The sequence below is a fragment of the Glycine soja genome, chromosome 11, assembly GCF_004193775.1.
Source record: "Glycine soja cultivar W05 chromosome 11, ASM419377v2, whole genome shotgun sequence".
Taxonomy (NCBI): Eukaryota; Viridiplantae; Streptophyta; class Magnoliopsida; order Fabales; family Fabaceae; genus Glycine; species Glycine soja.
This window is the reverse complement of record NC_041012.1, coordinates 38,028,225-38,150,294: the sequence shown is the minus strand read 5'-3', so window position 1 is coordinate 38,150,294 and position 122,070 is coordinate 38,028,225. Positions and strand designations below refer to the sequence as shown.

At 32.7% G+C, this 122,070-nt stretch overlaps 8 protein-coding genes and 2 pseudogenes across 19 annotated transcripts in view; 6 read left to right on the top strand and 4 right to left on the bottom strand.

The window, feature by feature from the left end:
• Window positions 1-1,348: 1,348 nt before the first annotated feature.
• On the bottom strand, window positions 1,349-8,854 carry LOC114375376. Of its 2 annotated transcripts, none has more exons than XM_028333149.1 (5): window positions 8,783-8,854; window positions 8,525-8,613; window positions 6,971-7,563; window positions 2,357-2,532; window positions 1,349-2,266 (listed from the first exon to the last, which is right to left on the bottom strand). In XM_028333149.1, the coding sequence occupies exons 2-5, from the start codon at window positions 8,544-8,546 to the stop codon at window positions 1,813-1,815; spliced, it is 1,245 nt and encodes a 414-aa protein (XP_028188950.1). In that variant the 5' UTR covers window positions 8,547-8,613; window positions 8,783-8,854; the 3' UTR covers window positions 1,349-1,812. The 2 variants fall into 2 exon arrangements, with proteins under 2 accessions (XP_028188950.1, XP_028188951.1); XM_028333150.1 differs by having other exon boundaries at window positions 8,821-8,839.
• A 15,817-nt stretch (window positions 8,855-24,671) lies between these two features.
• Window positions 24,672-44,895, top strand: LOC114376091 (DNA-directed RNA polymerase I subunit 2-like). 3 transcript variants are annotated; one of them, XM_028334010.1, is made up of 27 exons: window positions 24,672-24,990; window positions 25,643-25,725; window positions 25,834-25,953; window positions 27,662-27,738; window positions 28,197-28,260; window positions 28,409-28,479; window positions 29,373-29,450; window positions 29,582-29,627; window positions 29,784-29,964; window positions 30,042-30,094; window positions 31,045-31,118; window positions 31,272-31,389; window positions 35,236-35,323; window positions 35,521-35,636; window positions 36,685-36,812; window positions 36,893-36,972; window positions 39,025-39,266; window positions 39,340-39,504; window positions 39,643-39,807; window positions 39,900-39,974; window positions 40,307-40,410; window positions 40,490-40,565; window positions 40,955-41,083; window positions 41,160-41,300; window positions 41,968-42,180; window positions 43,371-43,625; window positions 44,006-44,874. In XM_028334010.1, exons 1-27 carry the CDS (start codon window positions 24,825-24,827, stop codon window positions 44,423-44,425), a joined length of 3,528 nt encoding a protein of 1,175 aa, XP_028189811.1. In that variant the 5' UTR covers window positions 24,672-24,824; the 3' UTR covers window positions 44,426-44,874. The 3 variants fall into 3 exon arrangements, with proteins under 3 accessions (XP_028189811.1, XP_028189810.1, XP_028189809.1); XM_028334009.1 differs by having other exon boundaries at window positions 31,045-31,389; window positions 39,643-39,802; window positions 40,374-40,410; window positions 44,006-44,895; XM_028334008.1 differs by having other exon boundaries at window positions 31,045-31,389.
• A 3,502-nt stretch (window positions 44,896-48,397) lies between these two features.
• On the top strand, window positions 48,398-65,112 carry LOC114375928 (protein unc-13 homolog). Of its 2 annotated transcripts, none has more exons than XM_028333794.1 (27): window positions 48,398-48,639; window positions 48,982-49,051; window positions 49,167-49,342; window positions 49,441-49,505; window positions 50,055-50,379; window positions 51,033-51,099; window positions 51,210-51,363; window positions 52,301-52,468; window positions 52,609-52,719; window positions 52,895-53,104; window positions 53,416-53,517; window positions 54,553-54,774; window positions 55,389-55,463; window positions 55,579-55,659; window positions 56,094-56,276; window positions 56,368-56,523; window positions 56,858-56,950; window positions 57,702-57,773; window positions 58,470-58,587; window positions 59,253-59,437; window positions 59,906-59,987; window positions 62,133-62,237; window positions 62,327-62,433; window positions 63,727-63,804; window positions 63,876-63,971; window positions 64,133-64,228; window positions 64,609-65,112. In XM_028333794.1, the coding sequence occupies exons 2-27, from the start codon at window positions 49,044-49,046 to the stop codon at window positions 64,780-64,782; spliced, it is 3,309 nt and encodes a 1,102-aa protein (XP_028189595.1). In that variant the 5' UTR covers window positions 48,398-48,639; window positions 48,982-49,043; the 3' UTR covers window positions 64,783-65,112. The 2 variants fall into 2 exon arrangements, with proteins under 2 accessions (XP_028189595.1, XP_028189594.1); XM_028333793.1 differs by having other exon boundaries at window positions 48,399-48,639; window positions 49,000-49,051.
• Window positions 65,113-66,375: 1,263 nt separating this feature from the next.
• LOC114373837 lies at window positions 66,376-67,823 on the top strand (annotated as a pseudogene).
• Window positions 67,824-71,356: 3,533 nt separating this feature from the next.
• Window positions 71,357-76,518, top strand: LOC114374553 (putative disease resistance RPP13-like protein 1). Its single transcript, XM_028332213.1, has one exon. It carries the CDS (start codon window positions 71,702-71,704, stop codon window positions 75,266-75,268), a length of 3,567 nt encoding a protein of 1,188 aa, XP_028188014.1. The 5' UTR covers window positions 71,357-71,701; the 3' UTR covers window positions 75,269-76,518.
• Window positions 76,519-79,647: 3,129 nt separating this feature from the next.
• LOC114376677 (protein argonaute 6) lies at window positions 79,648-92,354 on the top strand. Of its 7 annotated transcripts, XM_028334899.1 has the most exons (24): window positions 79,648-79,833; window positions 80,266-80,360; window positions 81,563-81,798; window positions 81,874-82,079; window positions 82,154-82,375; window positions 82,488-82,624; window positions 82,710-82,807; window positions 82,887-82,984; window positions 83,105-83,273; window positions 83,419-83,535; window positions 83,602-83,706; window positions 85,380-85,442; window positions 85,557-85,670; window positions 85,780-85,945; window positions 86,028-86,140; window positions 86,238-86,375; window positions 86,475-86,605; window positions 90,138-90,203; window positions 90,933-90,996; window positions 91,191-91,302; window positions 91,375-91,448; window positions 91,617-91,711; window positions 91,784-91,815; window positions 91,930-92,354. In XM_028334899.1, the coding sequence occupies exons 3-24, from the start codon at window positions 81,574-81,576 to the stop codon at window positions 92,094-92,096; spliced, it is 2,712 nt and encodes a 903-aa protein (XP_028190700.1). In that variant the 5' UTR covers window positions 79,648-79,833; window positions 80,266-80,360; window positions 81,563-81,573; the 3' UTR covers window positions 92,097-92,354. The 7 variants fall into 7 exon arrangements, with proteins under 7 accessions (XP_028190700.1, XP_028190699.1, XP_028190698.1 ...); XM_028334898.1 differs by lacking the exon at window positions 80,266-80,360; XM_028334897.1 differs by lacking the exon at window positions 80,266-80,360 and having other exon boundaries at window positions 81,551-81,798; window positions 82,157-82,375.
• A 1,745-nt stretch (window positions 92,355-94,099) lies between these two features.
• Window positions 94,100-98,054, bottom strand: LOC114376898 (putative disease resistance RPP13-like protein 1). The gene has a single exon (XM_028335213.1). It carries the CDS (start codon window positions 97,851-97,853, stop codon window positions 94,251-94,253), a length of 3,603 nt encoding a protein of 1,200 aa, XP_028191014.1. The 5' UTR covers window positions 97,854-98,054; the 3' UTR covers window positions 94,100-94,250.
• A 9,658-nt stretch (window positions 98,055-107,712) lies between these two features.
• On the top strand, window positions 107,713-109,649 carry LOC114375726 (annotated as a pseudogene).
• A 4,539-nt stretch (window positions 109,650-114,188) lies between these two features.
• On the bottom strand, window positions 114,189-117,451 carry LOC114373261 (putative disease resistance RPP13-like protein 1). Its single transcript, XM_028330765.1, has 4 exons — window positions 117,407-117,451; window positions 115,417-115,464; window positions 115,210-115,261; window positions 114,189-115,063 (listed from the first exon to the last, which is right to left on the bottom strand). The coding sequence occupies exons 1-4, from the start codon at window positions 117,449-117,451 to the stop codon at window positions 114,312-114,314; spliced, it is 897 nt and encodes a 298-aa protein (XP_028186566.1). The 3' UTR covers window positions 114,189-114,311.
• A 1,046-nt stretch (window positions 117,452-118,497) lies between these two features.
• Window positions 118,498-122,070, bottom strand: part of LOC114377064 (putative disease resistance RPP13-like protein 1) — a 4,761-nt gene continuing 1,188 nt past the window's right edge. The window contains exons 1-2 of one of the 2 annotated variants that reach the window (XM_028335447.1): window positions 119,449-122,070; window positions 118,498-118,844 (exon numbers count right to left, since the gene is read on the bottom strand). The exon at window positions 119,449-122,070 is cut by the window's right edge and continues 1,188 nt beyond it. In XM_028335447.1, the coding sequence (XP_028191248.1) occupies window positions 119,450-122,070 (2,621 nt within the window). In that variant the 3' untranslated portion in view covers window positions 118,498-118,844; window position 119,449. The remainder of the gene's footprint in view (window positions 118,845-119,448) is intronic. The other variant, XM_028335449.1, reaches the window with a different exon arrangement.

The window sequence follows — 122,070 nt, the reverse complement described above, 5'->3', positions numbered from 1 at the left end:
CCAATGTCGGCGATCAAACCTCATTGGTTAACATCGACCAAAAATGGTCTCAACTGATGTTAACCACAAAAAAACCTAAACAACACCAGCAAAAAAATAGTCTCAACTAACATTGACAAAAAAATACCCTAATCGATGTCAGCAAAAAAAAGTCTTGATTGATGTCGGAAAAAAAATAGCCTAAGTTGATGTTGACCAAAAACTCTAGTTGATGTCGGCAAAAAAAATATCAGTGACTAAAATTGACAAAAAAACTATAGCCAACCTAGACCAACAAATTATTTTTGGTTGGCATCTATAAAAAATAACCTAAGTCGGTGTTGACCAAAAATTAACCTGAATCGAGGTTAGCTAAAAAGAACCTCAGTCAACTTTTTGTTGAGACTATTATTGTTTTAGAAAGTAATCTGAATTATTAAAAATATTACTTTTAAACTAAAAATAATAAAGTTTTAATTATTTTTTTTGTGTATGGATGGAATGAATATTCATGCATAAAAAAAGTTCTAATGGATGAATCAAGTGAATTTTTTTTATCAAATAAATCAGATGGGATCTATTCAATAATTTTTAATGGATCAAAATAAATTAATAAATTATTTTAATCTAATCCATTAGGATACAAATTAGGATTGATCCAATTCATTCATTTATCACCCCAGGACACTCACAAAAAATCCTTTGTTTCGAATAACGGAGATAACGTGATGATGAACATACTAACAAATGGTCATAAGGCAATAATCCCAAGCAAATTAAGAAACAATTGAACTTCTTGTATAGCTAAAAAAAAACTTCTTGTAAAATGTAAAGATAGAACATGCTACCCTTATTCACGTCCTGTACAATTGAACTACACGCTCATTAAACCATAATGATAGACTAATTAAACTACGCAAAGGTGGGAAAAGAAACAAAATCAGAGAAGGAAGAAATTACCAGAAAAACGAAAATTTAAGGGTGGCCTAATCCGACTAAACTCATGTACAATCGTTGAAAGAAAGAGGCAGGGAGCAACGTTTTTTTTTTTTTTTAATCAAGCTGTCAGGAACCAGTGCTGCAATATGCGGTGCCTAAATGTTAGGCCACCGAGGTTTTACGTAGGTGCCTACCCAAGACTATCTCTATTTGATGTGTCATTAGTGTCATGTTTTTCTTATTAAATTGACGCAGTACCATTTTGTCGTAATTTGTTTAGTTTCTTTTGTTTAGGATATTGTTACCATATTAAGATTTTTATTATTTTTCAGGAGTAAAGTAGTCAAATAAATCCCCTAATTTTGCCTAAACATAATCCGTAGCAAGTAGGGTAAACAAGGTCGAAGTTAGAATGTAATCACGAGTGACATGCAGCAAAAGGGGCACAGGAAACTATAGCGATTCCCATTCAGAGCAAGGAAACAACGAGTCCTATTTCACGGATTATTTAGATAACTTAACCATGCCTTGGCATATAAAAGCATCAATCCTAACTACCCACATATTCCCCAATGGTTCTCCAGTCAACAAGTCAACTTTACAGGTTGAAGCTCCCTCTCTCTTATCGTAGTCAAGACAAAGACTACTTTTGATGTTTAGCAGTCACATAATATAGCAATTTGAGGCAACTAATTTTCTCTACACTTCGTCAAGAAGCAGAAACCTTACCACGCAGCCAGGGATACATGCTTCCACTAGAAACAACACCACTACTTGTCATAACCCCACTTCCTCTTTCTTTTTCTTTCTTTTTTTCTCATTTTTTTCATTTTTTTTTACATAGAACATATAAGAAAACTTAGGATTTTGATCATAGTAGATCAAAAGGTGCATTCAGTTAGAAGCCCATTCGAAGTAATGGCAGCGAGCACCTCTAGTCGCAGTCCAATTTCCACATCCAAAGAAGAGGCTCCCTTGCTTGGGACCCGGCTTCCTCACCATGCCCCTGCTGCTTTTCACCCCACAGAAGCAGAAAGGGTGATACTGAACAACGGGGGTAGTGATATCCTTTGCTTTGTAGGGGCAATGAGGGAAAACGATTGGTTGTTCTGGTGACTGTTTCCACATCAGTGGTCGATCAGCTGTCTGCCACATTATGGAATTGGTAATGGAAAATTTAAAACCCCGGTGCATGAGAAGCGCCAACAGGCGAGCAGTATTTTTGGCATCATCAAGGCCGCAATGTGCACGACCCTGCCAGGCCAAGCCCGCTATCTCAACAGCTTCCTTTAGATTGCACTTCACAGCACCAAATACCTCACGGAAAGGAATCCTTAAGTTGATCCAGCTAACAGAAGTTAAGAAGCAGATAAACAAAAGTCAGATGAAATGAAATCCTGGTAAACATAGGTCATCATTTCTATGCTGCAGCATTTACCGGTTGAAGTAAGGAGGCTTCCGTATCTTCTTGAATCGGCACTCAGATTCAAGCATCACCCGACAATCCCAGTTGGACCATGTAACCACAGCAAAGTTGGAATTCTTTATTCCCTTCTTCTCAAGCCATTTGTCATGCCTTAGTAGAGCCTCACTCAATGTAACACCTCTGTCCACCTGAACAATACAGTAAGAAATCCAATAAACAATAGGTGAGTGAGTGTAAAAGTTAAGGAGCAACAGACAGGATAGTAAAAAAATATATATAAACTTTATAAAACATTGGAGTATTTATAGCATTCAAGGTCAGTTTGGGACACAACTTATAAGTTTAAAAAGGTAATTTGAGGATATAAAATCTATTGAGCACATCCTAAATAGAGCTTCTTCATTTACCAACATGAATTTAACGGGTAAACCTCAAAAAGGATATTATAATCCTCCAATCAGACACACAATGTTAGGAATCTGTTTGATTGAAAGTGAAGAGACTATAGCTAGGATGAAGGAGGAAAGAGAGAGAGGAAAAAAAAACAGAATATGGCTCTGGGTTCTTTATTATGAAAGAATGATACAACACTATACAAAGGAGCACTCTCCTTTCTCACAAGGAAAATGGCCATGTCAAACTAACAAAACTCCACGTGCCCGCTATTACCCACTAATGGTCTATTTATAAGCTTTTCTCTCACTGCCCACTAACCCTTCTAAAAGTTTAAGTACATTTAATGGGCTTTTTCTACCTACTATAATAGATTCATAAGACCCTTGGCTCAGATTGCGGTTGACTTTCTTGCCCAACACACACATGCACACAGTTGGCACTGAAGATGAAGGGATTCAAAATTGCATGAGAAGCAATAACAGCACTATATGTCCATACTCAAACAAAACCTAGTGAATAAAGGGGAGGGGATCAAGGGCGTCAACTAAAGATATTCTGAATTTCTCCATTTATGGACCCATTAAATATGGACTTCAGTATAACATAATTCAGTTTTGTGCTGCATAGCATATATCAACCCTACCATAGAGGAATTCAATTTGTTAATATTAAATGTTAAGTTTAATGAGTAGTATTTGCTATCATTAACTCTTAGGTAATTGGCACTGGTTAGCTCTAAAATATAGGAAATGACTCCTCTTGTAGCTAATACAACAGCACATAGAATAACTATTTTTAGAATTAAATTAAGCACGAGAATAATGAGTAATATTCATTGTCCCTAAATCTTTAGTAATTAGTAATTAGTAATTATTAGCTCTAATCTAAATAATGATACCTATTGAATTAATAATGTACATAATTTGATTAGTTATCTGCAAGAACTGATTAGAGACACTGTTTCACCTAAAAGATTCTAATTCTACGTTATTAGGAGTCACCCACTGTGCAGTGTTGTTAAAAAGCGGTCAGGGTGGTATCAGGGTGCTAAGGCATAGTCGATTTTCAGCAAAATGCCATCTTATGTCAATAGCATTGCTGGTTTGGCATTATAGACTACCTATGATGGGCATTTTTGCATGTTCTTGTACCAGAAAGGGTGGCAGTTAAGTATTTTCTTTAAATAAAAAAAAAATGTTCTGACTGTTCAGATACCATCTGATGCGTTTTAATAAAGCACCAGAAACCAAGACTAGTGCTTGTGTTCTCTATAAAACAGACACTGGAACTCCTCAACATTTGCAAAACTGAAAACCTCTATCATCTACAGCACATGATCCATGTGATCTTCGATGCTAACCTATGTTCCTCTGAGTCTCTCTACTCCTTCCTCACCATTTCCTTTGCTGTTCTCTCTGTTCCTATCTGTGCTGAGTCTTTCTCTATTCCTCTCCTTTCTATGATTCTTGGGTTTATTCCTCTCTTCATTTGGTGTATCTACCTATTCCTTTCTGTTTTGATGCTTGGTTCATTGGTTCTCACTTTTTGTTTGTTCTCAGTCAGTGGCCAAACAAAATTTATGATATTATCCCTTAAGTTTGTGATACTTTTGGTAAAGTTTACTTCCTAGAATATGTTTTCATCTCCTACAGCATGTTAAAAAAAATATTCGCTTTTATACATTTATATTGTAGATTCTGGCTTATCGCCATGACCTAACACCATCCAAAAATTCACCATTCTCCATTTATGAAATTAACACCATGTCTTGAGCCCTAACCAATGGCACTTCTTCCGCCACTATCAGGTGTACCAACCTCTAGCTGCCACCACCTTCCAAGTGTGTGTGTGTGGGCTACTTTCCAAACACCCCCCACCCACTGTTTCAGCCCTCTCTATTTTTCTAAAAATAACCACACACGCAAAATAAACACACTGCACCAAGACCCTTCTGGTCCATTATTTTCATCTCCTACTCCATCAAATTCTCCAACTTTGCCTCCTTCATTGGAACTGCCCATACACAAAGGTATCACATCAGCTCTAAAGTCTAAACTCTAATCCTCTTATGCCTGTCAATTCAATTATCTGCTTCCTATTATGTCTTTGTGTCCCTTATGGCCTTTGTGTCAATAGAATCAGTAATTGAAAACTGATCCCCTTACCTCTTGGCAAAAAGCAGTTGTTGGCTGTTGTTGGTTCTATACTCTATACTGTCTAGATAGGAAAAGTTGATCGCCTAAAATAATATCTAGTGGAGAAAGGATATACATAGATATTAGGGCACAATTCTAGAGATACCTATTCTCCTATGGCCCAAGATTGCTTTCCTTCACCTCCATTCATGGCTGCTATTCAATATTCATTAATGGCAACTATATCAAGTTAGGCATTAAGGATGCCTTATTACATAGTAAGTTATACAAAGAGATATATAATGCAACAACCACAGAGTTTTACAGTGCCAGGGAACATGACTCTAGTTTGCCAACTACACTGCTCCCTCTGTATGCTCCCTCTGTATGCTTACCCAGTAAAGTTTAATTCTATCATCTAGCAATTTGGCATAACTCAACATGAGGCTGACCTTTCTATATTGTTCGACCATTCTTCATCTAGCCATTGGCATTTACTTAAACAGCATTTCTCTAAGAATTTGAGCTTTAGGACCTAACTCAATAAAACCGGCTTTTAAGGTGAGAATTGTCCAACCTTTATAAGGACTATATTGGTCATATCTCTAGTCAATGTAGGCTCTCAGCTCACTGAGACACAAAGTCCTAGTGGCTCCACACAATGACATTTCACTTACCTTTTCTGGTCAGCCCCTCCATAGGTAGCCCTTTCTATATTGCGGGCTACGGTTGACCAAATTAAGAAGGCTTTCCAACAATTTCATAACAATTTTACCAACAAAAAAAATTCATATCATGTTGCTAAATCTAATGGAGGTGCTGCCATCACTCAAGACAAAAGTATGCTTTTAGACATGCTCGAGGGAACAGACATGCTGGACTGTAGACCTACTGATATTCTGATGGATCCTAGTGTCGAATTCCTACCGGGTTATACAGAGCCACTCACATACACTACTAGATATAGATATCTTATCAGTAAACTCAACTACTTTACCTAACATTAACTAAGGGGCATTACCTCTGCTTTGAGTGTGGTAAGCCAATTTTTGAATGCTCCTCGTGAAAATCGATGAGAAGCAGTGGTTTGCATTCTTAGATACATCAAGAGAGCACTAGATAAAGGGTTGTTTTATGGAAACAAAGGAAATTTTTAAATTATTGGCTATTTTGATACTGGTTGAGCAGGTTTATCATCTACTAGAACATCAACTTCAAGGTATTGTGTTTTCACTGAAGGTTGCATAATCTCATTGAGAAGTAATAAACAGAACATAATTGCTATTGCAAAGGTCGAGTAACTTAGGCAGTAATAACCAACTTAAGGAATTGCTTCAGCAGCTCAAATTGGGAGAAGTTAAGGGAATGAAACTGATTTGTGAACTCCAAGCTGCATTGGACATTGTGATTTACTGCCATTTTTTCAGGGGAAAAAGAAAGGTTCTTACACCTGAGATCACTATTGGTTCTGTCAACTCCAACAATAGCTTACATAGTTACTAAATCTCTTGGGCTTAGAGGGGCTCAGCTTGACTTTATTTGTAGAAAGGTTGTCACATATATGCTCCAACTTTGAGGTATAGTGTTAGAATTAAATGTTAGATTTAAGCATATGTATCATGATAGTGTTAGTTTAGCTGTCTTTCCTCTTGGGCAACTATTGTCGGTTAGCTCTAATCTAGGAAATGATTCCTCGTGTAATACATCTTTTAATACTGTATCTTGTATAAATAGTTGCCTGTATGGGTTGATTAGATATTTAGATGCAATTTAACCTCAAACATTTTTCTAATTCAAACAAATCATCAATTAATTTCTACACCATGAAAATCTTTCTGTTCTACTACCACTCTCAAGCAGACATTACTGGTCAACAAGAGAAGTATGAGCTGGTGATATTGTGACAAGGGAGTTACCATTTACAAACATTATAGAAATCAAGACATTTGATATGCACATAGTAATGTAATTGTTAGTTCAATAATAATGACTAAATGAAGAGTTAAAAATCACAAAAAAAAGTGCATACAACGGTTTGTCCAGCTATTTTTGTTATCATTTCATTCTCATAAGGGTAAGATTTGCCTTAACACACCTGAATTTGCTGGATGCCGGTCAGATCCTTGCAGAAATCACTCAGAAGCTGATTGCAGGTGGGCCTCACATATGTTTGAAAACACGCTTCCAGCTGGCCAGTGATGCTACTCACTATAACAGATGGAAACTCAATTATTTCTTGAGGGTGGGGATTTTTATCCTTGTCACAGGTAGCCTCAAAGTCTATCACCACAAAATACTGAAATTCCTGATATTGCTCACGCGGGTAACCCTGAGCAACCATATTAATTGGAACATACTGAAGTGGATTCTCAACAGGATAAGGATAGTAATGGCTCTCAAAAGCATTCATTTGGCATTGCTGCACCTTGTGAGAGTTAAAATGGCAGGGTGTCCAGGTGCTGTAATTTTGGTGATAAGTAGGTTTGGTGTGAAATTCATTGGAAGGCTCAAGAAACTCACTGCCTAAGTGACAGTTAGGCTCAGCAACATGCCCAGCAGGATGAGTACCAGGCTCATTTTTAAGCTCTGTAAAGCCTTCCATAGAACTCCCATTACTCTGAAAATTGCAAGGAAATCCCTTGCCCTGGAGGCATTTTAAAGATGCCTCACAGTTTATTTGCATATTTTCTGCATAAAAAGAAAGAAAGAAAAAAGGATCACAATGGGCCCAAGCATGATCTGGAAAATCTAGAAAAAATCTTACATCTACTAGTTCAGAGACTAAAAATACTAATTGCACAAAGAGAACACTAAGATATTCAGCTTTGCCAAAAGGAATAGATAATAGACATCTATGTATCCATTTCGTATGAGATGATAACTGACAAATCATTAAGTTTTCCAATACTTAAAATGCAAAATCATGAATCAAAAGATCCCTCACGACAAAATAAGTCTTGCTCATACTCTGCTATCCACAGGTAACGTAAATTAATGCACATTAACCAATACAGGGGACTGCTGACTAAGTATACTCAAATAAGTTACTATCCAAGCACAGGCAATGCCTTAATCAAACAAGATTTATAATTTTATTTAATGAACTAAGTTCCAAAATTCTACCTCCCCATGCCGGTATTCACTCTGGCATACACGCCTTTAACACTAGAGTCTAAACTCTTCACATGTCAGCTCCACCGAATCCATCAAACTCAAACCCCACACACACACTCATACACGCCACCCACTTCACATCCTCTCTCCTACACACCAAACATCCCAAATCTCAACAACTCAGTCATGTATCCGCAAAATCCACCTCTCCATGCAGTTTAACAAGCAAACTCAGGCCCAAAAACAAGTATAAACCGCTCAATCCAAACCCATTTCTCACACACATTACTCCCAACCGCACCAAAGCACCGATCAAACCACAATTGCAACCACCACGAAGCAAACACACAATGACACAGTACTTTCCACAACAAAAATTTCCACAATCAAACACCACTACACACACACACCATAAAATCAAAAACCGAAAATTAAACCCAAAAAAATGGCATCGATCAAAATAAAATAAAAACGAATTGAATTAAAATTCCAAAAACAAAAAATCGCGAATTGGGACAAAGAACGAAAGACGAACCAGAATTTTCAAGGGCCATCATGATCGTGAATATAGTTGAGATCCACGAGCGAGTACATCAGATCCTCCTATGATAAACAAAATCACCGCTGCATCGAAAACGCAAAAAAGGATCAGAATCGAGAGCATAATCACGGAGTTGTTTTTGTTAGCAGAGAAATTAAGCGTGGGAAAACGGGCGAGAAAACGCGAGAAAATATAAGACAGGCAGAAAAAAAAAAAAAAACAGAGGAACGTAGAGAGAGAAAGAGAGAGAACCTGATTGGAGAGAGAGAGAGGGGTTAGAGTGAAATTACCTATCGGATTTTATATACACACGAAAAACTGTCTTCTTTTCTCTTCTCTTTCTTAAGAGAGTGAGTTAAGCTTTCCAGTGAGAAGAGTGGGACCCACGCAACAGTAAAAATATAAAATGTTATTATATTTGAAACTATACCTAAAAAGAAATATTATATTTTTATAGTTTAAATTAGATAGATTATTAGAATATATAACTGATATTTGGATGTAGCTCAGTCGTCACTACACAATACACAATTTAGTATGTGATCTTGTAGTATAAATAAGTCTTATATAAAGATTAATCTCACATTTAATTTAAAGGATTAAAATTTGTAAAAATACTTTGGGATATTAATAAATACCTTAATTATAGTAGTTACTAAATAAAAGTGAATATTATTCGTATTGGAAGAAAAAATACTTATATTGTATAAACTCAGAATTTCTTGACAATGATTAATCATTGTTTCCAATAAAAAATATTTCATATTAATAATAAGATTAAAAAAATTATAATTAAATGATGATATAAATAATATTTACATTATTGTCAATAAATATATTAATATTATTTAATAAAAATTTATAAAAATTAGAAAAAATTTAAAATAAACAATACATATTATTCAATTACCAAATAACATGTGTTTTAAAAAATAGCTAACATTGTAAAACTTTTTGCATTGAGAATGTATGTTAATTAAATTAGTAACTAGTATTTTAATATGTGTAATGCATTTTATACATATTTATTTATGTAATTAAAAATTTATAATAAATAAATATTTATTATGTGATTTATGTTTTAATTAAAATTTATAATAAAAAATTTTAACATAAAAATTATATTTTAAATTTATGATAAACAATAACCTTGGGCCTTAGGCCTCTTTGACACCAACAACAACAAAACTCTAGCCTGATACAAGATTATTTTCAATTATTCATAACTTTTAAAATAAATATTCAAACTAAATCTAAGCATAAAAAATGATAAATTGAGGGGTTAAATAACAATTTTGACGTTCCTGTAATTCCTAATCCATAATGTTTTAACCTTTATTTTTTTTCATGATTTTGGTCCCACTATTTTAAAAATCAATAATTTTACTCTAATTCTCAATTTTGCATACATTTTTTTCTTTTAGGTTTAATTATCTACTTAGTTCTTATAATTTTTAAACTTATTCATTTTAATCTGTATAGTTAATAAGTGGATTTTTTAATCCATGAAGATTAATAAGTTGATGTAGTTAAATAATTTTAACAGCAATAATCTTTTGAGAATTAAAATATAAATTTCATGGACTAAAAAAATCACTTATTAACTATATGGATTAATAAAAGCAAAATAGGAGTAGATATATGAACTTGAAACTCTCATTTTAGAAAGGCCACCTAAGTTTAGTCCACAAAATAAATGAATTTTTTTCAAGATCCATATCTAACCCACAAACATTTTGTGGATAAATGGACAGGTCCACAGACCCAAATAATAATTTTAAAAAAACTATTTTTTATAAAATAAATATTTTTAAAAAAGGGGAAAGTATATAAAATTAAAAAAAAAATTGATCTCATTTTTTTAAGTTAAAATCTATCACACTAAAACATATTAACATTTTAAACATAGTAAATTAGTAGTAACAACTTAAATTAAATATTAAAATCTTAACATAACAAACTAATAAGACTTTAGAATGGATTTAATGTGTTAAATGAGTAGTCCGCATATAAAGTCCATTAAGTCTATAAGCTTAAGAGTTTGAACTCAAAAAACTAGATATAATTATGCGGATTTTAAAACAAGTGTCCATTATCCATCCGATTCAGGCTTAGCAGGCCAATCCAATCCACGAACTTACATCCATATATTCATCCCTAATGAAAAATTAAGAACTCAAACAACATTGTAAATTTTTTAAAATAGGAGACTAAAATTGTAAGAAAAAATATGGAGAGTAAAATTGGGGGTTAAGAAAATTGTAGGCTTCCTTAATCGAAAACTGGGCATTGGGAGTGGAATATGATCCCCGCTCGAAGATAGAGGGTGGATGGCAGCAATTCAGCTACCATCCAAAGCATAAGCTTGAGTTCCTGAGGTGGAACCCATCAGCCATCATTAATGTTCTGTCCGCAGTTATATTTGGCTCCAATGATTCTCATCCAAAGCTTCCTCATATAGCATTGCTTGACCTCTCTTAATTTTGGGTCTGCAAATCTTCTCCCTGAGACCAGATGAGCCTTCCGCTATTGACCAGTATACTTCCCCATATAAAGTCTCTGCAAATAATGAAATTGTTAGCAAATAAACTCCATCTTTTTGGTTGTTGTAAAACAAGTTCACATGTCCATTGTTAGCAGTCATACCATTGTAAAAGGAAAGAAAGAGTATGTTGTTGTCTACATTTTATTTGAGTTCAAAATTAAGGGAAGATTCAAAATGATCTAATGCAAAATTCGACTGCATGAATTGATATACACGTTATGTTTGGGATCTTTAAATTTGGCGATTGATATCGCTATATTTCTATACTATTTCCTCAACCCCTCTCACTCAATATTTGTACACGTACACCGAAGCAGTTAAAGTTTTAAAAAATAAAAAAAAATATTAAGTTATTAATTAGGTGATATAAACATATTATATTTTTTTCAAATGTCAAACATATTAAATGATTTTTAATAATTCAATTGAATACCTTTTAATGAGAAGTTATGCATCTAAGAAACCAGTGCAATAAAAAAATCGTTTTCAACTGGTAAAAAGTTAAGTTTTATTGTACCACAATAAATGACCTAGATAACATATTATTTTAATTATATTTTTATTTGTCATACAGTGCTAAAATATTAGTTATGACATAAGCACATGCGAAAATACTCTCAAATTGACGCGTTCCTTCTCTCAAGTTGTTTTCTTGCCACCTTATCAACTAGTTGTTTTTGTTTAATTTGCTTTGGATTGGCTAGAGCCTTAAGGCCTAAAGCCTCTTCAACTCAGAAGAAATCATTAGTAACTGAATAACAAATTTTTTATTGAAAATGAAATATGTTATCACCATTTAACAATGCTTTAAAATGTTGAAACAAAAATAGATTCTCTCTCAAGTCAATTCTACTTAAGTGATAGGGGCAAATTTCTTAGAACAAGTTAAAATTGCAGAAATTGAACATAATGTCTATTATTTTTAAGTTAGTATTAATATTACATTATGTGTTAGTGGTATCAGAGTGACTCAAAAGTCAAGCCAATTGTATAGAGGTTTAAATTGAACATAATGTCTCTTTTTTTTCCTCTAAAAAAAAGCTAGCATGTGATTTTTTTTATGCGAACTAACATATGATTTTAACATATCTATCTACGCCAATTGATTACTTATTTTCATTTTTTTTTACATAAAAAATGTATAGCAAAAACATGCACGTCAGGTGGCATCTAATGAGAAATTAAACACATGGTTAGCTTATAAGATAAAGCGTATTAATATTAATAATTATTGGTTGAAAAACTAATAATTAACATTTAATTAATTTTAAAATTCATTATACATATTTTATTTTACTATAATCTTTCATTGTTATTTTTTAATCAATCATTTTAAATGAAATTTATTTTGGTAGTAATGAAATTTAAACCTAAACTTCATATAAACTAATGGTCATATCATATTACCTTTTGTACTCAAGCCAATAAAATGATAAGATAAAAATAAAAGCGGTATGTGTGCAATAAAATGAATGATGCAGAGAAAGACAAACACAATAAATGGTTTTTAATAATTCATTTGAATATCTTTTAATGAGAAGTTATGCGTCTAAGAAATGTACGCAATAAAAAATTGTTTTCAACTATTAAAAAGTTAAATTTCATTATATCACAATAAATGATCTAGATAAAATATTACTTTCTTTAACTTTTTATTTGACATGTAGTAGTAAAATATAAGTAATGACATAAGCACATAAGAAAATACTCTCAAATTGGGAAGTCCCTTCTCTCAAATTGTTCTCTTGCCACCTTATCCACCAGTTGTTTGTTGTTTGCTTTTGGATTGGCTAGAGCCTTAAGGCCTAAAGCTTCTTCAACCTAGAAGAAATCCTTTATAACTAAACAACAAATTTTTATTGGAAATTAAATATGCTATTACGGTTTAATAATGCCTAAAAAAAGACGAAACAAAAATAGATTTTCATCTCAAGTCAAGTCCACTTAACGAACAGAAAATATTACTGAAGTTGAACATAACGTCTATTCTTTTTAATTTAATATTAATATTACCTTACGTGTTAATGGTAGAGTGACTCAAAAGTCAAACCAAGTATAGATGTGTAAATTGAACAAACCGTCTATTTTTTTTTTCCTCTAAAAAAAGCAAATGATTTTTTTATATGCGGACTAGAATATGACTTGAGACGAAGACTGGCACAAGGCCATATGCTCTTGCATCGTATACCCAAGTTTTTTTTAGCCGTTTGATATAACAATCAAATTCAATGGTTGCTATCTTTTTTAGTAATTTTTTTAAAATATTTTTCATTTTTTCTTCAACATTGTTTTATTGAATTTAATGGTTATGTAGTGATAGTGTAAAACAATTTTATAATGTTATTTAATTATAAATCATTATTTATTTAATTTTTAAGATAGTTAATATAATAATCAACAAATTTATATAGTGGATTATAATTGGATAATTATGTAAAATTATTTTATAATTGTGTAACACTTTTTCTCTTTTTCATTTGCATGATCCTTTAATACAACTTCAAAGAAATGAATGAGCATGATGAAAGACCTTTTAAGCATTGGTTGGGGTATTATTCAAATTGAAAGTGATGATAACTTATCTTTTAAGATATATAAAACACCAAACATCCATTTATATTAGAAAAATTCGTTGTTCAACCCTTAATTATTTTGTTTTTCTAGCAAGTCTATGCTCTAACAAAAGTTTTATTTAATATAATGATCATTCATATATTGAACTTTTGCACCCGATCAATAAGAAAGCTAGTTAGAAACAGCTACCATTTATTGACAATACAGAAATAGATCAATATTATTTTACTTGAGAAAGTAGAGGTTTCAACAACGATTGAATGTCCAGCTTTTCCTTTTCTGCCAAGAGCTGTTATCCCAACTATGATAAATGCCATCTTCTTTAATTAACCAATAGATCTTTTGATGGTTTCCTTCTGCGCTAGGATCATATGCAAAGAAAGAAGCACAATTTCCATTCCAATACATTACTACGGATTTACGCCCGTTAAGATTGTCCAATTTAGAGAAGCCTTTTCCTGGAGACAAATAAACCCCATCTTTTTGGTTGTTGTAGAACAAGTTCACATTTCGATTGTTAGGGGCCATACCATTGTAAAAGGAAATGAAGAGTATGTTGATGTCTACATTTGGTTCGGGTTCAAAATTGAGGGAAGATTCAGAAGAAGCATATGCAAAATTTGACCCATTCATCAAGCACACTATAAGAACAAGCAAGAGGGGTGTATAAATTGATCTACACATTATGATTGTGATCTTTATTTTGCCAATTGATATTGCTATATTTCTATACTATTCCTTCAACCCCTCTCACTCAGTACTTATACACGGACACATAAGCAGTTAAAATTTTAAAATATGAAAAAATATTGGTTATTAATTAGGTGATATAAATGTGTTATATTTTTTTTCAAAAGTCAAACATATTAAATGTTTTTTAATAATTCATTTGAATATCTTTTAATGAGAAGTTATGCATCTAAGAAACGTATACAATAAAAAATTGTTTTCAACTATTAAAAAGTTAAATTTTATTATATCACAATAAATGATCCAGATAAAATATTATTTCCATCAACTTGTTATTTGTCATGTAGTAGTAAAATATGAGTCATTACATAAGCACATGCAAAAATACTCTTGAATTGGCAGTTTGGCACGTTCCTTCTCTCAAGTTTCTAACAAAAAAGATTAATAATAAGGTTAATTAATTTATTAAAATTGATATTCTCACATCTATTTATTAGTTTTTTTATTTGTGTAAAAAAAACCCTAAGATGTCAATTACAATGGAACGAAAGAAATAATACTTATGAATTTTAATTTTTAAAGATAACAATAGAAATATTTTTATTAATGCAACAACAACAAGGTTATGATGGTCAGGAGCAACAACCTTAGGAAAATTATTATGTCCTAATTGTCCTTAGTATTTGAACTATTATAGATAGTTTTTGAAATGGTAATCGGATTATTGTTTAGACTTGGTGACATTATTTAGAGACATTTAATTTTTTGTTTAGACTTGGTGATATTATTTTGAGACATTGGTTTTTGTCTTAGTGTAATGTGATTAATGTGATTGATTTTATTGGCAAGAAATTGATGCAAGTGTGAAATTAATTGGCATGCACAACAAGTCACTTTGTGATTGAGGGACTTGAGGTTGGACCTACTATTGAATAAATGGTGAACATAAATGCTTACTACTTGATTATATTTTGCCTATATTTTAATCTATTAGTTGCCACCTCTATTCGATGATTATGTTGAATTTGGATTGAATTATAGGTTGATGTCATTTTTTTACCAAGTCTGAATTCTGTATGAATTATATTGCTGCAAATGTTATTGTACATGTGAGATAAATGATGTTTCTTTGGTTCTTGGATATATTGGTTTTTTAATTATGTAGAGATTAAAACTACATAGATGAAGTTAATAGTTTATTATTCGTTGGAATGGTGATAAGAGTGTCGAAATTCTCCTTTAATTAACTTTTTTCTTCCAATGTTTTGTGATAGGTTAATCATTGTTCAGCTTGAAAAATGAAGAGAAGGATAGGGTTCGTGTATTGTAATGTTACTGTACATAAAAATTTAAAATACTTTATCCTTTTTCAATTTTTGTTTTGGTTTCTCACCTTTGGTAATGCAAGCATGGTTTGTTGTACATAAAAGTTCATATTTGTCAAATTACAAATTTAAGATATTTAGTTGTTAAAACAAAATCACTTTAATTTAGGAAAATCAAGTTAAGAGAAAAAGTTTGATAGTATGAGTTCTTTTCCACTATGTTATAAGTAGCAAGTTAAAATTTAGAAAATTGACTCTTTCTAACATGCACCTTAAAAATAGTATGCCCCTAGAGTTTATGGCCATTGATTTGGCACCAAAAATCATTTTAAAGCCCAAGACACCCAAAATATAAGGCAATAAAAAAAACTAGATGCACCAATTTAGGAATGGTGCAGAGATAGAATTAGCTAGAAAACTAGACTTCAACGATTCCATGGTTTCATATAGTTCCAATTGTACAAAAGCAAGTTTATATAATCATAATGATGGGAGGGGATCGTGCTGCAATGATTCCAGAAATGGAAGAGAAATCTGAACCATTACATCATTCAATTAGAATATGGGTCTGAAACAGGATCTCTAATGAAGTTATTATTAATTGAAAGGTCTAGAATTATCAATTAATCGCAACATAAACCTATTTAGACAGCATTTTTTTAAAATAAAAAATATTTTTAAAAAGAAATACTGAAAATATAGCATTTAATCGTAGTTATGCACAATACAGTTTTAAATAATATATATTTTTTACAGACGGTTTCAAAACACTGATATTTGTATTGTATATTTGTATTAAATGAATATGATATTTTTGACGGTTTCAGGTCATAATGCAGTAGCGGTTATCCTGGTGGTTCATTGAAACTGTCGTTAGATGCTTTAAGGACGGAAAAATTAGCGTCATTTTGGAACTGATGGAAAGAAATTTGTCGGCAATTTAAAGTGCCGATAAACATTGCCTATAACCGCCACTAAAAAATGATTTTCTTGCAGTAATATCTTCTCCCAACAAAAATTAATATTGTATAAAAAAAATAAAATACCATTGAACATAAAGGTAGATCTAAAAAAATTTCTTAGTGGGGACAAAAACAATTCTATTTGGTCAATAAATTTTCTTTTATGTATTAGATTCAATTTAGTTTTTTTATTTTTAAATATTCTAATTATGCCTTTATTTTTAAAATAGGTTTAATATGGTTTCATTTAAAATAAAATTTAGTTTCATTTTATAAAAATGTTTGAAAATGATACAAGAAGAATGGGATCAAATTGAATCCATTTTAAAAAATAATCAAATTAATTAAATCTAATAAATAAGTTAAGGAAACAAAATAAACCTTTTAAAAATAAGTAGATCAATTTGAACCTAAAAAAATAAATTAGAGGACTAAAATAATAATTAAATCTAAAAATTAAAAGAACAAAATAGTAAAATTAGTATTTTTTTTCTTATATTTTTTACATTCATTTTTCAAAAAAAAAAAAACTTATGGGAGCAATACCTATTTTTTATGAAGGCAAAAAAATTTATTATACACATACAAATAAAACAAAAATCTTATGGGGTCACCACAACCTACTACGTGAATTTGTCATTGGCAAGAGAGCATGTAGATCAAAGTGAGGTTAGCCTAATTTAACTAGATGTTTTGAGTTTGAGTTTTATATATGCTATTATGATAAATATCTAGAGAGAGAAACCTTTGTTGTCTATACCCAAAAAAATTAGAAGAAAAAACTAAAGGCAAACAAGGTCCTCATGTAGCGGGATTCAAACTCATGTTCTCGTGTGTGACAACATTGTAGGCAAGGACTTAGGACAAAGTATAAAAAATATTTTTTATCTCTACAATAAATATTAGAAAAGAATAGAATATTTCAATAAAGTATAAAAAAAAAAGATAAACAACACTTAAATAATATTGCTTACATATTTAAATTCCATAAATAAAAATAATTATCTAATATTAAATTTTTGTAGCATTACCTAATATTACCAAATTGAAAAAATTCAAGGGGGTTGACCCCAACTCAAGTCATTTCACCCCTAGTTGCATGGCTCACAAATTTAAGATAAATAATTCATTTAAGCAATCGTGTATCATAGATGTTGTAAGTACCTTAAAAGGCTACACATCTCATGAATTATAATTGATAGAAAGTATACAAAACTTTACACTGATAATATATAATAATTAAACTCTTAAATTAAAAGTAATGCTAAATTATTTTAGAAACTTATAAATAATAAAAAATAGATTATTTTACTAATTATTGAATATGTCACGCAATCCAATTCCACTCACAAATTTATACAACAATCCTAAAGTGAATATGGCAAACACTACATCACTATATTGAAAAAAGTGTCTTATTTCAAGAGTAAAGACTCAAGAGATAAAGAGTTGACTCCTATCACAACTCTTTCTTACATGAGAACGTGAGAATAACTATAACAACCATTAAATCAAGATTAAAAATAATAGATAATTGAGATTAATTATTATTATTTTAATATTTACTGTCAATTATTTTTTAATCCTGATATGTTATTTCTTATTAGTTGTTTTCATGTTCTCACATAAAAAAAGCCCTCACATGAATCGTTCAATTATACATGTGTAATTTTGACCAGTTATTACACCGTTAAGTAACTTTCAATTGAATAATATTTTCTTCAAATTCACCGTTGGATTGAATTTTTTTTTCATATAGATCATATATATCAAATTTCATATTAAAAAAAATTGGTACATCATTCATACTGATTAAAATCGATGTAATATAAATTTTTCAAAATATACTAAAATATCAATAATTTGATTAGTTTCTTATTATTGTTCAATTTTGATAAAATTTAGCACAGATAATCTTGGCAATATATAGATATAATTTAATGATTTGATCGATAAAAGTCACATTTTATATGAAGTTATTAAATGGTGTAATAGTTGTTCAAATTACACCTATGTAATTTGAACTCTCTATATATATGTGTGTGTGTGCATGTGTGTGGACGAGGGGGGGTGTTAACTAAGTTTCTTAGCCCTTGAACTTTTACAAATTTCGGCTTTTAGTCCCTAAACCAAATTTTGACTTATCAAGGTCCTTAAACTTTCATTCTATTAATATTTTAGTTCTCGTTGTTAGATTGTGTCGTCGAAAGATAACGTGGCAGCTCATGAGATTGTCACGTGTTATTTTTTAATTATTAAATGAGACTCATTTTTAGAAGTTTAAAAATCATCACAAAATAAGATATTCAACAATTTATGGCGGCTAAAATCGCCAAAAATTACCATCCCTGTTTCCAAATTTCCTTCCTTCTTCTTCCCCTTCTTTTGTTTCTCTCTAACAATAATCATTAAAAAAAAATCAAATTCATGCCCAAATCAATTTAGACAACAAAAAACACTCCAACATTTTAGATTTGGGGTAGGTTTCGAGGAAATTTGAAACATCACCTTGTTTGACCCCATCGATGATGCTGCTTCTTCCGTAATCTTTGCAAAAAACCTTCAACATCTTCTCATCCTCTCAAACACATCTTCGTGACATAGGAGGAGGAGGAGGAGAAGCGCGAGCGAGAGAGGAAGGAAGGCTCATATCAATCAAATCAAAATGGATAAGAATTTCCCAAGCCAAGAGTATCAGGCGTGTGCATTTTCCAACGGCATGATAGATCGAAATTCATTGTGAGAAAGAGATCGGCATGACAAATATGAATATGAATCTTGGCATTCAACTTGCGTGACAGATCGAAATTCACAACGAGAAAGAGACAACGGGAGAATGAGACGAGAAGAGGAGAAATGAGATGCACTGAATGCAAGTGTTTTTTTGTTTTGTCTTTGTGTTGCGAAAATGGAGGAGGGTTATGAAAGCAGAAATGCCAAAAGTCTAAATCAAGGCCCTACAATTTATTTCTAGTTGCATTTGTTTAATGATTTACGCTTTTGCAAAACAAATTGTGAAAGCAGACTTATGCTTTAATTTAAAATACATAATTTTTTTGTTGAATTTCTACAGGGATGGAACTTGTGAATTATGGCTTTGATTCTTGGTGTTAATACAATAAAGGGTCACTTAGTATACTTAACAATCCAAAAAGGGGGAAAACAAGTTAATATCTTTGTCTAGCATTTTTTTGGAAATTTTTAGAAAATGAGTCCCATTAAATAATTTAAAATATAACACGGGACAATTTTAAGAGTCACCATATCACCATTTTATGGCTTCTTCTAACGATGAGAACTAAAACATTGATGGAATGAAAGTTTAGGGACCTTGACTAGTAAAAAATGTGTTGAAGGACTAAAAGTTGAAATTTTTAAAAAGTTTGGGGACTAAAAATGTAGTTACCCTTATATATAGAGATGATGGACCAAATTATACCAATATAATTTGAACAACTATTACACTATTAAATAATTTTCAATTTAATAATGTTTTCTTAAAATCTATCGTTGGATTGAAGGTTACTTTCACATAAATCATATATACAAAATTTCATGTTAATGAAAAATAATTTGATACCTTATTTATATAGATTAAAATCAACGTAGTATAAACTTTTCAAAAGATATTAAAATATGAATCATTTGATTACCTTCTTATTCTTGTTTAATTTTGAAAAAATTTGACACAAATAATCTTGACAATAATATATAGATATAATTCAACGATCGGATCGATAAAAGTTATATTTTATATAAGTTATAAAAAGGTGTATTAATTGATTAAGTTACACTGACATAATTTGATCACTTCTTTTATATATATATATATATATATGGGGGGAATCAATACTTTTGATTTGAGAAGAGTAACTCAGCAACAAAATTTATATTAGAAATTAAATATGTTATCACCGTTTAACAATGAAGAAACAAAAATAGCTTCTATCTTAAGTCAAGTCCTCTTATATTTTGAATGGCAAGGCCAAATTCTGCCGACCGAAACAAGTGCTAAAATTGAGCTAAAAGAGTGCCACAAAAGTCAAGCCAAGTACAAAGGTGTAGATTCCTTTATTTAGTATATGAATATGATTATTCTCTCTATAAAGTAGGGGTGTGCAAAAAATAGTTCCACAAAAAATTGAACCGAACTGGTTTTGAATTGTTTTAACCGGATCGGTTTTATATCCAAATAGTCAAACTTATTCAAAAATTGGTTCAAAATTGAACTGGTTTTAAAAAGCTGGTTTTGAATTGAACTAGTTTTTAACCAATTTTAAACTAGTTATAAGAGTCGAATTAGTTTCGAACTAGTTTTTTTAACTATTTTCCCAAAAAATATTTAAATGAAAACCAATTTGGTTAATAGAACCGGTTTTTATAAAATAGTGCATTCCTTTTTTCTTGAACTAGATCGGGAAAAAACCAATTCGGTTTAGGTTCGATTACAATTCGGTTCAATCCGAACTGATTTTTTTGCACAACCCTACTATAAAGTATAAATTGTCGATCATATATTATCTTTTGTAGTCAAACTAATAAAGGAATTAACTACAATACAACCTTTCAAATTCACAATTTATAGATAAGCAACAAAGATGGATTTTAAAAGAATGAATAAATAAAATTGGGACATGAATGTGTCTTTTATATAATGATCTTATTGTGGACCTTGAGCAATAAGTGGATATACATTTTAGAAAAGTGCATTTGAAAAAGAAAAAAAATGGAAGAGAAGAATAGTCATGTAATCGAACTCCAAATTAGTCAAGATTCATTTTTCTTGATAAACTATAAGATTAAGATAATATATATATATATATATATAGTGTGCGTGTGTGTGTGATTTTTGCTAGAAATCATTTATTTTAAAAAAGTTTATTTTTTGAAATTTTGGCTAGAAATTCATTCACACACAATTTTTAGGAATATTTTGTAGAGTATTGATCACAAATCCAATTATATCCTATTACATTGAATATGGACATCAATATTATATATCTATGTTTTTTTTCCCAAATTGTTTGGGCAATAAGGCCTAAGACAAAATTATATATCACTCAAAATAGAGGGGTCAACATTTGCATCCATCCTCATGGAGGTTACAACAAAATCAAGGAAGCTATCATAGAAACATACATCACTTCCCATGATTAAACCATTTTTGACAAAAGAAATTGTCATATTATTTGTGTGACACAATACATGAATCATGAAATAAACTTTTCCTTGATCTTCACAATCTCAAAAACAAGATCTACAAATTGATCTTCATGATATCAAGTACATTTGGTAAAAAAATATCAATTATATTATATGTCAATTATTTTCAATATAAATTACATTTTTACTAATCAATATAAATTACTCACCAATTTATTAATAGGATTAAAAATTCAATCACATTTTACTGATCAAAATATTATATTGATTGATTTTTCATATATATATATATATATATATATATATATATATATATATATGAACATATAAATGTTATATTGATGGATTTCTCATATATAATATTTACACAATTAATCATATATAATATTTATGAATTTTATTTTCAAATTGAGAGAAAAAATGTGCATGTAATAGTTGTCATTATTAAAAAAATTCAAGTGATATTAATAAAATGTTTGTAACTACCACTAAAATTTTTAGTTTTCAAAATTTTACATTAAATTTTTTCAAAAAAAATATTTTATACTTACCATTAATAGTAAAAAAAATGTTTGTGATTAATAGTAGGAATTACCAGTTATAAAAATGATGGAAAATCTATAATAATAAAAAATTTAAACATTCTAACATCGCGTAAATCATGGTTTAAAATTAAAAGTTATTTTATAATATTTATTATGATCAATTTGTTTGTCCCAAATATATATTAATTAGTTAGTTGATTGATTTAATATTAATTTGAATTTAAATTGTACTGACATAGATATGGTTCATAGCGGAAAACAACCAACAATTAAACATCATGTGTGATAACATGTGTTATCCAAACCTTGAGAATCAACCATTAAATAATACATATACTTCAAACCAGTACTTGGATTCTCATATTAATTAATATTAATACTACATTATATTATTAATACTATTATAGATAGATTATACTAATAACGGTTGACACAATTAGTAATAATTAAGTAATTCATTTATCCTAATTGGGAACTAGATATAAAATAAATATAGATTATAGAAAGATGCATTAATTTCATTAAGTGTGTTAGTTGTTAAGGTCATTGCTTGTATAGACAAAATATACTTATTCAACAAAATATGCAACTAAGAGAGAAAAAGTGAAAATGAAGATAAATTTAAATTTCAAATACAATAAATGATAGGATGTAGGAGAGAAATACACACAAAGTATATTGTTGTACATGTATCACTTTTATAATTTAATTTTTTAGGCTTAATTGCAAATTTTACAATAAACTTTCATTATATTGCAATCTTTACTACTCAAGTTTCATTTTTACAAATTTTATCATCCATTTTTTTTTTAATTTTTTTGCATTTACAACCGTTGATGTTAGATGAATGATTTTAATTTTTGACATCGGTTATAATTATCACCGATGTAGAAAATGACTATTGAGATTCATTCTCAATATCTTTCTCACAACAAACACATGTGATAGGGCACTCCACATTCTTCCTTCATAGATTTGACTCAGTGGGTAAACATCTCTAAGTAATCTCTATAGAAAGTGTCTTATTTTTGGGGGAACTTGAATTTTCCATATCAACATCCAATCACCCTCACATTGTAAGTGGCCTATGTCAAGAATATTTTCCATGGTATTATGATAGACACTTCTAACCGTATAATCACTTGTAGGAGAAAACTTCCAAATAATATTATCATGTCAAAAGTATTTAATAAAGGGATCATTTGAATTTTTTAGCGTCAAGTTGATAAAAAATCCTTCTACCAAGTTTTTATCCAAGGTACTAGTATTGTGATCAATTAAATCTCCTACTTTCAAATTACAATTCTGGTGAGAATAAGTAGGAAAGACATGGGAGTTGTTACCATTTTTTAGCTAAGGTTGAGACCAAGCATGGATAGAATTACCATTGTCGATCCTTAGTTGCATTCCTTCTCTTACCACTACCTATGATGCCAGGATACTACATCATACAAAGCTTGGATTATGCCTTGATTGGACATTTAAGAAATCCACATATAGGTAGATTATGGTAATAACAATGGACACAATTAGTAATAATTTGTGTCACTTAATTAAGTGATTTAGAAATCCTAATTCAACATTAGATATGAGATAAATATAAATTATAGATTATAAAAATAATAATTAATTTCATTAAGTATGTTAATGGCTAAGGACATTATATATATAGAGAAATTATAGCTATACAACAAATTGTATAGCATAATATACAACTAAGAAAGATAGAGAGAAAATTAAGATTAATTTAAATTTGAAATGTAATAAATAATAAGATGAAGGAGAGATACACACAAAATCACAAAATATAATGTTGCACAAATTGTTGTACATTTACCACTTTTTTATTTTTTTATTTTTTTAGGTGTAATTGCATATTGTACTATTCAAGTCTCATAAAATTTTACCACTTAAGTTTTATTTTTACAAAATTTATCATCCAAAAATTTAAATTTTGTTGTTCTTTTTATCAGTTTTGACATAAAATAAATAATTTTGAATTTTAATATCGGTTATAATTATAACTGATATAGAAAATTACTTTTTTTGTATTGATTATAACTACAACTTAATTTTTTTATATCATTTTGTTATAAGGTAATGACAAAACAAACAAAAATAAAAAATATGAATTGTAAAATTTGTGACATGTTAAAAGTTTGATGGTTAAATATGTGAAAATAAATTTTAATGGTAAAATTTATAAAATTATGAAAGTTGAGTGATAAAATATGTAAAATAAAATTTAAATATAAAATAATAAAAATTTGATGATAAAATTTGCATTAAACCTATTTTTTAAAAAATATAAAAAACCCTATTATTATACTCCGCGGTACAAGCCATAAACCCTTCTTCTCCCCTACTTCCTTCTTCGTGCGTCGCCTCCTTCGCCCCTCACAGACTCGAAACGCCATCAAAACGACGCCGTACCCCCATCCGCCACCTTCGAACCCTAGTTTCTTTTTCTCCTTCGAGAGAGTACCGAAGATGGTGGCTAAACCGGGTTCGGTTCCGGACTTCGAGGCGCTGCGGGAGCTCTTCAAGCATCACATAGAGTCCTTCGATTACATGGTCGATGCTGGATTAGATACCATGCTCGGACACATCAAACCCGTCGAAATTTTCGATGATTTCACTTCCACAAAGCTTAGAAATATCCTTTTTTTTAATGAAAAAACTCTGTTAATTAGCTCCACAACATGCGTGTTTTTAGTGTTTGGTTTCAGAACTTTTTTTTTTTGGAATTGGTGTTGTTATTGTTAAGTTGGTGGTTGTTGATTTTTTGTCAAGTTACAGTTTTCTCCATACCTGTTTGGACAAATTTGTTTATAAACAATTATTTGGCTCCATAACGTGTATTTTTAGTGTTTGGTTTCAGATTTTTTATTTTATTTTTTTTCAAATTGGGGTTGCTATTTTAAGTTGCAATTTTCTTAGGCTCTGTTTAGACAAATTTTATCTATAAACCCTTATAGATAAAAGAGTTTGCTGCCCCTAGTGGTCCTATCCGGCTCGAATAGGATTGCCTCCAGTGGAGGATACTTGCGGTTTAGACCAAAAAAATTAGCTAAAATAAACTTGTTTGCTTCAGTTTTTGGAGAAGTTAGATGAGAGTTTTCCTCGGAAAACTAAGTGCATAAATTTATTTTAGCTTATGAAAGAAGCTCAATTCATCTTTTTTTTTTTGTTAGTGTTTATAGAGAAGTTTATCCAATTAGGGCCTTAGTAGGTTTGGGATTTGAGTTTAATTGGAGTTGCAAAGTTGTTGATGGAGTTGGTATTTGTTCTCTTAACTTGGTTCTTACTTTGGTTGGATAATCCAGTGCTGTATCCGCCGCAGAAGGAGCGGATTTCGAGGACAATGCGGGAGGCTTTACTTCCGTTTGAAGCAAGTTTCAGTTTCAACATTTCATGCTTTATAGTGTGCAGACATTCGTTGGTTTTTTGATTCAATGATTGATTCAGTTGGTGTTTTTCTTCTTTTTTTTTTGAGCAGTGTAGACAGGCAAAGATTTCATATTCAGGGAAGATTACTATAGATGTTTGCTTTCAATATAATGATGGGCCTATTATCAGAGAAAATGTAAATTTTGGGCAGTTTCCCATAATGCTGCAGGTTTGTTGCTTTGTACTTAAATTTTGGCTTTCCTATTGAATGGAGTTTTCTATTGTTAGCTTTCTATGATGTATGACATGAGGTTTATACGTGGCTCTGCTTGAACTAGTTGCAGAGACAAACCAAGTACATGATAGATTTGTCTTTTTTTGTTCCTGCTTCAAGGAAAGGATTATTGATATTGATTGTTATTGTAAATGAATAAAGATGTGTTGCAGTATCATTTTTCCCTAGTTTTTATTGTTTTTTCTGTATATAAAGAGGATGTTAGTATGAAATGTGAATGTTTTATTTTCTACATGTCTGTTGGTTGGAGTGCAGAAATAGTTGTGGGTGGATGCAATTATAGATGCAAGTGGCAGAAAAAGGCTTACATTTAAGTATCCACAATTTATTTTTCAAATGTACTGTTAAGGTTGCCATTTTAATTTGTGAGCTGTTTATTGTGGGAATGAGTGTAAATATTTTTTATTCTGTGGTAAAAATAAAGAGCACTAAGGGCCTTTTTTACCTGTGAACTTTTCATGAATTTAGTGTTACAAAACTTGAAGAATTTTAAGCGTAGTATGTAGTATGTGTGCTAGGTTGTTTGTAGGTAAGTGTTTGGCTTAATATTTAGTTTTAGACATTTAGTGAAAGCTTATTAATTTTGATGTGAATTTTTCATGAATTTATTGTTACAAAACTCAGAAGAATTTTAAGTATAAAATATTGTTCTATCCGTGCTAGGTAGTTTGTAGGGAAGTTTTTGGCTTAAAGTTTAGTTTCAGTGAAAGCTTATTAATTTCTGTGCATTCACAATGCAAAGCAGTGAGGTCAAACTAATATCTGTGACTGTGCAAGTTTTGATTTTTCAGCACTTAACTCTTTTCTTTCTTACAGGCCAGCCTTTGTATTATTTAAGTAGCAACATTTGTTTGTGATTCACAGAAATGAAATCCCAACAAAGAAAAAAATTCAGTATCATTATACGTTATCCTCTTTTAAACACAGAAAAATGTAAACAAAACAGCAATATTAATACTATAGAGGACTCTGATTCATCTACATGTCTACCAAGGAAACTCCATGATAGAAGCCATATGCTCTGTGCCAAATAAAGTTACAAAAGTACTGCTCTCTTAGAAAATTATATATTGGTCCCCAAAGACGAAAGAGCAGCATAAGTTTCCCACTGCTGCAAAGCTTTAAACTTGCTATTTGTTTTTGCATTTTTATCCTCCAGCCTTACAAAAGTACTGCTCTCTTAGAAACTTATATATTGTTCCCCAAAGATGAAAGAGCAGCATAAGTTTCCCACTGCTGCAAAGCTTTAAACTTGCTGTTTGTTTTTGCATTTTTATCCTCCAGCCTTTCAAGCTTTATTTTAGACATGATTCTAAATTCTGTAATATTAACATGTTTTCCTTTTATTAAACTTGAGTGTGTTTGAATTGAATTTTACATTTTTTGTTTGATATGCTTTTAGAAGCATGACAAGTTGTTTTTTATGTAGAAATCCTTGTTTGTTTCTACGTATATTTTGACTTGCCTATTTTCTTACTTGTTAGCTTGACAAACACATACAACTTGTGCATGTGTATATAACAGTTTGTTGTTTTGAGTGCTACTGTGCTCTGAACCATACTAGTAGTGCCAGAAAACAGCTGTTAATTATCTAACTCCATAGTTATGTTGACTGTTTTATCTTTCACCTGGACTGATGCAGTCAAAGTTATGCAACTTGAGAGGTGCTGATCCCCAGAAACTTGTGTCCTACAAGGAAGAAGCATCGGAGATGGGTGGGTAGGTAGTTAAACCCTGTCTGCGTAATATATGTGTGTTGAAACATAAAAATTACTTATGTGCCTGTATTTAGGAGATTTGGTACTTCACATAGTATAAGAGCTTCTATGACTCAGGAGTTTATTTTATTATAATATTATGTTGATGGTTTACTTTTTTCTGTCTCTTATACCTCAGCCTTCCTCAGTTTCTGACTTATGCAAGCACATCTTTATTCTACACGACATAAACTTAACTAAAAAATACTGTTAATAAATAGCAATGTTGTACATTATTACTATAGACTACTGTTAGTGAATTAAGTCTTAATCATCATGGCACTTCTTTTGGGAAGCTTGATATGAGAACTTAGAATTCTGTTTATAACCATTATTCAATTCCCTTGTTCCATTGCTTTCCTTAATTTGTTTCAAAATTGTTTGCTGATAATTGGTTTATCAAACACCTTTTCTCTTCAGTTACTTCATCTTGAATGGCCTTGAGAGAGTTATCCGACTGTTAATTTTGCCAAAACGGAATTATGTAAGCAATCTTTTTGCCTTATGTGCTTACATTGCAGCAAGTAAGCCTGAGCAGCTGTATATCTAGTTTCTCCATAAGGCTAGTCATGGATTTCTGAAGTCCTTGTCATGGCTTATTAATTCCTTTTCTGGTTCCTTAAATGTTGTAGCCTATGAGTATGGTGCGGAATTCATTTAGTGACAGGCGTGAAGGATATACAGATAAAGCAGTTGTAATAAGGTTTGTGTTATCTGCAGTTAGTGCTACTTTAAATGATTAAATTATCTCTTGGATGTTTGCATCTATAAGGCTTATTTAGATTCCATGAACAAATGATTAGATTTTATTCATTTACAAATTTAGAAGTTAAAAAATGATTATATTTAACTAATTCTATCAAATGTGATTCATTCTATTTCCCTTTTTCCTCTCTCCTTTCTTCCAGTGGGTTCTTTTCTTTTGTAAAAAATGGGCAAGCTGCTATTTAGGATGCCAGGTGACATATTTCTAATTTAGTATGATTAACCAAAGAGTGGTTAGCATCTTTCAAAGATAGTGATTCTGACTTATTAACCAATACCATTCTTTTGGTTAACTCATCCTAAATTGGAAATATGTTCAGCCAGATATTCTAATAGTGATTCCCTTAGGAAAAAAAATTACCTTCTATAATTATATTAACATCTGATGCTTGTTTATCCGGTATGTACAGAATTAGATGCCCATTGCATGCTATTCTGCATTTGCCTGATTAAACGCCAACATAATAAATACTTGAAATTGATGTTAATGAGTGGAGTGCCAAACAAATAATTGTGTTCGTGTTTTAATTTTCTCCATGCACGAAATATCAGCTTGTTTGTTTATCTTAGAATGTGGGTTTGAGCCTTACTCAACCCTGAAAGTTAGCTCAAAGGGCGAGGGTTGTCCCCCACTTATATACTCTATCTAGGTCTTATCTCTAGCCAATGTGGGACTTGGGTTTCCCAATAGTTTATCTTTTTTTTTTTTCAGAAATTGGTCTATTTAATTTTTGCCCAAAAGTGAAATATTTTGATTTCTTTGATGTTTAACTCTTCATTTTTGAATACTTTAGTACACTTTCTTTTAAGGTTTTATATTTTAATGTTTAGGTGTGTAAGAGCTGATCAGTCCTCATTATCAGTAAGATTGTATTACCTTCGTAATGGGAGTGCAAGACTTGGTTTCTGGTAAGAAGCCTTATGTTGATTTAAAAGACCTAGTCCAAACTATGTTTCGTACTCCTGTTTTACACCCCTAAAAAAAGTTCCCATGATTTGAGATATAAGTAGATATATTTCATTATGATATCATTTTTCAGGTTAAGAGGAAGGGAGTACTTGCTTCCTGTGGGCATTATTTTGAAGGTAATGATTGCTGATATTAATTTACAATAAAATTCTACTTTAACTTTCTTTTTTGAGTTGGCTTACTATAGGTTCCTTTATTAATCTTATTTCCCCCTTATTTGGTTTTGGTTGTCTGAAGAGTTATTTTATGGTGCTAATTGTCATTTGTAACAGGCTCTCATTGACACAACTGACCGTGAAATTTATGTAAATTTGATAAGCTGCTATAATGAGAAGTATGAAAAGGGAAAGGGTGCTGTTGGGACCCAGCTTGTTGGTGAAAGGGCAAAAATAATCTTAGATGAACTTCGAGATTTGTCTCTTTTCACTCGTCTTCAATGTCTAGAATATATTGGTACTTCACATGGCACTCTTCAAGGTCTCTCTGTCAAACAATTTCTATATTTTTGTACTAATCCATTTTAAATTCAGGAGAGCACTTCCAACCTGTTATGAATGAACTTAAGAATGACAGTTATCCTATTGTAAGTCTTTATATGTTACTATTATATATTAATGGTAAATTATACTCCCCTCTCTCGAAAAATGCTTAAATTTTACTGCCCTCTCGATTTTGAAATATTACACTTGCCTCCTTGTCATTGGAGTGTGCTACACTAGGTCTAATTTGGCATGAATTAGCCTGATAGAAACCTGGTATCTTATTAATAAGAAATAGGAATTTCTCCCTTAAATATAGAGCCTAACTTTGAGGGACTGCATCTCCCAATGCCCTAACTGCCCAATTCTCTCATAAATTACCAGATGGATTTCTCTTCACATCCCCTCTTTTTTATAGGCAACATGCCTTATTTCTTCACCAGCCTAACTCACTAACTTACTAGTATAACTAAATAACTGGTAAGAACCTTGGGGGTACCACACCACAAAAGCTAGCTATTGTAGTTGTAGATCACAAGGCCTTATACACTAGAAATACCAAGTTTTCACTTTCTGCTTGAGAGGATAAATAGGAAGGAGAAAAGTTTTTTTTGTGGGACCCACATGAAAAAACTCTCCCCCCTCAATTTGGCATGATAGGAGAATATCTCTCATTTTCATTTTTTTGTTTGTTTTTTAAAAAAAATTTATAACAAAAATAAAAATGGAGTAAAAAGTTTATTTTTTGTGTTACTTTTAATTTTTAATTATAATAAAAATATTTTTCAAATAATATATTTCTTTCCACTCTCTTCTACTTATCCTAACAAGTACAGAGAAATCTATCCAAAAATACATCTTTTCTACTCTATTCTCTTTTACTTCCATGTTTTCTATTTTTTTCTCTTATTTCTTTCTCTTTTTCACTTCTAATCCAAACAAAGCATTAGGGTTAGGGGGGGTGTAATTTACCCTTTTATTTATTTAATTTGAGGAAAGGTTTTATTTGGCCATATGTCTGTCTAATGATTATATGAGTTTCTTTGTTTACTAGGTGGCTGATGCTGTTTTGAAGGACTGCATATTAGTTCATCTGGATAACAATTTTGACAAATTCAATCTTCTCATGTTAGGCACTTGCTCTTGTTTTTTATGCGATGATTTTGTAACTAGTAACCTTAAATTGTTTCTTATGGACAAGAAATATTTTTGCTGGAGGATTTATGTATTGTTTTCTCACATTTTGGGTTTTGGTTGGCTCCTACTTTCTTCCCTCTTTAGCTTCATGTTGCAGAAACTTTTCTCACTTATAGATCAGACATCGGTGCCGGACAACCCTGATTCCTTGCAAAATCATGAGGTTTTACTCCCTGGACACCTGATTACACTTTATCTCAAGGTAGAAAGCTTTTCAGTATTTTCCATTTTATATTTATGGTTATCAATAAATAGTGTTGAGATTGAGAGTATGTCATCCAGTCTATGGATCTGATTACATTTCAATCATAATTCAATGAATCGAATGCTGTTAATGGCATATGCTTACACTTTATATTTGGTCCCATTTGGCATTTGGAAATTGGATGTGAATTCAAGCTTAGAATGGAATTGGGCCATCAAATTCTAAAGTTCCTGTTTGGTTGTGCCTTTTTGAATTAGTCAAATTCCTTATAGAAAAACCTATTAAATGAAACCTTTATTAATTCTTAACCCTGACCCTAAAGCATTCAATTGGAAGAAGCAAGAATGAAGGTGGCGGAGAAGTACTTTGTAGTTTGTTCTCCACACTTACAGTTGTTTGAACTTTGAAGTAATAACCAAAGCCACTATTTTGAACTCAAAATAGATTCAGGGAAAAGAAAAGAGATTTTATTGATAGAATGATAATGCACATAATATAGGATAAAAGAAATCTCTCCTCCTTGGGTTTTCCCTTCACAAAGATATTTGTTTGCCTAAGTCTGATGGGGGACTGGGGATAAAGGATATCTCCAAATTCAACTTAGCTTTGTTGGGTAGATGGTTATGGGCTTTTGCATCTGATCAGCATCAGCTATGGGTTAGAGTTTTAACCTCTAAATATGGTGGCTGGTCAGAATTTCAATATAATAGAGACAGAAGGGCCTATTCTCATTGGTGGAGAGACATTAGAAGCTTGTATCATCAGTTGGACTGCAGTATTTTTAAAGAGAACTTGTCTTGGAAGGTTGGGTGTGGGGAAAATATCAAATTCTGGTCTGACAATTGGCTAGGGGAACAATACACCCTGCAGCAGAAGTACAACCAGCTTTTCCTCATAAGTAGACAACAAAAGGCTCTCATCTCACAAATGGGCCATTTTAACAATAATAGCTGGTGCTGGGACTTGAGGTGGAGGAGGAACCTATTTGATCATGAAAGTCAGATGGCTGTTCAGTTTTTGGAGGAGATCAGCAATGTGCCTATTCAAAGCCAGGTCAAGGATAATATGATATGGTTGCCTGAACCTAATGGACAGTACACCACCAGGTCAGCTTATAGTTTATGTATGAATACCAGCTCAGTAAATTCTGAAGACAAGATCTTTAAGACAATTTGGCAGCTGCATATTCCCCCTCGGGCAGTCATTTTCTGTTGGAGACTTCTGAAGAATAGACTCCCTACCAAGGTCAACCTCTTAAGAAGAAATGTTTTTACTCAGGCAACCACGTGCTCCTTATGTGATTGTGTGCAAGAAGATGCAGCTCATTTGTTCTTTAACTGTAAAAAGACAATTGGACTGTGGTGGGAATCTCTGAGCTGGGTTCGGGGAGCAGGTCCACTTTCCATTAATCCTGTTCACCACTTCTATCAATTCTGTGATGGGTTTGGGACAAATGTGAATTATACTACAAGGTGTGGGTGGTGGATTGCCTTAACGTGCTCTATATGGCAGCATAGGAATCAACTGATTTTCCAAGGAAAACCTTTTGATCCTTGTAAAGTCATGGACTATGCTATTTATCTAGCTTGGTCTTGGATAAAGGCTAAGGATAAAGATTTTAGTACTAGTTTCAACCATTGGTCCTCTAATATATCCACTTTCGTTGCTTAGTGGGGGTGGATCTGGTTGCTGGTTGGCTGTTTGTTGTTGTTTTTTGGAGGGTAGCACCTTGGTGCTTTGTAATCTCTTTTTCTGGTACCACTCGTACTGGTCATCTTATTAATAATATATATATTTTCAGCCTTCCAAAAAAAAAAAAAGAACAGAAGCTCAATTTACAAATGAGACCAGACAGAATGAATTCCCCTCTCTTCAGTCTTCCTATTTATATGTCATTAACTAATATTCTAACTATCCTGACTAACTCCTTACCCATGGTCCTAACTGTACCACCCTTCCTTAAATGCAACCTTGTCCTCAAGGTTGAAAGCCGCCACCTAATGACAAATTGAGTTCATGTTATTGTTTCCCCAAAATCTACCAGTACAATGCCCCTTCTACATATCCCTATTTATATCTTCTTGACTTTTACAGGGGTTCGTTGTCAACTGAATCCTGCAGCAACCACCCATAGGCTCTCCGTGGTTTGCATTTTTTATTTGGCTAAATGTGCTTTGGTTGGGCTTGATGTGGTTCGACCTTGAATTGAGCTACATAAAGCTATTCTAATTGACTTTTGCATGAGGCCTTATATTGGAGTCTGAAACAAAAACCAATTTGAGCCCTTTGTGTGGGGGTGTTTTTGATGCTGAGCTTCTCTTCAACAATGGTTTCCTTGTCGTCCATCTCCCTCTCTGCAGATCCTTCTGCATCTTCCACCTCAATAGTGATGGCTAACTCTATGGAAGATGCAGTGGTAGTGTGGTGACCAGATGTTCCTCCACAATAATGCTCCATTTCTTTGACCTCAGGGATTCCAGTGATCTCCATGTCTTGACCTCTGCCCACATTCCATTGTCTTGACCTCCTCCCACATTCCATTGTCTTGACCTCCTCCCCCTCTTGTGATGTTATCAAAGGTGGCTCCTCGTTTGTCCAAGAATAAACAGCTACATACATCACTGCATTCTGAATCTGAAACACTCTCCTCTACTCTTGTTCACATGGTCTATTGAATGGGAATCAACTTCTTCGTGAGTGGGTTGTTCATTTTTGACCTTGTCCCCAAACTTGATGCCTTAATTTTGCATCCACCTTTCCACTCACTGCATGATTTCTTCAATTCCCCTGACCTTGATATAGAGGGTTGTGCCTCTGCCCCTTCTCAGGAATGATTTTGACTCTTCAATAGCTTGTGCTGCATTTGCTTCAACTCTTAAATGTTTACCTTGTCAGAACAAGGCTTCAACCCACAAGAATTGGCTAGCTCCTTCAGGGACTCTGAACTCCGTTGGGGTCACTGCTCGATTCTTGTTTGGAACTAAGCATTAGCACTGCAGTAGAAAGGTGAATCCTTTGTGTAGTGAAAACCTTTGCAAGGAAAATATTCTCCTTAGGTATAGGTCTTTGTAATTGAATAAAATATTCTACTTAGGAACCCTTAGGAAAATATCGTTTTCCCGTATGTTTTGGCATCTCTGATATTGGAATATATTTCTGGGTTCCTAACACATTGTCCACTAGAGCATGTGACAGTTTACCACAACCTGTATCTCTGCCACCACTACCTCCATCCACACTGCTGCTATAATAGTTAATAAAATATTTATTTTTTTAGAGAAATTTACAACAACACTCTGAGGTTTTGTGTAATTACACATGCACCCCCTGCTTTTTTAACCATACTTTCACTTCCCTTGTAGAGGGTGTTAGTGTAAGATTTGAGGGGGTATTCAGGGGGGTGTCAGTGTAGTGTTTCCAAACAAATAAGGGGGTGTTAGTGTAATGTTTGCAGACTTAAAGAGGGTTTAGTGTAGGAAAATCAAAAGGGTTGGGTTATGTGTAATTTGATTAAAGTTCAGGGGGTGTTGCTGTAATTTGCTCTTTTTTATATTATATACATTGAAATATTACGGCTTAAGATTTTTTTAAAACAAATCTAGACCATACATACCCAAACAATAATAATAGAACCGAGGTTGCAATTTTATTTCCTGATTCTTTTTTCTTCTCTAAACATGACAGTTGACACTCTCTTGTTCCTATACATCTTGGAAGTTTGTATTCATTTCAGCTTTTACTTCTATTACTTTGCCCTATTCTCTGGGTCATGCGGTCAACTAATTTTCTTTCTCCTACATAAATGTTAAATGATTTCTTGCATTTACATACTGTTGATCCTAGGAAAAACTGGAAGATTGGCTGCAAAAGGGAAGAAGGCTTCTTCTGGATGAGATTGATAAAAAAAGCAAGAAATTTGATTTCAGTGACAGTAAGTAGATATTTGTTTTGTTCTATCTGCTTAAGTTTTTGTTAGTGCTCTACTGCTGTAGTAGTTTATTATATCTGGAATGATCCTGGGACTATAAATGATTCAGAGATTTTTCATTTTTCTTTATATTGCAGTCTGTAAAGTAGTACGGGACTGTAATTTTTGTCATTTTATTGTTTGGTTCTCTGGTATTGCAGTTGTTCAAGTTAAGAAAGTCATGGATAAAAATTCACCAAAGCAAGTCAGTACAGCAGTTGAAAACATGTTGAAAACTGGAAGATTGGTTACACAAACGGGTCTAGATCTGCAGCAGGTATTGGCTTGCCAGTGTATAGTTAAATTATCCCATTGTTCATAATTTTGAATTTTCCAGCTGCCAATTGTCTTTTTGTTTTCTTAATTATAATATAATATTAGTATTAAATATTAATAAGCTTACTCATAAGGAAATGCATATAATTAGATATTTTTCCGTATTCATTAACTTGTCAAGATAAGATAATTCCATTTATCTTTAGTATTTTGTCTTGTTTAATATGATCCTGTGCTTGAAAGAATAGACCGATCTTGACAGATGCAGATATTATATTTGTTGTGCTTTCCTTTTGGGACCCTTTTCCTTTCCTCTTTTGATGTTCTTCTTCCATGCATCTTCTGTATGACACATGCACTAATGCCCCAATGCCTTTCTCTAATTTTATTGTTCATATAAAGTTTATTATCAGTGACCTATGAAGCATGAAAAAATTTAAAAAGGATTTTTTTCCTTGTTTTAACACCTTAAGGCTCAAATTCTTAATTGATTTCTCCAAACTTTGTTATGGTGCTTTGTGCTTCTCTGCTTGTAACATTTTTAGAAGGGAATATCTTGATCTGGGGGAGTCAGTTGATTTATGCATTAATAGATATTATTGGTCACAATTCACATTGCTTATGATTAGTTGTTAACATTAAAGTAGTGTCATTCAGTGGTACATTATAAAATGGCTAAAATTCAAGTTGCTGCCTTTGATTATTGGCCATTTGAAAAAAAAACAATGGCTTATAAGTTAGCAACTCGACTCCATTACCAAATCATTCAATGTAGTGCAATATTAACCCCCTTTATTGAGGTTGACTGCTGAAATCCCCACTTGGGTGTCAACATAGACTGTGACAAGTTAAAGGAGTTGGGTTATTGAAATAGGAGTTTTGAACCAGAAAGCTTTCTGAAAATGTCTATTAGCTAATAAGTGTTTCCTGCATTTTAGCCAAATAAATGTTGAGTAAACTATCGCAAGACCAGTTTCTTAATTGGTTTAATTCTCTTGTTTTTGTTAGCTTGTTCCCCTCCTATTTACTGACTATTTTTGCTTAATCAGAGGGCAGGTTATACAGTTCAGGCTGAAAGGCTAAATTTTTTACGTTTTCTATCACATTTCCGTGCTGTTCATCGAGGGGCCTCATTTGCTGGACTTCGTACCACAACTGTGCGGAAGCTGTTACCTGAGTTAGTACTTTTATACATAATCGGTAGATTGCGATTTTGTTATAATATACTTACCTATGTTTTTTTATATATATAAATAGATCTTGGGGTTTTCTCTGCCCTGTGCACACACCTGATGGAGAGCCCTGTGGATTGTTGAATCATATGACTTGCACTAGTAGTAAGTTACTACTCTCATTTTTCTCTTTTTTCTGATTCATTTATTTTCGTCTTCTTTTTTTTCTTTTTCTTAAATGCAAGATATTTGTGCTTAATTATGAAGTGTACTTGTTAGTGACTTCCCCACTCTGGCTGTGCCTTGTAGTATTTATTAGTACTTAAAAGAGATTGTTCATTAAATTTTGTTAATGTGTAATTACCTCTTGAAACAAAGTGAAACCAGTTCCATAAACTAAATTCCAGAGACATGCGAATTAGCTTTCAATTTATTTTATGGAAAATTATAGAACAGTACTTGGTTATTAAAAATTCTAATTTTGTAACAGAGAACTACTTAACTGGCTAATAATGTTCAAGGAGTGGTTAATGAGTAACCATTTATTGACTTGATCAACCTCTTCAGTTCAGCGGTTACTAATGATTCCATTGTTGTAAGGGCCTGATTTTTTATTTTTTTTATTTTTGAAAACAGTTTTCAGTGATTTCGATCACAGCTGCATTTTGGTCACAACAGTAATGTGATTTGCAGCTGCATGATTTTGATCATATGGCTTTTGCTGTCCCCATGCATTTTAATTACCATCTTCAATGCTTCTAGAATAATGTATATATATTTATTTGTAAACATTTTAATTATTTTTTTTTGCAAACTTAGCTATCTAATTTTATGTAAAAGAAATATTGTAACACAGCTATTTAATTCTTAATTTATTAATTTATATTAATACCAATATAATAAATTACAATACAAAAGACATCAATGCAAAAAATAGATATGGACAATAAAACCTATTTTGATAATTGCACAATCAAAATTTATTTTGATTGCTAGTTTCTAAATGACATTGTGTGTCAAAATCAATTTTCTAATATTTTCTATCCAAATAAAACTCATGTTGATTCAAAGTCAATTCTACAAACACATTTCCAATGTGCACTTTGTATGACGATTTATGAATTAATCGTTATGTTGGTACTTCCCAACAATGACATAAAATTATGATTAGGAATAATGATGCTGATTTCTGTAACCTGGACAGAATACTTTGGCAATAAGTTTAATTGCAATTCGAAAGAACAGGGAAATCACTCTGTGCATTAAGATAATGGATTGTGCAAAATGAAGAGTAGATATAGAAGCAGCGACAAAGTGGATGACAATTGCTGGCTTTATTTTAGGCTAAATTATTCACATGGTCCCTTATCTTTATTTTAGGTAGCAATTTGGTCCTTTATTTTTTAAAAGTTGCAATATGGTCTCTTATTTATCAAAAATTGTAAAATTGTCCCTTAAGTAATTTTTTATATCATGTTTATCCCAAAAAACTGAAAGATATTACTTCAGGGACAAACATGCTGTAAAAAAATTACTTAAGGGATCATTTTACAACTTTTAATAAATAAAGGACCATTTTGCAACTTTTAAAAAATAAAGAACCAAATTGCAACCTAAAATAAAGATAAGGGACCAATGGAGTAATTTAGCCAAATGTTATATTTCACAACCTAAATTAGAGAGATATCAGGGACGGATGGAGAGGGGGGCGGGCAGGGGCCTGAGCCCCCCTTCCCTTGGCACTTCTTATGTACGTAGACATATATTTTAATTAATGTTTAATTGTATAAAATTAATTATCTATGTTATTATTTTAATAATGATTAAGGTTAGTTAGTGTAAAATTATGTAAAATTAGTTGTGTTTGTTATTATTATTGCAATGGTTAAGGTGCTAACTAGAATATAATTGTGTAAAATTAATTGTGTTTGTTGTTTTTATGATAACGGTTATGGTTATTATCATTTAAAATAAAAATTATTTTCAATTTTATGTGTTAAAATATTAAATATTTTTTAAAAAATTATTACTTATTAAAAGTTAGACATTTAAATAATTACAATGGAAGAAATTTTTTTAGCCCCCCCTTTAATAGGTTTCTGGATCTGTCCCTGGATATAATCTTTTTTTATTAGCTAGAAGATTCATTTTTCATCGGAGTAATTGACGATCCTACCATTTGTGGTTAACTTTTTTTTTCTCTCTTTTCTATTTCAGGGATAACGTCATTCTTTGATTCTCAAGGAAACATTAAAGATTATTTTAAAATAAAAATGTCCATCCTAAATGTTTTATTGGAGGTTGGGATGACACCATCATTGCCAAAGATATTTCTTCCTGGTCCACCTGAAGCTCTTACTGTTCTCTTAGATGGTTGTGTTGTTGGTTGTATAGCTTCCAGTGAAGTGGAGAAAGTTGTGGCTCACATACGAGAATTAAAAGTGTCATCTGTCGCAGTGGTTTGTTTTGTTAAAATTTCCTTGCTTCCCTTATAATATATTACTTGATATTGACTTGAAAATTATGTGACAGATTCCTGATGATATGGAAGTAGGATATGTTCCTTTGAGCATGGGTGGTGCCTATCCTGGTCTCTACCTGTGCACATCCCCTTCTAGATTTGTTCGGCCAGTTAGAAATATATCAATTGCTTCCAATGGAAGTGAAAACATAGAACTCATTGGGCCATTTGAGCAGGTCATTGTAGATTTTTCTTCTGTATGTTGTATACTTGTTTGGAGTTATTCTAATAAAGGCATATCTATCTTTATAGAGATGAGTGATATGAACTTAGGATTTGTCAAATTTTTAAGTGTTATGTATTTTTCTTATCAGGTTTTTATGGAAATTAGATGTCCTGATGGTGGGGATGGTGGAAGAAAAAGTTCATTTCCTGCAACTCACGAAGAAATTCATCCAACAGTAATGCTTAGTGTAGTTGCTAATCTCACACCATGGTCAGATCATAATCAGAGTCCACGAAATATGTACCAGTGTCAGGTTCTATAATCTTTTGTACTTTTCTTGGTATCCAAATCTACTTTAGCAGTTTAGCTACAATTTTTTTCACTCTGGGGGTGTTTATGATGTAGATGGCAAAGCAAACAATGGCATTTTCTTCACAAACTATTCAACATCGTGCAGATCAAAAGTTATATCATCTTCAGGTTTGTTCAAATCAGCATTATGAAAATTGTGGATACTCTCTGTTCGGAATAAAAACAGATTTGGTCTTTGTATGTTGGAAATCAAATATGGGTATCAAAATAATTGGTCCTGTAGTAAATTATATCCCTTGCATCTGATATATAATTATTTATACTTTCTGTAACCTGAATATTTTTGGGGCATTGTCCGACTCCCCTGAGTCTCATCATATAAATCATATGCCCAATTATAACAATTGGTCTTTAAATTATATCCCCTGCATATAATAACATTGTTTATACTTTATTCTTCTTAGACTGTTATAACTTAAACATTTTGGGGGCATTTTCAGACTCCTCAGACTCCCATTGTACGCACAAGTACATATACTAAATACAACATTGATGAATTTCCAACAGGCACAAATGCTATAGTTGCAGTTCTGGCATATACGGGGTAACTACTTTAATGCAAAGCAACTATAGTTTTAACCATCCTGTGCTATTTACAAATATCCTGTGCTAACTGTTTACAGATATGATATGGAGGATGCTATGATTCTAAATAAGTCATCAGTGGAGCGTGGAATGTTTCATGGACAAATATATCAGGTTAAATACCTGACACAACTAATTAAGCTTTCTGGATTTGAATGCATCATAGTTAATTTCTCATGACACTTCATTTTGAGATGCCGTGACTTTGTTTCATCTTGAAGTTTTTGCCGTTTGCTCTGAATCAGTTCTTTTCTTTTGGAACTTCATTATTGTCTTCTTTTTATTCTTGAGGATTTCTTATCCTCTTACATTTGTTTTTCTCTTTCACAATTAATACTTTGCTTATATAAAAAAAAGATTGGAACTTCATTGTTGATTAATTTTTCTATTTGTGAGTCTTATACCCCACCAAACATGTTTCTTTTACACTCAATGCAGCCATGTAACGGATTGATCCTTGACTTGACTTGACAGAGAATTTTCTTTCATGACTGTTTTGGCAGACAGAAACTATTGACTTAACTGAACAAGGGGGAAGGTCAGACCGATCTTCAAGAATGTTCAGAAAAAGTAATATAGAGAAATCAGCTTGTCCATCCATTGATTCAGATGGACTTCCACATGTTGGTCAGGTATTATACCCCCCTCTCCCCCATCTTATCTCTTGACTTCAATTTTGTCCGGAAAATCTTAATGCATGACTTTCAGATGATACGGCCAGATGAACCCTATTGTAGCATTTATAATGAAGTAACAAGTTCCATACACACCTTAAAAAGAAAGGGTTCTGAAGCTGTTTATGTTGACTATGTTGCTGCTGATGTAAAAAACAAGAAGCACCTTCAGAAGGTGAGTCAAGAAAGCTCATAATAATTTTCTTCTCTTTATTTAGTGAACTTTTGTTCTTGTTTAAAAGAAAGAATAGTATAGGTGTTTGTACTTGTTTGCACAGATTGATCTTGTCAATGATTGAACCATGTTATTTACTTCCCTTGACCTTTGGTGCTCTATTCATGTTTTCTTTGAGTTCTTTTTCCATTTTGATATGCAAGGACTGAGAGCTGTATTATGCTGATTACCCATTTTTACTTGCTGTTGTCCTTTTGTTAAAATTCTTGAAAGATGATATTTTAGCTTCCCTGCTGCCTGTGTTTATTTCCTCTGTTCAATAAAACTTATAATTCGTAAAACAAAAATTGTATACCTTGATTTGATTTGTTTATTTGTCACAAAAAAATATTTTGATTTGTAATTGAAGTTTCTATTTTTTACTTATCCCTGATAAATTTTTATTTTTTATATTGACTGCTACACTGCATAATCCTGGATTTGTAATCTGAATGTTGTTACAAGAGATATGGTACTAGCAACGGAAACATAAATTCAAGCTAGATAACCTTATACTCAGTATTGTTTGATTTGGTTAGTCAGTTGATATTTTTTTACTGGGCTTCTAGTTCTTTATTTGATTACTCACTTTGATCTGCTAATTTTTAGCTTATGCTCATTGGAGCAGGTTAACATACGTTTTCGACATCCCCGGAACCCTGTTATTGGTGATAAATTTAGCAGCAGACATGGGCAGAAAGGTGTTTGCTCTCAGCTGTGGCCAGATGTTGATATGCCATTTTCTGGAACTACTGGGATGCGCCCAGATCTCATTATCAATCCTCATGCATTTCCTTCCAGGATGACAATTGCTATGCTTTTGGAATCTGTTGCTGCTAAGGTACTATGACTAAAAAATTGCATGAAGATTATCATACAACAAAAGCCTTATGCGTGGTGATTATCATATAAATTATCAAATTTTTTAATGCGAAGTAGTTTATAGCATATTTACATAGTAGTTGATAGCACACTATAGCTGAGTGGAGTGGCACTGGACCGCTATAGGATTCAGATATTGGAGCAGTTTCAATAGTGACCATTGATAGCAGACAAATGGCGACTTTTTGTGTACTATAGCGGTGCTGCCATGATATAGTCTTAACAGTAACCAATTTTTACCCCTGGAACACTGTTGTTAGGTTTTTTTTTGGGGTAAAATATTTCATAAAACGTACCTTTGTTTTGGCCTCTGTTCCATCACAGTTTATAAGATTTTTTTTCCCCGTGTTCTGTCCTTTTGTCTTCCTCTAGACTTCCCTGTTCACACCCTGCTAAATTTTATCTAGTCTGTTGCATTCTTTTTCTATTAATTTCTTCATCTTTCATTTTTTTTACTTCATTACTATGTTCTTATTGCTTCTAGGTGGATGGTGATTATAAGTGTGAACTGTGACTTATTTTTTATTATAAATTTCTTTAATTTTGGATATTTTGTCTTGTTTCTTTGAGTATTTATGTGTAGTATATATACTATTTAGTTTGTATGCTAGCATTTAAAATAGTGGTCAGTCCACTATCCAGAGCATTTTCAGAGTAGACTGCTACCCACCACTATCTGAAATTGATAACTATTGTTGATAGAAGATAAAGATATTACCAATGCCAAGTGAGAATGATATCATTATTATGTAATTCCTTTAGTGATTTATCTGAGGATCATTTTTGTGTTTAGGTGTGTCTTCACTTTTTAATGATTAAGAACTATGAAACACCATACTTGTACATCCAAAATGGTTGTTGTATTAGTGTTCAATACGAATCATGTCAGATACTTCTAGCCTACTTTCAGTTATTGATTGAAATTTTGTACCAATACAAGTGGGATTGCACTATAATTAGATAAATTATAGTATTTTATTGTGTCTACAATGACTAATGCTGACTTTAGGAAACTTTGATATCTTTATTCTAATTAATATTTGTGTTTTTATGTTAACATTATATCAATTTCTTATGCTGTATCTTATCTGTGCTGTATCTGTCTCATGTTAGAAGGCATGTATGATTAATAATAATTTCTTCTTGCAGGGAGGTAGCTTACGTGGAGAATTTGTAGATGCAACTCCATTTCGAAGTTCAGTTACGAAAGACAGTGGGGAGTCTGATTCAAAATCAGGTTCACTTGTCGATGATCTTGGCCTTCTGCTAAGAGAAAAGGGATTTAATTATCATGGTTTGGAGGTTCTATACAGTGGTGTTTATGGAACAGAACTAACATGTGAGATATTTATTGGACCTGTTTATTATCAGCGGCTGCGTCACATGGTTTCAGACAAATTTCAGGTGAACAAATTCACTGTTTTTTACTTCCTATAAAACCATCAGCGAAAATGATACTTTCCTTATTTTCTGTGTTGACACATTAAAAATGTTTGGCTATCTAGTGGTTGTGATGGTGTTGTTAGATGACAGTGTAAAAAGCTTCATAATGTAATGTGTATATCAAATTTAACACAATAAATTGTTAGGATTTTTATGCTGGCAGGAGTGGATCAGTAGAACTTCTTTTTGTTTTTTTGAATTGCTTTCTGTAGACAACAAATTCAAAGACATTTTGATAAACAATAGTTCTTATATTGACTCTTGTTGATGAGTAGATTGCTTGGTATTTTTATTCACTTTTCCCTCTTAATTGCAATAAAGGGTTATCTTCTATGTTACAGGTTCGATCTACTGGCACAATTGACCAGGTCACCCGGCAGCCGATAAAAGGACGAAAGCGTGGTGGGGGAATTCGATTTGGAGAAATGGAACGCGACTCTCTGCTTGCACATGGAGCTGCATATCTTCTGCATGATAGGTTGCACACGTGTTCTGATTATCACATTGCCGATGTTTGTTCACTTTGTGGAAGCATGCTTGCAACAACATTCATCCAACCTCAAAAGCGGCCAGTTCGGGAGATTGGTGGGCTACCCCCTGGAAGAGCTCCGAAAAAGGTTACTTGTCATGCTTGCCAAACGAGTAAGGGCATGGAGACAGTCGCCATGCCCTATGTATTTAGATATTTGGCTGCTGAGTTAGCAGCAATGAATATAAAAATGACTCTTAAGCTCAGTGATGGAGCCGGAGTTGGAGCGTGATATGTTTTTTGACTTTTGAGTATAGTCTCAGTTGCTAAGATGGCATATACTTAATTTTATTGGATGTGTTAAGTTTGTGATTTGCATCAACATGAATGACTAATAGTAATGGAGCTCAGATGCTTGCTCACATCATGGGGAGTTAAAAATTTTCCAGGCCATGCATTCTTATTGGTGACACCACAGACTGTAATCTGAATTGCTGGCTGCTTTTAACAGATCCAGATAGTTGTGCAAGGATTTAAGTTCTTCATGTTGTCAATTGTCATGTGGAAATTGTTTAATGGTTTCAGATGGTGGGAGGAGATAGGTTGATTTTATAATATTGTAAATTGTATCATAGCCTTGAGTTGTGCTGAAGGCACCCTTATTTATTGTTTGAGGACAGATACAGTTGTCTATTATTTTGCATATTAAATTATGTTATATCCTCCTTTAGTAAAAGTTAATTCATACAATATTTAGTTTAATTTTGATACTCCCTTACGCTTAGAATTAAGATTTTTATATCAACCAATTAGAAATAACTCTAAATATAACTTTTGAAGTAATTATTAAATAAATTTTTATTATGTGACAAATCTATAATTGGGTGAAAGTGTTAAATTCGTAATAATATCAGTAAATTTAATTATTTTTTTATTACACTATTTTTTCTCTCTCTCTGAGTGTATATATATATATATATATATATATATATATATATATAAAATCATATACCTTGTTATTTGTCTATCTCGTTGTACTTTTTGCTTAAAAATGTTCCGAATCAAAATGTAATTATAATTGACTACCTGTTCCAGTACATTGAATAGGAAGGGAAAATAAAGACAAGAAATAAAGGTAGAAAAAATAAAGAAAGTATGATCATATTAAAAGATATTTATTATGATTGATCGGTTAGTTTGACGAAATAGGTCCAATTAGTTGAATTACTACCAGAGCCTAGAGGTTAACATGGCTTCGGCTAGGTTATGCATTTTACAAGTATTAATATTAAGGGTGTTGCTAGGTGTATCTAGTATTATTATTGGTGCACCCAACATTTTTTAAAAATATTAAAACTGTCCTTGTATGTTGATATTAAGCGCATACGGATTAACTTATTTATAAAAGGCTTACGGATCAAGCTTCTACGGATCAAGTTGATCCATAAAAGGCTTACAGATCAACTAAGCCTTTTACGGATCAACTTAAAAGGCTTACGGATTAAAGGTATTTCAATTTTTTTCTCTTAAGTGTTGAGTGCACCAATAATAATGTTGGGTGTACCTAGCAACACCCTAATATTAACTTGTTTCTCAAATTAAAAGAATGAATTTGACCTTTTTTTTGTTGAAAATTTGACCTATTCATTTGATATAGACTATTTTTAAGACTTGACTTAAAGACTAATCAAAAACCCATATTTGTTGGGGCACCTTACAAGCAACCTTTTTAAATTCTATCTAGAATGATTGACTAACTAGATAGTGGCTTGTGCATTGCACAGGCAGGGTAAGAAAAAAAAAATATTAATAGTGACCCATGTTTGAGTGTTTTAAACTTGAAAATTGAGTGCACTAAAAATTACAAAAAAGAGAGAGAAGAAGGGTAATAATATGATTTTTTTTTTCTTAACAGAAGTAGACCTCTCTTCAGCTTCTTCTCAAAATACACCTATTTGAATTATAATACTCAAACTACACTAGTTTTCATCATCTTTGAAAAGTCGTGATTGGCTACCCCGACTTCCGTATGGTGCATTTTTCTTTTTTTGTTTCATTAATTTGTATTTTAAAATTTTTATTTTAATTTATTACTAAAATAATACAAATATTATATTATATAAATATATTTTTAATTGATTTTAAAAATATTTTTTTATTAAAATAAATTTTTAAGAGATATATATAGATAAAGGAAATTATAAAAATTGAAGAAAATTATAGTATATTTTTTTAGCTAAATTTATGTGTCGTTGACATTTTTGTTTTATTATGTATGTTAATTAATAAATGAGAAAATTAGTCAGTAGTATTAAAACAAATTAAAAAATGATAGATGGGAATAATGAAACCTACTAAAAATAAAATGATGTTCATCACCTCTAAATTATTCATTTCACAACAAATTGTTCTTAAACCTTTGTCTCACGTATTCTCCAAGCCATGTAAAACAACCATTATCCCGTCCACATTTAATTTATAACATTGCACTGGAGAGGGATACCACTTTGGGATGCACAAAAGTGGAGTTGCACTCTTGTCCTGATCTTTATCATATAAAAGAATGCCATCATGTAATAATCTTGTGGATTACTTGTTGTATATCCCAATTGTCTTCATAAAAAAAAAATTGTTATTGCGCCATTTTCAGATCCACCAAGAGGCTGCCACAAAGAGATAGCTTTTAACACCCAACAACTGCTTCTTAATTAGTCCAAGAGTGAGGATTAGGATCAAAGAAGAAAGGTTGGGATAGGAAATCAAGCCTAGACCACACGTCCTTGGCATGGGAACAATTGCGGATATAATGAAGAATGTCTGCCAAATTATGCGAGCAATTAAGCATGGCAAGAAGAAGAGGTTGCTAACCGATAATTGTCATATATTTCTATATTTTAGTGTCGTTTTGGAACAATTAGTTGATATTCTTATGTTTTTGAATTATGTTTATGTTGATTTGAGTAAAATTTCAATAAAAAAACTTGGTTTAATTAGGATTTGCTAGTATCCTTTTATGTCTGGTCTTATTTTGTTTTTTTAGGAGCTTTGTGAAAGCAAAAATCAAACAAAGGAAATGTCCTAAGAGTGATTGTAGATCCTTTACTTTGAAGTCTAGAGTTTTGGGGATTTTGCAGAGACAAAAATAGTGCATGGAAAATAAACTCATAAATTTAATGATTTTAAAATATAAAAATATTTAATAAGTAAGAAAAATAGAGAATTAAAAAAATATATTATAGATAATTTAAAATGAGAAAAAAAATTAAATTATACTGGTACAACTTATAATAATTATTATATTATTCGAGAATTTTTAATTAGATAATTTTATTTCAAAATCTAATATTAAATTAAAAGTTCCTAGCTTCCACGTAAATTATATTAATTAAAACTATTTAAAATCTTATTTATGTACATAAAAAATGAAGTAATATATATATATATATATATATATATATATATATATTTAAAATATATTAAAATATAAATTGTTTGATTTTTTTTTTAATTGATGTTCATTTTTTTCAAAATTTTACAAATAATTATAATGATGCATAATAATAATTCAAGCATATAATTGATAAAATATAATTTAATTTTATATATAATTTTTCATAGTGTCATAATTAGTGTAAGCTACACGGAGATGATTTCTTATCTTGTTTTCAAAATTATCGTTTATTGTCATAAGTTTTTGACCAGATTCTTTTCTTTTTGCTACCTTTTACAAGATGAATTGCAACTAGGTTTCCCAACGGCAGTGTCGCTTTTACAGGTAGATTAGAATCAGGAATATATATAGTGATGATTAATTCTTAATTATCATCCCTCCAACTAAATAATATTAATACAATTTTAGGAAATGACAATGAATTTTAAGTGATTAAGTCCCAAAAATTAGTTCCATAATCACCTCAAAGGATCGAACATGTAAATGTATCTTGAAATTTATACGGAGAATCAATTTTTTTTTTTCTAAACTGTGAGGTAAAAATCTTAATCAAATTGGTTAAAAAACTAAAATATAAGAATAATATTATATATAGTGATGGTTAATTCTTAATTATCACCACTCCAATTAAATAATAAAAATATACTTTAATGAATTTTTTTTAAATGTAATTAAATACTTAATCAAGTATTAATTTCATAATCGATTTAAGATATGTCCGTCAAATTTATGAGAATATTTGAGATATGAAAGGACAAGTCAAAGATGAGGTGATTAAACGCAGATCTACATAAAATTTTCATTTTCTGAAAGAAAAAAAAATAAAACATGGACTGGATTAGATCCAAAGCCTAAAATTGAGAACTCAAAATTGCTCCTATTTCTTCTTCTCACAGCTCAGCCTAGTTAGCTCTGCTATCACTCACAAAGTCATCATCACAGCTCCACACTCAAGTGACCAAAAAAGCTTCAATTTTCGCATACAATTCACATACCCATTTGACTTTTTCTTCTTTCCCTCTTCTCCATTCTCCGCATTTTCAAGATCCATTCAGGTAACCCTCTCTCTCTCTCTCTCTGGTTCAGTTGAAAAGAAAGGGTAACTACTACTGCTTCAAAATCACAATGGGTTATTGTCAAGTGTTTCACCACCCCACAGGAAAAAACAACAACTTGGTTTCTTGTTTTTTTGTTGAAAGTTCTAGTGTTCCACTTTTGATGAAATGCATGAACAATCTGAACTGGGTCGAATCTGATCTCGGGTTTTGTTTAATATCAATTTTCTTCTTCATTTTTTTTTTGGAATTACTTTGATTCATACTGGGAATGCATGGTTTTAGTTTTTCAATGTTTGATTTTTTGGTTTTGTATGCTTCATAATATCTTTTAACTTTCAGTTTGATAATTGTTTTCAGCACTTTGTGTTGCTGAAATAGCAGAATTGCTGAAGTTATAAGCAATGGAAGAGTAAGTGTCTCTTTCTTTGTTCTTTCATTGCTTGTTAGATTTCTGGTACCCCTAATTCTGCTAAGTGGAGTTATTATCATGTGATCCTTACTTGTGGTGATTTGATGAATTGCAGAGAGAATGCCATAGAGCTTCTCCAGAGATACAGGAGGGACAGAAGAGTGCTTCTTGATTTTATACTTTCAGGGAGCTTAATCAAGAAAGTTGTAATGCCACCTGGTGCAGTTACACTGGATGATGTGGATCTAGATCAAGTCAGTGTTGATTATGTCCTCAACTGTGCCAAAAAGAGTGAGTTGAATTCGGTCCGTTGCCTTGCATATCAGTTATCATTCTTCTCTTTTTTAGTTTTGTTTACCTTGTCTTATTTGTAAATTTCTTCAATGCAGGTACATTGCTTGAACTTTCAGAAGCAATTAGAGATTATCATGATCATACTGGGTTACCCCAAATGGTATGTTATGATATGGTCGTTTTTTTAAAAAAAAAATCAGCAAATGTTAGTTTGTTAGTTTTGTTAAAATTTTCAGTGGGGGGATTTGAACCCGCGACTGCTCCCCCCCTTCACCCTTAAGGCCCCCCCTTCCCAACTACCAGGCCCTAATTATATCTCTATGATATGGTCTTTTTGATGTTGATATATTTTTTTCAATTGTGTATTTGTGTATGTATGTCCATTTATACACATTTTTATGTATTGATATTATGAATGAAGTACTGATTTAGCTTGTACACTTGCTGGTGATAATTTTATACTATAATAATTCTTAGTTCCTTATTATGTTTAAATGTCTGCATTTTGCCTTTTAAAACATGTTATGGCTAGTCTGTCAACTCTTCCGTTTTATAATACTTGGAAACAAATATGATGCATCTTTAAAACTATTGAGCTAATTTAATTACTGTCATGACATGCTTTATAAGTTTCATTTCATTTAAAGCTTATGTTTTTAATTGTTTGTGAGGATCATGTGTGGATTTTAAATGCTTCTGGCTTTCACAGAGTGATACAGGTTCAGTTGGTGAGTTTTATTTGGTCACTGATCCTGGGTCTTCAGGTTCTCCTCCCAGGAGGCCACCACCAACTGTTCCAACTGCAGTGCCTCCTGTCGCTGTTTCCACTCCTCCTGTTTTTCCACCATCCCCAATTGTTTCTAATGTATCGAGATCGGAGTCTTTTGACTCTACTCAAGAAAAGGAGCTAACTGTGGATGATATTGAAGACTTTGAGGATGATGATGATGTTGCGGTGGTTGAAGGTTTCAGAGCTAAAAGGACTCTTAATGATGCTTCTGATCTTGCAGTGAAATTGCCTTCTTTCTCCACAGGTAGAAAACTTATCTGTTGGATAAGTTCTTTCATCCTCAGTTCCTCACAACTCCTGATCCGTCTAAATATTATCAGATGAACAATATTTTGATTTGAAATATGTGCAATATCATGAAAAAAGGGAGACATATGATTAAGAAAATTGAATGAACCAACAGTGTTAGCAATGGTTGTAAGATAAACTGTCATACATGAAGCCATCATTTGTTTATTGCTGAGTCATAGAAGTCATTGCTATGGTGGAAACCTGTATAATTGAGGCATCCAACATTTCTATGATTACACTTGTGCCTTTGTATGGGTCAAGGACACGTCTTAACCAGAAAATTCTCCCTTCTCATATTTTTTTAGCAGAGTAGTTTTTTTGGATTCTATCTGGTGTCAGCCCATGGCTGTTTTAGGGGGTGTGTCTATTATTGATATCCATAGATATTTTGGAGGTTTCTTTTGGGATGATGGTTTTGTAACACTAGCAGGACTTCTTATCCTCCTTTGTACATCTCATACTTCATAGTATCCTATAATAATTTCTTCTTTTATAGAAAAATACTAAGATATAAATTTTGGATGATTTATGCCTCAAATTTGAATTGAAAGGTTTAAACCAAAGCTATCATGAACTTTCCTGATTTGTGGTTTTTACTGATTCTAGGCATCTCAGATGATGATCTTCGTGAAACTGCATATGAGATCCTCTTGGCTTGTGCTGGAGCCACAGGGTATGTTACCAATATATGTTTAATTTGAGAGGATCTCTTTTCCTTGAGAAAGATTTTTATGTGTATTTCATTCTATTTGTGAAAACTTTGATCTGTTTCTTGTTTATCAGGGGTCTGATTGTCCCATCAAAAGAAAAAAAGAAAGATAAAAAATCCAGCTTGATTAGGAAGCTTGGGCGCAGCAAAAGTGGAAGTGTTGTATCCCAGTCCCAGAATGCTCCTGGATTAGTTGGCTTGTTGGAAACCATGCGTGTTCAGATGGAGGTATATAGGGGCTCAGGTTCCATTTACTTATATTTTGATCCTTTTCCACTGATTTTTTCCACCATTATGTTTATTTATTTATTTTTGCAGCATACCGTAGTGTACTCTTATATTGTGTAAGGGCCTTTGGTTTCTCTAATGAATATCATATTTTAGTAAAACCTTTTATAATACTGTGGCTACCTCTTTTCACTGAGGTTGGTGGTTTTGAGGCTGAATTTGGCATTTACTGAGATGGACTCTGGAGGCTTGTCTATTGTGGTTATGTAAAATTAATTATCATATGGTGATAACAGCTGAATTTTCGTTTGTTCCTTTTTTTTGGGTTTTGTTGTTTGTTTTTGGTTAGGAAGGTCTAAGTTTTAGTAGCTAAAGTGGAGGTAAAGTGAAATCACTGGGAGTCAATCCCTAGAGAGACTTTGTGTTGCTTGAGCTAAGGCTCCTTGGAGTTTGATAGGTTTTGAATCTGTGATCAGCTCAATATACATTCTGGATTCTGTTTCTTTTTCCTTATTCTGGATTCATACTCGTAGTTATAACTCTTTGCCTAAAAATTTATCTCCAAAACTATATAGTAACCAATCTCTTTTCCAACTGATCTACTCTCTTTATTTGGACTTTTACTGATGTCACCTAGTGCTATCGCTATGGCTAAATCCTTCTTAATAGTTTTGCATATAGTTTTTCTTGGTCTCCCTCTACCTCTAGTGCTATCGCTATGGCTACCCTCCATCTGATATACTCTCTTTATTTGGACTTCTACTGATCTCGCCTAAAACTTTCCCTACACATGCATGTTTTAGCAATCTTATTATTATTTTGCTAAAATGAGACAGCTAATGTTTGGAAACCATGTAAATCAGCAAAATCTTGAATTTGTGTTTGCTTATGTTTTTTGCTTCCTGCACCCATATTTATAGATAATTTTTGGATGCAGATATCCGAGTCAATGGATATTAGAACAAGACAAGGCTTGCTAAATGCTCTGGTGGGAAAGGTGGGGAAAAGGATGGATACTCTATTGATTCCTTTGGAGTTGCTTTGCTGTATTTCACGTTCAGAATTTTCTGATAAGAAGGCTTTTATACGTTGGCAAAAGAGGCAGGTAGTGAAATCCATTATAGAATATTCTCTTCTCTCCTTCATATACTCTATTAGCTTGTAAATATGTTGATGGGAAGATGAGGATGCTGGTATCATAATATTTCTTTTTTGTTGATCATTTCCCAATTTGTGTCATTACAGTTAAAAGTTTTAGAGGAGGGGCTTGTTAATCACCCTGCCGTTGGATTTGGTGAATCTGGACGCAAGACAAATGAGTTGAGGATTCTGTTGGCCAAGATTGAAGAAGCAGAGGTGTGTGATTCTCCATTTGGATGTTCATATTTTTACTGTATCCTCTGTTAGCATTAGGTCATAAGAAATGGCTTTCCTTTGTATCATGCCTGATTGGATGTGGCTTACATGATTTTAATAGTCATGCTTGTTTCATTTTACTCTTCTTATTTTATTTTGTTTTTTTGTTTTTAAGTTTCTCCCATCTTCAACTGGTGAACTTCAAAGGACAGAATGCTTGAGATCCCTAAGGGAGATTGCCATTCCACTTGCTGAGAGGCCAGCTCGGGGTGACTTAACTGGTGAAATATGCCATTGGGCAGATGGTTACCACTTAAATGTCAGACTATATGAGAAATTACTTTTAAGTGTATTTGACATGCTAGATGAAGGAAAGCTGACAGAGGTTGGTGTCTTTTACTTTCCAAGGCCAGATTATAGCATCAGTTGAGCCATTACATCCTTCAAATTGTTATCACTAAGCTATGCTTCCTGGTTTTTTTTATTTGCTGAATATTTCCTGAGTATGGGCTGTTGTGGAAGGGAAAGGAAACAGAGGGTTATTGTGTAACATGTATTTAGTTGCAATCTGCAGCTAAGATTCTATTTTATCAAGAAGGAATAATTATAATGAAACTTTTATTTGAGAAATAGAAATTAGATTGAATCAATTTTTGTAGATTCTGAATTGTCATCTGTGGGTCACCTAATTTCTAGGAAGTGGAAGAAATTCTTGAACTTTTGAAGTCGACTTGGAGAGTTTTAGGAATCACGGAGACAATCCATCAAACCTGCTATGCATGGGTTTTATTTCGTCAGGTATAGCATCACATTTTCTTTTAATGTTATTTTCAAGAACCACTGTCAATTTTATAGTTGGAGACTTGGGGTTGGACTTCTATACTGTACTGTTGTTGATTGCCTCAATGTATTTGTAATTACCATAAAAAAGGTTTAACTACTTTTTTCGTCCCTGCATTTTAGTGTTCTTTTTTTCGTTTTCGTCCTTGCAATTTTTTTTTCATTTTAGTCCTTGCAAAATGTGTTTATTTTGTTTTTTGTCCTTAAAACACTTTAGATAGTGCTTTGAATAGAAAAAAGTGCTTTGAACAGTCAAAAAAATGCTATCGAAAGCGCTTTAAGGACAAAAAAAAAACAAACATATTTTGCAAGGATTAAAACTAGTTGCCTATTATCACTGTGGCCTTGTTTTTCTGTGTTTTTCCTTTCATGTTTCACTCTCCATAGATACATAATGATTCATTTCTACTAATTTTTCGTTCTCCATTTTCTCTACTGATTCATATGGATGGTGCCATAAAGCTTTTGTTGAATAAGGAGAAAACTAAGAGATGTATGAGTGAATCCATGTGTAGTTACCCTGATTACTATAAATACTAGACACTGTACAGCTGTTACCCTATTTATATTCTTTCTGACAACTTCAAAATGAGCATGAAAATTTTGAACTTCAGAATGTTTACAAACTGTTAATATATTTCAAGTAAACATTTGAATTTAGCATAATCTATTAATCTATTTTCCTTGGATGTTTGCCTTTTTAATTTTTAATATGCCTGTGTCTCTTTCATCATCTTGATCTAATCAAAACAAAGAAGTCTTTAATTTTCTGGTAATCAAGATTAAGGTTGCTTGGTTGAAATTTGACTCATTGGGATATGCTGACTACATGCCATTCAGCTTAATTTCTGTTACTGTTTGGCTGTTTTATTTTTATTTCATTTTGTGATTACTGTAATATTTGATTAGCTAATATTTGTTGAATAATGTGGCACGACTCTTTCTTTAATCATTATTTATGTTATATTACTTTATTTTATTATGGGGATGCAGTATGTTATCACAAGGGAGCATGGGGTTTTGCTGCATGCTCTTGAGCAATTAAATAAAATACCACTGATGGAGCAAAGAGGCCAACAAGAGAGGTTGCACTTGAAAAGCTTGCATTCTAAGGTTGAAGGCGAACGAGATATGTCTTTCTTACAGTCTTTCTTAACACCAATTCAGAGATGGACTGACAAGCAGCTTGGAGATTACCATCTGCATTTCAATGAGGTTTGTTCAACTGTTAGGTTGTTAGGTAATACCGGATCTGATACTTGGATATGTTTGTGTCTGATTGTTGAAGAGCTTTTGTGAAGTAATAATTTGTTTTATCTTACTTTTTTGATATTCGATGTTTTAGGAGCATTCTTCATCCTCTTTTTTTGGTAAATATTTAAGTGTTATGATTTTGATTGCAATGAAAAAAGTGCACAAATCACAGCTAATAATATTTTAAAGTTGGAATCCATGTCTGCATTTGTGAAAGTAGCCACCAGAATTTGTTGGGTGTTCCTGTAAGAAGACTTTCGGGGGTTCTGGTCAATTCAAACCATCAAGAACGAACATTGAATTTAGTATACCAAAGAGAAATTGATTCGTGTTGCATCTGTTGCTAACATATATCATTTCACCATGTATTTAGATGTTCCCACTCATTACTAGCTGTTGTAACTTATGATTGTATGCTCATCCTTGTTTTTCTTTTCAAAAGAAATACCCTTGAAGTCTTCTCCCCTTTTCTTTTCTCTTCCAAACTTTGTTTTTGATTTTATACCAATTAATTATAATATCTTGTGTTGCACCTTTAATTTTTTATTTTTTTTTACATAATTTATACTTTTTAGGGTTCAGCAACTATGGAAAAGATTGTAGCAGTTGCAATGATTACCAGGAGGCTTCTACTGGAAGAACCAGAAACTGTGTGTAATTCAGTTTGATGATATCTTTTGCTTTTAGATAGATCATTTTGTAAAAAATATTATGGTAGGCATAAATTTCATTTATTAGAAGTTTCTTTTACCATTTTTCCTGCAGAGCACACAGTCCTTGCCAATTAGTGATCGTGATCAGATAGAGATATATATATCATCATCAATTAAGAATGCATTTTCAAGGGTGAGTATTAATTTGCAAAGATGTTTGAATATCGAAAGTTCAAGTTCCATGTTCATTGAAATCCTAATTTGGTAGTCAGTATTATCTTCCACTTAACTGATAAATGACGGACAACTCATAAATCTTCCCATTCATTGTTATTGATTATATACATGTTTAAGTGGACTTATTTTAAGCATGACTTAATTATAATTATATATTTACATTTTGATAGAATTTGTCTTTAGCTTTAAATATATATCATAGAATTTTGAAGCAAATGTGTACCTAAAATTGTTTTATGTCTTTTTCTTGATTCTGCCATGTGATTTGAATGTGCATGGGGACATTTGCTTTTACTTCTATCGTTTTTAATTGCAAACTACAGTTTGTTTTTGTTTCCTTTTTATTTTATACCTATCTTTATATTTATGGAATCTCTTTACTTTCTGCAGACAGTGCAAGTTGTTGACAGAGTAGATATGTCACATGAGCATCCCTTGGCATTGCTTGCAGAAGAACTCAAGAAGTTCCTAAAAAAGGAATCAGCATCTTTCTTGCCTATTTTATCTCAGAGGCATCCTCAAGCAACTGTTGTATCTGCATCATTAGTTCACAAACTTTATGGCCACAGACTGGTGAGTGTGTATATGGTTTGTTTATATTTTTTCTGATCACATTATGGAATATATCTTCAAAATGACTGAAAATTTGTTTTTGTATTTTCAGAAACCCTTTTTGGATAGTGCAGAACATTTAAGTGAGGATGTCATTTCTGTATTTCCTGCAGCTGAAAGTCTAGAGCAGTTCATAATGGCACTTATTACATCTGTATGCCATGAAGAAAATGCTGAGATCCTGTTGAAGAAATTAAATCTCTACCAGGTTAGGTGGATAAATTGCTTTTAGAGTAGGCAAAATTGTATATTTGATCAGATATATCTTGCTATCTCTTTTACATTAGAACCTGTTCACATGTTCCATATACTTGATTCTTGTACTCATTTAAATAGGTCAACAGAGATAAAAGGATGTTCAGATCAATCATGATTTGTTGGTCCAATGCCATGTTGCGATTGACAGTTGGAGGGCATAATTCTGATTATCTACTGACATGTGTTTTCTATTGTCATTTAGTTTCAGCACATTTATGTTTCAAATAGTTTTTTGTCATTTATTTATTCTAAACTTTGGTCCTTGCCCCTTTTTCTTGTTATAGATTGAGATGAAATCTGGAACATTGGTGTTGCGTTGGGTCAATTCACAGCTTGGAAGAATTTTAGGTTGGGTAGAGCGGGTTATTCAGCAAGAGGTAAATCCCCTAATCAACAGTGCTATACTGTCAAATGCCTGGCATTTTGAATATGTCTATTTGTGACAAGATGGGACACAGGCTTTTCTTAAGGTCTAGTTTCATTGTTCATTTTTAGAAGTTTTTTTGGGTAATATCTGTTGTATATTCAAACTTAGCATCAGAGTAGTTAATTGTGGATAGTGGTGTGGAATGGCTGACCCCAAACCTGGTATAATGAAGTAGCAGGTGATGGGATGACCAATTTACTAAATATAATGGATTCAATGTAAATAATTTATAGTGCACACCCATAAGTTCTCACTTCTCAAAAATAGTAAAAATGAATTACTAAAAATTGGGGTTTTCTGTGAAGCTCAAAATGAAGAGTGAACCGGAGTTGGTGAGTGAAATAGGGGTTTTCTGTGAATCTCAAAACAGCTGGGTTTATCGAGTGAAATTTGTTGAGTGAGATGGGTTTTAAATCCTAAAATCCTTCTGATGCTAAAAAGGATTAAATTCACTATGAAAAAATCATTTGTGTAGGATTGAGTTAATTTAATCTTATTCTCTCTCTCTCTCTCTCCATATATATATATGTAATAAAAAATAAAATCAACTAATCAAGATATGAATATATTGTTAAAATAATATTTTTCCTTTTGCTATAGTGTAACATTCAGTTTTCTTCACTTTCTATGCTGCTTCTACAGTTCTACTAAGCTTCTTCTCTGAATAAATGTTTTAATAATTTTTTAATATACTTTCACAGCATTGGGACCCGATATCTCCTCAACAACGACATGCTGGTTCTATTGTGGAAGTTTACAGGATTGTTGAGGAGGTAAGAATGTGGTAGTCTTTCTGGGATTTATTACAAGGTTGTGCAACAAATAGTTTTTCATGATCTACCAACTTGAACAGTCACTACCTTGGTCTGTGTGTGGATCATGTATTTTTCCCATTTCTGCATCACTTTTCCTTTTTGTATTACATGTAATAAGAAAAAAACTGTAATTCTGTATACCTCAAAAAGAAAAATGTAGAAAATGTAACCTAATTAACAATGGAAAAAGTTCAAGTACTCGAGTTGCTCCTCCAAGGCAAATGGATATTATTTTTCTTTTTCTTTTACATCATTTGGAACCTTGATTCTGCAATGTATGTAGGAAACTTAGTTAAATATATTATAAATGGATGCTTCCTTCTTAAATGACACCTAAAATTATAGAAATATGTGACATTTTCAGTTTTCCACTTTCATTTTTTCCACCTGTAAAAGTACAAGAGATCAAATTTAGACCCTTTTTGTGTTCTTAATGTGTTTGGAAGTATGTGGAATTTTCCCAACCATGATCTGAGGTTAATTGTCACTTCAGTGCAATGATAACTGTTTGTCTATACAATGTGCTGATGAGAAATAGTAGCATATAAAATATTGTTTTCTTTTGGTTAGAGATTTTGTAGCAGAGCCTGTTACCTATTAGCTTTTTTTTATTATAACAATAATTTTATTAATTTGATATCTTATTGGGTGCAGACGGTTGATCAATTTTTTGGTCTTAAAGTTCCAATGAGGTTTACAGAATTGAACAGCTTGTTTCGTGGCATTGACAATGCTCTCCAAGTGTATGCAAATAATGTAGTTAATGAGTTGGGTAAGTAGATACTTAATATTTATGGTTTTTGCTGACAGTTCTCGCGGGACATAATTTAATGATGGATGATCTGTTTTCCATGAAAATGAAATTCATAAAATTATTTCCTCTAGAGGGATCTGGCTCAACTCATGCTATATAATGCTTTCGTTAAGAATTTTCTCTGTATTATTTTCTCGAAAATTAACTGTCTGATTGTGTAAGAGTATCCAAGACCCTAGAATAGCAAATTCACATGTTCTTATTTTAGTCTTAGTTATAAATTATAAATAAAGTTAACTACCTTTTAATTATAGTTCACCAAAAAAAAACCACCTTTTAATTATTATGCTTTGTTATTACGATTTCAAAGTTCTAATCATGTTCACTTGATGTCTTATTAGCATGATAACTATATGAGGCTGATGTGGTGAAGTTTTTGTTTAATGATAAGTTACAATATTTTACCTCATGTTAATGTATTGCCTACATTCTTACTCTTACCATTTTCATAACTATACCTTCATTAGTAGATGGTGTAATCCTTGCATCTCTTTCAACATACTTTTCTAATGTTTTCTCAAAAGATTTTCTTATATATCAAATTTTCATCCTCTGCTAAGATTATGCATGTTCTATAGACATTATGTTCTTATGAATCTTAAGGTGTCCCTTCAATTACACAGCAAGCAAGGAGGAACTGATACCACCTGTGCCTATTCTTACACGATACAAAAAGGAAGCTGGAATAAAGGCTTTTGTAAAGAAGGAACTGTTTGATGCTCGTGTGCCTGAACCTGATGAAACAAGGCCCAGCCAAATTAGTGTCCTTGCAACTCCAACACTTTGTGTTCAATTAAATACATTATACGTGAGTTCACGCAAACTTGGTTGTAACTGGAGTATTTTCACTCTTGTTTATGTGGTTGGATATATCTCTTTCTTTTCTCATTTCAAGCTACCTTTTTAATCAGCTGTTGTTCCTTATCATATTATTTTCACTCTTGTTTAATGTGGTTAAAGTTTTTTTTTTTATAATTTTTACTAAGTCTTTTTCTTTCATCAACATTTTATTAAAGCTTTTGAAATCCACAAAATGGATCAAGGATGGCATTTTTTTTCCAATAGAAAAATGTGGTTAGATGGAACCTCTTAGTCCTTTTTAATAGTAGTTTATTGATGGATGCTGCCGTGCTGCTGTTAAAATTGTCCAGTCTTAAGGAGATGATGCTGAATTGGATTTTGTTGTTTTAATACCTCTCGTATACTTGGGCAGCATATGCTGAATCTTCTTTCATTATGTTGTGACATTAATTTAAGTTTTTTCTGCCATTTACAGTATGCAATTAGTCATCTGAATAAATTGGAAGACAACATCTGGGAGCGATGGACAAGTAAAAGGTCCCAAGAAAAACTCATAAGTATGTGCTGAACTGTTATATCTGTATTTGTTTTGTATGACTATTAAAATTATGGTGCTTTTCGGTATAGAGGTGGAGAATAGAGATGAAAGAGAATGAAACACGGAATTGATGTTAACTGAGATGTATTACAATGTGTTGATGTGTTTGATATGTTTTTAAAACCTAGCTGGAGCACTAGCCCTTATTTATACTGATCCTAATCTTAACTAATTAGGAAAACAAATCATGAGAAAATATGAAAACTAATCCCAAGAGATAATTAGGAAATAGAGAAATTAATCCTTGAAGATAATCTTAGATTTGGTAATATTTTTTGGATATAATAAATAAATACTTTTGAAAATATAAATTATATTGTAATAAAAATTGATAAGATATAAAATATATTTGAGACTTATGAGACAATTTATATCTTGATACATGGTTATTTTTAACTATTGATAATTTCTCTTAAAAGATATTGAAATTCAATTTAGAAATAAAGATGAAAGGGGATAGATTGAAAGAAATAACAGGTTAATAAAAATCCCTTAAAGCACTCTCGTTGAAGAAAAATTCCTAAAAATGCACTCTTTGAAGAATAATTCTTAAAAACACTCATTCAAGATAGTTATTCAAATGTATATCTATAAAGGATTTATTTTTATGATTCTATGGTGTATTTATTTAAAGAGGAAAGTCTAGAGGTTGTCTCTTTACTGTTACAATTTTATTGTGTAGGATCATGTTCATGTTATCCCTTTGGTTCTTTTCTAAGGAAAATTTTCATTACTGAAATTCAGAAAGATTGAATGGCTGTGTTGCATTTGTACGCCTCTTTGGCTTGTAGATATTTTTTTCCCTGCCCCCTCTCCCTTTTTTAAGAGGATTTCTTATCCTCCACTCACATGTGCCTCTCCTCTTTAATAAATTTATTCTTTTATTAGAAAAAAGGAATGCGAATCTCTTTATTCATCTGGATTAATACAAAATTGTTAAAATTTTGACACCATTTTTGGTGGGGAGTGGAGGATACCAAGAGATATATTGGCTCTGTTTTAATAAACTTCAATAAGTACTTATAGGAAAAGAAAATAAGGTAAATGAATTAAACTTCTCCCTCTTAGAATGTGCTAATTTAAAGCAAATATAGGATCCAATTGAATTGGTGTTGTCTGATAGGATCCAACTGCAATGTATGGGACTTAAGTCCTATAACAGTAATTTACTGTAATGTTGTGTGTCGAGGATGACCATACACTAATCCTTTATTTATAATGAGCAAATAGGATCTACATTAATTACATATAATCAATCTAATCTGAGTGATAATGAACAAATCCCTAATTGCTATCTAATCATAATTAACGGAATAATATGTAATCTTAACAAGTTCCACATTAGAAGTGTGGGATTCTAGTGTGGGGTTTATAGGGCTTAGGGTTCTCCAACTACAATAGATATGCCAATATTCCATTTGGTTCTCCCAAGGTTTTATCAGTATCCTTGCAAAATTATCTTAAGATGTGTATGTACTTTTTTTTGGTTTATTTCTGAGTTTGGGACAGTTCTTGAATTACATTTTGGGAGTGATTTGTGGGATGTGAATTATTTTCTCTACTTCATTTTCTTTCCTATATTGTTATTCTCTTTGCATCAGTACCTATTTGCTCCTTTTATTTCCTCCAAATTCTTCCAGTTACTGTAATTTTCATTTTCATTCTCTTACTGAAAGCAGGAAATTTGTTTCTTTCGCCACTTGTCATATGATTAAATAACCACATGGCTGTGTATGGACAGTGAGGGGCATTCATCATAAAATACTTTTTCTCCTCTAATTTCTGTAAAAGTTTAACTTTTTTCTGTCTTCAAATGAAATTTCTATTATTGTAATTAAGAGATTCAGAATTGCAATATATGTTTCAACATTTCAACCTATCAATGAAACATATGATTTCTGCAATACATTGATGCAACCATGATTATGCATAACAAGTTTGTTATTAATGCCAGTTTTGATCTTTCTATATACATGAGAACATGTCAATATTCCATTTGTTTCCTCTTTTTATGTCTTGCTTTCTCAAAATGATAATAATAATAATTATTGATCAGAATACTGTTTAATTTCTGACACTTTTCCTACAATCCTCTTGTCAATAGAGAAATCCTTTGATGACAAGTCCAAAAGTTTTTCCCAAAAGGATACCTTTGAGGGAAGTAGAAAAGTTATAAATGCTGCTATGGACCGCATTTGTGAGTACACAGGTGAGAATATGGATCTCTGTCTCATTTTGTTTTTTTCTTGCATATTAAACTTCTCTAATCACTTTATTGGGTTAATTCTCAACTTTCAGGAACTAAAATTGTCTTCTGTGATTTGAGAGTTCCATTTATGGACAACTTATATAAACCCAGTGTCTCTGGATGTAGGTTGGATGCACTTATAGAACCACTTGATATGGTAATGTTTATCTTATAGAAATTTGTCTTTATTTTATATTATACTTATTAGATTGCTTTTAATTGAAAATACATTGTGTGAGTATTATATGTTGTCAAAAGTAGAGTCTTAGATTGCATCAATCTCATTTAATTATCAGATGATATTCTGAATTTTTTATTCAAATTTGGGTATAAAGAGATGGCTGTAGTAGGCATAGGAAACAAAACTAAGGCTTATGCCTATGGCCACACATTTATGGGTACCACCTGTTTCTGAACCTTCTAGACCACAAAATACTCGCCCTATGCAGACTAGAGCTAAGTTTGGCATAGTCAAACCTATGGAAGGGTACCTATTAGCTGCAAATGGGTATTTAGGGTGAAGAAGCTGATTATATAGTAAATAAGAATAAAGGTTAGACTTGTAGCCAAGGGGTTTCATCAACAATTTGGTTGTGAATATACAGAGACACTTTCTCTGGTGATTAAATCTGTCACTGTTCGGCTCCTCACAATGACTTAAAAACTATCTATTCACAGGGTTAAAACAGGCTCCCCAGGCCTTGTTTGGCAGACTAAAATCCACCTTGCTAGCTTCTGATCAGTGTGCTGATATCCTAACTAAAGCTCTCTCTCCCACTAGTTTTGTTGCTCTGAGCAAGTTCAGTTGGGTGATTCTTCTGCATCACATGCCTCTTGAGCTTAGGGGTATTATAGTGTTACTCATGTAATAATAGGGTACTTTTGCTTCTGTAACTAACCTCAGTTAATCTGTTTTCTGTGAAAGTAGACTTGGGGGAGCTATAAATACCTGAGTCCTGTTATTCTCCGTTGTAATTCAGATTTTAGATTCATTTAGTCAGTTACCAGGTGCACTTATCTTTTTCTCATTCACACTGAAGTCTAACATAAAGTTTTTAAAAATGTAATGTATATGCAATGTTATGCTTTGCATGAACTAAGTCATGCTGTGTTAATAATGAATGTGTAATGTTATATGCATTGTGTACACAAGATTGTTATTTATGTTTGATAAATGAAAATAAAGTAAAAAGTTAAAACATGGCTGCATGCATAGGTCTCTAAGGCCTATACTGACGCTGAGGGCTTCACTTTTGAGAAGGCCAAAAAAATTATTCATTATGTTTGTTTTCATTTGAAAGGTTTTTAAATGTCTGTTAACAAGCATCACTCACCATATTTAATGTGGATTCACTAGAAAGTCTGGAATTTTTAGCAATTTTTTTTTTTGAAAAAGCAATTTTTAGCATATTTAATTGATCATTAGGTTACCAATTTTGAATAATTTTAGGAACTTAGCCAACTTTGTGATATTGTTGTGGAGCCTCTCAGGGATCGCATAGTGACAAGTCTTCTTCAGGCATCATTGGTTGGTATCTTAGCCTGTCTTTGATAAATTCATTACTAGTATTGTGATTTTAACACTTTCCTGCATGCCAGGATGGCTTACTCCGTGTTATCTTAGATGGGGGTCCATCGAGAGTTTTCTTCACCGGTGATGCAAAATTATTAGAGGAAGATCTGGAGGTGTTAAAGGTAGGTTATCTACATATCTAATCTAGTCAATTCAATGTCATCTACAATTTGTAACAGACTAATTAGATTTTTGGATTTATTGTACTTTTTTTCCTTATAAAATTGAGAGTTTGGGTAGGTTAATGCTTCAAAGTCAGTGAATGGTGACGTGCTTTTTGTAGGAATTCTTTATATCTGGAGGTGACGGCCTCCCTCGGGGTGTAGTCGAAAATCAGGTTGCACGTGTTCGGCATGTGATCAAGTTGCACGGCTATGAGGTTGGTTCACCTATATCCCATGTTTGGTATTGGATTAGCTAGGTATCAAATAGCCTTAGCCATATCTTAAGACCATGTTTGGTGTTAATGATTGTGTTGGTATTGCTATGTTGTCAAATTCATCATTATATTTAAATTCTCTTATATACTAGTTTTCACTGTTTGATGTACCCTATAATTTAATACAACAACAAAAGCCTTATCCCACTAGGTGAGTGTTGTATCTACAAATTTTATGTTGACTGCTGACAAACTTAATACAATCTTCTTCCTTTATCTGAGCTTGGTGGGACCAGCTATAATTTATTAATGATCTAAAATATTTTCTTGCAACAATCATGTCTCAGAAAGCATGAAAAATGATCTGTATTATTTTGTAGACGCGAGAGTTGATTGAAGACTTGAAATCTGCTAGTGGCATGGAAATGCAAGGTAGCAAAAGCAAATTGGGAACTGATTCCAAAACTCTATTAAGAATATTATGCCACAGGAGTGACTCAGAAGCCTCTCAATTTCTGAAGAAACAATACAAAATACCTAGTTCTTCTGCTTAGAGGAATGTGTACAACAGAAGGGAACCAGCAAAATTTTTCATTTTGGTGTTAGCTTTCTGTGAATATACATTGCTGCCAATGTGTCATTTTTTGTCAGAATTATTAAAATTACCCATTCGGTGTATAATTAGCGGCCATAACTGATTTTTTTCCTTTCCTTTTTTTTCGTTTTTAATCGAACTACACTGTTGTTGATCTTCTTTTGTAAAATTTCCTCCATGTGAATACTGTAACTGTAAGATTTCAATTAATGAAGCTGCTATTCTTTCTTATAAGGGTAGTTGTTTCATATTAAGAAAACTTCAACTGAATGTGCAATTTATTCCCTAATTTCCTAATAAAGCAGTTTTATTTCTACATATAGTACTTGAATGAACAAAGTAAATAAAATGTATGTAAATCATCGTTTAGTAAGATAAGATCATTATGGTATAATTAAATGCATGTTTGGATTAAAGTTGTGAGAGCTCAAAAGTATTTTTATTCTATATGCAACATTTTTTTTCTTATTTCATTTGGTGCATTAAAATTGGTTATTATACATCAAAATTTTTACAAAAATATTTTCCAACTCTAATCCAAACATGACCTAAATTAATTAAGATTGGATATACTGGTTTTGGTAGTGATTAGATAAAATACACTTATTTGCTCTAAAGGAACCTTTTTCCTAAATTCTATAATATAGTAGGTTCAGTATTTTCCGAAAATTTCCCAAGAGCCAAGTCAGGGAGCAGAATCAGTGATTCATTCATTCATGGAAATATACAGCTGCTGTTATATGTCAGTATTGTAGGGAAGATTGTAACATTCATTCATAAAAATTGCTTATTACTTAATTCATCAGTACATTAACCCTGCACTGAATCTAGCCACCCCTAATATATAAACTTAATGGTGTGGTGTATATTTAAGTTATTTAATTAGTTTGATCAGAGTTTTCTATTCTCTGTTGAGCTATTTAAGTTTTTATTTTTACACATACATTTTAAATTATTGTTTTCATGGTTATATAAGTAACACACCGTCATTGCTTTTATATATATATGATGTTAGGTTTCTTGAATTTCTTTATTGATAAGTTGGTCACTGAAGTCTTCATTAAATGTGTACGATGTATATCTTGGATTTATTTATTCATAAGTTAGCCACCGAACTAGACTAGACTCTCTAAAGCTTTCATTAATGGATTATGTTGCCTCATGTTCAGAAGACTTTAAACCTTGAAACAAAGGCATGATTAGTCGTTCACATTGTGTTTACAAAGTGTGCGAGGTCTTATCTGTATATGAATAATTAAAATATATAAAATTATTTTCTGTAGCCAATAGTAAAATTTTTTGGATGAAAATAATATAATATTTATTAATCTTATACTTTTCCTATATGTATATATATTAGTATTTTATGTAATTATGCAAAATATGATAAGTTAGGTGATGCACTCAAGTTTTGGAAACGTGCAGAAAATGGTACCAAGTCTCTTAAAATAATAAAATAAAGACAGAAAACAAGATGAATAGTCTACCTTTGAAAAAGGCTAGTGATGATGGAGTTGGATCAGGATCGGGTAGTAAAGTGCCACAATCAACATCTTCGGTGGTTGAAAGTGATATTTGAGACAGAGATGATGACAAAGAAAGGATTTTTGAATGGCTCACTTCTGACACTGATAAGAAGCTATCAATACTTTCTATAGTGAGCATGAGCGGGTTGGGTAAGACCACACTTGCCCAACTTGTATACAATGACTCAAGGATAGATGGTACATTTGATATCAAAGCTTCGGTCTGTGTCTCAGAGAAATTTGATGTTTTCAACGTATCAAGATCAATTCTTGACACGACTACTGATTCAACTGATCATAGTAGAGAGCTAGAAATGGTTCAGAGAAGACTAAAAGAAAATTTGGCAGATAAAAGATTTCTTCTCACGACACGCAGTGAGAAGGTTTCTTCTACCATTCGGTCAGAACAACATCCCCTGCAGCCATACAAGAAAATTATTGCTGGTAGTTGTTATCCAAACATGCATTTCAAGATGGTAATCCTCAACCAAATCCAGAGTGCGAGGGGATTGTTATGAAGATAGTTGAAAAATGTAAAGGACTTCCTCTAGCCTTGAAGACAATGGGAAGTCTATTACACAACAAATCATCTGTTTCAGAATGGGAAAACATATTGAAAAGTGAGATATGGGAATTAGAGGATAGTGATATTGTTTCTGCTTTAGCACTGAGCTATCCCCACCTTCCTCCCCGTCTCAAGACATGCTTTGCTTACTGTGGTTTATTCGGGAAGGATTATGAGTTTGACAAGGAGTGTTTAATTCAGTTGTGGATGGCTGAAAATTTCCTACACTGTCATAAAAGCAGTAAGAGTCCAGAAGAAGTTGAGCAGTAGTACTTCCATGATCTACTATCGAGGTCACTCTTTCAACAATCAAGCAAAAATAAAGAAGTATTTGTCATGCATGACCTTCTAAATGATTTGGCAAAATATGTTTGTGGGGACATCTATTTCAGGTTGGAAGTTGATGAAGCAAAAAGTACACAGAAAACAGCCCACCATTTTTCAGTTGTAATTGATCACCACTAATATTTTGATGGGTTTGGAACTTTATGTGATACTAAAAGATTGTGTACATTTATGTCAACAATTAGGAGCATGAATGAATATTACTATCATTGGCATTGCAGTATGTCAAAGATACATGATTTGTTCTCCAAGTTTAAGCTCTTGCGTGTCTTATCTCTGTCTCAGTGTTCTGACATTGAAGAGCTGCCTGACTCTCTTTGCAATCTTAAACATCTCCATTCATTTGAGCTCTCCAACACTTACATAGAAAAACTACCTGAACCCACATGTTCACTTTACAACTTGCAAATACTGAAGTTGGTCAATTGTACGCATTTGAAGGAGCTGCCCTCAACTTTGCATAAACTCCTCAATTTGCGTGTTTTATCTTTGTCTCATTGTTTTGGCCTTACAGAAGTGCCCAACTCTGTAGATGATCTCAAACAACTTCTTTCATTAGACCTTTCCCAGACTCGCATGAAAAAACTACCCGATTCAACATGTTTAATCTCCAACTTGCAAATACTGAAGTTAAACAATTGTCCATATTTGGAGGAGCTGCACTTGAATTTACATGAACTCACCAATTTGCATCACCTTGAATTTGCATTACCAGAGGAGGGTCTTCCTAAATCCATTTCATATCTTCAGATTGAGGGCTATTGTCCTTTGCTCAAACAGCGTTGCCAGAAACCAGAAGGCCTAGACTGGCCAAAGATTGCTGATCACATTCAAGACTTGCTGATATAGTGATGTTGATTTTTAAGAAACTTGTATCTGCTGTGTGTGTGAGACGTCGCTGAGTTGTTTAATATTGGCTAAAATATTTCACATTTAAATCTTATTTATAATTTTTTATCAGAATTTATTTTGTTATTGATAACTAATTTTTGGTATTTGTTTAATAATTTGGAGAGTTTACCTCTAAAAAGATAATTGTCTTATATTATAAAGGTTTAATATAGATAAAAGTGACTTTATTATCTCCTAAATTTCACTTCTAACAATTGTACCTGGAGCTGCAGACTGTGTAATATAAAATTTATTTAACTTGTTACATTATGAAAGTCTAAATTTAAAAGAAATGTACTTATCTGAAGATTCAAATCAAAAGAACATTTTTAAGTGCTTAGTTGTAAATAGTTTTCATCGTTTTTCTAGTCTTCAATTTTAGATGAGGTAAATCTTATTCTTACAACCAGTGAAATCCTTTAACTTTCATTTGATCACATTGATTCTCAAATATACATATAATTATGGAAAGTATTGCAACCTTTAAAATTTTCAACTTTTGCAGTATTATTTTCTTTCATAAAAAAGGGTTATATATAATTTTATATAGTCAATCTAATTACAATTTAACACGTATAATAAGTTTTTTTACTTTTAAAATAATTATTTTAAAGTAATTCAAATAATAATTTATAATTGAATTGTACTGTGGCTGCATATACATTAAATTCAAATTCATTTATTTTAACAATGTTTGGATTAAAATATTTAAGGTCTTTATTGTTTGAATAAAGATATGTTTTTTGAAGACTTGAATAAAAATATTTAAGGTTGTTATACATTTAATAACTTCTAAATTTGTAAATTGCCAAAAAAAATTAATTGACTCCTACTTATAATTGTATTATGGTTGTTGTAGTTATTTTTTTTTGTTACAATTAAAGAACGCTTACAGATATTTATAAATTATCGACATTAGCCATGAAAATCAAAATCACATTCTTATAGAAGTTTTTTTTTACCAATTGATGAATTGGACCAACCTTTATTGATATTACATGGTTGTAGTTAAGTTCCTAAAAATATTTATAAAAAATCATTAAATAAGATATTAATAATTAATAATATTTTAAAATGAAACTTAAAATAATTTATCTTTCACTCTCTTTTAATAACTCAAATTCTAATTTGTAGATTATTATCCTAGAAACTATGGATTTCTTACTTCACCCCTTATGTATGGTCTCCCCCAACAAGTTACAACAATTTTTAATTTAATTTATCTTAATATTTTTTACCTGATAAAAAGTATTAAATATTTTATTATTACCGTATATATTGATTCAAACTATGATTTAATTAATTCAAAATTGACACATGATTAAAATAGTTGAAGATGCCTGGAAATTACCTGGTCATTTGGTTGGACACTATTAAAATATATATTCAGGTAATAACTAACTTTTTTTATCAACTTCTCTTTAAATGTAAAAACTCTTATTTTTTCTAAAAAAACTTTTCCATCCCAACTTCACTTTCAAAGAAGGAAAACTGAAAAAGAAAAAGGACTGCACTAAGTTAAATATCAGGCATGTACATTATAACATTATTGATACAATGCATTTAAGACTATCACCCTTCTATTAGATTTAGACACTATCATATATATATATATATATATATATATATATATATATATATATATATATATATATATATATATATATATATTAAATTACAAATCAATCATTAAAACTGGCTTCCAATCTTACGTATAAAGGTAAGCATCGGAATATCCTACAGTCTAACGCTGCTAGAACGAGCCGTTGCAAAATTTCCTATTAGTTCTAGAAGGAGCCAATTGCTAAAACTACAGCTATGCAAATGAAAAAAATTCCAAATAGAATCCTTATTTTTCCCAGTCCTTCCTTTCAAAGTATGCAAAACAAATAAGATAATTCCAATTCTTATATCGAACAACATAGAAACACAATCTCGAGGACAATGTTCACCTAGTAATAGATTGAACATTTCAAATTTTAGATTCCTGTTAATAAAACCAATAAATCTTAATTAAACACCAAAATGATAAATGAGTAAATATCACATATTAGAACAACTACAAATGATGTCGCGTAATCTCATAGCAAACTAGTGCATCAAGAAGATGAATTTTTTTAATTTACATTGACATAGACCTTTACAAAAAAGAAATAGATCACAGGATATGGAATCTGAAATAGTAAAGTATCCGGACTAAAAATTTGCATGATCCAATTATTTCCTGTACATTGGAATGTGTGTCTTCATCATGTGGTTGTTTAAAATGACCATTCACAACTATAAACAAAGTCCAAGATGAAATTAGTCACATATTATTTACCTTGAATAAGAAAAAGATTGTTATTATGATCAAGGAAACCACAAATATGTTAAGACAAACAATTAACTATTTGAGACAGCTTCATTAACCAAATATTAATCATTAGAAAAAAACAAAACAAAGGGTTGGATCATGGTTTTAAATAACGTTCTACAATGGCGATTGTCATCGTAATATGAAGGTATTTTGACTCACTGTAACCGTAATTACAGACACATCAGCAGTATTTTCCCACAATTACCCGCAATATAAATATTTTTTACTCAATGTAATCGCAACCGCAACCACACTTTAAAATGATAGGATGAACCAAATAATGGAGTGATCAAAATCAAATTATTAGAAAGATTACGTTAGGAAACCACAAATCACTAATGCTTATATTAGGAAATTAAAGAATGCATAGAGGCAATCAAGAGAATTGAATTCTTGATAAAACAGATTGCAAGAGAGGCCATCAAGGGGAATTCAGTGTTTTGTGTAACATATTTCTAGATTTTGAGCTGGGATTTTTCTTTGAGTGTTATCTCTGGAAGAGAATCTAGCTAGGAGACCGATGAAATTAGTCTCATAATATTTACCTTGAGTAATACGGAGACCGATGATTGAAAGAAGTCATATCAAAAACTTATTAGATTAGATAGTGACATTATATAGTGACAGTTGAATGCCAGTAAGAAATTACTAATAGTAATGCTTTTAATTACTAAAAAGCATAGTGGAAGATAACGACCATAAAGGAAGCCCAAAAGAAGTATGAATAAAAAAGATAAGTTTCAGTATCAAACACAGACACTCAGTCTCTTGTCGTGTTCGGTGTCTGACACGAGTCCGTGGTGTTTAACACCGACATAACACCTATACTATGTTCTATATTTTAGACATTACAGGTGTTCACGTGTCCGTGTCCGTGTCATGTCTGGTGTCCGTATCTGTGTCGTGTCTGGTGTCCGTATCGGTACTTCATATTCATAGCCACTCATTCATTCATGGAATACAGCTGTTGAAGTTTGAGAGACTCGAGAATTATTGCTTATACTGACCATCAAAGAAAAAGATGTTCACCCCACTACCTTAAAGTAAAGCCATCATTCATTGGCATAAGCTGCAGTGTGAAAGTTTGTGTTGTGGGAAAGAATCACTCAATTATTGTCATAGGCTGCAATGCATTGAGTCATTGGCTTCTAATTACTCGTTTCCATTCGTCCACTCCACTCCTCTTCCTACCATGGCGTTAGAATTCGTTGGTGGTGCTGTTCTCTCTTCTTTCCTTCAGGTTACATTTGACAGGCTGGGTTCTCATCAAGTTCTGGACTTCTTTCGTGGAAGAAAACTCGATGAGACGCTACTGAGCAAGTTGAAGGTGAAGTTACTGTCCATAGATGCTCTAGCTGATGATGCAGAACAAAAGCAGTTCAGAGATTCACGTGTGAAAGCATGGCTTGTTGCTGTCAAAGATGCGGTGCATGAGGCAGAGGATGTCTTGGATGAAATAGAATATGAACACTCCAAATGCCAAGTTGAAGCTGAACCTGAATCTCAAACCTGTACTTGCAAGGTACCAAATTTCTTCAAATCTTCTCCTCTTAGTTCCTTTAACAAGGAAGTTAAATCAAGGATGGAACAACTCATTGGCAGCCTAGAATTTCTCTCGAGCCAAAAGGGTGATCTAGGTTTGAACAATGCTAGTGGTGTTGGATCTGGATTCGGTAGTGAAGTGTCACAGAAATCACCATCAACATCTTTGGTGGTTGAAAGTGTTATTTATGGCAGAGATAATGACAAGGAAATGATAATTAATTGGCTCACTTCTGACTCTGGCAACCACAGTAAGTTATCAATACTTTCTATTGTGGGTATGGGCGGAATGGGTAAAACCACACTTGCCCAACATGCATACAATGACCCAAGGATAGATGATGTATTTGACATCAAAGCTTGGGTCTGTGTTTCAGATGATTTTACTGTTTTCAAGGTAACAAGAACAATTCTTGAGGCAATCACTAAGTCAACTGATGATAGTAGAAACCTACAGATGGTTCATGAAAGATTGCTAGTAGAGTTGAAAGATAAAAAGTTTCTTCTTGTTTTGGATGATGTTTGGAACGAAAAACTGGACGAATGGGTAGCTGTGCAGACTCCTCTATATTTTGGGGCTGAGGGAAGTAGAATCATTGTCACAACACGCAATAAGAAAGTTGCTTCTAGCATGAGGTCAAAAGAACACTACCTGCAGCAATTACAAGAAGATTATTGTTGGCAGTTGTTTGCAGAACACGCATTCCAAAATGCTAATCCTCAATCAAATCCAGACTTCATGAAGATTGGTATGAAGATAGTTGAAAAATGTAAAGGACTTCCTCTAGCCTTGAAAACAATGGGAAGTCTATTACACACCAAATCTATTTTGGAATGGAAAGGCATATTGGAAAGTGAGGTATGGGAATTAGATAATAGTGATATTGTCCCTGCTTTAGCACTTAGCTATCACCACATTCCTTCCCATCTCAAAAGATGTTTTGCTTATTGTGCATTATTTCCCAAAGGTTATTTGTTTGACAAGGAGTGTTTAATTCAGTTCTGGATGGCTCAAAAATTGCTACAATGCCATCAACAGAGTAAGAGTCCAGAAGAAATTGGTGAACAGTACTTCAATGATCTATTATCGAGGTCCTTCTTCCAAGAATCAAGCAACATAGAGGGGGGAAGGTGTTTTGTCATGCATGACCTTCTCAATGATTTGGCAAAATATGTTAGCGAGGACATGTGTTTCAGGCTGGAAGTTGATCAAGCAAAAACCATACCAAAAGCAACCCGTCATTTTTCAGTTGTGGTCAATGATTATCGATATTTTGAAGGTTTTGGAACTTTATATGATACAAAAAGGTTGCATACGTTTATGTCAACAACTGACTGCAGAGATTCTCATGAATATTATTGGAGGTGCAGGATGTCAATACATGAGTTGATCTCCAAGTTTAAGTTCTTACGCTTCTTATCTTTGTCTTATTGGCATAGACTCACAGAGGTGCCTGACTCTATTGGCAATCTTAAACATCTTCGTTCTTTAGACCTTTCCCATACTAGCATAAGAAAACTACCAGAGTCAACTTGTTCACTCTACAACTTGCAAATACTGAAACTGAATGATTGTAAATATTTGAAGGAGCTGCCCTCAAATTTACATAAACTCACCTATTTGCGATACCTTGAATTTATGAATACTGGAGTGAGAAAGCTGCCAGCACATTTGGGAAAACAGAAGAACCTTCTAGTATTGATAAATTCGTTTGATGTTGGGAAAAGTAGGGAGTTCACTATTCAGCAGTTAGGAGAACTCAATCTTCATGGAAGGCTATCAATTGGTAGGCTGCAGAATGTTGAGAATCCATCGGATGCCTCAGCTGTGGATTTGAAAAATAAAACACACCTTATGCAGCTAGAATTAAAATGGGATTACAATGGGAACCTTGATGATTCTTCCAAAGAAAGGGATGAAATTGTAATTGAGAATCTAGAGCCTTCCAAACACTTGGAGAGGTTGTCAATCAGGAACTATGGTGGTAAACATTTTCCAAATTGGTTACTACATAATTCTTTATTGAATGTGGTGTCCTTAGTGTTGGACAGATGTCAATCTTGCCAACGTTTGCCTCCCCTTGGACTCTTGCCATTGCTCAAGAACCTGGAGATTTCAGGCCTTGATGGGATAGTGAGTACTGGTGCTGATTTTCATGGGAATAGCTCTTCTTCATTTACATCCTTGGAAAAATTGAAATTCTACAATATGAGAGAATGGGAAAAATGGGAATGCCAAAATGTGGCAAGTGCTTTTCCAAGTCTTCAACATCTTTCCATAAAGGAATGTCCTAAGCTGAAAGGGAACCTGCCACTGTCCGTGCCGCTTGTTCATTTAAGGACACTAACAATTCAGGACTGCAAAAATCTTCTAGGCAATGATGGATGGTTGGAATTTGGTGGGGAACAATTCACCATCAGGGGACAGAACATGGAAGCAACGTTGCTGGAAACGAGTGGGCACATCATATCTGACACTTGTCTTAAAAAGTTGTATGTTTATTCTTGTCCAGAAATGAATATTCCCATGAGCCGTTGCTACGATTTCCTTGAATCGTTGACCATCTGTGATGGCTGCAACTCTCTAATGAGCTTTTCGCTAGATTTATTCCCAACACTTCGGAGACTTCGTCTTTGGGAGTGTCGTAATCTACAGAGGATTTCACAGAAGCACGCTCATAATCATGTGATGTATATGACAATCAATGAGTGTCCTCAATTAGAATTATTGCATATCCTCCTTCCATCTCTGGAGGAGCTACTCATAAAAGATTGTCCAAAAGTTCTGCCTTTCCCTGACGTAGGTTTGCCATCAAATCTAAACAGGTTGACTCTCTATAATTGCTCCAAATTTATAACCTCACCAGAAATAGCTTTGGGAGCCCATCCCTCTCTAAAAACCTTGGATATTGGAAAACTGGACCTGGAGTCATTTCATGCTCAAGATTTGTTGCCACATTCTCTTCGTTATCTATGCATCTATGACTGCCCCAGCCTCCAATACTTACCAGAGGGTCTCTGCCACCACTCCTCTCTCAGGGAACTGTTTCTTCTGAGCTGCCCCAGGCTCCAATGCTTGCCAGATGAGGATCTGCCCAAGTCCATTTCAACTCTGGTAATTCGGTATTGTCCCTTGCTCCAACCGCGTTGCCAGAGACCAGAAGGCGAAGACTGCGGAAAGATTGCTCATATTGAAAATCTCTTTATTATTGACTGATTCTGATTCTGATTGATTATCACATTGAAAATTCTATAGGGTTCTCTTCTGCTAAGTGATTCTTGTAAATCACTCGATCATTATTTTCTAAAATTTGCTTTCTGCTTCTAGCTAGAGTCTGGACCCATCAGTTATTTGCTAATTGGACAAAATATTACACGGTAAAAATTTGTTTCCAATGTTTTACGAGAATTCATTGTGGCATGCATTGACAGCTATTTCTTCATACATTATGCATTTGATAATTTGAATATATAGCTGAATTCTAAAGAGATAATTGTTCTTTTTATATTGAAAAGGTTTGATATAGTTAACACCTAACAGTGATTTTAACACCTAAATTATACTTCTGTTAGTTCTTAGAAGAACGGAAAAGCGGATTTAGTTATTGAATGGTGATTGTACGTCGCAGGTTTAGGAGAGAGATTTAGTAGGAAATTTTTGAAGAGAAGTAGTACTTAGTAGATGGCTGTCTAGTAATCTCTTGGATAAAGGTAGTATATTGATTTCTCAAAGAAAACTAAATGATGACTTTCATTGTAACCAATAAAACCTAAGTTCAACCAACTTCCCAATTTAAACAACTTAATGTGGACAACACAACGCTCAAGAAATATGATCTCCTTGTAATGACTAACTATGGAGGCAAGCTCTAGAGAGATGTGTGAGGAGTTCCGCCTTTGTTGTGTGTTATGTTTGTGAAGGATGGGATAATGATGGATTGATCACTTGAGATAGTCGGAGAGATGTGAAACTCCATGTGATGTGTAGATGAGTTTATGTTGTTTAGTTGATTGTTGTCTGATACCATTAACAGAGGAGCCAACACAAACTTATATATAAAGGACAATCCCAGTGGGGGGAAATCATTGAGGAGTCAATCCTCCCAGATTAGTGATACTTGGGGATGGATCATTGACTCATTGTTTCTTAGGGATATGACATTGAGTTTCCACGATGTAAACTTAGCAATCCCGACAAATGCGAGACATCACCAATTAGCTAGAGCTTGTCATTATACCATGGTGAGGGTGTACTTCCAAGAGTCATCCAACTTAAAATGTGTAAGACCATTGAGTTCTAGAAGTTTTAGTGGCAACAGACCCGTGATGTCATAAGTTAAGAATTTGTTAGAAATGTGAATAAGATTGTGAGAAAGACTCTGAGAGGACCACATCAAGGTGCTTAGTATGTATTTTTGTGATTGTAAATTCGTTTGCTTGTGATTTTTATAAGAGATGAGTGATTCACTTCATACACCTTTTGTTTTTCAGATAAAGATGAAGGACTTGATGGAAATAACAAAGATCGAATGAAAAATTTGTGACGAGCACTAAAAAGATGGTTGTGCTTGTTCAAGAAGAAGATGAATCCATTAATGATGCATCGAGAGTTTTGAAGTAAATATATAAGGGTTAGATCTTCTTTAAGTCATTGTTCTAAGTCTTAGTCTTGTCTTGTACAAAAAATGATAGATTAGGTTTTAATCAATGTTGTTATCACTCTATTGTATGTGACTCTGATGTATTAAGTATCTAATTTTAGGGATATAAACATTTGTTATAATTGTATTACGTAATTTTTTAACAAAATATAATTGAGAATGTACAAATGAACTTTTGAGTGTTTTGTATTATTTTAACAAAAATCGAATATTTTATAAATTAAATTATTTATTATTAAAATATATGATGTTGATGGATATCTTATGTTACGTCCAACAAATATTATTCAAATATGACTTATTGTTTTTAAAATATCTCAAGTATTATCCAAATATGACTTATTCATGATTTTGATAAATAAATACAATAATATAGTCAAATAATTTGTCTAAGGTTAATTATTTTATTTCATAATTTCTAAAATAAATTAAGAAAAATCATAATAATGATCAGGGTTGTTACAACAATCACATATTTATTTCCTCTAAAAAATACTAAAAGGTATTATTCAATTCAATTATTAATTCAAATCAATATTATTCTATTATGTGAATAGATTATATTTTATTATTCATTCTATTATAGCTATATTCAATTATTATTCTATTAATTGCAAACAATTATATTTTTATAATTTTTATTCTTAATCAATTATTTCATTCTTTTTTGAGCATTTCTAATAATGATCCTATTATTTTTTTAATAATGTACTATAGATAATGATCGACCACTTTATTTCATTTCTTTTTAGTATTTTTTAGTTAACAATATATATTTTTTAAGTAATATATATTAAGCTATATCAGATTTACAATAAATAATATTTTGCATAATGTAAATAAAAATTATAAGAATAAAATGTAAAAAGGAAATATTAAATTTGTGAACCATATTTAAACATTAATTGATAAAAATGTGTTCAACTATTAAAGAACATTTGAAATTTCAATAATAACATTCATCCATTTGAAATAAATTTTTAGTTCAAAATAATTTTTTCTCATTTATTCAATTAGAGAAGATTTTTATATTTTAAATTAACTTATTTGACTAATGCTCAATTTTCTTCAATTAACAATATATAAATTTATTAATATAAAAATATAGAAAATATATCAAATATAAAATAAAATTCAAGGGATATATTTTTAGTGAAGTAAGAAGTTTTATAAAAACATAAATCTGATGCATGTATCTAAAAATATAGTATACATCACATAAAATATTGGTGTATTTTTTTATAACATTTAACATTTTATCATATATTAATAGGTTAACTATTGTATATATATATACTAGGCTTAAATTGTTGTTTTAATCCCTCAATTTAGGGTGGATACTTTTTCAAGTCCATGAATTTTAATAAATTATTTTTTAGTCTCTAACATAATATATTAATATTTTATGTCATTTTTTTTAGTATTTTGTGACATTTTAAATGAAATTTAAAATAAATTAGTATTATGATTTAATTTGAAAATAGTCCATTTTCTTGTCAATATGGTTTCAACAATTTTTAAAATAAATATAAAAATTGATCTCTGGTATTAAAACTAATTTTAAATAAAACATAATTAGTGTTTTAGACTCTGAATTTAGGGTGTATATTTTTTTAGTCTTAAAATTTAAAACTATTTTTTTTCCTGAACTTTAACATTGTTATCTATCACATAATAAAATTATACTTTGCGATAGTATTTAACTTTCATAAATTATTTTATAATTTTTTTGTCATTAAAATTATATTTTAAACTTGTCACAAAAATGTTAAAGACCACCACAAAATGTTGATTTATTATCTCATAGAATAAAAAAATAATTTATCAAAATTTAGAAATTTATAAAAATATTTTTAAATTTCAGGAATTAAAATAACACACTCACTACACTGAAGAACTAAAACAATAATTAAGTTTATGTACTAATATATATTTTATTAATTAAATATAATAAATAAATACATAAAAAAATTATATATATAAAATTTATAAATTATAAAATTATTACAAGATACGAGATACTAATTATAAAATTTATAAAAGCTAGTTAATTGTATTTTGTAAATCACATAATCATTGCAAGAAAAAAAAGTAAAATAAATAATTCAATTAATATTATAAATTCATGACAATCATCCCTCTCAAATTTCTCTTTATTTCTTTACTAATTTCACTTCTATCTCCTTTCATTTTCAAATCAATTTAAATTTTTATTTCCTACATTTTCTATTTTTTTTGTCCCTACTTCCCAATTTTCATTCCTACCATTTTTGTCCTGCAATGTGAAATTTGATAACAAATCTGAGAAATAAAAATATAAAATTTAATTCCAAAAAATATAAAAAGTGTGAGCAGTCAACTTTTTATTGTCACTGAGATACAAATTTGTTACTGAAATAATTGAGAACAAATAACGAATTTGTTACTGAAATAATTGAGAACATTATCGACTAAATTGGATAAAAATATCAGTAAGATATCATATTTGAACGTATATGTAAATAATTTTTTTGTTGGACAAAAATATCAATATTTTTTTATTAACGAAAAATATGAGTGATTTTTTTACCTACATGTACATTGAACAGAAAATATTAATAAATTATTATTATTGGAAAAAAATATTAATAATTTTTTATTAGACCTATATATCATAATGTTTCTTTTGAACTAATTTGTTCATGAAAATTTATTTCATTTAAAAATAAAATAATTTTATGATAAATTTTTATTATTTTTTTATCGTTACAAGTATAACATTATAATAATAATAATGAAAAAAATATATTAACAAACATAATTTAAAACAAAACAATATTATTCACGCATACTTTATTAATTGTGATGGAGAAAAAAAATTAACTGCCAGCGTTGCAGTTGTTATACTTTCTTATATTTATTTGTCAGTGAATTAGAAGCAAAAGTGACTATTTTTTTTAATACCTTTTCTGGTTGTCATCCTCTTTCCACTAAATCCCACCAAAAACCCTTCAAAATCCCAAAACCCTTCCAAAGATAAGTTGCTTGGGTTCTTCCTTCTACCGCCCACCGTCCCAGGATTGAACTCAACTCAGGAAACTCGGACTCGTGGAATGAACGATGGAGGTTGCGATTACGAGAGGTTAGGGCATTTTGATTTTTCATTGTCTACTCTTTCTTTGATTCTGTTTTTTGATTTTTTTTTTGTTCTTTTTCTTTTCCCTTGTACGTTCTGTGTTTGATTAAGCATTTTGGTTCTTCCCCTCTGATTCTCGGAAAAGTAATGAACTCCAAGCGTTTTTGGATAAAAAAAGTCCGTTCTGTGTCTTGTTACGTCCAAAACGCCGTTTCCTTGTGTCCGTGACAAACGATTTTTGGCCACTCCGCGATGTCGCTGGGTAACGGTAACGCCGCGGTCCGACACCGAGATGTTGCAAACGATATTGTCGTTACCGACCAATATTTAAAATCTTTTCAAAACCTGAACCAGTTTTCTTTTTTTATTATTATTTGGTGGTTTAGGTTTTCATAGATTATTAGGTGTTTTTGCTGATTCATTGTCTATGTTCCTTAGGTGTTTTTAGTGCTATTCTCCGATCAGAATTGCAGTTTCACGTCGGGAACCTAAGCCTACTTTTAGTGTAAACATTTATTATGAGGAATATCGAGGTGAAACTCCATTTTTGATTGGTGCTTAAGGAACTGCATCTAAGTTTTTTTTCCTGAAAGGATTTTAGTGCGTAGATTTGATTAAAACTAATTAGTACTTATAGCTATATGTTCTGTACATGTATTATCTTTATCTTTAAATAGTATCTCATTTTGTATGCAATGTCTGCAGTTTGACATTTGCTTTTTAATATGCTTATGTTTTTAGCTAGCTCGAGCCTTTTTTGGTGGAACTAGTGTTTTGGTAATCTTCATGTTCCTTATTAAGTTTAATAATTCATAATAAACACTTTGTGTTTATTTCTGCATAGACTGCTATATCTTGGTATCATATAAAAAATGGTCTTATATAATATTCACTGCAAATGATGTGTTGCCCTTTTACACATTTGGTTCATGTTGATATGGATTATGATATCCTTCTTTGGATTTTTTTAATGCAAATTTATATAGCAAGCACTGCAAATGATGTGTTACCATTACTTATCAATCAATAATTTAAGGTTAAAAATAAAAACACAGACTGTGCTAATCATATAGGAGTGGCCAAAACAAATTTGAGCAATCTTTTTTGTTTCTTTTCTTTAATTACAGACCCATGGTGCTTCGTGGAAACATTCTTCTTTTCTACCCCAGCTTGATGTGATAATGGATATATGACACTATCCTTTAGAGAAAAACTGCATCTAACTAAGCTACTATTCACAGGACAGATAATGGTGTGAATTTGGATTGATTTTCACCATGGGTTGCTTTACATAACTTTCATGCGGTATTTGTTTCATACGGGTCAAACTAGCATTTCTTTTTTTGATCAGCAAAAGTAAGATTATAATATATATAGTAATAATATCAGTACAAGGGGTACTGTTGTATATACGACCTAGCACCATATTATGCAGAACTATGGTGTCCTAATACGAGCTATACAGCAAGAATTAAGTAGCCATAGATCTGACTGTAAGCTTGGCACCCAACTACACAATATCTATATTCTATATGCTAATCCCCCCTGATTACAAAACCCATCCCTGATTTGACTTACCTTTAGGTGAAAAGTTGTAAGCATTTTTCTGATAATTGGTACAACTGGAACACTTCGTTGTAGAATCTTTGGAAATCCTAACTTGTAATATCTGTGCTTCGAATTTTAAATATGGCCTGTTCTTTTTGTGATTGATGTTTTACAGTGTCATTTGTAGCTAAGGGAGGAATGACGGAGGAAGTTCCTGGGATTGTAGAAGCTGCTGAACCTCCAACATCATCACAATCACCTGCTGATGTGCCACATAATTTGGAAACAGAACAAATGACTCCTACAAAGTATTCTATTATCAGTAGGAATGGGGTTGGGACCACAGGAAAACACATACCTTTACTTGTGAATCTCTTTGAAGTTGCTGTTAATGTTCCAGACACAGTATTTTTTCAGTATAGTGTATGTTGACCATTTCTGTCTCTGCAATTTCCCTTATATGTTATCTTGGACTTTAGCTTATTGAAGGATTTCCAGGTTGCTATTACTTTCGAAGATAAACAAGCTGTTGAAAGCAAGGGCATTGGGAGAAAAGTGATTGATAGGCTTTACCAAACATACTCTTCTGAACTTGGTGGCAAAAGGTTTGTATATGATGGAGGGAAAACTTTGTACACAGTGGGTCCTCTGCCACTAAATAAGTACGAGTTCAAAGTGTTGCTGGAGAAATCATTTACAAAACGGTATGTCTTGTGTATGACTGTCTTATTTATGTCATGTTTTATTTTTCCCTTAAAGCTTATTGTTCCAACTCTAGCAGTAGTGCCAAGAGTCCTGGTGCTAATGGAAGCCTTCATGAGGAAACTAAAAGGTCAAAACATTCATTTCAGTCAAAGACATTCATGGTGGAGATAAGTTTTGCTACCAAAATACCACTTCAGTCCATTGTTATTTCCTTGAAAGAGGTTGAGTCGGATACCAATTCTCAAGATGCTTTGAGAGTGCTTGATACTATACTGAGGCAGCGTGCAGCTAACTGGTATCTACACATCTTCTAAAGATATCTTGATTATTTTCTTGAATGGAATTTAAATTTTAATCATAACCTCTTTGGTCTAAATTAGTTGAACCATTTTCTTTTGAATGTGAAGTGGGTGTCTCTTGGTAAGGCAATCTTTTTTTCATGATGACTCAAGAAATTTCAATGATGTTGGGGCTGGTGTAACAGCAGTCTCAGGTTTTCATTCCAGTTTTCGTTCCACACAGCGAGGATTGTCTCTCAATATTGGTAGAAGTGCTTTCACACATATCTTGGAATCTTATTTTCATAAAATTGTATTCTTTTCCTGCTTACACTATTCATTTTTTTCTAGACGTGTCAACAACTATTATCATAAAACCTGGACCTGTAATTGATTTTCTGTTATCAAATCAGCAAGTGAAGGAACCCCGTTATATTGACTGGGAAAAGGTGACAAACTTGTACATATGGTTAATGAATCCGCTTTAATAATTGCCCATGATGTTTTTTAATTTTTGGTAATCTGTAGGCGAAAAAAATGCTTAAAAATTTAAGGGTGCAAGCAACTCATCATAACCAGGAATTTAAAATTTCTGGGTTGAGTGAGAAACCATGCATTCAGCAACTGTAAGTGCTTGTTTTCTAAAAGTCAAGTGTCTATTATATTTACTAGAAATAAATAAGGGGGAAACAAAATCTTAGGGGTCTCTTGACCCAAAAAACTATTGAGTCTGATTTCTTCCTCAGTTTTAGTATGAAGGTTAAAAATGATGACAACAATAGCAGAGGGCAGACAGTGGATATTACTGTTTATGAATATTTTGCCAAACACTGTGGCATAGAGTTGACCTCATCTGCTTATCTTCCATGTCTTGATGTTGGGAAACCAAAACGTCCCGTCTATCTTCCCTTGGAGGTTTGTTGATATTTTGATCTTAGCTAAAAACCTTGTGGTTCATATTTTGTATCAATTTTATTATTTTGCTTCAACAGTTTAGCACTTTGGACCAGTTATGTCTGATTACTATTTTCTTGCCTTTTCTTTACTTTTGGTGGAGTAGCTATGTTCACTTGTTTCCCTCCAACGGTATACAAAGGTTTTATCTCTGATGCAAAGAGCATCTTTAGTTGAAAAATCACGCCAAAAGCCTCAAGATAGAATCAAAATTTTAAAAAGTGTAAGTTTATAATTGTTATGTTGTTCAATTTTATAATTAATATGTTAAACTTGTTAAAATATATAGGCTGTAGGAAAATGCTATGATGATGATCCTGTTCTTGCTGCATGTGGCATTTCTATTGAGAAACAACTGAATCTGATTGAAGGTCGTGTTCTTGAAACACCAAAGGTATGCATTGATTGATTAGGTACCTGCATGTGGCATTTCTATTGTTTCACATTTTTGTGTGCACAGAATATATAATTGAGGAGAGATAAAAGAGAAAATGGTGTAAAGGAGGTGGTATCCTGATAGGTACCTGTTAGTAGTTAGTCAAGTGTCTGTTAGTGAGAGAGCTAGTTAGTTAGGAAAGTTGATTGAATAAATTAGACATGTTGCCGTTAAATAAGAGGGGTTGAGAGGGAGTGGTATGGTGAAAAAGAATTGGGACTTTGGGAGAGACCTGGATCTCTTTAATATCTAGGGAATTCTTTGAAGAGGATGCACTCAATCAATAAAGAAATGCTATTTTCTTCTGGGGGAAAATTTTCAAGAAAATGGCTTCAAGATTATTCCAAGATTTGATGGAAGTGAGGCCTATTAGTGGCCTGATCAATGCAGAGCAGTATCTTGGGGAAAACAGTATACCTGAAGAGTTGAAATTATCATGGGTCGGTGCATTTTGCATTGAGAGGAGAAACTCTTAAATGGTGTGTTTCTTGGGAGAACAACTAGAATGCAACTTGGTGGACTTTTCAGAAGGCAGTGTTCAAGAAATTCCAATGTGTGTTTGTCTTGAAGATTCAGAAACTGGGGGGCAAGAAAACAGATGCAGGGATGAAGTTCAAGAAGATAGCCTAAGACCAATGACGTGGAGGGCAGAAGTTGATGATGCAAGCAGCAGCAAAACATAACATAAGATGACAATTTTGAGAGAACAGAACAAGTGGATCATGGGCAAGAAACGGATGCAGGAAAGCTACAAAAATTGGGAGAAACCCAACAAAAGAAATCCAACAACATTTTGGATAAAGAATCAGAAAACAAAAGCAAAAATGAAGTTCTTGAGATCAAGAATCAAAGTGGCAGAGATGACACTGGGATCGGTCTATTTGTCAGTTGCATAGAGGAGCCTAGAATTGGGGGAAGCCCTATGTTTGACATGAGGGAAGAGCCAATGACTGAACCAATGACAACAATGGAGGTTTTGGATTTGGGTAGTGCAATGAACCCACCACAGGAGCTCAATAAGGTAGAGCATCTTGATGATCGTCAGCTGCTACCATGTGCAGCGGTGCAGTTAACAAGGGAGCCATGGGATCTCCATATAATTACAGAGCCTCTGATTCTCTGTCTCACAGCAAATATACCATAGAAGGAAGCACACTAAAGGAGCACAGGGGCATTCACATGTTTGTGTTTAACCTGGGAGGAGTGGAAGCTATTCTTGGAATGCTGGGTGCAATTGGCTTGGTCATCATGCCTTAATAAGTTGCACATAAATGGAACGTCATTTCAGCAGTCAGAGGTCATTCACCTCACCTTCAGGATAAGGTGTATGGTTAGGGAGAGTCATTAGTAGTTGGTTAAGTGACTTAGTTAGATAGTTAGGTTAGTTGGTTGAAGAAATAAGGCATGTTGCCTTTAGATAAGAGGGAGTGATATCTAGTCATTTGGTGAAATATAATTGGGACTTGAGAGAGGCCTGGATCTCTCAAATTTCCAGGGAATTCTTTGTAGAGATACAGTCAATCAATAAATAAATTCTATTTTCTTCCATTTCTGATCCGGTTTCTATCATTTCCTTCAATTATCTGAGAATTAAATGCACACATTGATACAATTCTATTTGAGACACACAGTTGAAGGTTGGTAAGAATGATGATTGCATCCCCCATAACGGAAGGTGGAATTTTAATAAGAAGGTATTGCATTATTTTTCACATTCAGAAAGTGTTCAGGACTTACTTTTTTTAAGAGTTATCTAAAATTTGGTTAACTAGTTTAGTAATTGACGATGCTATATTTCTTATTTATAGACACTTCTACAAGCATCACATATTGATTATTGGGCTGTTGTCAACTTTTCTGCAAGTTGTGATACTAGTTACATATCAAGGGAGCTGATCAGATGTGGAATGAGCAAGGGCATTGTATGTCACCAGGCTTTGTATTCTAATGTTTGATGCTATATTTAATCTGCTTTCTTTCTTCTTTTTATTTGATTAATCCATTTCAAATGTACTTTAAATATCTACGCAGAACATTGAACGGCCATATACTTTGATAGAGGAGGAACCACAGTTGAGAAAATCTCACCCTGTTGCAAGGGTTGAAAGAATGTTTGACCTGCTTGCATCAAAACTGAATAGAGAGCCAAAGTTGATTCTTTGTGTCTTGCCAGAGAGGAAAATTTGTGATATATATGGTATATCTTTAGGCAAATGTTTCTATGGTTTCTTTTATATCAAATATTTTTTATTCACCTTATGATCATTCATCAACTTTAGGGCCTTGGAAAAAGAAGTGTCTGAGTGAAATTGGTGTTGTCACACAGTGCATTGCCCCTGTCAAGATCACTAATCAATACCTTACTAATGTTCTTCTTAAAATCAATTCTAAGGTAACTGAGTATAACTGATATTTTTACAAACATAAGTATTTTTGACTTGATAACATCACGTATAGTTTAAATAATCTATTATGCCTGCAATATATAGCTTGGAGGAATAAATTCTCTGTTGGCAATAGAGCATTCTGGGCATCTTCCCCTGATTAAAGATACCCCAACGATGATTTTGGGGATGGATGTCTCTCACAATTCACTTGGTCGATTAGATAGTCCATCAATAGCAGCTGTAAGGCTAGTTTGGTTTTGTATTTCTTGTACCTCTATATTTTTGGATTTTTGGTTATCTCTGCAGCATATCGTTCTGTTGTATAATGTTGGATTGTAGGTTGTTGGATCTCGACATTGGCCACTGATTTCAAGGTATAGAGCGTCTGTGAGAATGCAGGCATCCAAGGTGGAGATGATTGATGCTCTATACAAGCCATTGGAAAATGGGAGTGATGATGGTATTATCAGGTTAGAGTAAAATGTATATTGAACTTCTGTTTTGTATTTATTTAGGAAAAAATGCAAAAAATACCCTGAATTTCATCTCATTTTGATGTAGCCTAATGGGATCCCTGTAAACAAAAATTATATTGTATAGAAGGGCCAGTGGAGGAACAAGCGTAGTTATTGGACTATCCAACAAAACCCGCATATTAGAGGATATATTCCAGTAGAACAATGACCCAGAGGGTAGAGATGCTACTGAGCTGGCTGAAGTTTATTAGTAATAGCATAGTGAAGCAGGGGGGTTAAGGGGAATTTAGCTTATGGTGTGAGAAAAAGGGAAGCAGTTTTTATTTTTATTTTTTCCCCATGGTGTGGGTAAAGAAGCTAGTTCATGACAGGAGGATTCGCTTTGGTACATGGAATATAGACACACTTACTGGAAAATCTATGAAAATAGTGGATGTTATGGTGAGGAGGAAGATCAATTTTATGTGCCTACAAGAAACTAAGTGGACAGGTGAAAAAGCGAAAGAATTAGACAACTCGGGATTTAAGCTGTGATACACGGGAAAAATCAGATTAAGAAATGGGGTAGGGATTATTGTGGACAAAGAGTGGAAAAAGGATGTCGTGGATGTAAGAAGAGTAGGAGATCATATCATAGCCTTAAAAGTGGTAGTGGGACAGGACACCTTTAATGTTATTAGTGGGTACGCACCTCAGGTTGGGTTAGCAGAACACTTTAAGGTAAAATTTTGGGAGGATCTAGAAGGGGTACTTCAGGATATACCCCAAGGAGAGAAAGTTTTTCTAGGAGGGGATCTCAATGGACATGTAGGTAGCGTGACTAGAGGTTTTGAGGGGGTGCATGGGGGTTTTGGCCTCGGGGAGATGAATGGGGAGGGTAAATTCATCTTGGAGTTTTCGGAGGCTTTGGATCTTTCTATAGCCAATACATGGTTTAAGAAAAGAGCGGAACATCTTATCACTTACAAAAGTGGAGGGACATGTTCTCAGATAGATTTCTTCCTTATCAGGAAGTCTGATAGGAAGTATTGCTTGAACTGTAAAGTTATCCCAGGAGAGAGCTTGACTACCCAACATAGAGTTTTGGTCATGGATGTAAGAATTAGAGATAGGGCAAAGAGAAGAAGCCCTATGGTAGCACCAAGGATCAAATGGTGGCACTTGAAGGGTGAGAAACAAGGAATCTTCCAACAAAAGATATGGGAGGGATGGTGTGGACAATCACAAGGAAGTGCAAATGATATGTGGAACAAGATGTCCCAAGAGATTATTAAAGTGGCCAAAGAGACGTTGGGTGAATCTAGAGGTTTTGAACCTAGGGGTAAAGAATCGTGGTGGTGGAATGAAAGTGTTCAGAGCAAAGTTAGAGTAAAAAAGGAGTGTTTCAAGGAGTGGTCTAGGTGTAAAAATTCTGAAACTTGGGATAAGTATAAGATAGCTAGAAATGAAACCAAAAAGGCGGTGAGTGAGGCAAGAGCCTAAGCTTTTGACGGACTATACCAAGCTCTAGGAACCAGGGACGGAGAAAGATCTATATATAGGCTTGCTAAGGGTAGAGAGAGGAAGACTAGAGATTTGGATCAAGTAAAGTGTGTTAAGGATGAAGAAGGCAAAGTCTTAGTGCATGAAAAAAATATCAAGGAAAGGTGGAAGGCGTATTTCCACAACTTATTTAATGATGGATATGGATATGACTCTAGCAGTCTAGACACAAGAGAAGAGGACCGGAACTATAAGTACTATCGTCGGATTCAGAAACAGGAAGTAAAGGAAGCGTTGAAAAGAATGAGTAACGGTAAGGCGGTGGGGCCAGACAACATATCTATTGAAGTGTGGAAAACTCTTGGAGATAGAGGTCTTGAGTGGCTCACCAAACTCTTTAATGAAATTATGAGGTCAAAAGCATGCCGGAGGAATGGAGGAGAAGCGCGTTAGTGCCAATCTATAAGAACAAGGGGGATATACAAAATTGTGCAAATTATAGGGGAATCAAGCTCATGAGTCATACCATGAAATTATGGGAAAGAGTGATCGAACGGAGATTAAGGAAGGAGACTCAAGTTACTGAGAACCAATTTAGTTTCATGCTGGGAAGGTCGATCATGGAAGCGATCTATTTATTACGGCGGGTGATGGAGCAATATCGCATGGACCAACAAGACTTGCACTTGATTTTTATTGACTTGGAGAAAGCGTATGATAGAGTGCCTAGAGAGATTTTGTGGAAAGCTCTAGAGAAGAAAGGGGTTAGGGTTGCATATATTCGAGCTATCCAAGATATGTATGATAGGGTATCGACTAGTGTTAGGACACAGGGTGGAGAGTCAGACGATTTTCCCATCACAATTGGTTTGCATCAAGGGTCAACCCTTAGCCCCTACCTTTTTACCTTAATTATGGATGTTCTCACGGAACAAATCCAAGAGATAGCGCCGAGATGCATGCTTTTTGCAGATGACATAGTCCTCCTTGGAGAGTCGAGGGAGGAGTTGAATGAGAGGTTGGAAACTTGGAGACGAGCTCTAGAAACACATGGTTTTCGCCTAAGCAAAAGCAAATCGGAGTATATGGAATGTAAGTTCAACAAAAGAAGGAGGGTTTCTAACTCAGAGGTGAAAATAGGAGACCATATTATCCCTCAAGTCACACGGTTTAAATATCTTGGGTCTGTAATACAGGATGATGGAGAAATTGAAGGGGATGTGAATCATCGCATTCAAGCAGGATGGATGAAATGGAGAAAAGCATCGGGGGTGTTATGTGATGCAAAGGTACCGATCAAGCTAAAGGGAAAGTTTTATCGGACTGCGGTAAGACCGGCGATTTTGTACGGAACAGAATGTTGGGCGGTCAAGAGCCAACATGAGAATAAAGTAGGTGTAGCGGAGATGAGGATGTTGCGGTGGATGTGTGGTAAGACTCGACAGGATAAAATTAGAAACGAAGCTATTAGAGAGAGGGTTGGAGTAGCGCCTATTGTAGAGAAGATGGTGAAAAATAGACTTAGGTGGTTTGGACATGTAGAGAGAAGACCTGTAAACTCTGTAGTGAGGAGAGTAGACCAGATGGAGAGAAGGCAAACAATTCGAGGCAGAGGAAGACCCAAAAAGACTATAAGAGAGGTTATCAAAAAGGATCTCGAACTTAATGATTTGGATAGAAGTATGGAACTTGATAGAACATTATGGCGAAAGTTGATCCATGTAGCCGACCCCACCTAGTGGGATAAGGCGTTGTTGTTGTTGTTGTTGTTGTTTTTCCCCCATTCTGACACTAGATTAATGCATCATATCAATTCCTTTAACAGAGTTCTATCCAATAGCCTGTCTGTGTATCCAATGCTATATGCATTGTTCCTAAATCATTTGTTAAAATATATTATGTGACAATTATTTATGTTGTTTATGCTTCATGACTATGTACAAGATGTGTAATATGAGGACATTATTATTTCTGTTTATCATGACTTGCACATGTGCACACTGAATTCTTCTTAATTATTAAGATTTGGATTTTTTTCTTGCAGAGAATTGCTTTTAGATTTCTATGATTCTAGTAATGGACGCAAGCCAACTCAATTTATTGTATTCAGGTGTCATTCTATCCCTGTTTTATTTGATAGATATCCAGTCATGCATGTTCTTTAAGTGAACTTGTTTGTTGGTCAAATGTTGTAAACTGGAAAATGCTGATGTTACTTATTATAAAAAATCATTAATGTATGATGTGCTGCTTATACTTATGTTGTTTACCACTATTTTTTTAAAAGTTTGAGAAAATTTGCATTTTTGTGTTAATTATGATATGGATATTTTTCCATAATTTTTCTAAAAATCATCTTTTGGTCCCTCATTTATGGAAATGTGACATATGTAGTCCTTATTTCCATAAACAAGGGGTGAAAACGAGATATGATTTTTTGTAAAGAACAAGGACCACATCTGACATTTCCAAAAATTAGAGACCAAAAGGAGGCAATTTATTTTTGAGGGACTAAATCCACAACATTGTCCTCTTTATAGATACTAAAAACATATTTAACCCCGTGAATAAATACAATTGTATCCATTAAATACAAATTAATCAACTCACTGAAATCAACAACAAATTATCTAATACAGTAGGTGTCTAATTTTAGGAAACTAATGATATTCAACAAATTATGTCTAAAATTATTATGAATTGTATATCTAAAATTAGTATGAATTGAACCAGTATTTGGTGAGTGGTTATTAAATTCAAAATTTATTAAATATCACTTTTGGTTGTCTCAATTTCCTTTATCACTTGTTAAATATCTGAAGTATGTTTTCATGTTCAGGGATGGAGTTAGTGAATCACAATTCGAACAAGTTTTAACTATCGAGCTTAACCAGATAATCAAGGTTATAGTGCTACTCTGTCATTGACTAGTTTGATAATCTGATTGATTGCTATAATCCTTATAGTTACACATTTTTCTGTGTGTATACTTGAATTACTCATTGTGCTATTTAAAAAAATTGGGAAAAAGTTAAATGATAAACCTTTGATGATCCTTTCCTAATTTTAGACTGATGATAAACTATTCTAATTACAGGCCTATCAACATCTTGGTGAGGTTAATGTTCCCCAGTTCACTGTGATTGTGGCACAAAAAAAGCATCATATTAAGCTGTTTCTGCCTAATGGCCCAGAAAATGTTCCTCCTGGTATGACACTTATCTTGTTCACTTGCATACAGTATCACCCAGGATCGTTGTAATATAAATTTTCCTCTTCAGGGACGGTTGTGGATACAACAATCACGCATCCAAGAAATTATGATTTTTACATGTGTGCTCATGCAGGGATGCTTGTAAGTTTACCTATCTAGCTTCCACAGCCGATTTCTTCATTTATATCCATTTTACTAGCATTTTAGTTGCATGTGGTAATAGTGAAGTGTATTTGTCTACCAATTAAATTTCTGATGTTTCAACTTTCTCACGGGCCTTCTTTTTTCTGTTTCCTCATCAAATAATAGGGAACATCCAGGCCTGTACATTATCATGTGCTACTTGATGAGATTGGTTTCTCGGCAGATGGCTTGCAAAATTTGATCCATTCGTTGTCCTATGTGTATGCATTCTTCCTTTTTGTTTATACAAAGTTTCACTACCCCTGGCTTATGCATGTATATACGTATTTCAGGAACCAAAGGAGCACAATTGCAACCTCAGTTGGTAATTTAATCTACTCCTCTGATATATAACTGTCAGAATTGTCTTTTTCACGAAAAAAATGTTTAATTTAATAATTTATGTTTTATAATAACTTCCCCTCATTTTTTCCTTCAGTGGCACCCATATGCTATGCTCACCATGCTGCAGCTCAGATGGGACAACTTTTGAATTTTGATGATTCATCAGAAACAGGTTCAAGTCCTGCTTCAGAGGGAGGCATCCCCATCCCAGAGCTTCCAAGGTTGCACAGGAATGTCAGGAGTTCCATGTTCTTCTGTTGAGGTGTGTAGATGACAGGTGCTAGTAAATACATTTAGATTGATCAAAAGTGTAAATGTACATTTGGTATAACCTGCAAACATATGAAGCCCAAATTTTGTTTGATGGGGAGATGGATTCGTGGGCTAGGGTACAGTCTACATATTAGTGATATGAATTGTCATTTTGAGACATCAATCACGGTAATTGAGTCGCATGGGCTTACTAGCTTTTTTGCATATATTGCAGCTATGAAATATTTCTACCCTTCCCTTTTTTTAGAGAAATGTGATTTTATGTGAAATGCTCTGATTTAGTGTGTTTGGTTAGATATTTGGGGAGCTTTTAAGTCATTTGACTAGCTATTAATTTTGACAATTTTGTTTGGCACACTAAGGTTTTAGAGGAGCTTATAATTTTTTTTACTGGCTTATAAGCTATTTTGATCAAATTAAGATTAATTGGTACATGGATTTATTTTAGTAACTTGTTTTTTTTAAGCTACTTCAAATAGTTTATTTCAAATAGTTTATTTCTATAAGTTACTTAAAACTTAAAACCGCATATGAAAAATAAGTTAGCTTACAAGTTATTAACTTTTTTTTTCTTTTTTTAATTTTATCTTTATTATTTTATTTGAAATTTGTTTTATCTTCTTATCTAATTTTACCAATCATTGATAAAAATTAAAAACAATTTGATTTGTATCATCCTTTTAATCTTACAAATGAGAGACATATACACTTGTATAAATAAATAAAAATGAATGTTTAAGAAAAAATATAATACACTTTTTTAAAATAATGTTATTAATAAGGTATTTAAATATTAGAAAAGTTAGAATAATATAATTCCAATAAATTTTATTTAATTTATTTATACTTTTTGCAAAAATAATTTCAAATATTAAAAATATTAAATGTTCTTTTACGTCAAATTGACATTTTGTTTTTCTTTCGCCCAACTTCTTTTCTCTTTACTCTCACTTTTATTTTATTTTGTTATACTTGCACGGATTTATATACTTAAACTGTCCTTTATATATATAAATTTATTTTATAATTTATATTACCATTACAATCTTAAAAATGAAAAATCATTGTGATTTTATCAATATGACATTTCATTTTCTATAATATTTAATATATAACATGATACGTATTATATAAAAATATGTTATTGTTAATTGAATGATAATCTGCACAATTACTTATTACTTATTAATTTGCATAATTTAATATTATTATTGTATACTTTCTTTTTGTGGATTTAGTGTATGCATTTAACTTTTTACACAAAAAGTTAAAAAGTTTATACTAAAAAATAATTTAAATCTAATCAAGATAATATATTTATTACAATAATACTTTGACACCGTTTAATTACTTCCTAGAAGAAAATTTTGTTGATTAATATTATTTTTTAAAAATAAATATACAATAGTATATCTTTATTACAAAATAGTTTAAAATTACTTCATCAATAATATCAAGAATTAATTTTTTTAAAAACTTTTTATGATAGAGACCATATACATGTTTCAAAGAATTTTTTTTTAAAAAAAGTAAAATACCATAAAAATAAGTTTTTTAATAAGCACATCACTAAAAAAAACGTGTTTTTTTTATTTCGAAAGAATCAAAGATAGTATAAAACAATTTATAGTAACTCACATTTCTGTTTAATCAATTAAGTTAAATTATTAATGAAATCTTTCAAAAATTTGAAGTAAAACTGTACTACGTAATTCTTTAAAGTAAAACTGTACGTGCGAAGCTGATAAGATTGAGAGAATCAATATAAATTTGATATTTTTCCCTATCCTTTGCTAGGGTGCTTCTACGGTGAAGAAGGAATGAAGTGGTTGGGTCACCAATCGATGTATGATTGAATCCATATATCCGGAATTCAAGACTAAAAAGATGGAAACTCTATGTTTACAACTAACCAGTTATAAGAGTTGTCTTTTTTTAGAAAAGAAAAAACAGTTATGTAAATGACATAATGCAATAAATAGAATTCCGTATTACACTTTAAACAATTATTTTATCGAGAGCGGCGGCGTCTAGCAAGCAGAAAGCAAAAATAAGTTTAGAAAACAATTAATTAGTAAATTGCAGGCAATAGAGAAGCATCTACATCTTTCACCATTATTCTTTATAATCAACCTCACTACCTTATATTATATACACGTTTTCAATGTCAGCAATCTTTGGCCAGTCTTCGCCTCCGGGTTCCCGGCAACGTTGATTGAGCAACGGGCAAAAGTGAGCAATCTTTGGCCAGTCTTCGCCTTCGGGTTCCCGGCAACGTTGTTTGAGCAACGGACAGTCCCCCCAAATCCACAAAGCTGAAATGGATTTGGGCAGACCCTCCTCTGGTAAGCATTGGAGCCTGGGGCAGTCTTTAAGAAGCAATATCTTGAGAGAGTGTGGCAGTACACCTTCCTCAGGAAGACGCTCAACATCCACTTCTCCAATATATAAGGTTTCTAGAGAGTGATTGCCTCCCAAGGCACTTTTCAATAAGTAGATAAGTTTGTAACTACCACCATAGAGAGCCATACTTTTTAAATTTGATGGCAAACCTCCTTCGGGAAACATTTCAACTTTTGGACAATCCTTTATCCACAGATAATCAAGAGATGGAAGGAGGACATGCATTCCTTCAGGCAATGATTCTAATTGGGGGCACTCTCCGACATACAGATCCTGGAGATGATTATGAGCCTGCCCCTGTGAAATCCTCTGTAGATTACGACACTTCCTGAGATCAAGCTTCTTGAGTATTGGGAAGATATCTAGCGGAATGGTCGTTAGAGAGTCACAGCCACCATTGATGTGCAAGGTTACAAGGAAATCATAGGAACTGTGCATGGGAATATTGTTATTTGAACAAGAGTAATTGCGCCCAATCTGTTCGAGTAAGGCTGCCTCCACGTTGTGACCTTCAATGGTAAGCTCTTTCAAAGTTGTCGGATGATCAATTTGCAGCTTTCCACAGTCTCCCAGGTCTAATTTATGAATATCAGGGGCACTGAGAGCAGAAGGTACAAGTTGTTCGCACCCAGAAATCTTTAGATAATTTAAATGACATAGTTGCTCTGGCAAGTGCCCTTTCAGCTTGGGACAACGCATTATAGAAAGACGTTGAAGACGTGGAAAAGCACCTGTCACACCTTTACATTCCCATTCTTCCCATTCCTTCATATCGGAGAACTCCAAAGATTCCAAGGATGTAAATGAACAAGAGCTACTCCCGAAAAAATCAGCATTAATACTCACAATCCCATCAAGCCCTTCAATTGAAAGCTCCTTCAGAGATGGCAAACGTCCAAGGGGAGGCAAACATAGGCAACCTTTACAGTTATTCAAGCTTAAGGACACCACATTACATGATGAATTATCCAATAACCAACTAGGAAATTGTTTACCCCTGTAGTTCCTCATCGTCAACTTCTTCAAGTGTTTGGAAGGCTGTAGATTCTCGATTACATCCCTTTCTTTTGTTGAATCATCAGGGTTCCAGTCTGAATCCCATTCTAACTCTAGCTCGACAAGGTGTGTTTTATTTTTTAAATCCACCGCTAATGCATCTGATGGATTCTCAACATTCTGCAGTTGCCTTATTGATAGACTTCCATGAAGATTGAGTTCTCCTAGCAGCTGGATACTGAACTCCCTACTTTTGCCAACATTAAACGAACTCATTAATACTTGAAGATACTTCAGTTTTCCCAAATGTGCTGGTACCTTTCTCACTCCAGTATCTATTAATTCAAGGCGATGCAAATTAGTGAGTTTATGCAAATTTGAGGGCAGCTCCTTCAAATCTTCACAATAATTCAGCTTCAGTATTTGCAAGTTGTAGAGTGAACATGTTGATTCAGGTAGTTTTACTATTTCAGTATTGGATAAGTCTAACGAACTGAGATATTTAAGATTACCCACAGAGTTAGGCACCTTTGTTAGGTTAGAATAACCAGACAGAGATAAGACACGTAAGAACTTAAACTTGGAAAATAATTCACGTGTTGACATCTTGCAATACCAACGATTGTAGTTACGAAAACTCATTTCCTCACTTAATGACATAAATGTGCGTAACCTTTCAGCATTGTATAAAGTTCGAAACCCATCAAAGCATGTAACGTGATCGCTTGCAACTGAAAAATGACGGGTTGTCTTCGGTATATTTGTTGCTTGATCATTTTCCAACCTGAAGCAGATGTCCCCACAAACATATTTTGCCAAATCATTGAGAAGGTCATGCATGACAAAAGGTGTTCTCTCTACGGTGCTTGATTGTTGAAAGAAGGACCTTGACAAAAGATCGTTGAAGTATTGTTCACCCACTTTTTCTGGACTCCTACTCTGTTGATGACATTGTAAAAAGTTTTCCGCCATCCACAGCTGAATTAAACCCTCCTTGTCAAACCTGTAATCTTTGGGGAATAAGGCGCAATAAGCAAAACATCTCTTGAGATGGGAAGGAAGGTGGTGATAGCTTAGTGCTAAAGCAGGGACAATAGAGCTATCCTCTTCTGAAAATTCCCATATCTCGCTTTTCAATATGCCTTCCCATTCTGAAATAGATGATTTTTGGTGTAATAGACTTCCAATTGTTGTCAAGGCCAGAGGCAGTCCTTTACATTTTTCTACTATCTTCGTACCAATCTCCTTGAAGTCTGGATTTGGTTGATGACTATCATCTCGGAATGCATGTTTAGTGAACAATCGCCAGCAATGATCATCTTGCAACAGCTCTAAGCAATGTGTTTTATTTGATCCCACTATTGAAGCAACTTTCTTGTCACGTGTAGTGACAACAATTTTACTCCCTGAAGCCCCATAATTAAGAGGAGTTTGCAAATCTTTCCATTCCTTTTGATTTCTGTTCCAAACATCATCCAAAACAAGAAAAAATTTATTTCCTGTCAATTTTTCTCTCAACCTTCCCTGAACCGTTTCTCGGTTTCTACTATCATCAGTTGATTTAGTGACTGCCTCCAGAATTGTTCTTGTTACATTGAAAACATCAAATTCATCTGAAACACAGACCCAAGCTTTGATATCAAATTTATTTTCTATCCTTGGGTCATTGAATACATGTTGGGCAAGTTTGGTCTTACCCAACCCACCCATGCCCACAATAGAAAGTATTGATAGTTTGTTACAATTGTCAATGTCAGATGTGAGCCAATTAAAGATCATTTCTTTGTCATCATCTCTGCCATAAATAACACTTTCAACAACCAAAGATGTTGATTCTGAATGCAGTGATACTGCACCACCAAATCCTGATCCAACACCACTTGCATTTTGCAAACCTAGATAGCCACTTTGGCTAGCAAGGTTTTCAAGGTCCTCAAGGACCTGTTCCATCCTTGATTTAATTTCCTTGTTAAAGGAACCAACAGGAGAAGATTTGAAGAAATTTGGTACCTTGCAAGTGCAGGTTTGAGACTCAGCTTCAGCTTCAGCTTCGACCTGGCATTTGGAGATCTCATGTTGTATTTCATCCAAGAGATCCTCTGCGTCAAACAAAGCATCTTTGACCTTAAGAAGCCAGTTCCTGACAGGTGGATCTCTGAACTGCTTTAGTTCTGCATCATCAGCCAGAGCCTGTATGGAGTTCAGCTTGATTTCCAAGTTGTTGAGCAGCTTTTGATCTAGCTTTCTTCCACGAAAGAAGTCCAGAACTTGAGGAGAAGCAAGCTTCTCAAACGCAACCTGAAGGAAAGCAGAAAGAAGAGCACCACCTACCAATTCTAGTGCCATGGTAGGAAAGGGAGTTGAGTGGATGAATGAAAATGAGTAATTTGAAGTGCAGTGCAGGGTTCATGAACTGATCCAATCAGTGATAGGCAATTTTATGAAGGATGGCTTTAATTAAGATTGAGTCAACCAATATCTGTTGAGTCTTCCCAACAAGACAAACTTTAACAGCTGTATTTCATGAATTAATGCGTGGCTATGATTCTGCTGAGGGTACCTCTTGGGATATTAACCAACACTTGTTTGTTTTAATTTTATGAGTAAAAATAGTATACAAAAATTATTATTTATTAAAAATTAGTTATTTAAATAGTTATAAAGGAAGAAATTATCTTAAGGAATTGAATGAATAAATTAATTGTTAAAAAATAATTTAGTATAATAATGGAAAGCGTGCTTGGAAGCGTGTGATGTGGTTCTGGAATTCAATGCCTCTCATATCATAAAATATTGCAAATAATTTTAAAAAAAACTCAATTTTACGTAAAAAGTTTGAACTTTTCTCCACTTGTTCTTAAAGAAACTTCACAGGCATGAGATGAGGACCCCTCCCCCTGTTGTTGTAATAAAATGGTAATATGTGTACACATTCAAATGTGGCGGCAGAGAACCTTTTTTATTAAGTGAAATTTATTTAATACTATATAAATAAACCCCATCAAATATATAACTCTCATTTTTTCATTTCATGCATCATATATTTTTTCTTATTACTAAAATTTAAATGAGGTAGATCTTGAGAATTTACTGACATCAAAACATATTTTATGGCTCACTGAATGTTTATAAAAATATTTATAAAGTACTTACATTTTTCTGAAATATGAGTTTGATTTTTAATAACTTAATCAAGCGTTGTTAGTTATGGATCACATTTTTAAATTAGTAACAAATTAATTTTAAATACAAATATTAACTAAAAGGAAAATTATGTTTGGACACCTAAAGGATAAACAGCTGGAGAGAAATAATAAAAAGAGATGAATATAAAAGATGAATAAAATTGATATATATATATATATATATATATATATATATATATATATATATATATATATATATATATATATAAAGAGATAATGATGAGATATTTGAAAATTTGAGAACTCATAAGAATGCTTAAGCATATATAAAAGATAGTATTAATTGATAAAAAATAATTTAAGTTATGTTTAGTAAGATATTTTAATTTTTTTTATTAATTAAAAATTTATTTGATGGTTTGATAAATGAGTTTTTTTTAATAATTTTTAATATTTTAAGACATGTTGCTTAACTAGTATTTTTTAAATTGCTTACTTTTAATTTTTTATTTTTATCTTTGATATATTTACTTATTTTTGTTGTTATGTTTTTTAAATGAATCTAGATTTTATTATTTTTCTGTTATTTTTTATTATTATTTCAATAACTAATATTATTAAACACTTTTAATTTAATAAATTAGTTTTTTAACTTTTAATTATTTATTAATATTTTAGCTAATTTTATCAAATATACCCTTAAAAAAATAATACTCAAATAGTGGGAGAATTTCATTAACAGACCAAAGTTTGGTGGAACTTTAATTGTACCGACACCCCTTCATCCTCTATAATGCCTAACAATAATAATAGTTAGACATTATTAAAGTTCTGTGCACTACAATAATTCAACAAAGAAAATTGTTCAAGCTAGTTGTCAAGTATCAACATGGTTCAATCAAAATATCCCATACCAACTTTAAAATCTAGCAGCTTGATCCTTCAAGTTAGCTGATTGCAATTTCCAACCAGTAAAGAGAATTGCTTGCCTCGTAAACTTTACAAATCCTTATTACTTAAACGTTTCATCTTCAAAGGTTGCAGTTAAACTCAATTTAATAAGAAAATTCCACCAAACAACCATTCTAGAAAACTCACATGCATCTGATTCATCAAAAGCTTTTGAGAAACTCAAGAAGTTGTCCCAAATTTCTCTTAATCTTCATCTTTCAGAATTATCGTTCAAATTCAAGAGCTCGCAGAGTATTTCTCAACTTAATGCAACCTATAATTTTTGTTTAGTGTTTGAAATTCAGGCTTTACGTTCCCACAAAAAACACTTAATAGCTCCAAGAAAATTCATTCATACCAGAAAATCAAAATCAGAACACTTAAAAATGAATAAAAAAAATCAAAGGGAATAGAGCTTGGTTATTACCAAATGGACAAAAGTTAGGTTCAATTCTTTAAGTAGTGAAGGCATTATTCTTAAATTAAAATTAAAATATCACTTCATTAACTTTAAATGTTGTTAAAATTTGGATTTAAATCTATCTAAACCTCAAATACATACTTATAAGATCAGCCTTGATTCCACTTATATTATTTTAAACATATTTTTAATCACGTTAAAATCTTTCATACACTTATTTCATGTTCAGAATTTTCTATTGATTTGGGAGTCTTTACATTAAAAATACAAATTAATCAATTATTTACGTAAATAATACAAGCAAATTATCATTTACCTAAATGATACACTTCATTGTATATGGTGAAATGTACAAAGTAAGACACTGATTTTTTTTTTCTTTAATTGAATTTGATAAATTAGTCACAAACGGACAGTATGAATTTCTTGATTAAACATAAAGTAAGATCCGATCTGGGTCTCACTGTCAACGGCACGTCGGCTTCTACTTCGATATATTTGTATTATTAATAAAAAAAACATCAAATATATGTTGATAAATTAATTTTCAACTGAAAATATACTAATTTGCTTGTGTTTATAAAGATTACCATCATTAATTTACTTTCAATCTAAAACACATTGATCAAAATTTATTTTAATTATTTACCCAGCTGGGGACTTATTTTTCTCATTCTACGTTAATTATGTGAAATTAAATAATTTTGAATATGGAAAACAGCATAACATTGTTTAAACCACATTCAAGAAGGTATGAGATTTCAGATCTTAAAGGCAATGACCGTACCTTTTGCACTTGCAGCTCAACATAAGTGCTACTATTATAGAGTTGAAGCACCTACTCTTCTCTATAGTGTCATACGCACCCGCACCTACAAGAAGTAGTCAACTATAGTTAAGATTTTAGTGCGTGTGGTTAATTGAAAGGAATTTTGGATCTGTTTTAGATTGATTATGATTATGAAATGATCAAAACAACAATGATGATGATAAATAAACAGTGACCAGTGAGGATACCTACCAATTAAGTTACTCTACCATGCTGGGCTAGGTTAGAGGTCTTCTATGGGCAGCTTCCTTAGTATTCCTAATCATTCATAACATTGATTCCGAATGCTACAAGTATAATTGTCAATCTAGGATAGCAGAGCAGAGTCATCCACGCAAAAAGTGAGAGAACGGATAGTGATACAACCATTATTCTATTATATTATTTGTTATGGTTTACATTAATTGTTTTTGTATTATTATTATTATTATACCATAGATAACAATTCACCAATAACAAGTTAAAAATCCACCCATGAAAAAATATGTACTTGATGTCCAAGGTACGATAGAACATAAAAGAGAAAACACACCTTAAAATTTTAAGGACTTGATTCATGATTAATTAGATTCTTTGTTAGCTCTCGTTATCCCTGTGAAAATGAAACGTCCATGTGATAGAATACAAATGTGAGAGCAGGAGGTCAATCATACGAGGAAGGCCCAAAAGCATCAGCTGCAACAAATTTCACCTGGGCTTTAGAGTAGCACTTAAACGCCCCGGAAGCACTATCACGGCTGTAAGCATAAAAAAGAAACAAAAAAAAAATGACTCCCTAACTGTGGAACATCCCAACACTCAAGAAGATTATCCAAGGAAATTCTAAGACTGAATAGGCATTTGGTCATTTGTAAATTAGTCTCTATTCTATTGAAATATAAAAAATAATCTCTATCTTTATAAGTGTTGTAAAATAATTTTTATTGTTAAATTCAAAAATAACCCATGAGGGAGATGTATTGTTACATAGACCATAGACCATCCAACATGACACTAAAAGTCTAGGTATTCCTCCCTCATTTCATTCTTCCAACTTCCGTCGACATGGTCGCCGTCAACAGCAACACCTCCACCGCTTCCAAAGATGCAGGATACCGGCAGACGACTGCAATTCTTCCTCCACTACCAAAGAACAACCTTCTTCAAATGCATTCTTCTAATTTTAAGAACAACAATGGCAGTTTAAAAACAATGCACTATAAAGCAGACCAAAAAAGTGGATCCAAAAGAACAACATTGGCAGAAGTGAAAATCAATTACACATGGGATCCAAAAAAAAGAGGACCCGAAAATCAATTACATAGCAGACCCCAAAGAACAAACCATGGCAGATCCAAAAAAAAATTATATAGCAGATAAAAAAAATTGGAGAACTAATCAGATTCAGAAAACAAATCCAAATCGAACAAATAAAAAAAATATCTATTCGTTTCTCAGTAGCGAAACGACGGCACGACATTTAGCCGCCGCGCTTGCAGGAGCCTCAACGCCATCGTGTTCACGCCCGGAGGGAATCTCGATGCCGCTGCACTCAAGCTTGCAACAAACCTCTCCGCTACACTCATAGGGAGCCTCGACACCATCATCACGTTCGCACTTGCAAAACCCTCACTGTCACGCCTTCTCCGCTTCCTCCAGGAGCCAATCACGGCACCTCCATGTTGTTAGGATTTTTGTCTTTCGATCTCCTGTCTAACAAAATAAATGACTCAATAAATAGAGTTTTCCACGGCTTCTCCGCACCAACAAGTCTCAGTGCTCGCCGTCTTCGAGGATCGTCGCTGCGACCTTCACACCACGCGTTCTCCTCAGTTCGTTGGTCTCAGAAACCAGTGCGGAGAGGGATGGAAATGCAGAAGCCTTGGTCAGTGGCAGCAGCATAGTGGATAGGTGGTGGCGGCAACACGGCGCGGTTGCGTGCGGTGGAGATATGGTGGTACACGGTGGGGGCAGATAGAAGAAGAGGGGGAAAGAAGTGGGGAAGAGACAAGAGAGGTAAAAGAAAAGGGGCTTTCAATTCAGTACAAGGACTTGTTACACGCGGTTGTTTACATGAACTAACACATGAGTTTTGCTTACATGAGTTGAGACTTGTCATGTCAAAATTGGATTTTAATATTAGAGACTTATTTGTAAATGTAAAGAAAATAACTATTTTTTACATTTCAATAGGATAGAAATTAGAAATTAATGTGTAAAATAACTACAAAAACAGGAATGAAAATAACTATTCGCTCGAAATTCTAATGGTGAATTTTGATGAAGACAAAGCCAACAATTAAGACACTCTCAACATAATTCAAGTCAAAGCCAAAAATTAATAGAAGAAAGATGTTAAGAAGTCCAGGCTCAAAATTGAATATTAAAGAACAAAAAGTATTGTCTTAGGTATGTCTTGTAAACTTCTCAAGTATCATTAGGACTAGCATGAATGATCCATCTAGGTCTTAAATAATCAATCTAGCTACCTCAACACAGAAAACCCACCAAACAATGTTTTTACACAAAAATGGATTAAGAACATTGAAAACTCAATTTTGAACTTAGTGAGTTGAGAAACTCAAGTTTAAAAATGGTCCATTAATAGGAAGATTTTTATATGAAAAAATATAACATTACTCTTTTAGCTTGCATATTGCAATTGTACTCGTGTTGTGTACTTGGTATAATGGACCATAATTTATGTGATTTTAACTCTTCACATCCTAGATTTGGTTTTTTTGATTAGTTTGTTTGGTATGAATGAAGAACAGGGGAAGCAGAAAATATTTTTTCCCCAACCATTATTGATTTTCACTTATGTATTTTTATTATTTATTTGTTCAAACTTATTAAATTTGAATATTCTTACTTAAACGTAATTTAATTTTTTTAATATGTTTTCTCTATAAAATAATATTAAGTAAATTTAACTTTTATTTTAATAAAATTTTAAGTTTAAATTATCTTATAATCAAATTATGTACATTATCTTTTTCAACTTAAACGTGTTCTTTTTATTTATTTATTTTAAATTTCAATTTATTCTCATTACAAAGTACATGATATTCACTAATTTAATAATATTTTGCTCCATTTAGATCCAAGGTATTTTTTTATTTCTAATTTTCAATGCAGTTATATAAAATTCATTTTCCCCTACAATTTTGCTCCGGGTTACTGCTTAATTAGAACTAACGGAAGAAGAAAAAAATTATTTCAGGAAATTTTTCACTCTATAGAATTCCGTCAGGGAAGAAAGAATATGGGCTAGAGTTTCTGGAAACAAACAAAAATGATTATGATTGGTATGTTGGGTACATACACTTTATTGAATGAGCATGATTATTTGATTTATCAAATACATGGAAAATAACTTAGGCATTGCATCATGCATGGGCTAAAAAGGTTGAAAACACCAACAACTCTAGCTTTGATTATGATATGCATTGACATTCTCAAAGCGAGTGCGTTGATGATGGCTTTGCTACCTACCCAACCTTGCCCATTGCAGCAACCACAATGCCTATAAACACAATGGTCACATCTACAACCATAAAGGTAAACACATCCGCAATTACACCTTTTAGATCAAAGTTGTTTGACATGTATTTTTAAGAAAACCCTTGCCAACAGATCCATCTCAGTTGCTTTGAAAGATACCCATAATTTCCAGAGAACTCTACATGATCAAGATCAAGTTGGTAATTAACTTGTGGATTATTACCATACTAATTTTCTTTTCTCAAGGATTGAAGGTCTTCAGAATTATCCAATGACTCTTAACAAGAAAGCTCTAGTGTTTCGATCTGAAAAAGCCAAGACCAAAGATTTTCTTCAATTTATTGGAGACACTATTCCTCTTAGCTGGCTTTCTGTTAGTGGTTGATGTTAGTGTTTGCTCACCTGCAAACCCCATAACTAGTTAAAATAGCATGCAATACAATATATGAAATTGTGAATCTAATCAACATGACACCAATTAATATTCAACTGGAAACATATAATCTGGTCGCTCAATATTTCCATTACTCTGCCTGGTTTCTTTATAATAAATAGTAGAGATGTTCTTGTAGCACACGTTTTTAACACATTTTTTTTAACACATACTTTATATATCATTAGTATTTTTTTTTTTGAAAATATACTAAAAAAAATGAAACTCAGAAAAAATTGTAATTTTTAATCATTTTCAATCAATAATTTAAGAGAATGTATTAACATTTATTTTAAATAATATGCTGTAGGTCAACAAAGTTGTAGCTCAACTAACACCTACTTAGCATTACTTTCTTTCAAAGTTGATGCCGAGCATCTTCACATGATTTAGCAACTGAGTCATAGCCTGAAATAAATGTCAAACAAAAGGATATAACAGCATGATATATATGAAAAGAGATGTTTAAACCAATGATAATAGAATAAAAAGGCAACCCGTTCATCCTCTAAAATAAATAAACCAATGACCAGTTGACCATTAAAATCAAATAACATTTATAATGCATAATAATAAACTATAAAGTTCTGCACACCGCAAAATTCAACAAAGAAAAATTGTTCAGGCAAGTTGTTGAGTATCAACTTGTTTCAATCAGAAAAAAAAGATTTCAAAATCTAGCCACTTGAGCCTTGTAGTTAGCGTATAGTAATTTGCAACCACTGAAGAGAATTTCATACCTAATAGATTTGTACTTATCAAATTTTACAAACCTTTATTATTTAAACATTTCATTTAGTGTGACCAGACAAATCCATTTTTCCCTAAATAATGTTTGATTACATTAGGAGAAATATCACTTCAATTTTATTTTCAAGAGGAGTGACGTGTTGATTTTATCACTATCTCATTTTCATATAGAAAATATTTTCTCATGCTAACAAATTATTTGTGACATTGGCCTTAAACATATACGGATACTTCATAATAATATAAAAATAAAGACCCAATTTAAAATATTAGATAGTGTTACTCAGATCAAGTATTAGCTCAATAGTCGATCCATTGAAGCTTATGGATACTTGGGATATTACCGGGGAGCTTGAGGTATTAATTATGATGGTATCAAATAAAAAATAAATAAGTAACTGCATCATAAAAAGAAAAAAAAAATAATGGCAGTTTTGAAAGGCAAAAACCCTACCTATCTGTACTTAATTCCCTAGATTGGTACACTTTGCTCACCAAAGATTGAAATTGCCACATTTTGTTATAATAAGGGCAGTTTTGTTTTTGTTTTTGTTTCTTTTTTTTGACGAAGCAGTTTATCTTTTATGTATAAAGTAAATGACAAGTAGTAGATGATCATAAGAATCTACTCAGATATTAGAAATGGAACATAGAATTTTCTGTTCTTTGAGCACATCCTTAATTAATATATCTAGTATGGTTGTTCAATTGGCTTTGATGGAAGAATTTATGTAATCCCTATTGAAAACCTTCGGCCTTTTGAAGAAGGGTGTTCGACTATAAAGGCCCATTGCATTGTTGATATATGAAATGCTGGTTTGCTGATATATGAAATGCTGGTTTGATGGTTGGACACTTTCATCCATTGCTCTTTTCTTATATATACTGGTAGGCATAAATATAAATATGCTTTTAGGACCTCTAAGATGATCATGTTTTGATTTTGGTTCATATAAATTTTTCTTTAAAACAAAATATGTTTTCATCCGTTATCTTCTTCAAATTTCTAATTATGGTCCCTGATCTTAGTCCTTCAACTTTTGTTTCGATCATGATTTTCTTTATTTTTGTCTATTTTAGATGCTAATTGATGACATGATCATTTTCTTTGATTATTATTTTATTTTATTATGTTTTCTAGCCACTAAAAATTGTCATAAATTACATGAATAATTTATTTAAAAAGTCTTAAACATATTCTTGTATTAAAATTCATCAAAGATTGTTATATTTCAATTTTAAATTCAAGCACAAAAATTATTAACCTAAATCCAAATTCATCATATGCACTATTTCAAATTAAGATGGAAACACAAATTAGGTCTACAAACTTAGAGTTAAGCTTCATTATTCAAATTTCATGAAAACGGAGATAAGCTTCATTCTTCAAATTTAAGGAAGATTCAATTTCTAGTGGGCGAAGTCAAACCCATGACCATAGACAATGAATCTTTAAATCTTAAGCAGATCTTTAAACCACCCTCAACCTTCATCATTAACACGAAATAGATCTCACAATTCCTCTTTTCAATTTCATTTAATTAAAAAACACAAATCACTACCACTTATACTAATCATTATTAGTTTTATACTAATCATTGATCACATTAATTTTCAACTATATTCCTACATTCGGTATTTTTCTTCTTATATAGCTCATATCTATTATTAGTGCATTGTCGATTGATTCAGGGAATTCGATTTTTGCGGTAGCTGCTTTCAAAGCATAGTCACGTTTCTTTAGGATCTACCTCTCGATAATTTTATCTTTTGTAGCTAATTCGTTCCTTATTTTTCCTGGACTTGATTCTTTAACTGTTAATTTAATTTCTTTGATATTAACTTCTAATTTGAACAAGCTTGATGAATTAATTATTCATTTCCCCTGTCAGATTCAATTGCTTGAGTAAAATTCCTCTTTTATTAGCAGCTAAAACCTAAATCAAAACTTTTGTGTGGTGTGTTGACTTAATTGAGTGAAGAAATAGCATAATGGTGAAAGCATAGACACAGGATCACGTCTACAAGCACCCTTGGAACGTGTAACTTGTGCATCTTTTGGCGCAAGTTTGCTGACCAAGAGAACAAATGTATATTATCACATATTCCTGATGTTGACACATTGAACCACAGCCCCTGTGGTGATTATTTAGTAAGTCCCCTCACAATCGAATTTGCAATTTGAGATTTATCTCTGCAATATTCATTTGCATATATTAATTTCTTCATAACAATATATTAATTAGCTATATATGCAAGCCCTAACTAAGAAGAACTCACCTGCTTATGTCTGTTGTTCTTTGGGGACAATTTAGATGTTTATTCCTGATTTTATTGGTAATAATCACTTTGTTTGCTGTGTAAATTGGTTGTTTGATTTAGATTGCAAATTTTGTTTGATGTATGTTCTCAATCGTGGACACGTGCACACTACGCACACACAGAGAGGTTCTTTGTTGGATTTTATCTATGAATGCTGAGATTTGTGACCTGTAAATACTTGTAGCTTAATCGATCTTTGATGAATGGTTTTGGATCACAAGAATTTGTTTTTGTCTGTGGTTTTGCTCTCCAATTAGGGATTTTCACTGTCTAGCATGAATTGATCTGTGTCAAGTCACTTGGTTTATAATTTTTTATGCTCATTTGTAAATTGAAATTGCCCTGTACTGGGATATGTTTCTTGTGTCTGATTGGAATTTGGAAAAGGTGTAAAATATAACTTCTTTCTTGACGCTGCTTGATTACCATAAAAATTGAGAAAAAGTTGAATTTGGTTTGTCAAGTAGAAAATAATGTGATAGTGCTACTTCTGTGTTATATAACGAGCTAACAATAAACATACATGCTTTTTTTTTTTATTTATTCTTTTTCTCAATTTTCTTTTCTCCCATCATCTTAGTTATCTGACACCATTTGATCCACCTACACCAACGTTATCTCTGACCCACACTTCATCTGCTGCAAAACCCTTGCTATTCGTCCTTCTTCATACTAACACTCACATCTGACATGTTTTTGGTTTGCTAATGGTGATCAGATAACAGTATTTGGGATTTGTACCTGCAGAGGAAAACGGCAGTGATGATATTGAGAAACCTGGAGGCATTAGAGCCTATTATTAAAGCAGGATGGAGGTTTTCTAAGTTTTACTGTTTTATATACGTTACCAAAACCTATCTGATGGCGCCTGCTGTGGTAAGCATGATTTCTATGTCAACCTGTCTTAAATTCTATTTTATCAGGTAACCACTTCTAGTGCTGCTGCAGACCTATGGTCCTAGCATGCTTCCTACAATCCATTTGAAAACAGCTGTGTTCTTAATGGAAAAGATCTCACCCCGGTTTGGTAAAGTTGCTTGTGGAGATATTGTAGTCTTGCGCAATCCTCAAACGGTGATAGCGTTACACACATTTCCAATCCTGAGACGTATGAATATGAGGGTGATAATTTTACACGCATTTCCTCTCCTGATAACGGTGATAAGTCTAAGACGATTGTGGTATGGTCAATTTCTTATGAAAATTAAATTCTAATTTTTTGTGATCATTTTGAGTATGGGTTTTGCTTTGCTTGTATTTCGTTTGTTATTTTTGGGATGACTGGTATATTGCATCCTTGCTTCTTCACATTAAGAATTGGCTTGATATTTGATGGCCTTTGGTCTAGAGAATTTTGACAATAATTAATTTTTTCCATCGCTGAATGTGTTTTGGAGATTTCATTGTCTGAGTATGCCTTCCCTCTATAGGTGCCAAAGGGTACCGTTTGGGTTGAGGGAGATAACAAGTATAACAGCAATGATCCAAGAAAATTTGGTCCTGTTCCTTATGACCTTATTGATGGCAAGATGTTCTGGAGGGTAAGTTTGTGTATGATATGATGACTCACCACACAAGTAATACATGATCATAAGAATCTACTCAGATATTAGAAATGGAACATAGAATTTTCTGTTGTTTGAGCACATCCTTAATATATCTAGTATGGTTGTTCAATTGGCTTTGATGGAAGAATTAATGTAATCCCTATTGAAAACCTTCGGCCTTTTGAAGAAGGGTCTTCGACTATAAAGGCCCATTGCGTTGCTAATATATGAAATGCTGATTTGATGGTTGGACACTTTCACCCATCGCTCTTTTCTTATATATGCTGGTAGGCATAAATATAAATATGCTTTTAGTTCCTCTAAGATGATCATGTTTTGATTTTGATTCATATAAATTTTTCTTTAGAGTAAACTATGTTTTTGTCCTTTATCTTCTTCAAATGTCTAGTTTTTGTCCTTGATCCTTTTGATATTGGTCTTAGTCTTTCAACTTTTATTTCATCCGTGGTTTTCTTCATTTTTATCTATTTTAGATGTTAATTGTTGACATGATTATTTTCTTTAATTATTATTTTATTTTATTACGTTTTCTAGCTACTAAAAAGTGCCACATAAATTACACATGAATAATTTATTTAAAAAGTCTTAAACATATTCTTGCATTAAAAACAGTCAAAGATTGCTATATTCCAATTTTAAATTCAAGCTCAAAAATTATTAGCCTAAATCCAAATTCATCATATGCACAATTTCAAATTAAGATGGAAACACAAATTAGGTCAACAAACTTAGAGTTAAGCTTCATTCTTCAAATTTCATGGAACAGAGATAAACTTCATTCTTCAAATTTAAAGAAGATTCAATTTTTAGTGGATAAAATCAAACTCATGACCATGAACAGTGAATCCTTAAATCCTAAGAAGATCTTTAAACCATCATTAACCTTCATTATTATCACGAAATAGATCTAACAATTTCTCTTTTCAAACCCATTTGATCCCTCAACCACCTCTCACAAGAATCCTATTATGTTCATATGATTCATGGGGTTCATCACAATTGAATTAAGATAGCATCACGACGATTCCTTTACACACAAAAAAACCCAATATTCAAAATCTCATTGTCACCAAAATCATGGAGGGCACTTGCTACCTGTTGTTGCCAACAACCTAGAAGAACAAACTACAAAAATTAAACTTGCTCCGGATCTGGATCCAGATCCCTACCATTTTGGTGGGAAGTGGGAGAAATTAAAGAGAAAGATGAAAAAAAAAAGTGTCACGAGATAAGAAACAAAGATGAGGATGACATTAACAATAAGGGAGACGTAACATTAGTAACAACTCTCAAAAAGCTTGTCATGTTGAGGGAGTGCTTTTAGTGAAGCAACCACAACTATGATTGTAGAGGGGAGGGGAGGAGAAGGGGTAGTAGTAACGGCAGGGTTGTCTTGGGGAAGAATTGTTGATAAGGGAGAAGAAGTAGGAGGGACAAAACTTGAATATAAAGAAAAAAAAGAGAGAAAAATATAAAGTAAATCATTTGAAAACAAAATAAAATAAAATAATAATAAAACAAGTGTTAAGTCATCAGTTGACGTTTAAATAGATAAAAACCAGGGATAAAATAAAAGTTTTAGAACTAAGATCAATTTTCAAAAAATTCAAGGATGAAAACAATAAATTTGTAAAAGTTAAAGAATGAAAAATATAATTTATTCTTTCTCTTTATTTATCATCTCTTTAAAATTAGTTCACACTGTTTCTTTTAACATGTTTAATAAACTTGTTCACACTAAATATTTTGAGAGAAAATGGAATATAAAAATGTCTTTTTGGTTTACACTCTAGTGGATGAAAGAGGTAAGTTTAAAAAAACAACAACTATAAAGGTTAAAATAAATTAATATTTTAAAGTAAATAAGTCACATATGTCACTTTGAACTTGGTGGAAAAAATGATTTGTTTCATAAGAAGAAAATATCATTACTCTTCTTTGTCATAAAAGTAGTCTTAGGGGTGGACAAAATAGATTAATTGAATTGAACCGCTAAAAAACTCAAATAGTTTAAACGAACTGAATTAAACAGTTTTAAACTACTTTGAAATGTTCTGAAATGCACTTGATCGAATTGCTTTTGAGGTGCTTGGAATTGTTTGAATTATTCTCAACAAACATCTTATTTTAAAACACATTTTTTACATTTTTTTATCTCATGTTACAATTCAATTTAGTTTAAACAATTTGATTTTAGAACAGTTCAAATTTAAAAAAACTGAACTATAGAACAATTAAGTTCAATTTTTTATACAAAACTGTGTAATTTTTTTAATCATATTTTTATATTATTTTGTCACTAGTTCAGTTAAATATTTTTAAGCGTTCTAGTGTGATCCATCTCAAACAAAATAGACAAAAAAAAAAAAAGCTTTACACTTAATTCATACTTCTTGAGTTTTTTTTGTCGACCATGATATTATGATATTAGAATGAAATAGTCTGAGTGAAAGTGGTAGTGACTTATCTTCGTTAGAAATTCTGAACGAACATAATATGAATATTTTTCTTACAACACAATTTATTTCATACTCAAATACCAAATAGAATTCAAATAATTAATCACTTAATTAAAAGACACAAGTCACTATCACTTACACTAATCATTATTGATTTTATTTATCTTTATTAGTATCGACGCATTTGCATTGATCACATTGATTTTTACCTCTATTCCTAAATAACTTGGGTATATATTAATAAGTTGAAATATATCAAATTGATGATAACAGTATTGACTCACAATAAAGTAAAAAAGATATTCTTTTATAGTTTTTATTGTTCCTTTATGTTATATATTTTTATTTTTATAATTACTTAAAGGCTTTTTTTTGACATTCACATGAAACTCTAAATTATCTCTATAAATTTCAATTCTTTTAGGATTCCTTATTACACAATATCCAGGACTAAAATCACTTGAAACTATATTAAACAATTATTTTGTCCAATAATAAATAACTCAGCGGCGTACAAGTTTCACCATAATTCTTTAAAATCAACGTTACTACCTTGGTTAACAATGCACGTGCTCAATGTGAGCAATCTTTGGCCAGTCTTCGCCTTGGGTTTTCCTGCAACGTTGTTTGAGCAACCGACATTCCCAAATGTTCAAAGTTGAAATGGATTTGGGCAGACCCTCCTCTGGTAAGCATTGGAGCCTGGGGCAGTCTTCAAGACTCAATCTCTCAAGAGAGGAGAGGTGGCAGAGACCTTTGTAGTCCAGTCTTTTAAGATCTCCACAGTAAGTGATGATTATGAGCCTGCCCCTGTGAAATCCTCTGTAGATTAGGACACTTCCTGATATGAAGCTCCCTGAGTATTGGGAAGATATCTAGCGGAATGGTCGTTAGAGAGTCGCAGCCACCATTGATGTGCAACCATACAAGGAAATCATAGCAACTGTGCATGGGAATATTGTTATTTGAACAAGAGTAACTGCGTCCAATCTGTTCGAGTAAGGCTGCCTCCACGTTGTGACGGTTAATGGTAAGCTGTTTCAAAGTTGTCCCATGATCAATTTGCAGCTTTCCACAGTCTCCTAGGTCTAATTTATGAATATCTGGGGCACTGAGAGCAGAAGGTACATGTTACGTGCAAGGTTGTTTTGTTTGTTGAACTTCGAGGGTCAGCACCTCCAGAAAATCAAGAAGGAAGGAGAAGAACAATTCAAGGCAAGGGCAATATTCTTTTTCCATAATCTGAATTACACACATCATCATATATATAGAACTTGGCTGATATACTAGAATATTCTTATAACAGAAATCCTAACAAATTATTAGTGCTAATAGGAGTGGTGGCAGCCAACATGTTTGGTACACCCACTACCCTTATGCCAGCTGGACACTCCTGCTTCTCCCTCGTGTACGTCCTTCGTGCTTCTTCCTCACGTACGTCCTTCTTCCTATCAGTACAAGTTGTCCGCACCCATAAATCATTAGATCATTTAAATGACATAGTTGCTCTGGCAAGTGCCCTTTCAGCTTGGGACAACGCATTATAGAAAGACGTCGAAGACGTGGAAAAGCACCTGTCACACCTTTACATTCCCATTCTTCCCATTCCGTCATATCGTAGAACTTCAAAGATTCCAAGGATGTAAATGAACAAGAGCTACTCCCGAAAAAATCAGCATTAATACTCACAATCCCATCAAGCCCTTTAATTGAAAGCTCCTTCAGAAATGGCAAGAGTCCAAGGGGAGGCAAACATTGGCAAGATTGACAGTTCTCGAAGGTTAAGGACACCATATTCAATAATGAATTGTTGAATAACCACCTTGGAAATTGTTTAGCCCCATAGTTCCTCATCGTCAACTTCTCCAAGTGTTTGGAAGGCTGTAGATTCTCGATTACAATTTCATCCCTTTCTTTTGTTGAATCATCAGGGTTCCAGTCTGAATCCCATTCTAACTCTACCTCCAGAAGGTGTGTTTTATTTTTCAAATCCACTGCCAATGCATCTGAGGGATTCTCAACATTCTGCAGTTTCCTAATTGATAGACTTCCATGAGTATTGAGTTCTCCTAGCTGCTGGATACTGAACTCCCTACTTTTGCCAACATTAAACGGACTCATTAATACTTGAAGATACTTCAGTTTTCCCAAATGTGCTGGTACCTTTCTCACTCCAGTATTTATTAATGTAAGGCGATGCAAATCAGTGAGTTTATGCAAATTTGAGGGGAGCTCCTTCAAATGTTTACAATAATTCAGCTTCAGTATTTGCAAGTTGTAGAGTGAACATGTTGATTCAGGTAATTTTTCAATGTCAGTATTTGTCAGGAGCCTCTGTTAGGCTAGAATAACCAGACAGAGATAAGACACGTAAGAACTTAAACTTGGAGAACAATTCATCTGTTGACATCTTGCAATGCCAACGATTGTAGTTATGAATCTTCATTTTCTCACTTGATGACATAAATGTGCGTAACCTTTCTGCATTGTATAAAGTTCCAAACCCATCAAAGCATTTAACATGTATGTTGCAACAGAAAAATGACGGGTTGTTTTTGGTATATTTTTGGCTTGATCATCTTCCAACCTGAAATAGATGTCCCCACAAACATATTTTGCCAAATCGTTGAGAAGGTCATGCATGACAAAATGTGTTCTCTTTATGCTGCTTGATTGTTGAAAGAAGGACCTTGACAAAAGATCGTTGAAGTATTGTTCACCGACTTCTTCTGGACTCCGACTCTGTTGATGACATTGTAAAAAGTTTTCCGCCATCCACAGCTGAATTAAACCCTCCTTGTCAAACCTGTAATCTTTGGGGAATAAGACACAATAAGCAAAACATCTCTTGAGATGGGAAGGGAGGTGGTGATAGCTTAGTGCTAAAGCAGGGACAATAGAGCTGTCCTCTTCTGAAAATTCCCATATCTCGCTTTTGAATATGCCTTCCCATTCTGAAATAGATGATTTTTGGTGTAATAGACTTCCAATTGTTGTCAAGGCCAGAGGCAGTCCTTTACATTTTTCTACTATCTTCGTACCAATCTCCTTGAAGTCTGGATTTGGTTGATGACTATCATCTTGGAATGCATGTTTAGCGAACAATCGCCAGCAATGATCATCTTGCAACAGCACTAAGCAATGTGTTTTATTTGATCCCACTATTGAAGCAACTTTCTTGTCTCGTGTAATGACTTGGGTATATGTTAATAAGTTGAAATATATCAAATTGATGATAAAGTGTTGACTCACAATAAAGTAAAAAAAAATATTTTTTATAGTTTTTATTGTTCCTTTATGTTATATTTTTTTTATTTTTATAATTACTTAAGGCTTTTGCCTTTCACATGAAACTCTAAAATATCTCCATAAATTTCAATTCTTTTAGGATACTATAAAAATAATTGAAGTTAAAAAAGCGGATAATATTCACAGAGCGAGGGAGAATTTCATTCTTTCCACAACTACACTGTTATTATTCCCTTGCTTAAATTTCTAACTGAAACCTTACAAAAAAAAGTTAAGGAAAGCCAAAGCCACAACAAACCTTTTGCCGAGCATCTTCACATGATTTAGCAACTAACTGAGTCATAGCCTGAAATAAATGTCAAACAAAACGATATAACAGCATGATATATGATAAGAGATGCTTAAAGGGTAAACAATAATAATAGACTAAAAAGGCAACCCGTTCATCCTCTAAAATAAATAAACCAATGACCAGTTGACCATTAAAATCAAATAACATTTATAATGCATAATAATAGACTATAAAGTTCTGCACACAGCAAAATTCAACAAAGAAAAATTGTTCAGGCGAGCTATTGAGTATCAACTTGTTTCAATCAAAAAAAAAAAAAAACTTCAAAATCTAACAGCTTGAGCCTTGTAGCTAGCCTATAGTAATTTGCAACCACTAAAGAGAATTGCATACCTCATAGATTTGTATTTGCAGTCATCAAATTTTACAAACCTTTATTACTTAAACATTTCATTTAGTATGACCAGACAAATCCATTTTTTTTCTTAAATAATGTTTAATTGCATTAAGAGAAATATCACTTTGACTTTATTTTCAAGAGGAGTGACGCGTTAATTTTATCACTATCTCATCTTCATATAGAAAATATTTTCTCATGCTGACAAATTATTTGTGGAATTGGTCTTAAACATACGGATACTTCATAATAATATAGAGATAAAGACCCAATTTAAAATATTAGATAGTGTTACTCGGACCAAGAATTAGCTCAATAGTTGATACATTGAAGCTTATGGGAATACTTGGGATATTACCGGGGTGCTTGAGGTGTTAATTATGATGGTATCAAATAAAATAAAAATAAATAACTGCATCATAAAAAGGAAAAAAAAGTAATAACTACATAAAATAGATTTCATAGATTCAATTAAAATTTCATCACATTTGTCATCGATCCTTTGAACTCATGACGATAACAAACATTATAACTAATGAAAAAAATAGCATATACTAGAAAGCATGAACAACATCAACCAATGATGATATCAAGTCTACAAAACAGGTGAAACGTTGAACTGGATGCCCACAAATCATTAGCTGCTCTTAATTCACAGCAGCATGCACCAATTTGGCTAAGACCAGACAAATTTCAGGCCTTAGCAAATTAAAAGGAGAAACCCAGCCGTGAATCCTTCGAGAGTTACTATTTTTCATAAGATAAAGATTTGAGTCCCAGAGAAGCTTCTTGAGAATCAAGGAATTCGATTCAAGTATTCAACTGCAACAAAAAAAGCGAACAATTGAGAACTCACCAGCATTCACCAATCGATGTATGATTAAATCCATATAAGATTAGCTCATCTGGAATTCAAGACTAAAAACATGGAAACTCTATATTTACAACTAACCAGTTATAATTGTTCTCTTTTTTCAGAAAAGAAAAAACAGTTATGTAAATGACATAATGCAATAAATAGAATTCCGTATTACACAATATCCACGGGCTAAAATCTCTTTTAACTATATTAAACAATTATTTTGTCCCATAAATATTTCATATCTAATGGTCAAACATGATTTAAATTATGAATCACTTGATTAAGAGACATAAGTCACTATCACTTATACCGATCGTCGTTGATTTTATTTATCTTTATTAGTATACAAGTTGCATAGATCGCATTAATTTTCACATATATCTCAAAATTCCTTACCTATATATTAATGAGTTGAAATATATTAAATTAATCATACCAGTGTTCACTCATAATAAAGTAAAAAAAATTCTATAGTTTTTATTGTTACTATATGTTATATTTTTTTTTTATAATTACTTAAGGCTTTTGACTTTCATATAAAGCTCTAAAATATCTCTACAAATTTCAATTCCTTCATCATACTTAAAAAACTAATCAAAGTTAAAAAAGCGGATAATATTCACAGAGCGAGGGAGAATTTCATTCTTTCCACAACTACACTATTCTTATTCCCTTACTTAAATTGCTAACTGAAACCTTACAAAAAAAAGTTAAGGAAAACCAAGGCCACAACAAACCTTTTGCCGATCATCTTTGCATGATTTAGCAACTAACTTAGTCATAGCCAGAAATAAATGTCAAACAAAAGGATATATCAGCATGATATATGAAAAGAGATGTTTAAAGGGTAAACAATAATAATAGACTAAAAAGGCACCCCCGTTCATTCTCTAAAATAAATAACCATTAAAATCACATAACATTTATAATGCATAATAATAGACTAAAAATTTCTACACACTGGAATAATTTGACGAAGAAAAATTGTTCAGGCAAGTTATTGAGTATCAACTTGTTTCAATCAGAAAAAAAAAACTTCAAAGTTTAGCAGCTCTAGCCTTCTAGTTAGCGGATAGTAATTTGCAACCACTAAAGAGAATTGCATACCTCATAGATTTGTACATACAGTCATCAAACTTTACAAACCTTTACTTAAACATTGCATTTTAGTGTGGCCAGACAAACCCATTTTTTTTTCCCTAAATAATGTTTAGTTGCATTAAGAGAAATATCACTTTGACTTTATTTTCAAGAGGAGTAACGCGTTGATTTTACCACTATCTCATCTTCATATCGAAAATATTTTTCCATGCTCACAAACTATTTGTGACCTTGGCCTTAAGCATACAATACTTCATAATAATATAGGGATAATGACCTGATTCAAAACATTAGATGTGTGTTACCCCGTTCGAGAATTAGTTTAATAGTTGATTCAAAGAACCAAAATTTGTAGGAATACTTGAGATGTCACCGGGGAAGCTTAAGGTGCTAATTACGTGTTATCAATAAAAAGGAGGTTACAATAAGCACAACAAGTTGATCAACCATAATTCACAGCAGAATGCACCAATGTGGCTAAGACCAGACAAATTTCAGGCCTTATCAAATTAAAAGGAGAAACCCAGCGGTGAATCCTTTGAGTTACTATTTTTCATAAGATGAATTTAACCCATTATTGGTTTAAAATATTTTACATCATCCCTTGTATTTTTAACTTTTCATTTTAGCTGACCAGTATTTGTAATTTTATCGATCTAGATTAGAAAAAGTTTAAGTTTAATCCACGGTGAACATGTACATGCATTATCAATGAAGCATATTATGCCATTGTAATAATGGTTTATTTTTATAAAAAAAAGGACATCACACATAATCCATCAATAACAAAATAATTAGGCTTTTGATGTGTCAAAAACATATCCTGTCATATTGTTACAATAGATATACTAACAGGGTCTTAAAAGCTCTAAGTAACTGAAAAAATGTGCAGCGGCTAAATGCTGAGTTGAAGGGTACACAAATGAAGTGAGGACATGAGATGAAGACTTGGGTCCTACAGCAAAGATAGATGGTGGACTTGTTGAGCGTCAAGGAATTCGATTCAACTGCATTGAGAACTCACCTAGATTCCCCTGTTGATGTATGATTGAATCCATATAAGAGTTAGCTCACCTGGAATTCAAGACTAAAAAGATGTAAACTATATATTTACAACTAACCAGTTATAAGAGTTCTCTTTTCTTTCTTTTTTTAAAATAAAAAAAAGTTATATAAATGACACATAATACAATAAATTGAATTCCATATTACTCAACACCTAGGGGCTGAAATCACCTCTAACTATATTAAACCTATCATCTCTTTAGAACTTAAAACTCTTCAAGTTAATTAACAATATGTCGAAAACATGATGTCGGTAACATAATAATTTATCGAAAAAATTAGTAGTAAAATTCAAGAGTGAAATATTTTATCCAAGCAGAATCAATCACTTTTAACTAACCAGTTATAAGAGTTGTCTTTTTTTAGAAAAGAAAAAACAGTTATGTAAATGACATAATTCAATAAATAGAATTCCCTATTACACAATATCAAGGGACTAAAATCACTTGAAACTATATTAAACAATTATTTTGTCGAATAATAAATAACTGAGCGGTGGCGTCTAGCAAGCAGAAAGCAAAAATAAGTTTAGAAAACAATTAATTAGTAAATTGCAGGCAATAGAGAAGCATCTACATCTTTCACCATTATTCTTTATGATCAACCTCACTACCTTATATGTAGAAGTGTTCAATGTGAGCAATCTTTGGCCAGTCTTCACCTTCGGGTTTCCTGCAACGTTGTTTGAGCAACGGACACTCCCCCCAAATTCGCAAATATGAAATGGATTTGGGCAGACCCTCCTCTGGTAAGCATTGGAGCCTGGGGCAGTCTTCAAGACGCAATTCCTTGAGAGAGGAGAGGTGGCAGAGACCTTTGTAGTCCAGTCTTTTTAGATCTCCACACTTATTGATCCCTAGAGAAACAAGAGAGTGTGGCAGTACACCTTCGTCAGGAAGACACTCAACATCCACTTCTCCAATATATAAGCTTTCTAGAGAGTGATTGCCTCCCAAGGCACTTTTCAATAAGGACATAAGTTTGGAACTACCAAGACTCATTTCTTTTAAATTTGATGGCAAACCTCCTTCGGGAAACATTTCAACTTTTGGACAATCCTCTATGCCCAGATAATGAAGAGATGGAAGGAGGACATGCATTCCTTCAGGCAATGATTCTAATTGGGGGCACTCTCTCATACTCAGATAGTGGAGATGATTATGAGCCTGCCCCTGTGAAATCCTCTGTAGATTAGGACACCACCAGGTATAAAGCTCTCTGAGTATTGGGAACAAATCTAGCGGAATGGTCGTTAGAGAGTTGCAGCCACCTAAGATGTGCAAGCTTACAAGGAAACCCTGAAAACTACTCATTGGAATATTCATATTTGGGCAATAATCAACCCTCAGCTCTTCAAGAGAACTAACAGATATGATGTGCCAAATACTTTCCATCAACGATGTATCCATGCTTTGTCCGCCGACACTAAGCATTTTCAAAGTAGTCCGATGATCATCAAGTTGCAGCTTTCCACAGTCATTTAAATCCAATACACGAATCTCTGGAGCCATGGGAGCAGAAGCCATAAGCTGTTTGCAGTTCGAAATTGTTAGTGTCTGTAAACAAACAAGTTGCTCTGGCAGGTCCCCTTTCAGCTTGGGACAATTAGATATCCTGAGATCTTTAAGACGTGGAAAAGCACCTGTCACATCCTGACATTCCCATTTTACCCATTCTTTCATCCGGGAGAACTCCAGTGTTTCCAAGGATGCAAATGAACAAGAGCTATTCCCATGAAATTCAGCATCAATACGCAATATCCCATTAAGTCCAACAATACTCAGGTAGTTGAGACATGGCAAGAGTCCAAGGGGAGGCAAACGTTGGCAAGATTCACAGTTCTCGAAGGTTAAGGACACCACATTCAATAAGGAATTGTTGAATAACCACCTTGGAAATTGTTTACCCCCATAATGCCTCATCGTCAACTTCTCCAAGTGTTTGGAAGGCTGTAGATTCTCGATTACAATTTCATCCCTTTCTTTTGTTGAATCATCAGGGTTCCAGTCTGAATCCCATTTCAACTCTACCTCAACAAGGTGTGTTTTATTTTTTAAATCCAAGGCTAATGCATCTGAGGGATTCTCAACATTCTGCAGTTTCCTTATTGATAGACTTCCATGAAGATTGAGTTCTCCTAGCTGCTGGATACTGAGCTCCCTACTTTTGCCAACCTTAAACGAACTCATTAATACTTGAAGATACTTCAGTTTTCCCAAATGTGCCGGTACCTTTCTCACTCCAGTATCTATTAATTCAAGGCGATGCAAATCAGTGAGTTTATGCAAATTGGAGGGCAGCTCCTTCAAATGTGTACAACCATTTAGCTTCAGTATTTGCAAGTTGTAGAGTGAACATGTTGATTCAGGTAATTTTTCAATGTCAGTATTTGAGAGGTCTAATGAATGGAGATATTTAAGATTACCTACAGAGTCAGGCAACTCTGTTAGGTTAGAATAACCAGACAGAGATAAGACACGTAAGAACTTAAACTCGGAGAACAATTCATGTGTTGACATCTTGCAATGCCAACGATGGTAGTTATGAATCTTCATTTTCTCACTTGATGACATAAATGTGCGTAACCTTTCAGCATCGTATAAAGTTCCAAACCCTTCAAAGCATTTAACCTGATAGGTTGCAACTGAAAAATGACGGGTTGTTTTTGGTATATTTTTTGCTTGATCTTCTTCCAACCTGAAACAGATGTCCCCACAAACATATTTTGCCAAATCGTTGAGAAGGTCATGCATGACAAAATATGTTTTCTTTATGCTACTTGATTGTTGAAAGAAGGACCTTGACAAAAGATCGTTGAAGTATTGTTCACCGACTTCTTCTGGACTCCTACTCTGTTGATGACATTGTAAAAAGTTTTCCGCCATCCACAGCTGAATTAAACCCTCCTTGTGAAACCTGTAATCTTTGGGGAATAAGGCACAATAAGCAAAACATCTCTTGAGATGGGAAGGAAGGTGGTGATAGCTTAGTGCCAAAGCTGGGACAATATAGCTATCCTCTTCTGAAAATTCCCATATCTCGCTTTTCAATATGCCTTCCCATTCTGGAATAGATGATTTTTGGTGTAATAGACTTCCAATTGTTGTCAAGGCCAGAGGCAGTCCTTTACATTTTTCTACTATCTTCGTACCAATCTCCTTGAAGTCTGGATTCGGTTGATGACTATCATCTTGGAATGCATGTTTAGCGAACAATCGCCAGCAATGATCATCTT

What these genes read in the sequence shown, in the direction of transcription:
- LOC114376677 (XM_028334896.1), top strand. Translation starts at nt 79,812, where the DNA reads ATGGAGGTTGCGATTACGAGAG. An exon ending in GGAGGTTGCGATTACGAGAG is followed by an intron (nt 79,834 to 81,550) that starts GTTAGGGCATTT and finishes GATGTTTTACAG; the next exon opens with TGTCATTTGTAGCTAAGGGA. An exon ending in AGTGATGATGGTATTATCAG is followed by an intron (nt 86,606 to 90,137) that starts GTTAGAGTAAAA and finishes TTTTTCTTGCAG; the next exon opens with AGAATTGCTTTTAGATTTCT.
- LOC114375928 (XM_028333794.1), top strand. An exon ending in CCTCAACTGTGCCAAAAAGA is followed by an intron (nt 49,343 to 49,440) that starts GTGAGTTGAATT and finishes TCTTCAATGCAG; the next exon opens with GTACATTGCTTGAACTTTCA. An exon ending in CCAAGATTGAAGAAGCAGAG is followed by an intron (nt 52,720 to 52,894) that starts GTGTGTGATTCT and finishes TTTGTTTTTAAG; the next exon opens with TTTCTCCCATCTTCAACTGG.
- LOC114374553 (XM_028332213.1), top strand. Translation starts at nt 71,702, where the DNA reads ATGGCGTTAGAATTCGTTGGTGGTGCTGTTCTCTCTTCTTTCCTTCAG.
- LOC114376091 (XM_028334008.1), top strand. Translation starts at nt 24,825, where the DNA reads ATGGTGGCTAAACCGGGTTCGGTTCCGGACTTCGAGGCGCTGCGGGAG. An exon ending in AGGCTTTACTTCCGTTTGAA is followed by an intron (nt 25,726 to 25,833) that starts GCAAGTTTCAGT and finishes TTTTTTGAGCAG; the next exon opens with TGTAGACAGGCAAAGATTTC. An exon ending in AGTGCAAGACTTGGTTTCTG is followed by an intron (nt 29,451 to 29,581) that starts GTAAGAAGCCTT and finishes ATCATTTTTCAG; the next exon opens with GTTAAGAGGAAGGGAGTACT.
- LOC114375376 (XM_028333149.1), bottom strand. Translation starts at nt 8,546, where the DNA reads ATGATGGCCCTTGAAAATTCTG. An exon ending in GATGGCCCTTGAAAATTCTG is followed by an intron (nt 7,564 to 8,524) that starts GTTCGTCTTTCG and finishes CTTTTTATGCAG; the next exon opens with AAAATATGCAAATAAACTGT. An exon ending in AAGCCTCCTTACTTCAACCG is followed by an intron (nt 2,267 to 2,356) that starts GTAAATGCTGCA and finishes AACTTCTGTTAG; the next exon opens with CTGGATCAACTTAAGGATTC.
- LOC114373261 (XM_028330765.1), bottom strand. Translation starts at nt 117,451, where the DNA reads ATGACTAAGTTAGTTGCTAAATCATGCAAAGATGATCGGCAAAAG. An exon ending in GCAAAGATGATCGGCAAAAG is followed by an intron (nt 115,465 to 117,406) that starts GTTTGTTGTGGC and finishes CATTTATTTCAG; the next exon opens with GCTATGACTCAGTTAGTTGC. An exon ending in TTTAGAGTTTCATGTGAAAG is followed by an intron (nt 115,064 to 115,209) that starts GCAAAAGCCTTA and finishes CATATACCCAAG; the next exon opens with TCATTACACGAGACAAGAAA.
- LOC114376898 (XM_028335213.1), bottom strand. Translation starts at nt 97,853, where the DNA reads ATGGCACTAGAATTGGTAGGTGGTGCTCTTCTTTCTGCTTTCCTTCAG.